At 40.3% G+C, this 126249-nt stretch overlaps 3 protein-coding genes across 7 annotated transcripts; 2 read left to right on the top strand and 1 right to left on the bottom strand.

Moving 5' to 3' along the window:
* The first annotated feature begins 9691 nt into the window (after positions 1-9691).
* dscaml1 (Down syndrome cell adhesion molecule like 1) lies at positions 9692-109935 on the top strand. Of its 4 annotated transcripts, XM_082502569.1 has the most exons (35): positions 9692-9868; positions 20240-20560; positions 28497-28643; positions 69499-69645; positions 69756-70034; positions 71059-71334; positions 73357-73656; positions 76009-76151; positions 76782-76911; positions 78827-79105; positions 79832-79960; positions 80130-80309; positions 81697-81902; positions 83061-83157; positions 83328-83456; positions 83682-83849; positions 84129-84199; positions 84382-84622; positions 88314-88460; positions 88558-88713; positions 90707-90846; positions 94404-94557; positions 96360-96477; positions 97156-97319; positions 97466-97564; positions 99159-99347; positions 100150-100278; positions 100429-100587; positions 100714-100869; positions 101011-101041; positions 101184-101302; positions 101444-101596; positions 101837-102031; positions 102175-102483; positions 102762-109935. In XM_082502569.1, exons 1-35 carry the CDS (start codon positions 9826-9828, stop codon positions 103349-103351), a joined length of 6294 nt encoding a protein of 2097 aa, XP_082358695.1. In that variant the 5' UTR covers positions 9692-9825; the 3' UTR covers positions 103352-109935. The 4 variants fall into 4 exon arrangements, with proteins under 4 accessions (XP_082358695.1, XP_082358697.1, XP_082358696.1 ...); XM_082502571.1 differs by lacking the exons at positions 78827-79105; positions 79832-79960; positions 80130-80309; ... (21 more) ...; positions 102175-102483; positions 102762-109935 and adding an exon at positions 77867-77940; XM_082502570.1 differs by lacking the exons at positions 78827-79105; positions 79832-79960; positions 80130-80309; ... (21 more) ...; positions 102175-102483; positions 102762-109935 and adding an exon at positions 77846-77933.
* LOC309687536 (uncharacterized protein) lies at positions 109933-112728 on the bottom strand. 2 transcript variants are annotated; one of them, XM_082502576.1, is made up of 4 exons: positions 112501-112728; positions 111991-112104; positions 110767-110809; positions 109933-110588 (listed from the first exon to the last, which is right to left on the bottom strand). In XM_082502576.1, exons 1-4 carry the CDS (start codon positions 112552-112554, stop codon positions 110389-110391), a joined length of 411 nt encoding a protein of 136 aa, XP_082358702.1. In that variant the 5' UTR covers positions 112555-112728; the 3' UTR covers positions 109933-110388. The 2 variants fall into 2 exon arrangements, with proteins under 2 accessions (XP_082358702.1, XP_082358703.1); XM_082502577.1 differs by having other exon boundaries at positions 109933-110525; positions 112501-112722.
* A 2499-nt stretch (positions 112729-115227) lies between these two features.
* On the top strand, positions 115228-122866 carry gvin1l2 (GTPase, very large interferon inducible 1-like 2; the record flags this gene model as incomplete). The annotated part of the gene is made up of 3 exons (XM_082502716.1): positions 115228-115270; positions 117479-122381; positions 122470-122866. The coding sequence occupies 3 exons, from the start codon at positions 115228-115230 to the stop codon at positions 122612-122614; spliced, it is 5091 nt and encodes a 1696-aa protein (XP_082358842.1). The 3' UTR covers positions 122615-122866.
* Positions 122867-126249: the final 3383 nt, after the last annotated feature.

Genomic DNA, 126249 nt, shown 5'->3' with positions numbered 1-126249 from the left:
AAGCTACCCTATGATCTCACATAGACTGGCTGTTTTCAACTAAAGCTGCAACTTCTTTTCTTCTAGTTGGTGCAGTGTTCCTACTCTCTTCTATCCACTTCATTAGGTACACCTGTTCAACTGCTCATTAGCCCAAATAGCAAATCAGTCGATCACATGGCAGTAACTCAGTGCATTTAGCCATGTAGACATGATTAAGAAGACCTAATAAAGAATAGGTAAATAAAGAATCTTGAATCTAATAAAGTCCAATCTGAGCATCAGAAGGAAATAAAAAGTGATTGTTGATCCTTGTTGGTTTCTGAGTATTTTAGAAACTGCTGATCTACTCAGATTTTCTCAGGAGAATGGGCAGGAATGCTTTGAGCTGACTGACAGTAACTCCACTGTTACTTGATATGTTACTTGATAATGCATTCACGTTGCCACAGTATTTGCCAACTGAGCGATGTTGTTGAACAAGCTGTTCTTTTCAGGACATGTAATATCAGCAGCTTGTGACATGCAGGCCTTCAGAAACTGCCCTTTGGTGAATCACTTTCCTGCTTTGGCGATTAACCGCATAACGTCCTTACTGAATTGTGGAAAAGTTCTTGCAGGGATAGCAGTCGTCTTTGTAGCTGCTATTGTTTTCTGTCTTCTCCCTTGTTATTCTCATTACGCTCTTTGCGTTTAGTTGCGTAATGACACTTGAGATTATATTCCTTCAACACAGCAATTTTCTGCTTGCATATAAGGCAGATCACATTTCCATAAAATTCAACAAAAAATACTGCACTATGCATCTTTCTTGAAATTGTCCGTGTCCTTCATCCACTTCTGCTTCTTTTAGTTCTGCTAGTACTACCTTTTCTTCTTCTTGTCCTGCTTCACGTTATCTGCCCCGATCGCATCAAAAACTGCACTTACTTAATTGAACAAAGTAAGTGCGTGGGCCAGGAGGTTGAGATCTCTGGTGTAAAGGATATTTTCTTGCCACACTTTGAGCACCTTAGTACCGTTGAGCATGAATTAAACGCCACAGCCTAGCTGAGTGCTTTTGCTGATCATGCGCCTCCCTTCATGATTACAGTGCACCAGTCTTCTGATGACTACTGTCAGCAAAATAACACACCTATGTCATAAAGGTGAAACCAACTTAAATTGGTTTGTTGAACATGAAATATGGAATCTCATTTCACTGTTATGCTGATTGACAAATTTACTTTCCTCTTAAAAAGTATTCTACAGCCTCTTAAATAGTTTTGCTGGACTGCTTTGCTGACATAAAATCATGGCTGGCATTAATTTTTTTTAAATGCGAATGATCAAAAAACAGAGGTTGTACTATTTGGACCTCCTGACCCTCGTTCTTGTCTTAAGGGTTACCTTAGCCCTTTGGAAAACTCCACAACTCTCTTTGCGAAAAGTTTGGGGATGATCTTTGTTGGCAGTTTTACATTTGAGAAACAAATAAATTCTCATTTTAAAGCCACATTCTTCCAGCTGAAGGCCCATTATTTTGGTATCAGCCAGGCTCTGCTCTCTTGTCTCCAACTTGTTCAAATTGCGGCAGCCCAAATCTTGACAGGTACACGTAAACGTGACTATATTTCATCAGTTTTGGCTCGTTTAAACTGCCAGTACATTATAGAATTGGTTTTAAGATTTTGCCTCTCCGAACTTTTAACTAAACATACTCCAAACAAAATCGGGGGTCAGCTGATCAGTTGCTTCTAATTGTTCCTAGAAGCAGACTAGGAGACTGGGCCTTTGCAGTTGCTGCGCCGAAACCTTGGAACAGTTTTCCTGTGAGGTCAAATTAGGATCTCTCCAACACCCAACATTATTAAAACCCATCTGAAGGCCCATTTTGCTCCCCAGCTTTTAATTGTTGTTTGCTTCTATGTCTTGTCTTATATATGTACACACACACACACACACACACACACACACACACACACACACACACACACACACACACACACACACACACACACACACACACACCTATCTATCTATCTATCTATCTATCTATCTATCTATCTATCTATCTATCTATCTATCTATCTATCTATCCGTCTTCTTCCACTTTATTCGGGGCCGGGTCGCGGGGGCAGCAGCCTAAGCAGAGAAGCCCAGACCTCCCTCTCCCCAGCCACCTCCTCTAGCTTATCCGGGGGAACACCAAGGCGTTCCCAGGCCAGCTGAGAGATATAATCTCTCCAGCATGTCCTGGTTCTGCCCCGGGGCCTCCTTCCAGTGGGACATGCCCAGAACACCTCACCCAGGAGGCGCCCAGGAGGCATCCTTGTCAGATGCCCGAACCACCTCAGCTGGCTCCTTTCGACGTGGAGGAGCAGCGGCTCTACTCTGAGCCCCTCCTGGATGGCTGAACTTCTCACCCTATCTCTAAGGGAGAGGCCAGCCAACCTACGGAGGAAGCGAATTTCTACTGCTTGTATCCCCGATCTCGTTCTTTTGGTCACTACCCACAGCTCGTATAAGTTCGTATTAGTATAAGCACAGTACCAAGGGCTCAGAGAAGAGCTCAAGAAGATGTGGAGGGTGAAGGTAACAGTGGTCCCAGTGGTAATTGGAGCACTCAGTGCAGTGACTCCCAAGCTAGGCGAGTGGCTCCAGCAGATCCCAGGAACAACATTGATCTCTGTCCAGAAGAGCGCAGTCCTAGGAACAGCTAAGATACTGTGCAGGACCCTCAAGCTCCCAGGCCTCTATATAGACATGACAATGACTTTGCTGTATTCAAATGGCCTCCACAGCTATCTGATCTCAGTCCAAGTGAGCACCTTTGGGATACAGTGAATCAAGAGATTCACATCATGGAAGTGTAGCCAACAAATCTGAAGCAACTGTGTGATCATCTCTGTCGAACATTTCCAGCACCTTGTTGAATTTATACCATGCAGAATTAAGGTAGTTCCGAAAGCAAAAGCAGACTCAAGCTGGCACGAGCAAGGTACTTAATTTGCAGGAAGTATCTACTCAAAATTAAACAGCTTAAATCATGAGTGACATGCTGAAGACAGGAAAAAAAACAAACGCAACAGAAAAAGTAAAGAAAAAGTACAACCCCAGCTCCAAAACAGTTGGGACTCTATCTAAAATGAGATAGTGTCCCAACAGGATAACTCCCGTTTAATTCACAATATTGCATATTGTCTCGGTTGGTATGTTTTCAATGTTCTGTTGTCGATAAAATGCAGGTTTACGAGATTTGCAAATCTTATGTTTTTATTTATATTTTACAGTGTCTCAAGTTTTTTGGAGTTAGGATGCAAAAGCTAGACCAACGCGTATGTTGACATTTAAAGACTTCAACACTTCCAGCTGTTTTCAGGTCTCCCAACAGCCTGTTTGAAATAGTACTGTGTTCTGCCACTGATATCTGAATGAAAATAAGTGAAGCAGAATATTATCAGAATATTCTCAGTACTCTCAATGGTTCTTTCCCAGTTGGCCGCAGTGAGCACATGTCTTAAGCTCACATAGTCACCATACCAACAAATATGTTTCTTACAGGTAAATGTTGTATTAGGTAAACTTCATTACATTTACCAACACCCGCTCTCACATGCACACTTGCCATATCTATTTTTCTGTCTCTGTCTTCTTTCGCTGTCTCTCTGCCACTCATTTTCTCTCTGTGCTATGCATCAGTTTATTGCTGACATGATCTGAAGTAACAAACCAAAACAGCAAATGTTTAAGTGAAAATTCATATTTACAGTTTTAGAGTATGTTGGGTTGTTTTTTTTTTTTTTTTTTTTAGGTTAACCAGTTTCACCAGTTTCCTGATAGCCTAACAGCTGCACTCTATGTATTATGTATTTACTCTACAACCTCAAGGTTTTCATTAGCCAAGCAAAATCATCATTATATACCAGTCATGGACTTGTACCATCTATTTCAAGGTTTTCTGTTTGTGACTTTGTTGCAATTTAATAGTCAATTTAAAAACATCCACCGCATGACCACTTTGAAGAAAATTTAGAACATATGATTTTTGACTTTAACATTTTGGGTAGGAGATAGAGCATGTCATCCACTAATCAGTCAGTAGTTCGATTTCCAGTTCCTCTGGTCTGCATGTCGGAAGTGTCCTTGGGGAATATGCTGCATTCAACATTGAGTGGTTTGGAAAAATAAAGTATCTGAAATTATTAAACTACCATATGAATATGTATGCGAATGGAGAAATGTGGCTTGTAGTTTACAAGCTTTAAATTGTCAGTAAAACTATAAAAGCAGTATGTGAATACTAGTGTCTTTAATGTTTGCCATAATTAAAATTTTGCTACTTTAAAGTTTGCCAATTTAAATTAGAGTAACTACTTTTTAAACTGTTTGAATAACTACATTTTTGTACAGTAAGCATAAACAAAAGCATGGATCACTGAGCCACATGTTATTGATCTGTGGACCAACATTTTGAGGTTGAGTCACTTACTAGTTTGGTCCTATACTGTTTGCTGGTAGCAGCCTATACAGGAAATAGAGCAGTATATGATCTTCTAATGATAACACCTTTAATTGTGACCACTGGGTGTCACTAGATATCTCTGATCAATATCTCTGTTAAAGCTGACTTTCTGAAGTCTTTAATGTATTCACTTTCAAATGATGATGTTAATCCTTTACCGAGCTATGCAAATTTCCTTCTTTTTAAGCTTCCGGAACGCAAAGCTAGTAAATGTGTTTGTATGTAACTCGCTATGGAGCAAGAGTAGTCGGTCTCTGGGTTGCTCCCACAGAGGACAGCTCCAGCGGCAGCCATCTTGAAAGTGGTGGTATCGCCCTGGCACAGTATGTTTCTGTCTGAAGGCGTTCCGTCTGCTTCAGAATCGCAACGTTCCACGTCTCCGATATTTGTCTCTCCCTTTTTTCCCCACCATCTTTCTTGCCTTCCCCTGTCTCAGCCGTGCAAATAGTCTCATTTGCAAACCTAAAAAAACAAGTGTGTGGATGAGGGGTGGGGGCTGAAGAGATGAACTACCAGCCAAAGAAGTTGTCCCCCCTTATAGCACATACACGTCCTCCGCCCTGCACCCTATCGTCTCGTTATCCTCCCCAGCTCATTTGAATAAATTAGCACCCCTTGGTGTATTTTGTGCATGCGCATGTGCTCGCATGCAAAAACACACACACGTGCACGCACATTCACACTCATGCAAACACTTAGCAATGCAAGCGCGGTACGGTAGGATGGCAGCCAGAATTCTATGTCCTGTGCTTTCCCGTCATGCAGACACATGGTCACGTACGCACACATCCTCTGATGTGCTGATACACTTTAACGCATCTGCTACAACAATCACGCATGCTCGGTTTAAGGCAAATACACTCCATTGGTTGGCAGCTTCCTATTAATGTACTGCAGCATGGTGGTGTGTGATTCATATTAGCCTAATGCAGAGGCTTGTTCACACAAAAAATGCATGCAGATCCAGTTATCCTGCTTTAGCACGCCCGTTAACTTTGACCATATTCTGAACTGCCTCTTAATGTAAACTGTAGTTTTGGTATTTTTAGATTCTATTTTCACTCTTCTAAAGGATAACTCCTTCAACTGACCCATCAACAAATGACCAAATGCAGCTTTTCCCTGATCCTCAAAACATAATTTAACCCCATCATTTGTTTTCCTGCAGTTCTGCTCATTTTGATCCCTGTGACCTTGCATCAGGCTTAAGCAGCAATACCATGTACCCCTTTCCCTTCTTAATTCTAGCCTTTCTAAGGTTTCATTGGGCTGAGGGGCTGTGCATTAATACTGGATACATTAACGCTAATATGATCCTAGCATGTAGTCAGGGCCTGAGGGGAGCTGTGATTGTCTGAACATTAACATTAACATCGACATTAACTCATCTGCCTCACTCTCTGTCTGCACCTTGCCCCTCCCTCAGCCTTCTCTGTTTCTCTTCCACCCTCCTCGCCCAAACTCTCTTCTTCTCTTTCTCTTAATACACTTGCTTCCCATTTTCTTCCCTATCTCCGGGCAGCGATGGAGGAGTGATGGAGATGAGTCACATTCTGCTGTGGTTTTTAGCGGTGTGGTGGCAGCCTGTCCTGGATCCTGTCCACAGTGACAGCCACTAGAGCTGTCAGGGAGCTGCTTGCTTTTTCTCTGGCCTGGCTGGCCCGCCTCAGCCTGTCAGTCTCCATGATGATCACTGGCTGACATACAGTATAACCTGCTTGGTGTTGTCAGGCCAGCTCACATCAGCCCCTTAACTAGCTTGCCACACTGCCTTTTGAAGTCCTGGCGGAGACTTGAAATGTTAGGATAGGGCAGATGGGTGAGACGTGTGTGCAAAAAGCTTAGTTGAAGTGTTAATGTGTTAGGTGCTGGTTTAGGACAGCAGGAGTATTGAGGCTCAGAATACATGATCCAGAGGCAGATCATGTTTTCTGAGGGCTGTCGGATTTCTCAACAAGCGAGCCCATCTCACTCACAGTGCGCTCTAGGCTGTAAATGTTCAACTAGCGAAATGCATAAAGCTGAAAATGTACTCACATAAGGACATATCGGGATACACAGAATATGAAATAAAAGTGCCACTGTGCACTCTCAACAAAAATTCCTTCTTGTTGTGTGGTGTTTGTGTGTTCATATTTGTGGGTCTGTGTGTGAGAGAGAGACAGGTTGCGTGGGTGTGTGTTTCCACCTGTTACATAACAGAGAGTGGAGGCACAGTGTGCTTCCTTGCCTGCCACACTACAGCGGCTCTTCAGTGGGAGGGAGAGAGGCCACAGCTTTCCTCAGCTTCCACAAGTAGCACTGCTTTTGGTTAAGACACTCAGAACATCACATTGCACCACCGAGAGACACAGAAAGAGTGATGGCAGAGGTTAGAAGGGAGTTCTTCACGTCAAGTAGAAGGTGATTGATGTTAGATGAGTAGGACAACTGAGTGGACTCAAGTGGGGCCTCTGTGGTTGGTCTGAAATGGGTAAACAACAGTAAGCCAAGCTTGTGCTGACTAGTCAGGTGATGAAGTAAATCTTGTATGAGAATGCATATTGGTAGAATTTTTTAAGTATTAAATACATAATGGCCTAAAATTATTTCGAACATTTTTTTTAAGAATATCAACTAAAGAATGTGGTTCAAAACATGAATAACACTTATCAGTAAATCAGTCAGTGCATGTGACACTACATCAGCAGAGGATCCATTTAGTTGGACAACCAAATTTCTGACGCTGTATGTTTAGGTTGTGCTGAGCTTCAGTGTAAATTTATGCAAAACATGATTTTGTAACTGCAAAATGTCTTACACTGCTTTATCCTTTTTCATATCTGCTGGTGAAAGTAGTGTGAAGTCATAGTGTGCTGAACAATGGTAATCGTATTTTTGAAATGGGCTGCATTTATATAACATTTTTTAGCTTTCTTTGGAGCAAAAGATTGAGGGGCAGTGGTTGTGTTCAGTGTCTTTCCCAATGACACGTACTTTAACACGCAGTGTGGAGGAGCCATGGATTGAACCAGCCACCTTCCCACGACCAGTGCAACCTCCTGAGACACAGTTGCTCAACTTGGTTATGGCATATGTATAACAATTCTGTTTTACTTGTGATTTTAATATGACAGAATACAACCCTGTTTTACAAAAAGTGTAGCTAAAATGTTAATTAAAAGTAGAAGTTAATCATTTACAAATCATTTAAACCCCGTGTTCAACTGAAAATTGGAAAGAGGTGACATCAAATGTTGAAACTAAGAACTTTCCTTTTTCTAAAAAACAGTTTTTGAATTTGAAGGTATCGATGTCTCATGAATAGTGAGGTTAAATCCAGAGTCTTTCACAAATACAGATGGTGAGGGGCACAATGCTCTGTGAATCACTGCCTGGGTAAATAGTTGAACAATTTAAGAACAACACATGTTAATATAAAATGGGAATGAATGCTGGCACTTCATCATTTCCATTACTTATCATAAAAATATTCAGATAATCCAGAGAAGTCACTGAATGCAAGCAGCAAGGCCAAAAACCAGTACTAAATGGACAAGAATTTTAGGCCTGTCAGAGACATAGAGACAGTGAAACAGTTTTGTATTTCTACAGTTATAATCTGTACCTTAAGACTAATTACTGCAATAACTTAAAGTTACTTTTGTGCAGTTTTTTGATGGCCAAAAAGTTGGTATCTTTATAGTGTCTATGTTTGGTCAAATACAAAAGGAAATGAGATAAGATCTCAGAGTTAAAGATTTCACTTTACTTCAGTTAAACAAACAGTATTTAATACACATATAAACCATCACCTCTGTGATTCCATGTGGCTGGTTGATTTTCTCTGGGTCCTCTGGAATACCACAGTTTAAATACATGTGTATCTTTAAACTGCTATTTTATTGTTACAGTGTTACAGGGAAAAAGTAACAATAAATCACACACACACACACACACACACACACACACACACACACACACACACACACACACACACACACACACACACACACAAACATGGTATAGATAATAATCTCATGTGTAAAGGTGCCATGAATGTAGAGTGTTATATAAATGCTATTCATCCATCCAGGTTAAGACAATGCTAAACAAATTGGCTTCTTAATAAAAGAATCAGACAGCTGAACCGCTCTGACTGTAGCTGTTCAGCTGAAAACTGCTAAAAATATGAAAAGAAAATACCACAGAGGCCCCAAACTGTTGAGCAACCGAAGCCCTACATCAAGCAAGAATGTGAAAACATTTCACTTTCCTAACTGCGTCAGATGGTCTCCTCAGTTAGAGATTGTTGTTGAAAGAAGAGGTGATGCAACACAGTGGTAAACATTCCCCGGTCACAACTTTTTTCACAACTTTTTTTTGCTACCATGCCATTTAAATGACTTGGTAAATACACCAGCTTAATAGCTGTAGTTAAGATGAAAGTATTGGACCCCTCTTTCAGAAACACCTGTTGTCATAAACCAGTAACACCAACTTCAAGTGCAGCTCCTCAGTGTGTCTGAGTGTTACAGTGAGAGAAAGGCGCATGTACACAGATTTGTTTTTTAATGAGATATCCATCAACGCTGTGGTGAGGTGTGGTGTAGAATAATATCAGTCTGCTGTTCAGTATCAAATGTGACTTCAGCGCCACCACTGTTGGTAGCTACATGCAGGTGCGCAGCGCACATCATTCCCACTTTCCTCTAGTAGGATATGGAGGCTGCAGCTTCTCTGTTCTCTTTTTCCTCCTCCGGGTGTGGAATTTGCGCTTGCCAATGGAGTTTTCTGTTTCCCCAATGCCACAACTGATCCTGTGGAGAATTTACTTTTACTTTCTAAGTGCACCAGTGTAACGACAAAAAAAGCGATTCATGGAAATTCTTAGGCTGATTTGCATGGGAAATCACGAGCATTTTCATTTCGATTTGAAGTCCCTTGCCTGAAAACCAAATTTGAATGACTTTGAATTTTGAAATTTGCACTTGGAGCTCCATCCCATCACCGGATTAAAGAATCTATTCAGTGCGCGTAATACAGCGGTGCCAGTGGTTTTCGTTTGGTCCCCATTTAGTACTTATGGCTCACCTCTCCACCACGGCGCATCATTAGGATACCGGGGGTGGGGCAACGGCAGCCTGTCCCGGTGAGGGGAGGAGAATACAGGGAACAGAGGCGGTACTTTCTCCGCTGCCTCTTTCTCGGCGCTGGAGAGTGTGGGACCAGGGCTGGAGAGACCGCCGGGGAGCATCAGCAGAACCAGTCCAGCACGGAGCCTCGCCTGGCCGACCGCTGCGCCGTGCACTCTTCTTGGGGACTGCACAAAATTCCTGTGAAATATAACTGCTTTTAATGGCATGTGGCTTGTAACTTTACTTCTGCTGTATTCTTTGCAAGAAGGTAGGCTTGAATTGTGTCTCTTCAAGTGTTGCTCATCTGCATGTTGCCCCCTTACCAGTGCAATGCTGAAGTTGTCTGTGCATGTTTGTTACGTTGTCCGGGTGATGAATTGTGCTGGACTAAACGAATTAACGTCTAAAACGAATGACTCAAACTCCAAAATTGCCGTTAGAGGAAGAATTGTAACTTTTTTTTATGTTTGGCGAAGATGCTTTCCTGAGCAGCCATGATTTTTGGAAGAGAACATGATGGCTGATTCATCGCACGTCCTCACTGTGATTATCTGATGATATTATTAAAATGATAAAAAAAAATTTGGTTCAATCGGAGAATAAAATCAACATGCCCTGCCGTCGGATGACAGTAAAGAAAAAGCACAAAGATCTCTGAAGTGAACACTGCCTTTCGTTGAGATGAGAAAGATAACGGCATTTGCATTTTGCATGATGAATATGTGGAGGTGTCGTGAATATGGAGGCTGTTGAATAGGAGGAGAGGCTGATAAGGATCTGCAGGCGCGCGCACGGATAAAGGGGCGACCTCGAGCGCTGCTGCTGGACACAGTTGTAGACTGTTTACTCGCAAAAGTCCAAGGAGGCAGAGGAGTTTAATATATTTACTGACTTTTTTTTTGCTGTCCCGTCGAAGCACAAATAAGATGATAGGGTGTGAGTTTGTGTGCGCGAGAATGCGCACACAAGGAGCTTAGGTGACATGGGAGCGGGGAAGAAGCGGGTCCCTAGAGGTTAAAGAATCTTTTTTCTCAGTTTTTCTTTTTGAATGAACACTGAACTATTGCATAAACATCGTTGTGTGCTGATTGGATGCGGGTGCGAGGCAACAAGGGTCAATACGTTTTATGATAGACGTGTGAACTGGGTATTGACCACTGGCCTTTAATTTGCAGATAATTTGCCCCAGTTGGATAATTAAAATACGATGCCATATCTTACCGTTTATTTTCTTTGGCAAAATATAGGAGTGTCAGCGTGTGCAGGCTCGGTTGTTATCACCCCTGGTCTAATTATTCATCCACCATTTTCTGTGGCACCAGATTTCACTGATTGGCTTCGCTCTAAATACTGCAGATACGAAGTAATGATTCATTTTTCCCTTTAAATTTAAAAAAAAATCTTCTGTTGTTTGTCTACTAATTTCCAAACACTTCATGAAAGCCACACAATGAAATAATGTGTTTAGTGTTTATAGTAAATGTTCTTTCGTTCCTTTACGCACAGGTCTGTAACCGAATACACGTGATTCTAAACCATTTTAATCTCACAAATTAGAGAGAAGTTGCAAAAATGTCTTTATAACTGTGGGCAGTGCGCCTGTTTCATGCTCATGCCAGTCGCCATGATTGGCCTTGGCAGTGCCCTCTTTCAGGCTGCAGCTGCGGCGAGGGCTTCTGTGCTGTTTTTGTTATATGTAATTGGATTACAGGGTCTATTTCGATTATACAGACTGTACATCGCCCTGTCCCGTGACTGAACGAGATGTGAGTGTGTGCCTGTGTGTATGGTGGAGGGGAGGGGAGGAAGGGTTGGGGGCTGCAAACAGCCACTGGAGCGGAAAGAGTGCTTGAGATGGGAGAGATGTAGATAACGCGGTGGAAAACAAACTTCAATTTTTCCGTTGTTTTTCCTACGCCATGTTCCCATCGTTTTGCACGATCCAACAGTGATTTGTTGTTTTATGGGGTCGCTGAGTGTTTTATATATGTTTGATTTTTATAAAATAAGGGAAAGGGTAGGTCTATTATCATACATGCATATGCATTAGTACTGCGTATTTTGCTGGTTCGGCCGCGCCTCCTAGAATGACACACAATTTGTCTTTTTTATTTTTTATAAACATGATTATGAGGATTCGCTACGTGTTATGATATTTTGCGAGATGTTTAACTTTATCGTTTCTTTCTTTCATTAATTAAACATTCATTCAGTCACTCTTGGCTGTTGGTTTGGCGTCCCCCCCCCCCCCCCCCCCCCCCCCCCCCAGCACACCTGCACCCATGAGTGCGGAGAGCAGGGGGAGAGAACAGGGATAGACAGATAGATAGATGGATGGATGGATGGGGGGACAGAGGCAGAAGAGGGAGGGGGAGTACAGCCATTCTTCTTTGTCATGATTTGGGAGGCTGCTTGTCATTTTATGGAAATAAGATTGAGACAAACACAGCTGAGGGCTGTGGGGGAATCTTCTGTCAGGCCTGACAGGCCATAATAGGGCCCGGGAAACTGGAAAAGGGAAGCCATATTGCAATTAATACATTTAAAAAGAACTGTTAGAAATGGGGCACACGGTACAGAGTGGAATTCGAGGAATTTCGATCAGTATTTATACAATTTTCAAGGAAAACGCCATGTAGTGATCGACATGGACGCGGACTAAGCTCTTGCTATAATTATTTCATCAATTAACATCTTTCCGGTTTTATCCAGTTTTGGTCGACAGGCCTCCTGCAACACACACGTAAAATTAACCGTCTGCATCATGCTGTTCCTCCCACATAGCTACAAAACACGTTGACTTATATATTATTTCAGAACTTTATTTAAACGTGTGTGTTTCTCTTTCTTAACCTTGAGACTCGAATGCAGTGTGTCCCTATCTGCTTTGTGTCTGAGCGCTGTGATATTAAATGATGCCACACTTTTACTGTCTTTACATTCTGACTTGGTGTACGACATATAAAGAGTGTTTCGACACAAGTTAAGTATGGAGAGTAGTTTGGGTATCTCCTCTGGGTATCTGCTAGAGGATCACCTGTCAGTGTTCTCGCCTTCCTTTGGGACACCTTCATATTCTTGAGAGCGGCCTGACCCGCTGATGTGCGCACACCGCGGGGCTGTGTGTAAATTTGGAAACAAAACAGTCACCGACTACTGGAGAAGTGCTTGGAGGGGGAGCCCTGTAATTGCGGTATGAGTCAGACTCTGGTGGCTTCTCGGCTACACCCGCACGATGGACTCGGATGTATTGTTTCTGGACTGGAAAACTTAGCGGCTGATAGAAGTAAGACGCCATCTCTGGAGTTGTTTATTCTGTTTTAATTTATCGATTGATTTCTTCACACACACACACACACACACACACACACACACACACACACACACACACACACACACACACACACACACACACACACACACATATATATTACTCCAGAATCGTGGTAATGAAGGACATTCAAAGGTGACCTTCTCCTTTGGCACCCCTTCTGTTTTTTTTAAACCCCTCTAAACACAACATCAGAGGTTATTGCAGTCCGGCCCGACTGGATTTAATTATATGGCTGGAATTCACTTTCCAGTCTATCTGCGACGCACATGTCAAATATCACTTAAATTCTTCCAAGTCACACTTGAGAGCTCCGCGTCTAATTTTCCCGGCTCTGCCTACACAACTTTAAAGTGTTGTCGGAGACACACGGCTCAACAGTTTAAAGCTGTAGGACTGCGTGTCATATTTGGCTGGTTCACTGTCAAATGTCGCTCTGCTCACGTCCATCCGAACGAGCCATTCGGCCTCATATTCAGTCTGAACATTGTGCCATTTTGTGTACTTTGAAACACATGAACCTCGTCGACAAGTTGGTGCGAGGTCATAGTTTCAGCATTACCTGGGGTCTGGACTCCAATCCAAATGATTTCGGTGATCTTTGCTTTCTGTTAAGGATGATGAGGGTATTTTTTAAGTAAACAAGTCACACAGAGATCGACTTTGACGGCTTACACAGGTTGCTCAAAGTCGTGTCCGGTAGCCCGTTTCTCCCACAGAAAGCCATGTCTCATGTCTTAGGACATAAGTAAGCCCCAACCCCAAAATAGCAGTGAAACTACCACAGTCCATAGTAACAATCAACTCTCTTTCACTCCGCCTCTCTCTTGTGTTCTGCTTACTGACAACTTATGGTCCTGTGTCTGAGGGAGAGGAGAAAAAAACACATCACCACAACTCTGACACTCGCTTCAACAGCGGAAATCATCTTTTTGAAGTGTGAGATGTGAATTTTCAAACACCGAAATGGCTGCCTAATATTTCACTGACACTGCATAAGTTGTATGCAGGGCCTTTAACCCCCCACCCCCACCCTGCACCTCACACACACACACACACACACACACACACACACACACACACACACACACACACACACACACACACACACACACCACCTATATTCAATCCAGAATTTTTCTTTCTTTTATTAACTGCAATGTTTAATGAAACTATATGAGACACTGTTCATTTTCTGACTGCACACAAAACTATACTGACACATTGCCATGCAGCAATAATGGATATCTTAATCTAAACGAGACCCTCCTCTCCATCAAACACGATCGTGTCTTTTATGTTTTGCTTTTTGCATGCATTATCACTGCAAAGACTTGCTTTGGCTATTATTTGACCTGAATGGGTTTTGTGGGCCGTTATCTGTAGTGCTGCATGGATCGCAATATTGAAAATCTACTTGCAATTAAGAATGTATTTATGTGACTCTGCGTGTGTCTGTTTTATGGGGAGAAAGAGTTAAAGAGGGAGGGAGAAGGAGGAATTTATAGCCCTGTTTCTCTGTGCACGTGATGGTATGAATGTGTGTGTCTGAATAAATGTAGACGAGACAGAAAAGGCTGCATTATGCATAGCGGTTCACCATAGGCAATATTCTGGCTTCTCCAGCATACATATTCATACACCAGTTTTATATCAACTGCAAAAGCATGGAAGGAATGTGCAAAATGTATTTAAGTCTATTGCTGAGATGGACTGGAGTAAAAAAGAACCATCAAAAGAGATACATGGACAAAAAGAAAAGTAAGAATTTAAAAAGGGGGCAAAAGGAGAGAACAAATGAGGAAAATATTGAAGGGTTCATCCAGCAGGAAAGATTTTTCACCCAAAATCACTTTGACCTTCTTCATTGTAATCAGTGCATCGAGGCTTGAAGAAGAAAATCAAAATACTGTTCATGAATGAATGAGTGCTGCTTCCTGGCTCCTTATTCCTCTGCTTGGGAAAAAGAAAAAGAGAGCCTGGGGCAGTGAAAGGACTCAGATAACATCTGAGGTTAGATGTTACTCAAATAAAGAGGAAAAGCAAGATTGTTGCACCCCATGTTTTTATATGTCACTTTACACAAATTATTAACAGTTTGTTATAATATTTGATAGAAAGATATTCTTCTTTAGTTTTCCAGTAGTTGTCTGCATTTCATTGACATTTCATTGAAGCTTTGAATTGGAAGTTAGTATATAGTATGTCATGGATCGTGCAGTATAATGCAGCTAACTGCTATTTGTTTAGATCACATTAATTCCTGTAATTCCTGTCCAATTTGAACATCTCACCTGTCAGATATCCTAAAGAGGTCAAGTCTCCAGGGAAGACTTTACTATTGCCCAACAGCAAACAAGAGCTCTTCGCCATATGTCTAATGTATCTGTGTGATACCCATGACCAGTACAGAGTTACTTTTGATAAGTTTAAAGCAGACGCTTCATTTTGGCAGCTATTATGTGTATGTTTTTACTGTTCTGTACTAAGCTTTAAACCATTACTGCCATAAGACCCTTGGTTGCCACTATCATCTTGATGGTCTTTTCTGCTGGAGGCTGTCATTTTTGCAGTGAAGGCCTGGGCTTGCTTTCATGTGTTTTTGCACGTGCGCATGAATGTGTGTGAACTCAGTGACCTGGATTTATACCATAGAATAAAACAATTAGCCCGTTCATCCCATGCTACTAATTTTAAGAGGTTTCCCTCTAAATTTAAGTGAGTTGTTTAAAAAAAATTAAGCCACCTTTGTTGATTCATCATGATTTTGATTTTTTAAGGTTGGTTTATACTTGAACAGGATATCTTGTATCAAAGCTTCACTGCCTAGGGTTCAGGAAGCTCATAAGTGTTCATATACCAAATCTCAGAAGTTGGGAAGTTAATAAATGTCTTGAAAAGGAATAAATGCCTCTAAAGGGCTTCATTTCATGTGTTCATTTATTCATGCAGCACCTTTTTTGGAAATATTTACCTCTTTGACCCTTTAGAAATGATTCAAATACAGCAATCAAAGAAAACCACCACTATATGAGAGTATACCTGTTGGCAGTTTGGGTATCTATCTATCTATCTATCTATCTATCTATCTATCTATCTATCTATCTATCTATCTATCTATCTATCTATCTATCTATCTATCTATCTATCTATCTATCTATCTATCTATCTATCTATCTATCTATCTATCTATCTATCTATCTATCTATCTATCTATCTTTAGCTTCCCCAGATTAATTAAGTAATTAATAAGTAAAATTAATATACTGAACAGAAGGAAAGGTTATAGATTCCAACTCATATTGTATTCTATATCACCATCTTTGTGAAAGTCCAGCAAAGTTTTGGTGCTTAAAATAAAATAACCAATATTTGAAAGCAAAAGTAAATGGCAATAATATTAATAAAAACAACAACAACAAAACTAAAGAGCAAGAAAAAAATGAAATGAAATGAAGCAGGACACAAACTGTTTGTCTCCTTTGATTTTTTGTGATACGCACCAGTGCCACTGCTCTTATCTGGCATTGTTGCTTTCTTTCAGTCAGGACTGTTCTCTCTTGGTGCCCACTGCTGCCAATACCAATTATATTTAAAGCAACTTGAATACTAGAGTTTTTCCTGACTGCCACCAAGCTGTAATTTGTTGGTGTAGAGGTGAAGCTCAGTGAAACAGCTCTACTACAGGAGTTATAGGAGTTTAGAGACTTTATACAAACAGTGTTGACAAGGTTAGGCGTGGCATTTCAAAATGGAGGAATAGTCTTCTAGTCATTTAGATCTATTTTAGCCTTTACAAAAACTGTTTTACATGGCAGTCAATGTTCCAGCATCTTTTATTTGTTCTACACCTCATTTTTAGATCCAAATTCATTCACTCATCCTAATCTTTTCCATTTAGTGGCCAGCCTCATATGGCCTCTGTCTACAAGGCCACAAACCTAGAGTTATCTTTCACTGTTGATTTTTTTTTTTTTTTTTTTTTTGCAGGTACTATACAATGAATCTCACATTTGAGGATGTGTGAGTTTCTTGATTCTCAGAACAAGTTGTACTTGCTCTCTTGCTTTGCTGTGCATCAGAGCCTCACACTTTTTTTTCTTGGCTTTGGTTAGAGCCAGTTTTTTCTTTTCTGTGAAAGTAGAAATACACACTGTTGTATAAAATATTCAGTTTTCTTGCAATTTCCTGCATGGAATAGCCTTCATGTGTTCAAACAGATATATTCTGATAAGTTTAAGAAGAAAGCTATTTTTTAGGTGATATAAATTAGCCCAACAGTCTTTGCATTTTAGGGATTTTTGTATTAAATATTTAAACAGCAGTGACATTCCTAAGGACACTGCCTTTTAAATGAGAATATAAATATTTTGTAAACATTTCATGTGCACTGAAACTGGCTTGTTATCAGGAGTTTGGGAGACAGATCAAACCTTTGTTGTGAGTTTTTCATGGATAGTAGATTGTCCTGCTTAGTAAGCACCTGTTGTTGAAAAGTGGTGCTCTGTGGGGAGGAACTTTATAGCATGGGTTTCCATGGCTGAGTAGCTCCTGTAGAGATAATGTAAAGGTTCTTCAGTACTTTTGTCCACATAGTGTCCATATGCAACACATACTGTCAAACATTTCCACTAAAATCACTTCATCCCTGCAGCTATGAACTCAAATGCTGTTTGAGTTCATTTGGTAAGACTTTAAGATTAAAGACAACTATGCTACAATTGTGAAGTGCGAGGCGTGTAAGTAGAAAAGCACTGACACGCAAAGCAGGCTATGGTAAACTTAAGGTGAGCTGAAGGACAACATTAATCTTATGATGGCAATGGTGAACAATTGCGTAATTATGAATACTTTTTAACCAATACTTAGTACTTTATCATGAAAATATTTTACTTCCAAATAGTGTCACCTGCTAATAGTTTTCTCCTTATTTTCCAAGTATGGCAGCACTTCTGTGTTTATCCCCAGAAATACATAGTGGTGCTCTCCGTGGTGCTGAAAGTGCAGATCAGTAAGCCTAGCAGCCTGTGAAAGTGATTGACATGGATTCAAACGGTAGCATGGATTGAACTTGACCTAAATTCAGATTTTTGAAGAGAGGATCTGCTCCAACAATGACTATCTCCTCTCTGCCGTGCTTGTACACACATACATTTACAGTCACACGCTCTGCACATGCACAAGTGATCGTAGATTTCTGCTGTTGGTTGAATTTGGCATCAAGAGCGGAGGCAGTCATTTAACATTAACCTTTCTCTATCCCTTTCACCTTACCACACACTGAGATGCACGCTCGGTCACTCAGTTGCATCCGAACACCTTTGCACCTGAGAACCTTTCCCCCAACCAGCCACCCATATCCTGTCTACAATATTGCGCTCCTGCCTGGCTCCCTTCCGCTTCACACCCACACACGCATGGAAAAGAGGGAAGTCGGACATCAGCCTCCCACAGCAGTGCGATTACAGAGTGGATAGACTATGTGTGTGTTAAATGTGAAAGGAGATTATGTGGGTTTAACTCTCTGTGTCTGGCATACAGATTTCAATCATGTAACATCGCCTTTCTTTAATGTGGCAGGAAAAGACAAGGTTTATGTCTTTTGAGGGGTATCTGGAGAGGGAAAAGGAATGATGGGAAACAGAAAGAAAAGGAGGAGTTATCGCTTAGATAAGAGAAAGGAAGGCAGGTAGATGCATTAGGTGGCAGGCAGCAGACAATTGAGAGTGAAAATCACCTTACGTCAGTTCAGGCTAATCCCTGCATTTTACTTTTGAGCCTTTTCTCATGTGACCCATCCTATTTATGTCATGTTATTAATGTCATTACATGTTACTATTTATACTAGACAGAAAAGATACAAAAATAGCCTTTATAACATCCCTTCCTTTTTTTTTCTTACCATGCATTCAGATGTTAAAAAAGCAGCTAGTCAGCCTTTGTGTTTCATTTTATAGCTGGCTGCTAATGATATCCATTGATATAGAGGATCTGTAAAAATTAGAGCCTAAATGACATTGGATAGTGTCTTTATATCTCCATTGATAGCTAACACCCTATTTTCTCCCAGCACACAGAGAATTAAAGAGACAGGGCTAATCCAGGCATTGTTGACAAAATCCAGGAAAAGGGATTAATTAAGTATCATTGTCTGAGAAGAAAATACTCTGGCTTGGGGCATAGCGTCTTCCCCTGGCCTCCAGCCAAGCCGAGCTCAGCACTTCTATACACTCCTCTACACCCCTCTTCCCAGTTCCAACAAACACACAGAGAAACAGAGATCTTAAAGGATGCCTCATTGCTTTATAGCTGACGAGGGCGTTGTGCGAAAGAGGATATTTGGTGGTCTGCTTCCCCTTAGGAAAACTTAACTCTTCATCTGTGCCACAAAAGTATTGATATACAGCAAATTACTATGCTACCCAGCATAAATGCACACACATACACATATGCAGCACTTAGCTTTCACACCACAAATGTTTATACATTTTTCCCTCCAGAAAAGATAACAGTGGTGGCGGGGTCATCTTATGTAACCCATTTTTTTTCCTGTTGAGAGGCATGTTTCTAAAGGACTACCTGTTTACACATATTCGATTATAGATCTCAGAGGATTTTGTATTGGATGAGATTTATGTCTGCCTTTTGGCAGACAGTGAGGAAGTTTTTTGAGTTAAGGTGACCTAGGAGCCTGTAGATGCTTTCTTATAGGTTGAATGCAAATGCATGTAGGTTTATGTTTAATGTTTGACTGTATCACACTGATTTAGTTAACAGACCTGTAAAATATTGTAAATACATCTCTAGAATGCATTAGGCCTGAAAGAGTAACATGGATGTTCACGATGCACCTCTATCTATCTATCTATCTATCTATCTATCTATCTATCTATCTATCTATCTATCTATCTATCTATCTATCTATCTATCTATCTATCTATCTATCTATCTATCTATCTATCTATCTATCTATCTATCTATCTATCTATCTATCTATCTAACTATCTATCTATCTATCTATCTATCTATCTATCTATCTATCTATCTATCTGCTTAGTTTTTCATAATAATTGTAATTATAATTTTTTAAAGTCAAAGTTTAAGTTGCAAAGTGAACAAGTACAATTAATATACTATATATTTCATTATTAATGCACTGGCTGTCTGTTGCAGTTTATCATGCTATGCAACTTTATTCAGTCTCCTTGGTCCTTGATTGTGCACATTCTATATTGGGCGTGAATGTTGTCTCTATATCTGACACATATCAGCTATTTAACTCTGTCTCCCCTTCTCTCATCCTAACAGTCAACAGTGAGGATGTTGTCTCTACGCGGCTGTACTTTGTGAACGCCTCCCTGCAGCGGGTGACCTTCTCCAGCTCGGTGGGGGTGTCCCTGCCCTGCCCCGCGGGTGGCGCCCCCCATGCCGTCCTGCGCTGGTACCTGGCTGCCGGAGACGACATTTACGACGTGCCCCATATCCGCCACGTGCATGCCAACGGCACCCTCCAGCTCTACCCTTTCTCCCCCTCCGCCTATAACAGCATTATCCATGACAACGAATACTTCTGCACTGCTGAGAACCAAGCGGGCAAGATTCGAAGCCCCAGCATCCACATCAAAGCAGGTGAGGGCTTAAAACTGAATGGCCAGAAGGACACTTTAATTCAGGAATGTTACTATGTTTCTTACTTACCAAACCAGCAGACTATTACCTTTTTTCTTCTTTATATGTATTTAGAATATATTATTGATGTCAGTGTTATTGTATTTAAGGTCAGTTTTAAATGTACATTAAAAGTACTGGTCCACCTACATGTTACACATACAGCAGCTGCTCATGGAAAGTCATGCTACGAAGCTCCCAGTGTGCAGTTTTTGTACTGATGTTAATGCCAAAGAAGGTTTGGAGCTCTGCAGTTACTGAGTCAGTGGAGTGGTATCAGCTTTTACACACTATGGAACCTCAACACTTGGCAAACCTGATCTGTAACTTTACATGACCTTCGACCTCATGGCCAAGTGGCAGCTGTTTCTAAATGCTTCCACTTTGTGAAAATATCACTTTGTAGAATCATGCGATATCTAGGAGGGAAGAAATTTCACAAACTGACTTGTTGTAATGGTGACATGTTATTATAGTACCACATTTCAATTCAGTGAGCTCCTATTCAAAGATTAAGAGGTGCAACTTTTGTCATATCATGTATGTTCAGGGCAGGTGAACTAACTAACCTTACCTTTTCATGCTTTTCTGGCCCGGTAGTTGTTGCCGTTATTAAAACTAACATAGAGATAGAAGTATTTTGTGTCCACTGTTATGACCATGTTATGACCATCATAACAAAAAGACTTTTTCGTTCATTTCTAGACTGACTTTTTTTTTTAGCTTTACTATAGAAAGCCACTACTGGACTCTTTCAGTGATTGGATACATTTTCTGTAACAAAAAAAAGAGAGGTAGCAAAACTTTTTCAGGAGAGGTACTTCAAGTTTTGAAAAACAAATTCTTGTGCCACCAAACTGGTCGAGTGCAGTGCGTTGGAATATGACAAGAAAACTGATCTTCATGTTTTAAATTTGTTGAGGGCCCATTGGAGACCACTAAGGTTATCAATAAAATAATATTATGTGGACATTCTGAAAATTTTCACTTCACTAAATACTCACCAAAAAATGTCCAAGTGCCAAGTTGGAGGCAGTTTTTTTTGGCACACATTGAAGTGATCACAAAAACAACATAGCCACAGCCAGCATCTGAAAATATGGTCACACAAACAGCCCACAGTCATATTGTCATTTTAAACCAAAAACTTTTCTCGGTGGGGCTTAAGTAGCTCCGAGTGCCCTGACACACATGCAGGCACAGAGACAGTTGGTTTGGTGACCTGTCCACACTCCCTGCCAAGGTCAAAGCTGGAGAGAGGTGCTGAACACACCGAGGAAAGGTGTTACTGATCTTTTAACACTTGCACGGTGACACACACACACACACACACACACACACACACACACACACACACACACACACACACACACACACCACAAAAAGTAAAAAACACATGCACATGACCTCATGTGATACACACTTTATACAATAGATATGCACGTTTGCATGTTAATGCGCATGTACACAAACACGGACCCACACATGCACGCGCACACACAAACAAACACATACCAACATGCACACCAGCCTGCGAATAGCTCGTGCCAGCAAGCCTCCTGTCTCCCAGTCTCTCCATCTGTCCATGAACTGGAAAGTCCCCTAACTACACACACACACAGGCTAACACAGACACACACACACACACACACACTGAAACACAGGCTCAGCCATTTTCCTCAAGCTGGCTCATGGTGTTTAGTCGCCAGCTCTTTGTAAGGGTGTTTGGCAGGAAAGATTTTGGAGTGAGCTAGACACATGAAAAGATGTGAAAAGAAATCCTGAAAAAAAAGTAGATTTTTAGGTCATGCTAATAGCCAGTGAGGCATTTTGACTGTGTTTATCAATTCTACCTGAAGAGAGAGTCAGCAGTTCCTTAGCACACACGTATACCAACAAAATCATTCTCCAAAATGCTGCTGGATCATCTTCCTCGCGACCACTAACACAAACACTCTCATATGTGGTCCCCAGAGGATGACAGTCCCTTCAGCGTGAGAGTGACCTTACAGCCAGTCTCTGTGCTGGGATGACCTTCCCTCCCAAATAATTACAACAATTAATCAATTAAATGCTGAGGCAACCACAACTCCACAGCTCCATAACCAGAGCTCACATGCATGTGTGTGCCTCATTACCCCTAGAGTTGTACACAACACACAGGCTCGGTTACACTCACACAAAATCCTGTAGTTGCCATGGGCGACAGAGGCGTGAGCGCTAGGGTGTGGCATGCCCTGTCTCAGGTGGTGCAGGAGAATGATGACAGCTGACAGCTCACAGTGTGACACCCCCCCCCCCCCCCCCTAAAAAAATTCTCTCCCACTTCCCCCTGCGTCATTCTCCCCCTCTCTCTCTCGCTTCACATCTTCACATCTCCCTTTCTCTCTTTATCCCTCCCCCTCTTTCTCACCCTTTTCTTTGCATGCTGATTGTGGTCCAATAATAGCTCAAGCACCTGTCTGGATAGCTCTACATTTATGAAAATCAGTATGTGGGCTGCTTGTTTTCCTGTATATGTTTTTGTTTGGGTATCTCATTTTGAAAAATCTAGTTTTCTCTGTGCATTTTTCACTCGAGTGTAACGCCAGTCTATTGCACGCAACTATTTTTGGTAAAACAGTTTGATACATTCTCATATCCAGAGGCAACTGAAAGGCTATTGATATACGTATGTTTAAACTGGAGTGTGCATGGCAACTTGAGTTTCATCTTCAGTTTGATCTGTACTTACTGGAGGGTTAGGCGCTTAACCCAGCGGTCGTAGGGGGAGATGCAGGGTACACCCTACCCAAGACAGAGAGATGCACATCCACACCGACAACCAATTTAGAATCACCAGTTAACTAAACAAAAATTTCAATATTATATTATAAATGGTATAATTTGTTGAATTCAACTCTGACCAAAAAAGAAAACCTTTTTTCATGACTGTACTGTATATCTATCTGTCTATCCGCCTAGCATTACCTTAGCTTCAGTTCAAAACTTAAAAATATCAAGGGACTTTCTCATAAAGCAAATTTAGCATTTTTCTCTGTCTGTTAATAAACAAAAGACCCAAAGGACATTTGAAGGATAGAAATTTAAAACAAAATTGCAAAAAAACATCTGAGAGTTTTGTTTTTTGCTCACATAACACATCTTTACAAAAACTTGGTATAATGATTTGGGTAGACCTGTTCGGTGAGCCCCACCCTATCTCCCCTTTGTTCCACCTAAAACACACAAACCTACGTAGGACAGGGCCAAGGCAGCAGGTGTTTAGATCTATTTCTTCTATCTGCCCTCCTCATATCTGTCTGAACCTGAACCTGATAGACTGCTTTTTTTCATCCTTTTCAATTCAATAATGCAACCCACATCCATTCATTTCTCTTGTATTTCATTATACTTCCCCGTTTCTATCCTTTCCCTTTGCTGTGTTTTTAATGCTCGCTTTATGAATAAGTAAATGCAGTATTTGGTTTCTCCGTCGTTAATTATTGAAGCGACAGTGATACAGGACTTGCCTCCCAGTGCGCCCAGTCGCCCAGACCCATGTTTTAACTTGTATCTAGGCAACCAGGCTGCATATAGTCAGGCATCAGTAACATCCTAATGATTCTGCTGCGCATGCGATGAGGGGGAGTGCAATTTACACACAAATCAGTTGGGGTACCATTTGCATCATGTCACAAGGCTTAAGAGGATGAATATGTAATGGTTTTTTTCCTCTCTGTCTTTCATATTTTCTAAGAGAAACGTGTGATAAATGACAATGCTATCACAACAGCTGCCTCTTAGTGGGGTCGGTTACATAGATGGGTCCAAGGGCATGTCGCCATACATGGCTTGATTGACAGATTTTAATGGGGTAACGAGTGGTTAAACAACACTTTCTTAAAAGGAATCAAGTGTAGGGCAAGGTGGGATCACTGACAGGAAGTACAAACCCGAGGTGACCTTGACTGGTTTAGCACCTCTGCTGTATTAAAATGTGACCACTGTCATCATCACGCCAAACATTTACAATCTGCCAAGCCGATTTTAAACACTCTATGAGAGGCTCAGTGGGCATTGGGGATTTTACTTGCTATTGACGAGAGGCAGCAGGGTCAGTCAGAGAGTAAATAAATGATTGAAAGAATTGGCTCGGCCACAACAGCCGAGGCCACTCTGTCGATCCAGGGTATCGATCTGAGGTAGATGGCTTCAGTGAAAAGCAAGGGCTGTTTAAATGAAAAACTGAGATTAGGACCTGATTGGAATTAATTGTGTTTTAGTTTTGATTTATTTACAAATTAAGCTTCAATTCACATTAGCCGCCCGTGAGTTAGGTGACCAAGTGAGAAACAATAACCAGGCATAATTAAGGTCCAAAGTGGCATGGTAGTGCCATAATTGTCAGTGTCAAGGCTCAATAGCCAATATGCATCATCTGTTTTTGGCAGGATCATATATATGTCAAAAAGTGACATTTCCATGGTGTTGACACAGTCTGCCCCAGTCTTAACTCCTTAACAAGGCCCAAGGATTAGATGAACATGGATAAAGTAGGCTAGTGTGAAAGAAATAGACATGGTGAGACAAAGAATCAGGAAATTAAACATCGAACTTTAAGGTGAAAGACTCCCCACCGTTTGGACAAGGACACTGGCTTTGGTTCCAATGGGTTCCAGTGACAGTGGCGGCTGGCATAAAGCATTATTAATGACCAAGGAAACTGGCCTTCAGGCTAGGCGTTAATTATATCACTGGAGAGCTGGAGGAGAGCGAACACATAGGAGTGCAGGGCCACTCCCTCTGTTGTGTGTATGTGTGTTTTACATTGTTAAGTCATTACTGCCCTCATTTCTAAAGAGAGCCCGCATTGATAGATTGCTGGAAACACTCCCTAATATCAGCCTTTCTGAGACCCTTTCTGACTTCTGTAACTTTGTTTTTCTGTTCGTCTTATTCAAGTCAAATTGTGTCCAATGTGAATTGTCTGTGTTGAAAAATCTGGCAACATACCTTTAAACAAATGAGATGAAGATAGCAGCCAAGGCCACACAGTTCAGTTTATAAAACAGCTCTGTTTATTCGCTCGAGCTAGCATGTCCTTGAACTACCTGTCTGTCCTTCTTACCAGAATAATCCATTAATTTAATTTCACTTAATTTATTTAATGAAAATTTATGCTCTGATTCAGCATTTCACATTTTTCACCAATCAGGCTATTGCTACAGGCTAGTGTTTTCATCATTAAGCCTGTCTTAATCGCCACCATCCTTTCTGTACACTGGCACAGATTCACAGTTTAGTGCTCTGCATGCCATGTGCAGAGGGTGTGTTTTTGATGCCCTGGCGCCTGCATGTGACAGTTCCATCGGCTCTGTGCAACCCTCCACTCTTTGCCGTCTCATAGCATCTGTGGCGTTGTTCTTTAAAAGGCCAGCAGCAACTCGCTACGTATCCCCTTCAACACAGCTCCGAGTCGGTCCTCCTTACAATTGCCCCGTGATTTTTAAAGCTGTGGCTGAACAGTGAAAAACATGCTTAATGTGGCTGAACAGAGCACCAGACAAGGTTATTTACTCACCCTGCTTTAAGTATATGTCGAACAGGACAGATGTCAGCTGTGAATTGTCAACATGTGAAAAAAGTATTTGAAAAAAATATTTGTGTTTTTTCGTTGTTGTTTGTTTTAGATGTATTACTATTTTTTATACCACTGCTTAAAATCAGGACTATCACTATATCCGAATGCCAATTCTTGATAATAATGACTAAAAAAATGATCCTTTAAGTTCAGTTAATGAATTCTGATTCTATAGAGAGCAACTATAAAGAATAATAGAGAATAAAGAATATTATAATAAAGAATTTCCACACATTTAAGATATATTTTAGGTTGTAATTTCCAATACCTAAAAGTATTCACCACCAGCATTGTTAGCTCAGTGTTCCACATTCCTTGTTACTTTTCTTAAAATGTATTCATTACCTTAATTAATCTCCAAAATAAGTAATTTGTTATATTATTTGTCGCGCATAATTACCTACAGTTCTATAAACTGAGGCAAAACAATATCCTAGTAAGGACAATCATACAATCTTACTTTTAGTGTTTACATTCAAAGTTGAAAACCATCTGAAAGCGACGTCCCCATGTTCATCACAGCAATTCTCCTGCAGGAACATGAACAGGTAAAAATACAGACTCCTGGATGTAGTTTGTACTTTTACTACTACATTCTTATTTTTTGGGCAATAAAAACCAACGCAATGCCTGAATCTCTACTTCTAAAGATGTAGACTTTGCCACCCTTTTCCTAAAAACTAAAATTCACCAGCTGGGCCAACGTCCTCATTTTAGGTTTGACAGCGTTTTAGTAGGTAAAGGTGAATGCTTGGACATGAATTGAGCTGCGGTTTGGGGAAGGCCTTGACTGGCGATGGCTCCCGGGCCTGGCAGATCCCCGTGCACTAAATAGAAGTGAAGAAGTTAAAGAATTGAAAACAAAGAGGGAGGGTGGGGCACGTAAACGAGAATAAACAGCTTGTAGAACTGGGGGAACCTAGATGACAACCGGAAGGAGCGTGTTTAGAGGTCCCACTCCTGAAATTCCGATACTCCAATTAGATGTGAGAAACATTGCAGTTAACTAAAATAAAAGTAAAAACTAGACTTTTGAAGACAAATGCAAATTAACTGAAATGATATTGTGAATTTGGAAAACCAAAATAGAAGTGAGTTTTAGTATCTGTTAGTCTGCTAAAAAAAATATTATTACAACATTCCCAATGAGACATTGATGGATGTGTTTATTGAAACTCTGGATGTTTACAAGATTACGAGGTAATGCTTTCAAAAACTTAAGTGTTTTTATTTTAATATTGATACTTATTTTCCTAAATCTTACCTCTGACATAAGCCCTTTATAAGATAATAATTAAAGAGACTAAACTAAATTAAACTAAACATCCATCCATCCATTTGCTTCCACTTATCCTTTTCAGGGTCGCGGGGGCTGCCGGAGCCTATCCCAGCTGTCATAGGGCTAAACATATTTTAAAAAATTACTTTGAATGAAATTAAATGGAATTAAAAATGAAAATAAAAATGAAAATAAAAATAAAAAACTAATTAGGAAATTAAAAAAACAACAACTATGGTTACTCTGGATTTCAGTACAAGTGCAGGAAGAAAAAGTCCTGTTTGGTGTTTTTATTGTTTCCTGTAGAGAACTGAAAGAACCTTTATAACAACATAATTGCAAATGTAATGTAATTACTGAATTTAATGCAATACAGTAACATGTTATTGAAAAGTGTAATGTGATTACAGTAGCACGTTACTGTGTAACATGTTACACTAAATACCAGTATGTACGGTAGACAGTAAAGAGAAACACAACAAATGATATTACAAATATATTTAATTTTATGAATTTAGTTCCTTAATTTAAAAGGAAGAATAAATGTTTTCAATGAAAATGTAACAGATTATTATCAGATTATCTTTACCTTGTGTTCTTACATTGTAATTACATATTGCCTTTACGTGTCTGAACTCTATTATAGAGTATCCCAATCTTTTTATGATTTGGCTGTATGGTAGCCCTCCTGTGGTACTTTGCTTGACTAAACATTATAAAGACTTTTGTGGGCTGTTGACAGCCTTTGTGGACTAAATTGTATATAAAAAGCTATTTGAGAGATGTAGATTTGATTAAATTAAAGCATAAAAGTAAACTATACCTCTCATATCACAGTTTGTGCAGACTCCCAATTTATGATATCAGCATTCATCTGTCATTTTTAAATATCAGTATTAATATCAGATTGAGGTTTATTAAACTGAAGTGTCCACTGTCACTCTCACCCAGTGTACATCTAGTGACTAATATCAACTCTTTTCTTCACATACCAGTGTTCAGGGAGCCCTACACAGTCCGTGTGGCCGACCAGCGCTCCATGCGGGGTAATGTTGCCGTGTTCAAGTGCCTCATCCCCTCAGCTGTCCAGGAGTATGTCAGCGTTGTTTCCTGGGAGAAAGACACCGTCGCCATTGTCCCTGGTAGGAGATTCAGCCACTCATAATCAATGATTCATCAAAAAGCCCAAACTAAGACTGCAGACAAAAGCTTCAGGTTCATTTTCCAAGTTCATGCTCACTCTGTTTGTGTCTGTGGTTAATAATGGAAAGCAAATGATCTAATCTCATTCCACTACATAAATGGAATATTTGCAGGTGGAGAAATAAGAATTTTCTCTGTTATTGCAAATAAAGTCCAAGCTTTAAATCCAGGGATGTTTTTTTGTTTGTTTGTTTGTTTGTTTTTTTAAATGTGGTTTGCTTTCAGAACGTAATGGACTTTCTTGTGATTGTTGATTTCTCTTTATCAATAATAATCAATCTATTTGTGTTTATTTGTGTTGCTGGTACTGGTCCCAGTGAGAGAAGATGACAGAATGCCTCATTCATTCAAAAATAAGGCTGATGAAATGGCCTTTGCCTGACACATTCCTGGCTGCTCAGTCACTGTCACTGCTGTGGTTCAGAGCTGTGTTCTGTGGATAAATCAGACATTAGCAGACATGTGCTATTTGTGTTTGTGTGAGAGAGAGAAAGTGAGAAAGCAAGAGAGAGAGAGAGAGAGAGAAAGAGGAGGACCGAGGGGTGTGTGTGGACTGGGGTGTGTGTGTGTGTCTAATTTGATGTTATCACAGTCACCTAAAAGAGAGCAGCAACACCTCTAGGGCTCTCTTATGTCTGGTGTTGTTCACTCTGTTTCATCTGATCCTCTAAACAAATCATTCACTGTCTAACTGAAGAGTGAAAATATCAGTATGGGCCTCCTGCGTGCTGCTACGCTTGTGCATTGGCACTCGTGTGTATCTACAGTATGTGTTCAGGCTTGTGTTGCAGTGTTAACATTTGCTCCATGGAGCAATGGCAAATTGCAGGGTGTCAGATGAGACTGTTTAGGTCAGATGATACGCATTGTTCTCTGCCCCTTATCTTGCTCTCTGATACAGACTGCCTGTTTCATCTCTCAACACTGTGTGTGAGTGTGTCTATAAAGGTGTCTGTGTATTTGTGTGCCTCTCTATATTGCTCTGTCCTTCACACAGGAGCACTCATTGATCCAGCACAACTATAGTAAGTGTGTGTGTGTGTGTGGCCTGAGGGGGGTTTCCAGTCTGGATCGATAAAGCTTGCTGGTGGATTCCCCTCTCTCTTGTCACGGATCCCTCAGTGTGAGAGTGGTGAGACCGGGCCAGTCTGTTTGACTCATAGCTCTGTGTGTGTGTTTGTGTGCGTGTGTGTGTGTGTGTATGTGTATTTGCTAAAGCCACTGTATCATGGCTGTGTGCAAGAGCTCAGTGGGAGTATGTTATTGATCGCGTGATGGACGCCTTTGGTAAAGCATGCACATATAGACAAGCAAAAGTATGCACACACACACACACACACACACACACACACACACACACACACACACACACACACACACACACACACACACACACACACACACACACACACATTTGAATGAGCAGCTCTTTGAGCTTTCAGCTGTGACCAGTTCATGTTATCCATAATCTTTAAGAAACAAACTATACATTCCATTGATTCCATTTGAATGAATTATCACTGCACGAACTACAATAATCTGTTTCATTTTCAATAACTGAAACACAATTTTTAAGGTGAAATGATCAGTCAGGTTATCAGTTGTCACTATTTCAATGATCACCATCATAACTTTCAATCACATATTTGTTCTTCTTGGATTTTTCTTGTTCTTATTCTTTTAGATGATTATAAATGGTCACTTTTACATTTCCGCACATATGAAGATGTCTAATAAGGCATCTTTAAACAAAATGGTTAATTGATTTTCCAATTGTTTACTAAGTAATATAATCCCGAAATATCTGAGCTGGCATTTCAAAATACTTGAGAGTATTTGTTTTCCCTTTTTCCTTCGCTTCCTTCTCTTCTCTACTTCTTCTCCTCTCAGTCCTGATGAATACGTTTTATTGGTGACACAGTGCATCTCTTCTTCTTTCTGTCCATCTTTGGCTTGATGCCTCCTCCTCAACCCTGGTACAGACTGGTGGCCCGTGTCAGCATCATAACCACACACACACACACACACACACACACACACACACACACACACACACACACACACACAAACAGAGACACAGAGGATCCATGTGCGGGCCCCACCTACCCCACTTGCACTCCACCATACACCTCATCCATCTATCCATCCACTTCATCTATCAGCTCCTGGTAGCATGTACAGCTTTCAGTCTTTCGATAGCGCTCGAGATGCTCTAGTGGTTTGCCATTTATTAGGGACACTGTATGCCAAGGTATTGGCTTGACAGGATGATACATGTCAAACAGACGGCTGTGTTGGTCAATAAAGCTAAGTTTGAATGGGCTTTGATGAAGAGGCAGGAGGGTGTTTGCTGACAGCTGGCCTCACTGTGAGACGACCCTGCCTGGGTGTCATGTCACTATTTGACAGCCAAATCTGTTTGCGTTGAGGCCTGTTCGTGGAGCGATTTGTGGGGGAGTAGACAGATAGATAGACAGGCAGACAGTCAAACAGTGCGAAGCTTTGCGTGTTGACTGGCTATCGTGGATTTTACTCCCTTGTCATATTCCTCCCCTTCTCGTGCTACTTCTCTATCTAGCCATGCCTCTCCCTTTAATTGATGGTTTGCTGGTGTTGCTGTCGGTTAGAAAATTAACATTTGTTTGCTTGTCAGTTAGGGAACTGAAAGAGTATGCTCTGACAGCGATGTGTACGAAGGAACTTCATCCGTGTGTATGTGTGAGTGTTTGCATGTCACTTTGTTAGTATCGCTCTCCTCCTCCAGTTGGAGCTTAAAACATTGTGAGTTTTATCTGGTCGCCATGGTAACGGGTGCGATCCGGCGGGCGGAATGAGGAAGGTGTGAGGATGCATCGCTGCCTGATTTTTATAAGTGCATCACCACGGTTCATCTCCACCATACTCACACATGTGCACGCACGCACACACATACAGAGGACATATCAGCATATGTAGCATCTTTCTTTCTTTATTTCCTGCATTGCAAACTGTATAGTCCATCATCCATGGTCTGGATTAGGATGATGAAGCACTGTGTGTGACTTGTCGGTGACACTATGTGCCTGTGTGATATATATATTATTATAATAAACCTGTTGGCCACTCTGTTAACAGGGACAACAGCCAATATCTAGGAGCTTCCAGTGTAGAAGGCAGATATTTGAGCCAACACTTCCTAATCCATCCAGCAGAGTTTATGAATGCAGGTACATTAACAAAGCTGTGTAAATTTTGCTCTCTACCTGCATGCAATCAAACCCCGCTTAAAGATGATTGGTCGTTAGAGGTTCAGTTGCAAACACACCTTGGATACATATTATGCATGTATTGTTATCGAGAATAGCTAATAACTGACCTAAAACCGTACAGCAGAATTGTCAAGCATATGTCAGTTTACTTTAAGTATTTTGGAAATGCATGCCAAAGTTTTACACGTTTGCACTGTAAAAGCTTGGGTTTTATATGGTGTGATCATACTTTTCCTTTGAAAGATGATCAGTTTTTCTCCTGCCATCCTGTAACTATATGTATTTTCTCACTTGTGCATGTTTTCCTATAATCCCAGAATGTGTCCCTGATTTCTACATCAGGCTTGTGTCAGGGGCATAACACTTGTTGCAGCACTCGAAAGGGCCAAGGAAACAAAAATGCAATGTGCAGACTTGGATGTTAATTTTAATCTTAATTTTAATAAATGATTGCCATGGGTTTAATTGTATTTGTGGGAAAGGAAATGTCCAAAAGTAAGCAACACATTCAACAATATCATCAGCATCTGTGATTGGACCATGATGTAGACATAACCCCAAACTTCAGGATTTTATGTTTCTTATAGACCTGCTTTTTCTCTTTCTCACTTTCTGTTTTACCTCTGCCTCCTAGGGTTCTCTTACTGCTTGACTTGACATTTATTCCTCTCAAGTGCTTATCAGGCCCACTTGATCGCCTCTTGTTTTGCATCATTATTTTTCTTCACATTCTGCTGTTTTCAGTGTGTCTGCCCTCTTCCTTTACTAAAATACTGAAGTTAAAATAGAAATATCAAAGTTTGCCAAAAGACATTTACAGGAATGGTCTTTATTTTATGTAATAGCTACACATGAAGTCAGTGTAGTCTTTTTAATGTTCCTTTCTTTTGTGAGGCAGCTGAGTCAGTTCTGCAAACTGCACACACTTAGATATAATGTGCTTGCTTCATTAGAGCCAAAGAAACTACAGCTTATTTGAATTACACATTTACATACTGTGGTTGAATGAACTATTCAGGTGGCATCTGAGTAGCATGCTTCATTAAATGTTAATGAGAACATTGTGAGTCATATTACAGCATTAAACCAGGGTAAGGGATAAAGAGATTAACACACACAATTAAGTTGTTTTCGTTTATCTTAAACAATGTATGGCTTCTTAAAGAACAATCTTTATTCGTATGAGAAAGAAGACACTTGCAATGTTACAATATTTTTGAAAATTGTAATAGATTGAACAAGCAAATAGAGTCACAGAACAATACTAAGTGATTGATTAGTTGATATCGCGGGAGATAACAACAGAAAGCGTAAACATCGAGGGTGAAGAGGGTGTGGAAAAGTGTGACGTCTGTGGTTTTTTTGCATTGATTGAGGCTGTTTAATCCCCCTTCTCTTTCACACACACTGCCTCTCTCTCTGTGAAGTGTAGCGTCACCACAGCTGCAGTAGCTTCTGTCCCAGTCTCCATTTTGTAGCCACTCCGCAGAGGACCTGTACTCTTCCCACCCCTCTGTCTTTCCACTTTTAACTTTATCCCTCTCCCGCCCTTCTTTTCTAGAGGCACTTATTAGGAAATAGTGAAGTGACAAAGCATCGTCTTTTTTTCTTCCACTCCATCAGGCCTGAAAGTGAACAACAGATAGGCTGAAAAATGGCAGAATAGGCAGAAAAAGAGAGAGACAAAGTGGCACAAAAGCATGACATGTTAAATTATGCAGATGGGAAAGTGGGCATAGGATGCAGGGATGATGGAATGAGGTGGGTAGGTGTATGAGGACATATAAGGGGTTGGACAGATGGACAAAGAAAGAGGTGTGTGCGCTGAGATTTCCTGCTGTCCCCAGCACCCCAGGGAGGGAGAGAAGGCCAGAGGCTTTAAAGCCAGTGGGGCCTACCATTAAAGATGCATCTGACAAGTACTTAATGCTCCCCTACCTCCCCTCTCCCCTCCATTTCTCATTTTTCTTTAGACTTTCTTTACTTGTTCCTGTTAGTATCTAACCATTAACCATTACACACATGGTGCACATCTATGTGTGTTTGTCTTTAGAATGGTTACCATTCATACCTAGGGTAAAGGTGGGGGAAGAGGGCAGGCAGGGGGGTAACTGTGGAGGGGAAATGGGTGCTGTTTACTTATTGATGAGTATTTATGGGCTGTGTGTGTGTGTGTGTGTGTGTGTGTGTGTGTGTGTGTGTGTGTGTGTGTGTGTGTGTGTGTCCGATTCTGGCAGTGATGCATGTTAGGTTGGGTTATTTATTCAGCACTCGTGTTTGGATGTTTTACAGAGAGAACAGGTGCAGAGTGACTCTGAGCTTGCTCTGTTTGAGCGGACTTTGTGTGCGCATGTGTGTGTGCGTGCGTGTGTGTGCTAGCTGTGTCAGTGAGACAGACAGAAAGAGAGTCAGACACAGGGGCATTCACTGCTGTCCAGGCACTGATAGGGCCGCTGTGTTTGTCTTTGTGGATAACATGATTTGAATATTGAAAAGAAATTCTATTTTGTAGATTTCAGATAGATAGATAGATAGATAGATAGATAGATAGATAGATAGATAGATAGATAGATAGATAGATAGATAGATAGATAGATAGATAGATAGATAGATAGATAGATAGATAGATAGATAGATAGATAGAAAGTACATGCTCAGGAACATGGATGTTCTGCATAGAGATTGAAATGGCGGGAGAGATGGAGGGAGGTTGAAGGAGGGAGAGAGGGAGGTAGGAAGTGAGAGAGGGTTGTGCACGAGGAGAATTTCAATGGCACTCCAATCATGCAGGCAGTCTCGTTAGCCCAGGGAACATTTGCATAGCGCTTCGGCGAATTCATTTGGCGTTACTCAGAGAAGATGGCTCCCTTTTTCTCTCAGCTAGTTAGTTATTCATTAAGCACAAGGTGTTCAGAAGCACATTCACGCGAATTTCTCATGCATCCGTGTGTGTGTGTGTGTGTGTGTGTTTTTGTGACCTGTTGACCGGTGTGCCTTTCATGTTACACTGTATGTTTCTTGTTATATAGGCTTTGTTGCAGATCTACCTCCCATGAGGTTTGCATATTTATGACTGACTGGATACGTGCCCTGGATCTTTCCACGTATATCCTTACAATACTGACTAGGTACATGCCAGCAGACAGAATTGCTGTCAGATATTGTGCCAATTGCAGAGCCAACGTCAGAGCATTACTCATCACCCACCGTGATCTCGCCAACAACTTCTTCCTCAAGTAGTGACGCCGGAGCTTTAAATTTTATATCGCTGCTGCCTTTCTCCTCCTCTTCCATCCCAAGAAGCTAATTAGGGGAAAAAATACATGATAGAGGTTCAGACAATTAGATTTTTACCTCAGATCATCACTAATGGGGAGCATAACTTGCCTAAAAAAGCATGTCACTTGTAAGATTGGTTAGGATTGTGTGTGTTTGTCAGGGGTGGGAGTATGGGTGGTGTCAATGAGGAAGCAGAGCCAGTAAGTGAAGATGACACACATAATGAAGAATGCAGTGGATGTGTTATTCTAATTATCCCACTGACACCTTGCGATCTAATGTTGTTTGACAGTGCACAAAAACCATGGTGAAGAGCTGCACTTGTATGCACATTTGTGTGTGTATGTGTGTGTGTGCTGGGTGTGTGTGTGTGTGTGTGTGTGTGTAAGTGCGTGCGTTGGAATCTGCAACCAGGAATTTGCAGTGACAGTGTTTGTCACATGTGCTTAAGCTGTAGGGTGAATTCACTTTGTGTGACCTTTGCTTAAGTTGGTCTGCTGCTCATTTTAAGTAGGCAAACACCATAGTTTGTGTTTGACACGAGTTACTTATTTCACCTTTATTTGAAAAAAGAGAACTGCATCATGTATTGGCTTCAAATGGTTGAACTGCACTCTTAAGTAGGTGAGAAAACATGAGCTGGAACTGTTTAAAGTTAGGAAAAAAAACTGTGCTGTGGGCCAATATTTATTGTTTTCTTCAAAAAATCAAATAGTGTATGATTGGTGAAACCATACAGAAGCATGTTTTAAGTAAACATTTCAAGCTATTATCTTAAAATTTCAACTAACTAAAATAACTTGAAATTTCAAGTAAGTCAAAATTTGGAGATAATAATTGAAAATTCAGGTTTTTCTTTTTTAATGGCCGAAATAAGCTTCCATAAACACCACCAGCTGATTAAACTAAAGGAAAAAAAAAGATTTGGAATTAATTGATTAATGGTTTAAGTCATTCTTGAGAAAAAATGAAAATACCACAAATTCCTAACAGGTTTTATAGAAGACGATTTGCTTCTTCTTTGCATCATTGTCGACTTTTAGAAGTTGTGATGTTGTGACAATTTTCTGCCATTTGTGGACAAATTGGTTAATGATAAAATGTGAGGCTTTATCATTATTGATCATTTTCAGTTCAGCCCTGCTGTGTACAGAGTGCAGTGTTGCCATTAAACACTGAAAATGTTTCATTCGGAGTCAAGAATATGATGACTTTGACGACTGTAATCGCAGCAGATAATGCTGAAGTTGAGTGTCGGCAGGTCGAAAAATGTGTCTAGTTGTTACATTTGTGTTAAAGAAAAGGCTACATAAGCAAAGGAAAAGAAAGAAAACAGAGCATTCCTATGTGCATCTGTAGTTGTAGACATGCATGTGTTTCTGTGTATTTGTGTTTTTAGTAGTGCGCTGGGGGCAGGGCAATATGAGAGATATCCTGTTCCAACACATCCCCGCTGGAGCTGACTTAATGACCCATGACCTGAAGATGTACATGCTAGGAGAAGAGAGAGGGAGGGTGCAAGGAGGCAGGGTAGCTGAAGAGGAAGAGGAGGAGGAGGAAAGCAGAGGGGTGTTGGACCGGGAACAAAATGGATGAAAATTGAAGCAAATAAAGCAGAAAAGAGATGAAAATGTGTTCTGCTTGATGCATTGCTCTCTATTTCTTTGTCCTTCCAGTCTCTTTCTCTCTCTGGAACACGTCTTGGTCTGACCAGCGTCGTGTCCATCTGCTTGAGGAGCTCCTCCTCTTACCTCTCTTTGTCTGCCTCTGGCACTCTTCTCACTTTTCTGGATCCACTTCTTTTCTTTGGGCTGAAAGATCACAGTTAATCAAAGTCAGGATGGCGACAGCCGACAGACCCATGACACGCAGCCCACAGTGGACACAAGCAGAGGCAGTAAGGGAGAGACAGAGTGCTTCAAAGTAAAAGGACAGCGAGATAGCCGTAGAATAAGAAGACAGGTGAAACAGGTTTGCACATTTGACCTGCACTTCCTTTTTTTTTAGTCCTTCTCAATTTTTATTTTACCCTTTCTGACACTTGCCATTTTTATTGGATTTCTGGACTTTCCCGCCCTTCCCACTCTTTCCCTCTAACCTCACATAACCTCTGTCATATCTGTTAAATTCAGATGTGCATCTGCCTGTGTGTGTGTAAGTACATGAGCGCATGTGTGTGAGCCCACTGATCTCCCTTGTCAGCAGTGCCATCTCTGTGTTTTATTAATAGCTAATCAATGAGCTCTCTGGGATCTATGAGATGGCCTGAGGACTCCCATAAGACATATGCCTCCATATCAGCGCACACACATCAATAGCTCATAGAAGTCGGTGGAGTATAACACATTTAGAGTTGGTGTTGTTGTTGTTTTTTTGTCAATACCTTTTTTTTTTTCAAGTTTTCGGTTCGTATTTTAATTTAGCTGCAGCAACAAAGTGGTGCAAGCAGCTCAGATCCATTATAGACCGATTCACATCTGCCCTTCATGTTTCCATATCTGGTTTGTTTGTGTCATAAATGCACTCTTTCTTTCTCACTTTCTGTTTTACCTCTGCCTCCTAGGGTTCTCTTACTGCTTGACTTGACATTTATTCCTCTCAAGCGCTTATCAGGCCCACTTGATCGCCTCTTGTTTTGCATCATTATTTTTCTTCACATTCTGCTATTTTCAGTGTGTCTGCCCTCTTCCTATTCTTCCCTCACCTACCTATTTTCTCTGCGCTCACTTTCTGTACCTTAGCTGTTGGTATTTTGAAAGTGCAGCCTGTTTTTTTTTCTTCTTTCCATTTTGTTTTTTGTCTGTTTTGTTCATGTGCATAGCCATTGTTTTACGATGCCCAGGGCAATCTGGGTTTTTGTTCCTCTCACTCACTGGGGACATTGTTTGAAAACAGAAATGTGAGTTTCAAATGTCTTTGGAGGAATCCTCCAACTTTTTGCTTTTTCATTTATAAGCACCCAAACTAAATAAAGGATACTGCTATTAATAATCCAATTTTTGGTGTGGTCAACAAACAAAATTAAACATTTTGTTTTAAAAATCCACTTTTAAAAAAGTTAAAAATGCACCTTATTCAAATATAATGATTTATCCATAACATAAAGTCATTAAAACTTCTACTAAGTCCCCAAAACAGAACCCAGTCCTCCCCAGAATTCACCCCCAGTTAATGGGAATACACGATTGCAGTGTTGTGCAGATATTTGGAAATGTTTATGCGTTTCTTAGAAGTCATTCTGCTTAATTTGTCTTTACTGTAATGGGTGTATCTGATTTTTCAAACAAAACTCCTGAGTTTTATTGTGTTAAAGTGACAGAACAGAGACAAAGTTTAGGCTAAGCCTTAAGTTTCTGTTTTAGTGCTTTGGTTTACAAACTTGCATTCGCAGCACCATCTATAGTAGCAGCCCAGGTGTATTAGCAGCTCACGGCCGACACCATGCCCTTGTATTTCAGCCTACGCTATGCTGAAGTTGTGGACACTATCATATTTCATGTTTCATGCTTCATCTAGCCAACAATTGTGGTGCCAAAATGAATGTAGCCTCTTCTCATGTTTTATTTTTTGGCAAATTTTGCAATTTTGTGGTGTTTTGTGAGCAATGTTTTTCTCTTGGACAACGACTGTCTGAGCAGTCACTGAAACAGCTTTTGACTTGGCTTAGACTTTATGCCAAGTCAAAAGAACGTTCTCATCTGTTTTTCAATGCAGTGACACATTTTGTAGGTGGGAAATCACAACTCAAAATTGTGTCCTTTTCAACCTCCAGGTGTTCAATGCACAAAGCCAGAAGAAAAACCTTGCCGCCTCCAGGTTTGCTTTGTTGCGCATGAAGTAAAGTTAACAATGTTAAGCTAGTAGTGAGAGCTTGCATCAATTATGACAATACAGCCACAGTTTCAAGTGAGCTAAAGGACTAAATTAATTATCATTCAGCCGAACTCATACGTAGAGAAGCTCTACTTTATTTTTATTGTCCAAGATTCCATTATGTGGAATAACATCAGGACTTAGAAAGAGCATTGTTGTCAGTTGTCACTGAATGCAGCACGGAGAAACACGCTGCCATAGTGAAGGCCATTTTTTAAAGGAAGCTTTCTTATAACCTGACTATATTTTGTCTTTCAATACTATTCCTATATCCAGCTGCCCTCTGACAAAGAATGTGTGTTTTGGTGTGTGAGAGAGCAAGAGAAAGAAGGCAATCTTTTTACATCTAAGCTTAGCTGACTAAGGCTCCCAGAAGACAAAGAAAGGGTGAGAGGAGTGCGGGAAGCGAGAGTATAGTGGAAAAAGAGAATGTAATTTGAATCTCATATACATTTCAGTTGAAAGTCATTTTAGCCTTGGTACATTCTCTCTGGAGTCAGTTTTACACACACACACACACACACACACACACACACACACACACACACACACACACACACACACACACACACACACTCCCCCACCCACACTTGTGGACAAAGCTCTTGTGTATGAGCACAGATTGACAGTTGAGTGCTCACACTACAGCTCATTCATCCTTGTTGACTACATCTCTGCAGCCAAGTTGAAAATGAATGATGTGTCAGATGCAGCCTCTCTACAAAATAAAACATATTGTTTTCTATTGTAGCTACAATTGCTTGCGTACAAATACAACATTACAGTTTTTTACAGACGCTAGGACACATTTCTCAATACTTAGGTCACTTTTGCAAAACTCCTCACACAGTGAGCACAACAGAAGTCTATGTGGGCTAAACTGAGGATCAGTTATCATTGTTTTGGCACAAAATGCATTCAATGACTACATCTCTCAAATTTCATGAATTATTTTCTCACTCAGACACAACAACTGCCAAAAATCTTTGTACGTACAGGACATTTTGCATGTGCTTACATACTGTTTTCAAAACTGTTAAACTTATGGCCAAAACAATAACACAATGCAAAACTTAAAAAGACAGCAAAATGCAACAGCAATATTTTAGTGAAACATATTTTAAATCTAAAAATGCAGTTTAACCAGCCACAGCTTATTCTCATTGTAGATGAACATCTACACAGGTGTTACTCCTTCAACTTTTCAACTCCTTCAATTCTGGCAGCCAGAAGATTCTTTCCTAGGTGTGTTGCCCTAGATGACATAAGATTTGATGTGGATGAGAACCTGTGGCCAAATGGAGAAGACCAAGTAGATTAGCATTACTATTGTATGTGTATCAGTGGATGGTGTGTATACAAATTCTTGTATTTTGGGATTACTTAGTGCAAAAAAATAAAAATACATAAACAAATATTAACGAATTCTGCATGATGTCCGATTCATTCCAGTAACATATATTGAAATTATAAACAGAGATGTGTCCTTGTTTTACACAAGAAAACACTGTGTAATGCTACATGTTGTTAGTGTTTTTTAGGTCAATGTTTTGTGGGTGACAAAGTGTGTTTGTCGGCTGTCAACCTTTGCTAGTGTTCTGGAAGAATGAGTTTATTTGAGACCTGAATAAAGTGTTTTGGTAGTTGTAGTGCATTTTGAATGTGAAATGAACTGCTTTGCCAAGCTGACGGTCAGTTAGGAGGATTGTGTGAAGTGTTTTGCAAAAGTGACCTAAGTATTGGGAAATGTGTCCTAGCGGCTGTAAAAAACTGTAAAAGCTGGTAAAAAGAAAGAAAGGAAGGAAAACAACCTGTGGGCGACAAACTTGTTTTTGCGTTTACATTCCTCCAAAACATGTATCCTAAGAAAAACACAGCTGCTTTAAAACTGTGTTTGGTGTCCAAGTGAAAAACTTTAGAAGTTTGATTTTTTTAGTCTTTCTGGGCAGTGGTCTTAACTTTTTGGCCTTTTAAGAGTATATGTGCAATTTTGGAAAACCAGGAAGTTAATGACACTGTTGTGACTTAAACCTGCCAAGGCTACATATCAGGCGGTTCTTGCAATGTCAACACTGTAGAGAGAGATTTTGACTTAAGCACTCTCACTCGCCAATGGCATCCATCTCCAGCATCCCCCGATTTGCTTTGTGTGTGTGCATCTGTGTAAGCATGTCTCTTTTCCTCTGCATAAACAGTGTTCCCTTTTCCTGCAGGCTGACAAGTGAATGCCTTGTTTATTTCTGTTGACTGGAAAAAAGATGTCTATTGGTCCCTTATACCTACAATTCTTTCTCATTACCCATCTTTTTTTTTTTTTTGCAATTTTAGACTAACATAGGTGGGAATGATAGAGTAATCAGCTATAGGACAGATGAGAAAACAAAAAAAAAAAGAGTTTCATGTTTATTACACAGTTATTAACATTAACGTATCTTCATGCTGTGGCAGCTTATATAGACTGTAGTCATGTGGCACTATGGAATGTATGTTGAAAACAGTATATTCAGTTCTATCCGCCTGATACACTGACCTGATAAACTGATCCCCCAATTCATTTGGTATCACCCTAGAGGGTGTGGGTATAAGTGGAACTTGACATCACTTTACTGGGCATGCAATAAATTCTGTTCAGTTTTTTAAGTGCAGGATAATGTATAACATGCAAAAATGTGATTGCTGTTATTTTTAAAACACACATTTTTAAAACCACCATGTGCATACACAGTGTGTTTGCACAAGTAGTTAGGTGCAGATTAGCCAAGTAACTGCTGCTCTGATGCCTGGCATCCTGGATTCAGGTTAGTTTCTGTTGCTATGGAAACGGCATAAACTTTCATGTAACCTCAAGCTGTAGCTATCTAAAGGCATTTAATTAAGCCTATCTTTAGTTCACAATATCGGAATATTATTAAGCAGTTCTCTATTTATAATAATATTTAATTCACAATAACATCAATGCATAAACTGTGAAAGAGCATTGTGGAAGAGTAGCCTGGACACACTGACATAACTAATTAATAGTGGTTCAAAACCAATGTCAGAGCCCCAATTTTTCTGTAATTCAGACTGAACCAGAACAAGCATATTTTACCCACCACAAAAGATTTGAAAGAATTCTGCTTCATACAGAGAAGTACATTGCTGCATCGCGTTTTCTTCTGTTTCTTTTCAAGTGACCAATGAAGAAAATTAAATCTTCAGTAACAGTTTAAACATTTTCTCTCAAATGAATAAAATTAAAATGTAAAAGTTGGTTAAAAATACGCATTTGTATCAGGTTAAGTGACTCCTATCGAAGTGTCGTTGGAGATAACACCCTATCTGCAAAATAAAATCTTTATTGTGTTTTCCTAAGCCAGATAAAAAGGTTGCTAAACATAAGGTTGTTAATTGAGTCCTGCAGTCAATAAGTGCCTTGCCCCATTACCGCTGTTGCTGCTGTTTTCTTAGGACATAAATAAATGAAATACTTTATAGTACATCTTCATGTAAACCATAATTAAGAGGGTATTGATGCTTAAATGGATCAAGATATGGATGAATAGAAATAGTCAGTTGTGCTGCTGAAAATAGTTAGATTAGCTAGATTAGTGTAGTTATAACTAATTAAAAAAGTTATATTATTAATTTATATTAAAAAATTGGATGTCAACTGGGCATCATTTGCATCTAAAAAAATCTAAAATTTCTTTGTCCATCAACAGAAAATGACCCAATTTTTCAGTGTTAGCCATTATTTTAGTTTGACCTACTGTATGGAAGCCATCTACCTATTACGTGCATGTTGCACATGCTCAGTGTAGGAGGTGGGTGGGTAATTGTAACATCAGTTGATAACCTCTGAATATGACTGTATGTTTTCCTCTCCAGAAGTCGACAGCATGTAGCAGTATTCCACTAATAGGGAGAGTGGCTCTGCATATACGCAATGTGTTGCTGTGCAGGACAGAAGCATTCTGCCACGCTTCGAGTGTGTGTGTGTCTGTGTGCTGTGTGTGTCCTATCTGTGGGCTTGAATTTGTACATTTAAGTATGAATATGCATGGTTGTGCATCTGTGTACTTACGCTTTCGTCTGCTTTTTCTTCCGTGTGTGCACACTCAAAGTGTATGTGGGACAATAATTTTGGACTTTGGGGAGAGAAAGAAGATGAAATAGAGATACAGACTCAAGGAGAAATTGAGAGATAGGAAGAAGAGAGCTAAGAATAAGTGATGAAAGAAAGATGCAGGATAAAGGGAAAAAAAGAAGTTGCCAAGGAGAGATTGATAGAGAGAATAAAAGGCAGAGGAGTACTCTCCAGAGATATGCTGCACATGGGGACCAAAGACACTTTCTGCCACCATAAGCATGTTTAAATTTTGAACAGGCACTTAAGAGGGACAGCACAGAAATGCATATTTCTCAAAGAGGTTCGGAGCAGGCGCTTGTGGGTAAAGCAGTGATTTTTATGAAAGACAAAGAGGTGTTTAAAATAAGGGAGTGAGCAGAAAAGGGGAGAGTTAGAGTGGAAGAAGAGAGGGGAAAGAGAGATGCAGGCTTTCTTAATGGAGGTGTTTTTGCTTCACTAATTTTAAGGCCCATTTAACAGAGTGTGCTTCTTTCTACTCTCCCACTGCCTCTGCCTCGCTCACGCCCCATCCTTCCATCTCACCCTCTCCTCTCTTTCCCTACATCTTCAGTTAATTTAATGAAGGGTTACCCGATTGCTTTTAGCATTAATATTCCAATACCAAGTGATGTAAATAATGAATGCAACCTTCCCCTGTTCTGTCCCTCCATCTCTCTCACTCTCTGGATGATGTTGAGCCCCATCTGTCGTCTCTGCGGTGGCACAGAGCACTCCCCAAGGATGAGAGGGAAAAGTGGGATAAGAGGGCAGGGCGAGAAAAGGAGGGAGGGGAGGGCGAAGGGTGAGAGATGGTGTGTCTAGATGGAGCATCGCTGAGATTTTGTGGTTGTGGTTTTGTTTCAGTATGAATAGAAGATTTGTTTTACACATTTGAATTTAGTATCACAGCTGATCACTACACTGTGGGCTTTAATGGTCTCCAACTACAGACCTGGATTCCAGGTCCAAGAGATTTCTGAGGGTTTTGGATTCATTTTCACATGCAGCACACAGTTGTTTCTTTAACTTACCCGATTTGGGGAATACCCAGTCTTTTATTTGAGAATAATTATTGCAGTTATAGTGGGATAGTTGATTTTTTCATAGGTAAAACTTACAGGAAACCTGACCAAAAAAATCTGATGCTTAAAGAAAAGTTCATATTTTGCAAAGACAGTTCTCTCTCAAGAGAGAACTTCAATGTGTTGAGCTCTCATTTTTGAGTCTCCTAAACATGCAGAGAAGTGTAGGAGGTACAAGGAACATGATGGGCAAGAGTTGTTAATTTTTCAGTGAATAGAGATGAAATTTAGGGGTAAAATAGTATTTATATTAGTGTGTATGTCAGTGATTTTTGTTCATTTACCCAAATAGGAAGAATTCCAACTGTACAGACGTTACCTGTAATCCAACAACAATGAATGTGCAACTGTGGCTGTGTTTTTGTGTTTGGTTTAGCCTGTGACTGATCTCACAGCTCACCAGGAACTACAGTTCTTCTCTGATATCCTCCACCTTCATTTCGTCTGATCTGCACATTTGTGAAAAAGACTCATAATGCCTCACCGTGAAATATGATCAAATTCCCACCCACCTAAATGTTTTCCTTTGACTTTGTATATCATATCACTGTTTCTCACATTTGAACGTTTTGCCGTTATTTAACCAGAAAGTGAAACTCATGAGATGAAGAGTTTCTTCCATCAGCAGCATTAACCTAGAATGTTTTTCTTTCTGATTTCACTTTAAGATAGACAAGCCTGGCCAATCCCTGTGATTAAGGTAAAAATAAAACAGTGACAGTGAGTCTGTTGATGACAAGTTCAATTTAATATGTGCATTATAATGTTAAACATTTCAGCACAAGGTCTAATGTATGCTAGGAAGCTTTTTAGTCACAAGAGAGGGTGAAGAAGAAGATACTGTGAAAAAAGGGAAGTTGGAGAGCTGGTGTCTGGTTTAGACTGCAGGCCTCTTGCAAACTAGTAATGAGTGGAGCTAATTAATTTAGACTCTGCCAACAGATGGCTAAAGCCACATGGCAGCCACTAAGGGAGGTACTCCTCTTTCCTCTCACTCTCTGTTTCTCTTTTCCTTTAACTGTCTCTGTCCATTTCTTGAGCCGCACTCATTGTTAGCCCCTATGCTTCATGTGTGTGTGTGTGTATGTGTGTGTGTGTGCATGTATCTTCGAAGTTGTCACTGGCAGCCAGAGTATTTGATCGATCTTCACTGAGCAAAGGCCTCTGGAGTAGACATGGGAGCTTTCAGGCTATTAAGCAATTATACACTCTCAAGGTGGTCACCTCAACCTTTAACACAAAGAGAGAGAGAGGGTGAGAAAGTATTTTTCTAGGTATGCATTTGTTCCTGCAGGCAGAGGAGACTGGATGGAGGGATGAAGAAAAGGCAGATGGAGAAATGGTGGAAAATGATTTTGGTATTAATGGCTACATTTGTCTGCAGCTTCGCTTGCTCGTGTAAACACGACTCCAGCATCATATTGTGACCTCACCCCACTCATCTACCGCCACACACATACATACACAGCCACTTACCACTTAAATCTACTTCTCTCACAATACCACCACACACACACAGAAGCCACACTACAACCACTCTGGTGTTTCTGCAACTAAAGCCATTTCTGAGGAGTTTCCCTGAGTACCTAAGCGGGAAAACACATTAAAGTTTAACTCGTTGTGGAAATAAGGAGGAAGGAAAGGAATAAAGGGGACAGTATTGTCACACACGCTATTCTTCCCTCGCTACCCTCTCACTCTCTGCGGTTCACTTTTCTTTTTCTTTGCTAAATCAGAAGGCTGAAGAATTCGAAAGGGATAAAGAGAGGAGACGATCAGGTATTGGGAAGAATATTGATATTCAGTAATAAGTCTGTCCCGCTATGATGCATTATTTTATTCCACATTTTACACAACTGAATCGGTGTTTAGCCACTCGAAAAGAACCTGCTGTCCACTGTATAGTTCTGAGAGAAATGTAAGTAGTAAAAATTACGTGTCTTTATTCCAACCCCTCCTTTCCAATAATGGATTTCCCCTTTTCTGCCGAACGACAAATGTCTCAGGGTGCAGAAACATAAACAGATAAAAAGTGAGGGAGGGAGCAGAAAGAAAAAAAGGGGGAGAGAGTAGAGGACAGATGGGGTAGCTGGCAAGCACGTGGCACACTTTGCATGGGAGTGTGTGTGTGTGTGTGTGTGAGAGAGAGAGCGAGAGACACAATAGTGGTAATTATCCTAGCCGTTGAGTGCACAGAGAGCTTGGCAGTATAGGGTCTGAATGGGGGGGTGGGGGGGGGGGGGTGGAGGGAGAGAGGGATAGGCAGTCAAACAGTAATATAATCATAGTCCTTTGTGTGAGCGAGAGCAGAGGGCAGCTCAGTGTCAGCTGTTATTGAGTGCTTATCCCCTAACGGCCTCCCCTACACGCAAACACACGTACACAAATGCACACAATGTACAGCCATGCCGATGAAATCGCACTATTCATGCAGTGCTCAGCCACTTTCACACGTCGGTTCCCTGCAAATCCATCAGTCACAGCCGAACAATGTGCATTATTTAAGCCAAACATTATGGCTAATCTGACATGCAGTGAAGGGTTCCCCGTTGTTGCGACAGGTGACAATTTGAGTTGCTAATACAAAGCTTAATCACTATGGTAACTAGTGTTAATGCTTGAGTTGTCTTAACTACTGCACGCAACGCAAGCTTTGTTCATTCATCATCTGCTTCTCATTTACCTACTGTGCAGGAAATCTGCAATCCCTTCTGCTTTTGGAGAAAGTCAACATCTCTAATACTGTATGTGTGCACTTGTGCTGGTAACATGGGGGCATGTAATGCACATTTTATGGGCACTTCTCTTCGAATCCTTTACAATAGAGGAATCAATAATTGAAAAAGTAGTCAATTAAATCCCAAATAAGACACTTATACACAGCTGTAGTCTTAAAATAACAAAGATGTTAAAATAATGGGCTTGCGACAACATCAAGTTTTGTGTGTGTGTGTGTGTGTGGGGGGGGGGGGTAACAGCAGCAGTTAAACAGTGTGATATGGAAGCATGTTTAGGACTCATAAATAATTCTCTGGCCTGGTCTTGATCCTTCAGCCCAGAGGAAATCCCACAGCAGACTAGATAAAATGCGCAGGACACATCTTAGACTTGACCTTCTACTGTATCCTCACACAGACACACTGAAGCCTCCTTAGACATCTTTCTTTCAGCATGGCCTCTTTCTGTCTTTTGACCCTCACTTACTCTCTCTTTCTCTCTCTGTTCCAGCTCTGCGGGGATCGGCTTAGCTTCTGCACATCCTTGATGATAAATAAATGTTTCGCTTTGTCTCCACATCAATAATGCAGACTTACTTTAAGTGCTGCTTTGGGGGCTTATATTCTCCGTCTTTTTCCTCTGTTCTACCCTCTCCCTCACTTCTTTCCTCACCTCCATTCTTCCATCTGATAGAAGACAAGAGGCAGAGAGGGAAAACTTCGAAAAGCACTCAGAACCTCCTCCGGTCTTTCAAGGACTACCTGTGGCTTTGTGAGTGAAAAGCATGGGTTTACTAAAGCAACAGGAGAGAACCACAAAAAAGGAGATTAAAACAGATTTTGATTTATGAAAAATTATTATTATTGATTGAAAAGTGGGAGAAAAGGCAAATATTCATTCAAACCTGCTGTGTTTTGACTAAAAGAATCAGCTCAGCAGCTCTACTCAAACACAAAAAATATAAGGCTTTTTTTTGAAGTGTGCAGAGAAAAACATGATTTTTACAGATATAACATATTCCTAAGTTACAAGCCAAAAAGTTACATTATTGGGCTCCTGATTTAGTGATCTGCTGTCCTGCAGAAACACACTCAACTCTTTAGGTTGAGTTTTGCTTAAGCTAGATGGTTTCTGTAATGTGTGTGTGTGTGTGTGTGTGTGTTATGTACTGGGCTCAAGCAGCAACACAATCATCTGTGGCATAAGATTTTTTTTAAATCTTATCTTCAAAAGATGCAGCTCTAACTGTCATGTAGATCTGGCAATAGATTATAGAGTACTTTCTAGACTCATGACACAAGAAATGTTATACTTTATGCAAGGACCAGGCCGAGCTGATTTCACAGCCTGCCTGAAGTAACACTGTCTACGACTGTCTTCAACTTCTCATCATATGTTAACGATGTCCTTTTTGATGACCTACCTCACGTTACCTTGTCATTTATCCTATTATTAAACTTCTTATCTCTTCATTTGACCGAATATTTCCAGGGAATTTCTTTATTGGAAGATATTTGTAGCTGTTTCTTATCATACTGAAACCAGTACTGCAGCTTGTGCTAATTGTTGTACTCGTTTTAAGCTGTGTAAGAGCACACGTCTAAAGAGAGACTACACTTAATTAAGTTCCAATACAAGAAGAGAATTAGTCCATAGGAGTGAAGGCAGGTAATCAAAAGGAAAGAAAGGAGTGAAGGATTTCGCAGCATAAATTCATCACCTGATTAAAAAACCAGATAGTGCTTTGACACTGCAAAGACACATCTGCGTGATATGACTTGCATGCACGTGTGTACTTTATATCCATGTGCAAACATAAGCCCATATATGATTAAATAATAGAGAACCTTTTGGTTTATGGGAGGGCATAATCTCCCTTATTTCAACTATGACTATGACTGCTCACTGCAATCTAGGCTGCTTTCAAGTCTTATACTCCTAGTGCATGGAGAGTATCGAGATGTCATGGTGACTAACTACAGTGCAACCAGGTATCATTGCAAAACGTGTAATAGACACGCTGATCCACCGTAGGCATTTTACGCTTTGTCTCCCCAAAATGAATCGATTAAGCTAGGGGACTGATATGGATATACATGTAAATGTGTTAATAATTTCTGTTTAAACACTTTATCGTGATTATATTTTCATGTTGTCTTGAAAAACAAATCTCCCTCTGCTGTTACTGCAGATTACTGCAACTTCTGCATGCGTGCACATTTCACATTTTGGAGAGGCAAAGCGTGAAATGGACACCGTGGATCGGCGTGTCTGTTACACGCTTTGTCATGATATATATCAGGTTGTACAGTGAGCTGCTATTGATATGTAAGTATCAGGTTACTACACTGAGCCCAATTTATGCCAGTTATAGTAAACCAATTAAAACACCAACACCTCCATAAGATTAGGGTTGAAAAAACTGAAGGAGATAAAATTATTGAGATTTGTTGATCTTAAATTGATAGTTACTGACCATTTGCTATTGGGTGTTGTTTCAAAAATCAAACCATAGGATATCCCTAAGCAAAAAATGGGCTTTAAAGGCAAGGAAACCCCAGGAGAGTGGTGTCTACAACAGGCTTTCATTGGTTAAGACAATTAAGACAATGAAGCCCATGTCTCATCACCATAAAGTCACTCAGAGCGTTGGGAGTGTTAAGGGGGGCGTAACAATAACATGGCACAAGGCACTCATTGCCTTATTAGCAACAGCCATAGCTGCTGTAACTATGCCTTTGGATATGTACTATACATACATACATTTTACTTCATCTAAACTGCAGGATAATACTGTACATAGACGTAGCCTGTAAATGTAACCTGACAGTAAAAAAACGCCTAAAAAAGTGTGTCAGTATTTGGTGAAACAAGCAGCAGTGTGTGTGTGTGTGTCATTGTAGCCTATGAGTTTCTGGGTAAGGAGCTGCTGTGTATCAGATGTGATGTGCAGTGTATGCTGTGTGTCACAGCAAAACAGCTGTTCTTGCACAGAGCCGTTGGGCACCTGTGTGTGTGCATGTGTGTGTGTGTGGGGGCAGACTGCCTCGTATCGCTGTCACTCACAGAGACAGAGAAAGACACTGATGTTGGTTCGCACTGACACTTATTTGACTCCACTGTCCTTAACTCTTACCCTGCTCCAGGCAGATATCTGCGTTCTTGTGTGTCGTACAGTCATATCACATCAAACCTTGGCACCCAAACACTGGCCTACAGCCCATTCCTCTGCTCCACAACATTTTTTGGCTCTCCCACCATATTTGCCCTCATTTTTTTCTTCTCTCCTATCCCTGTTTCATCAAAATACCTTACTAAATACTTACATTTAAAAGCTTTATGGTCATTTTATATTGATTTGTTTTGACATGAGTCACCTGGTGGGTTTAAGGCGTGGTTGGTCTTATCTGATTTCAGTATTGAATCCAGCACTCATTGGACTGTTTAGTCAAAAATAATTTTACTCCTGCACATGAAAAAACAAAAACAATATAAAATAAAATATATATAAACTGGCAATATAGATTGCACAATGGAGCAGAGCCACATATTGGACATGTTTAACTACATGCTTTTTATGTACTTTAAATTTTTTAATTAATTTTTTACTAGTATGTGAAAGAGGTCAAGTCAAGAAAACCCCGATCTCTTATAGAAGCAAAAATAGATGATAATGACTTTGAACTAACAGAGGGCCAGTCGTCACCCTCTAAGTCAACAAAGGGTTTGATGCTTACCTGAGTTAGCAGAACATGGTTTTTGTCTTACAAAAAAATGTGTTTTTGTTACAAAATACTGTCTCTGATGGGGCTGTACTCTGAATTCATAGGGTTAGGTCACAGCACACACACACACACACACACACACACACACACACACACACACACACACACACACACACACACACACACACACACACACACACACAGTCAGCAGTCATGTTCTGCCAGCACTTCTTGTAATCCCTCAGACAAATTACAGCGTCTTCTCCTCCTCTTCCTTTCTCCTCCTCCACCTCGCTCACTCTACTATCTCCTTCCAGCTGCAATTGGATTTGGATAAAGATGGCTTTTCCTTTTCTTCTCTATTCTTCCCTGCTTTGGCTAAAGACGGATTTGCCCAGGGAGATTACACACAGACGCAGGCATACCTACGTGCATGTTCACAGACCACAGCGTGGAGACATTGTATTTGAGGAAAAACATCTTTGCTAACAAACAGCCCCCACCCCTCTACCTCTCACACCCACCCCGCCTGCACTATAGTGACAAGCTTCATAGCCAGAGGTCAACAACCTCTCTTGCCTTCTCTGTCTTTCACTGCTTCTCTCCCTCACAGTTGGTCTTTACGACTATTTAACTCCTTTGCACAACTTTTTCTATCGTTCCCGTCTGTTCTTTTACACACTATCCTTGCATTGTTCTCTGTACATCCTGCAGTCAATCTTCTACTTCATCTTATAATTTGTCTTCAGTGCTCTTCTTCAGGCAGAGGAATTGGCCTTACCACAGTGTAATGTTAACTCCGAGCCCCCCACAGACGACTGCTTTCTTAAAGTGCAGGGGCTGACTTCCTGGGGTTAACTGTTTGTTTGTGCTTTTGTGAGTTCTATTCTAGTTGTGCCATGTGATGAAGGAGACTGAATGAATGCGAATATCAGTAACCGGTAACTCAGCCATTTTTCAGGGCACAGAAGCACACAGTATTAGGCTATCATGACACACAGAAACAGAAAATATGTCCCCAGGGACTAATTTGTGTCTGTGTATGTGTACGTGTTGGAGTAGGGGGCTGGTGGTGCTGTGACTGAATAATTGAAGGGTGGAGGCAGCAGATGGTCTTTAACCCTGAACCCCAGACAAGACAACAATCAATATTTAAGCAGAAAAGAAACGATGCATTGTACACATGCACACACAGAGGCCCGCGTGCACTATATGTAAACTCAGTGACACTTTCTTATGAGAGACAGGGCATGGATGTCACTGTGCATGATATATAGAGTTTGCTTTTCTGCATGTAGCGAGGGAATACATATGTGTGTGTGTGTGTGTGTGTGTGGTGTACATCCAAGAGGTCAAGACTTTGTGTAAAATGTGTTTATTTTGCAAGTGATTTTTTTCCACATCAGAGTGTCAGGGTGTAGTTTTTGTGTAATTGTGGTGTGCTTTCAAAAACGTATGAAAGTTGTTGTGTACAGGCACCGTTTATATGCAGATGTGTCATGATAATATCGTCCATGTGCACAGAAAGGAGAAGCACATCATGTGTTTTGAATTGTACAGACATTTGGTAAAAACCACAGCCAACCCACCCACCCACACACACAACCACACACACTCACACACACACACACACACACTTCTCTCTCTCTCTCTCTCTCTTGCTCTATCTCTCTCTCCTTCGCTCGGCCACCAGTAGTGGTAATGGGGAGGGACCTGTCAGCTCACTTAATGCAGCTAATGTTTGCCTGCGCCTAGGGACACAAGCACAGAGACACACACAGTCCTGACACACACAGCGCTCCACTCTCTCTCTCTGTCACCACTCTGTCACATTCCCTCTCTTCTGCCTCCATCCCCCCTCCTTCCCTCCCCGCATCCCTCTCATTCTCTCCCAGCTTCTTCTCCTCTCTTCACTGTGCTGCGCCCAGGCTCTTAATATTCTTCAGTCTTGCTTTTTCTCACAGCGTGAAGCTTTTTGGGCAACATTTATTATGATCGCATTCATCTTGCATATTACTCAGAAGCTCTTGTTATTCCAAATGACCAGTCTGTTTCGACGGCAGTGAGAGGGTTCTGTTTAAAACAACAAAAGTCACATTTTACGTTAAACATTGTGGCATTATCCTTTTTCTAAATGCCAACAGAAAAAAAAATGTGATCATATGTCTTAATACTTGGTGACTGAGTGGCCCAAGGAGGCATGTGCTGTAGATTTTAGGCCTCGTTACTGAAATGTGTCATTTTTGTGGAGAAATATGTGACTTCCTCCATGAGCAATAAAATCCATCTTAAAAGTAATAGTATTTAGGCAGGCTAAATTCCAATTGCGGTCTCTTTTAGCATCCTGTCCTCTCCCTTTTCTTTACTTTGCACAGCAAATACAAAAATCTAGACGTTTTGACTGCAACACTTTACCTTAAGCTTGTAATACCACTATATTCATGCTCCTGTAACTGAACATAAACAAATACAAACCAGTGAAGAGTGCATGAAACAGCTACAAGGACAGGCTTAATAAAAACAAATGGCTTATAGAGACAAAAAATACTTCTGTGTTCTTTCTCTCTTTTCCCTTCACCCTTGTTGCTGCCTCACCCCATCTATTCCTCCCTATGCTCTGTCGCTCTGATGAATATCACCCAAGCAAATCAGAGATGCAGAGGAATCTCTCTCTCGCTCTCATTTCTCACCCTCTTTCCTCTCCCCTTATTTCTCCTTTCCTCTCCACCCTCCGTGTTTCTTCTGGTCTCCCTTCTTTCTCTCTCTCTCTCTTTTGACTTGATTTCCTTAACTACCTTCCTTTCCTCCCCCTTGCATATGTGGACCTCATTCTCTCTCATTATGATGATTTGAGGTTCAGCTTCAGTTGCTGGCCCATTAAAAAACAAACAACAGCAGCAAGCCTTGCCTTTCCTTATATTGCACTCAGCCTCATAAGATGGCCTCTGCTCTGCATACTGCATTATAAGCTCGACTACAAAAATTGCCCATCTGTGCTGTTCTCATACTCCAGTATAATATGTTTAAATATGGTCGTGCAGCAGAGATGGTGGTACACACACACATGCTGAATGACCTTGGCAAATGCCACCTCTTGCCAAACTGCCATATCTCAGTGCCAGCCCTTCATGAGGCCTCCCACTCTTTAGGGGGAGTGCTACATGGCTGCGCGGGGATTGGATGCTGGACTAAGGGGAAGAGAGGGGTTCTGTTGTAAAACACACATGTTGGTGTACGGACAGGGATCTGGAGATTTCTGGGGTGTTTCTCACAATCTTGCTCTGCTCTGTAAGACTGGGTCAATATGTACTTTTAATCAAAGTTCATCTGCTGATGTGCTTGGCCCGTCATTTACAGGAGAATTTCCCAACCATTACTGCAACCATTTCAAACACAAGCAGCTGTAATCTAAACCCATGTCAGCATAATATTTTGAGTGTGTTTGCGTTGTTGTATCCTGAGCTGGACTGAGGGAAAAAAAACAATGTCATGATGTGATAGCACCTGTTAAATTGGTCTCAAGTGAGATTAGAGGGTCTGGTTTCAGAGATGATGGGATTTAACAGTATTTGTTTGAGTTGCAAGACAGGCTATATCAGCCAGACTGAGACACAGAGGATGGAAAGATAATGGACAGAGTGGAGAAACATATGAAGTTAAAACATGGAGGAATAAATTATAAAAATAGAAATAGATTTTTACTGTAGCAGGTTACAGGTTTACAGTTGTTTCATTTTTTTAAATTCATATTTAAAATGTTTGGTGTTCAGTGTGTGAACTTGTCTTTGGTTGAAAATGTTCAAACGTGATCACGGCCTCTTTTAGCCATGTGGACTTTTGCGTGACTACACTGTGTTGAAGTATTCAGTCATGCAATACAAACTCCACCTCAAGCTGTACCTTTCAGTTTGATAATAGAATCAAATGTAACCAGGCCTTGTGAACAGTGAAGTTTATGCCAAATTTAAACATGTTCCTTAATTCTGTGCATATATACAAAAATTAATCAGAATTCGTTTGATGGGTCTTTGTCCCTTGTGCTTCTCTTTTTTACCAAATATGGAGCAAACACCTAATTGCCATGAAGAACAATAAGTTAAATTCCCAATTAAAACAATCAGCAGTCAGTTATCTTCCAGTATCACGTAATTTCAGCTCGTCATAATCTCATTATTTGAGTCAGGATAAATGTTGCCCTTTCCCTGATTTTTCTTTGAAACTAAAGTATCTGTTTGTTTTTCAGAATAACATCCAGTACTAATCAGGCTTCATAAACATGCTGCTCAAGACCAATAATATGTTCTTAGAGTTGTTCATTCTTTTTATTCTTTTTATTCTTTTAAGATAGAATTTAAGGGTAAAGTGCTATAATAGACTACCCCAGTTTACACCTCACAGTGTAAAGAAAGCCTATTGATCCCCCTGACATTTGAGCAAATCAGAAGCTAAGGAAAATGTTTGTAAATGGCAAGGTTAGCAGATACATTCTTGGTCTTGTGTAGACATGAGAGCAGCAGCACATTGATTGTGCCAAATCTGTTACATTCAATAATCCCCAAACTCGAAGTCCTTAGCACTTCTAGGTTCTGTTTGAGACTGCAGAGGCCTCCAGGGTGGATTTGATTTCTGAGTCTTAATAGAGCATATTCAGAGTGACCGAATATGCTCTATCTGTCTAATCTTTCTCCTGCTTTAGATTTAGAAAGGCCACATTTGCTTGTCGAGCCCTGATTAGTGGGGGAACACAGAATCCATTCACGCTCACATCCACAGCTACGGCTAATTTAGAATAATCAGTTAGACGAACAGTAATACTGCTCACCACTGCACCACTGTGAAACCTGTTACATTAATCCCTTGTTTTGCACATTAAAGTCAGTTTACAGATATTTGTGAAAGCTTCTGCATTTATCAAAATGTGTTTTGCAAAGACTTGTACCTCTAAAGGGAGCTGTCATATGAGTCAGTGTCAGTTGGTGTTGAAGGGTACAAATTTGAATATGGAAAATTTGGGGGTGTGAACCAAGTAGACCTTAAATTTATTGCTAGTTTCTGAAATGGTTTCTGTTTATCCCTTAGGAAAACACTCAACCCTAACTCTGATTAGAGGTTTCTTCCTGTTCAAAGGAAATATTTCCTTCCCACTCTAAACGGCTGGTGCACAGAGGGAAAATAGTTGCTTTTGTCTATACAATTATAAATTTTGGATCTTGTAGTGGCCAAAGATAACTGTTGTTATTGTTTTTTCATATTATCAATTGAAATGAATTGAACTGAATCTATAATTAAGCTGCTACTGCTTAAATTGCACAGGCACCTGGATTTGGAGCTTTTTTATATAGATCATCATGACTCTGTTATAGGAGTGTAAGCATAATTTTTGGGGTGTCCTCTTTTAATAAGATCCATATTTGTTCCCCATCCTACACCTTAATTGTCTTTATTTTACCTCTGTGTTGTTCTGTAAAGACCGTTCTATAGCTGTTTGCCACTTTCTGTACTTGCAGATGTGATTTAACCATAGCAAAGCCTCAGAGAAACCATCTTCTCACAGCGACTTTGGACTGTTTTCCTATTAAGTATGCTCATATCTAAAAATCATACCAGGAAATGCTGGATCAGCTGGCTAGCTGACTTCAGTGTGCGTGCAGGCTGTGTGCAGATGTGTGTCTGCACATACATGTTTTTACTTGCTTGCGTGTGTAGCTCTACATATACTGAGTGAGGAATGTTTGTGTGGCAAAGAGACAAAAGCATTCCCAAGGAAGAGATAGAGGGAGAGAAGGAAAGAGAACATCTTCATACATGAAAGCGGCAAGTGATGGAATCTTAACTGGACTCTCAATACTCCCTTTGAGCATCCTCCTCATCTTCATCCTTAATGTGATCTTTCTTTCATCTATTTCTCTTCTCTTTTCCCCAGTTTGTCTTTACTTTTTTGTTTGTTTCTTTCTCTCTCTCTCTTCATGTCCCCTCCCCCTTGCTGAGACAGTGACACTGGGCTTAAGTGGGACAGAGTGTAGGGGGGCATTGAGGCAGAAGAGACAGAGAGACAGTCATGAAGGGAGGGAGGCTGTGCCCTCACCCCACACCTTCCCCTAGTGCCGCTTCCTCCGAGAACGTACCTCGGGCACTCCTGGACCCTCAGGCCTCCTCGCGACATCTGGGGGACCCGCTTTTAGCATGTCACCACTACTCCACTCCAATCTGCAACATCTGTCTCTGCAGCTCTTTTGCCTCCTATCATCCTTTATGTCATTCTCCTGCTCTGGCTCCTCCTCCACATCCTCTTTTGGGTCTCTGTCACCAAGATGCCCAGCAACAGTGGTGAGGGAGCATCATCACGGTGGTACGGGCAAACGATGGGGGTTGGAGGCCATGGAAAGGCATGCCTAGGAGAAGGGCAGGCCATCTCTCTCCCTGCCTCCTTCCCTCCTTCCCCTCCCTCCCCCGTTCCTCATGCAAGGTGCACTCATCCGCACACAGGCCTTGCTCCCCGGTGACCCCCCTGCTCCCTGAGATTCAGTATGTGTCACTGCGCGCTTGCTTACACGCTGTGGCACTGTAGTACTCCCACTGAGGACAACATGGCTTTACAAAGGGCAAGGCTTTATTGATTTGTGTGAGAGAGTTTATCACATGTGTGTCAGCACACTCGCTGTTCTCCCCTTCTCATGTATACAGAGGGAACACTGCAGGCAGTACCGTATGTGTCCGGATACACATATGAATATACAGTACATTGTTGTTGAATTTACACAAGCACACAATGGAATCAAGTTCAATATCTAAACAGAAAGTCCAAGTGGTGCTTTCAGAGGATCCATGATCAGTCTTTTCCCTGTTTGCCTTGTCTTCCCTTTCATAATGTATGACAATCAAACAAAAGCGACCGGCGTGTGAAATTAGACCCTTCATGCACTGTCGTTTTTGTGTTTTCCACGGCAGAAATAAGGTCACGCTGTAGTAGAGTTTACTTTGCGCTGCTGTATGTGTGTTTATAATGCATTAGATATGCCCTGTTATCATTCTCATGACTGGTGAGCTTGTCTCAATCTATTATCTATGAGACTAAATAATTAAAGACAAAAGCAACACAAAGCACCACATGTTGACAAGTCTAGCGTATGTGTTTGCATGAGTGTCAGTGACCGAATTTAATCTAAGATAAATGCAGATGAAGTCTTTTTTGTGGTTGTGTGTGCTGTGTTTGCATGTGTGCTCTGACATGCAGAACCATCATTTTAAGAGGAAAAGACAATCTGAGAATATGACGATGGTTTTGTCTTAGTCTGACTTTTGCATTGCATTCCTTTATTGTTTCTCTTCATCCAGACATACGTAACTACTCCCATCTTGCTGCTTGAATATTTATGGCCATTCCAATTAAGGTTTCTTAACTGTGTTAGAGGCCTTTAACCATTGCAGAGGGTAGTCTGAGATAAAGATGTGGGGGTGGGCTGATGATAAAACAGATTCTCCTTCTCTGTTTCTTTCGGTTTGGATGAATGCATATTTTCATTTCCTTTATTTGTTTTTCCATCTTCCTTTCTCTTTTTCTATTTCTTTAGTCCCAAGCATGAGTTGTTCAGAGAGGGTGAGGGGTGTGTGGGCGTATGGGGTGTCACCTTCTAACAACAAATATAGAAAGAGAGTGAAACAGAGAGACAGCAGCAGGAAGAGAGAAGTATGGAGAAACCAAGGAAACAGATACTGTGAGAGGGAAAGACAAAGAAAACAGGAGACTTGGTGGTGGTGTTGGGGAGGGCAGCAGCTGGCATTTGACGGTGAAGCATGCTTTTTTAATGAGTGCATTAGTCCTCTGAATACCTATCCTCAGATCACTGCATCACATTGAACCTGGAAAACAGACTGAACAAAGGAAGAGAGGAGGATGCGAAGGTCAAGGCTTGGGGCTGAAAAACCAGAACACTTGTAGAGAGATAAGAATAGAGTAAATGTGTATCTGTGCTTCCTCTTCAATTATTCTGCTTCTAGTAACTGTGTGTGTCCTACACTCATGCAGAGTCAAAGAGGCAAACTCTATAAAAATTCACACAATTCTTCTTTAATAACCTTCTTCTGCTATTTTGACACAACCTCTCCCCAGTCTTTTTTTTCAGTTTTTGTCAATGATTGACTCAAAAAAAAGTTGCAGTAATATGTCGTCCTTGTAGGTCTTTCTATGTCTGGCTTGTTCTCATAGCACTTAACTATTACAGACTGCTTTGAATGTGAATAGAAAGGAAATAGGAGCAACCATCATTCATTTCATACTAGAGAGAGCAAAAGGGAGAAAGGGGTGGGGGGGCTCAGATAGGGAGAGAGCCTATTGTTGGTGCGTGTAGATTTCCCTTTGTCAAACACATGCCAATTCTTAAGCCCCAACAGAAGAGAGGAGAATAGGAGAATGATAGCAGCAGAGAAAAAAGATGAAAGGAAAAAGGGCGGGTTGGAAGGCGGGAGTAGAACAGAGGGGAGGGGAGCAGTATTGATTTGACACTAAGGGAATCACACCACAGCGCTGTTCATTTTCATTTATCTGCCCTTGTAATGGGTGTGTTAATATGGCAGGTAGGGGAAGAGGGCAGGAGGGGATTTAGGAGGATGCAAGCATTTTATTAGAATTCAGTCTTTTTTATCCTTCCCCTCTGCTCACCAGAAAACCATCCTGCATACATGCACATGTGCACATACCACATGCATCTACAAACATGTCAGGGTGAAAAAAGTAACATTTTAATACTTCCCAAATACTTCCCTACAAGACACAAAAGGGAACATGTTTGCCTTGTATAAAAGCCCTCAGCTCAGTGTAAAAACAAGAAGTAAGTATTTTTAGCACAAAACATAAGCCAGAGCTGTTTATTACATGTGTGCCCTAATATTGGAAAACAACGGTCATAAATTTCTTAAATGAAGGTAATATTAAAACAAGACTATGTGCCATTATGTGTTATTATGTAAATATGTTTGTGTGAGAGATAACTAACTAATCTAAAAAGATACTGATACTGAAGGATGGCTGTTGGAGCCGACACATAATGCTTTTAAATGTGAGTGAAAGTGGGGTCAGGGTGGTAGTTACATGTTGGGTCTGAATGGATAAAATAATGCTTTATTTTGTGTTCATGGTTGTGCTTTCTTGTATGTCTAGCTCTACTTGAGATTTAGGTAGCAGGAGTGAGGACATTAGTAGAAAATATGGACAATTTTAGCGGCCTTTACTTTCACCCAGGCAGCACGGTGGAACAGTTTAAATCCACTGGCTAGCTGGAGCTTTTCTGTATGGAGTTCAGCATGCTATCTCTGTGCTTGCATGGGTTCTGTCTGGGTATTCTGGTTTCCTATTCTGAGTGCTTGTCTGTCTCTCTGTGTTTGTCCTGTGATCGACTGGCAGCCTGTCCAGGATGTACTCCGCCTCTTGCCCTGTGACAGCTAGGACAGACTCCAGCCCCCTGTGACTTTGAATTGGATAACTGGAGGAAAATGGATTGATTTACTTTCTAACCCAGCTTCTAAGAGCTGGCTGAGGGTTCTTGGTTTTAGAGTATAAATTTCAATTGGGTTGGGTTAAGTTATGGTTATTGTTAGGCGTAAGGGGCTAGGAAAAATATGACATGTCAATAAGGGTTCTGTGTGTGTGCGTATGTGTGCTTGCGTGTGTGTGTGTGTGTGTGTGTGTGTGTGTGTGTGTGTGTGTGTACGTGTGTACAAGGAAGAAGCTTAGATACAGTATGAGCAGCTCAAATGAAATAGCTTTTAGTAGACCTTCCCAGTGCCTCCTTGAAATCAACCATAATGGGCCCTTGGTAATTATCAAATAAATTAGCCAGGGGAAAGAGTGGGAGAGCAGGAGGAGAAGGGGGAGGAAGAGGGAGGGATCAGGGCTGACTCCTTTCATTCTTTTTCATTCTCATAGCTGTCTTTGCCTGTTAAAACGCTTTACCTAAATTTATATAATTTTGTCAGACAGGCATCTTGGTGTAATTTAATACTTTTGTTATGCAAATACACGTTGGTTTTTATTGTAGTTTAGGGCATGTTTTCTTTCTTTATTATAGTGTTCATCAGCTGAGATGGATTGATAAATTAAGGATTAGCACGCCTCCAGTAGGATAACAGGTTAAAGAAACCATTGATTTTCAGCCTTTTTCTCCCCAAACCCATATTATTTAGGAGTTAAAAATACCTGACATTTCAACAAACCTATTAGAACTTGTAATATTTAAATAAATACGCATGTGTAGGGATGAAGTGTTGATTCTTAAATGGTACTTCTAATGTGGATGGGTGGTTAAAGAATCATGTGGTCATGAGATGAGTGTTTGGAGATGAACTGGGCAATATCAATGGACAGTGTTGTACACTATTATTTTATTGCTCAGAGACAGTATTCACTATAGGTAGGATTATCAAAGGAAAGCACACTGTTTGATTGTGACAATTTTGGGCTCTAGCAACAGAGCTGTCCATGGTGCTACTTCAGCTACTATTTGAGAGCATTGCAAAATGTAAGTATGCATTGTTCTGATCTGATATAGTGACTCGATATTTCTTCTTGAAGATACCATTTGCACTGACTTGTGTATAAATAAATTGGCTTTCTAGCTTGTTAAAAAGTCTCTACACACTGAAGGGTGCACAATGTGAGAAAACCCTATGTTAGCCTTAATCATAACCCATTTAAACATATTTTAGACAGACGTGCTTTGGCTTTACTCCATCGTAACACAAATATATAGTTCATAGTTTGCAAGAAACAGATACATGCGCTCATAAAATCATGGGCTTAATGGGAAGCCGAGGAGGCCTTTCACACAGGTGCAGTTTTAGCCTTTGCATGCTTTTGCACTCCTGTTTTACTATACTCGAGAATATTTACTTCTACACTTCTGCTTGTTTAGATGAATAAAGAACATCTTCTCCAAGTGAAGCAGTTGGGACTAAAGGGCATCAAACCAAATTAAATAACACACTGTCTCTTAATAGTGGTAATGGATTCACGGTAACAACACTGCACTGGCTTAGTAATATCTACATTTTGGAACATAAGAATTTTTTCACTCCAGTAATAATGTGTCTGCAAACCTGGATAGCTCCATAAGTTTTTTTTGACTAAAATATGGTTATATATTTTTGTGTCTGTACACTAATAGGGGGTTTGCATTCAAAAAAGATTATTTAAATCAATATATGATTGTGTGCAGAGTTTTACACTTCATATTGAATTAACCCTAGAGCCATTTTTATCTATAGTCCCCCATTTCCAGGCCCCAAAGTAGGCCAGTTATATGCCAATCATGTTCAAGTGAATGATGCCATCATCAGGCTGCAAAAGCAAAATAAACCAGTATACATTCATTTTAGCACTAATCAACTCTGGAACACCAATAAGACTGGAAAACCACAGAAACAACAAGTGGATGATCGCAGAATTATCTCCATTTCAAGAAAAACTCCTTCACATCATCTCACCAAGTCAAGAACATGCTCAAGGAAGCAGGCATATCACTGTCAAAGTCGACTGCATTTATGAATGCAAACACAGAGGACTTACAAGAAGGTGTAAACCGCTGGTTACACTCAGCAACAGGAAGGCGTGATTAGACTTTACCAGAAAACATCTAAAGGACTCTCTACAGTTTTGAAAAAAAGAAAAGAAGACAAGATTAACTTGTACAAGTTGTGCGACCACAACACATCATCTGTCAGATATAGAGGAGGCAATGTTATGGCGTTTATGGCAGCCTGTGGAACCAGGTCACCAGTGTTTATTGATCATGTGATTGCTGATAGAAGCAGCAGAATGACTTTTAAAGTGTACAAGGCAGTATACTCTGCTCAGATTCAGCCAAATGCTACAAAACTGATTCAACAGCGCAAAATGGATAATCATCCTAACCATAAGACAAAAGCAATCAAAGAATTTGTCATGGTAAAAAAAATAGGATATTCCTCTATGGACAAGTCAGACAGCTGATCTCAGCCCAACAGATGATGCTTTTCAGTTATTAAATAGAAAAAACTGGAAAAAGACTCAAAAGCAAATGGAGGCAGTCGCTTCAAAGGCCTAGCAGAGCATCACAAGTGAGGAAACACAGAATTTTGTGATGCTCATGGGTTCATTGAGTGCAAAAGATTTTCATGCAAGTGTTAAAAGCAATCTTTATATTTAAAATTATGCTAGTTTGTCCAGTTAATTTGTAGCCTCTGAAAATGGAGGACTGTATAAAAATATCTTTTTTAAAGCACACGCCTAAATCCCTGGCTGTGACAACACATACACACAAAGTAGACATCTTTCATTGTCACTGTAGCATATGTGACAGCTTATGTGTGTCTGAAAGAGAGATTGACCATTAAAAGTAGCATTGTAATGATGGAGGGTAGATGGAGATGAATTGAATGGAGGGAGTGGAAAAGAAAAGGAAGATAGAAACGAGAAGGTAAATCAGGAGGAGGTGAATAAATAAGGAATGTGTAGGTGTACTCCACTGTCTGTTCATTGCTGCAACACGCTGTAGTGAGGATACTCACCACAAACACACACTCACAGTTTGTTGAGTGCACTTTGCAAATGTGGATTGTAAGACAGTGGGAGTAAGAATAGTGTAGCTCGTTAGACAGATTGTGAGTGTCTCTCACTGTGTGTGTGTGTGTGTGTGTTAGTGTGTGTCTGTGAGCACATGCATTTGTGAGAAGTCCATTTGCGCAACTACTGGCCTGCATTGTACCAAATCTGCAATCCATTTAGCCCAAAATCTGAAAGGCAAACCTCGATGTTATGAGTGTTTTTGTTAACTAGTGCAGCCTAAAAAATAAAGTGACAGGATGCACAGAGAAATGTGGTGAACTCCTCTGTGGCCTATAGCCTAGACTTGTGAATCAATTACAGATCCATTCAGCAGTTCCTTTCCTCTCCTCTGATCTCGTTTGCCATCATTTAAATGGCTGATTTCGTTTTTACCTCTAATGAAGGGTACCGTGCACGCACACACACACACAAAGACACACACATAGACACACGTGCACACAAAACTCACATGAAACGCACACTTGCACGTCGCTGTGTGCTACCGCAGCGCCCCCTACCCAGCTGTTATCACGTGAGTGCACGGGCCCTAGCAACAGCGAGCGAGAGAGTGAACAAAAAAGAGAGATCCTGGCGAGAGCAGGGGACAGGGGAATGGGTAAAGAGAGGGAGAGAGAAAGAGATGAGAGGGAGGGGGGAGCTGTGGAGCATTAATAAGTGATGAGTCCAACAGTGTGAATTGCTGTTAGTTAGCATTGCTGCAGCGCCGCTTTCATTTGCATGGCAGCACCAAGAACAAACCCCTTTACTTACGCCATTTCCTCTCTCGCTCTGTATCTCTCCGAGTCACTTTTTTTTTCTTTTTCCTGAACCATTTTATCTGTTTCTATCTTTTCCTCATCTCCTTGGTCTAGTCAACATCTCAAAATATGTATATCTTTTCTTAGGTACTTTTAAATCTTTTTTTTCATATCTGATCTGTTCGTCTCCTTCTCCGAGCCTCCCCTGTGGCTACAACATCACTACATTAACATTATCATTTTTTTCTTCACTGCTTTCCTTTTTTATGAGCTCTTATGCTACCGTTCCTTCCTCCTCTATTTGACAATAATTTGTTGAAAATGGCAGCCATATATTACTGGAATATATTTAGCATCACCTTTCCTACATCCCTTCATCTTCTGCCTCCAACTCCTCTCCCCTTTTCACTATATCTTAAAAAAAAGAGGAGTGTCCTCTCTCTAGGGGAACTTTGGGGAAGACAAGTGATGCTCCAGGGCTCCTTAATCCTTTTTTCATTGCCCCCCCTGTCTCAGCATCTCGTTATTTGCATGTATGTGTCTGCCTGTGGAATTTTTGGCATACGTGCGCATACGCTCACACAGAGATCTAGCAGCAGCTTCTGCACTTGGCTTGACTTGATGCCTCAGGCTGATCAGCTGAACTGATTCCATTACTTACAGACCCCCCTGAAAGAGAGGAGCACAGACTAAGAGGGAAAAAGGCAGAGACAGAAAGAGGTGGAGGGCAGAGGGGAAATGAGTGGAAGAGAGACTGGGGATGGAGAATAGATGCCATGCAGAAGGCAGAAAAAGGGAAAAAAGAGCAAAAAAAGGGAAGAAAAGGTTGGAAAACAAGGAGGAAGTGAGAGGATTTTGCACCTCCCTTGGGTGTAGGATAGACCTCAAAATTCTCATCCAGCTTCCTACAGTAAAATAAATAAATAAAATACAGACACAGAAGCACATACAAACACACACTCAAAAACAACATCAACAAACTCCTGGAGGCGTAGGCAGACTAGACGAGAATTGATCTCCTCTCCCACAAGGAGAGGCTTGCAAGGAGGGAGAGAGAGAACGGGAGATGGAGAAAGATGTAGAAGAATTGTTTTTACCCATGTATGGCTCTCAGGCCTGTAGGCCCCTCATCCTTCTCACTCTCACTCCCTCCTGTGTCACTCCCAGCGGCATGTTTCTCTTTATCTCCCTATCTCTCCCTCCATCAATCTCCATCTGCCGTCTTCCTCCCTGTAGGTCCAGACCCTTCCGCTACTCCACTGCCTCTCGCCGTCGCTGCCTGTTTTAGGTGTGTCACATCTCCAAAGACAGCAGGGAAGCAGAGAGTGGCTAGAAATTAAATATCAGTAGTGAAAGAAGAGGAAGAGTGGTAGAAAGCTTTGGTCAGTGCAGTCAAGGGGAAAATAGAGCATGTTTTTTTTTACATTTTCTGTTTTTATCTTAATTTTACACACTGGATACGCATTTAAATCACAGCATTGAAGGACCAAATGTCAGCCATGATCACCATGTATATAAAAAAAATCTTTTTTAATGCTACCAGCTACAATGACCATGACTGGAAGGCAGTTGAAAAGGAAAGAAGATATGTGCATGCAGGTTGGCTTGAAAAAGCATATTAATAATAAGATGCATAGTGAATGATAACTTTCAGTTTTTATACCATGTCCGCTTTTAATCTGGTATACCACTGCAGCCCTACTTATGGAAGATGCTACAGCTGGACATCTAAGGGGATTAAAAGGTAAATTAGGCTTCTCAAAAAAGCCATCTGTTAGCATCCTGTATATGTCCTTGAGGTTTTTTCTGTTTAAAGTCACTTCAGGTTTTGAAGGTTTTTTTGTTTTTCTAAATAGTTTTTAAAACATAGAAAATGTCTGCATATTAATAAGAATAGAAAATACTGTTCATCATTACTGCTAAAACAATCTATAGTTAGTGTAAAATATGCATTTTACTGACTTTATGATTTTTTTCTATGTTAATTTCTAATTATTATTTTGGTTTGGTGAAATTTGATGTTTAATAATAATAATAATAATAATAATAATGGATTGCATTTATATAGCGCTTTTCGAGACCCTCAAAGCACTTTACAATTCCACTATTCATTCACTCTCACATTCACACACTGGTGGAGGCAAGCTACAGTTGTAGCCACAGCTTTAATGTAACATTTAATGATATTTATTAATTTACAGAATAAATTAATCGGTTACACAGAAAAAAAATGATGCAGGATGAATTCTTTTCCTTGGATCCTTATGCAGTTTGAACAAGAGAGAAAAAAACACAAGATAAGAACAGAGTATAGAAAAATAGTGAGAAGGCTGGCATAAGTTTCCTTCACAGTCAGCAGTGACAAGCTCCTTTTCATTAAGGTCCCCTGCATCACTTTCCTTTCCTCCATTCTTAGCCATTTCTTACTCTACCCACCACTCTTCCCTCCCGTCACCCCCCTCTGGTCTGTCTTCCTCTCTCCAGGCATGTTGTGACAGGGTGTAGCAGTGTGTTATACAGGGTTCTACTCACCAAGTGCATATTATCCTGTAAGGCTTAATACCTAGGTTGGAACAAAAGGGCAGGCTTGGAAATTATAGCTTACGTCGCTTAGCACTCAGCACAACAGTCTGACTCACATGAAAACACGCGTGTGTGAACTTCATATATCCATGCAGATGCACAAGATGACACTGCCGTGTGTATGCATATTCAGAACTCTGACAGCTTAGTCACAGACACACAAAGATTTTGTAATGCCTCTTTCACGATTAGTTCAAATGCATTAAATCCTGTTTTAGAATTAACTGCCTTAAATAAATCACTCAATTTATGCCTGGTATTGACAAACAATCTGTAATTGGATGACAGTGTATAAGGCCCCAGACACACAGGCAAGTAGTCCTGGAAGTTGCTGTCAGTTGCTAGGTGAAATTGTTTGCAAAGACTGCTGCTGTGCACCTACTTGCATTTGCAGCAGTCTTTATTGTAGCAGATTGCTTTGATCGAGTGTTTTTGGGCAAGGGAGCATCTTGCATGAAAACTAAGGGCGGCCATAGTGATATGCTAGTAAGCATCAGGGAATACACCTTACCTACTGACCAGAGGTTGGAGAGGGTCACTGACACGTCTCTAGATATGTGAGACTGAGGCCTAAAGAAGAAAAAGTCTTTGTAAAAGGAATTTGTTCTATGTAAAAAACACAAAGTGCTCTGAGTTGTAATGGAAGGTACTGTGATCAGATTTCATCCAGGTGAATATAGCTCATCAAATAATGAATAAATACACCAAACAAGTTAAAACGTCATCTGAGTCTTCTTGTAGACTTCAACAACTCTAACAAAATGTTTGTTGACAAGTCTGTGAGCCGTGTTTAACTTATGTTTTTAAACTGTGTTAACAATCAAGATAACAAAAAAGAATTGATGGACAATTGCAAACAGGCCCCATGGACTGTATTTATTACCAAAGATTAATGCCAAGGTGTGACTGTGGTGAAGAAGTACAGCCGCGACTCTCCGCCATATCTCAGTCTTGTTAGTGTGTGTGTGGCAGAAAGCCAGGTCAGTCTTCTCTGTTTTATAAATCTCCTTTGGATGGACTTGTGCAGCCATAAAATGCATTGATTTTGTTGCACACATTGTGGTAGGAGACACACACACTCACACACACGTAGACAGATACAAAGCTGGTTATTGATACTTAATACACAGTAAACATATGCATATACGTATTATACACAGTTTTTCACCATTTGCCAGCCACAATAAAGGAATAAAAATGTAAACAAATAATCATTTAAATCATCTTGTCAATAAAATGATTATTAGCTATGTTCCTGATTAAAACTTTACAATTTAAGTGTTTAAAAAACAAACAGTAGCAATAAAGTTTTAACACTACATTAGCTGTTTTCCATAAACCAACTGATTTGCTTGCACCCTAAAAGTTTCTAAAAAAAAACCCTAAAAAACAATAATAATGCTGTGCTACGACTAGGCGCTGACCTATTGCTTGGAGCATGTGTGTGTGTGTGATTGAGTAAGAGTGTTTTTTGTGCTTGGCACATATTTCTAGTATTCAACTATTCAATGCACCTGCATTTTACTAAAGCTCTCTCTTGTCAACACTGCAAAGAGATATTGAAACATCGTGTACGGCAAACAACAGTCACCATGTTCTTACACTCACATACACTCTCACACACACACAGACACTTGCACAAATGCACGCACACACACTGTAATAGCATTCACATAACCAAACAATCTGCAATCTACTACAAACTCTGAAGTGCACACTGTCTAAAATAACCCTTTGGGGGGAACAGAATACAAAAAGACTCAGAGAAGCGGAAAGAATGAAACACTGAAATACACTCTCCTCATCTCCTTTCCTTCCTTCTCTTTTTCTTCTCTCTCACATACACACATGTGCAGATACTCTGTCTATTGACATGCAGATAAATCACAGCCAGTCCAAGCAGTCACTGATGTGACATGAAAATGACGCTAATCTGCTGTTACCATAACACGCACCGACACATCAATTATTAACGCTTACAATAACTCCCCACTCTCTTTTCTCTTTCTTGTTCCTCTCAAATGTCTTTTTCCCGTTGTGTACATCTCACTAAAAGAACGGGACAGAGTCAGTTAAAAGCACCCATGTGTTCGGGTCTTTTGATGACATGTATATTATAGAAGTGCTTTTTATCTTCCAAAAACTGTGATTTTTTTCCTTACAAATATGCTCAGTGTTGGTGAAGCTAGTAGCCCCAACTCTTCAGCAGCGCACATATGCTATATGAACAAAAGCTCTGGGCCACCTACCCTTAACACCTACAGGAGCTGCTCAGCCATTAAAACCCTTGGCATGAAGCTGCTAGTGCAAAGTTTTTAATGCTGATGTTAATGCCAGAGCAGGTTTGGATCTCTGCAGTTATTGATTTGGTGACTTTTAAATACTTTGTCTACACTGTAATTGAATGCAGCCTGACACTTTGAAGTGCTTCCTAAACACTTCCACTTTACAATAATACCACTCACAGTTGATCATGGAAAATCTAGGGTGGAAAACCGACTTGTTTGGACTGTGGCATCCTATTACAGTGCCACACTCAAATTCAGTGAGCTCTTTGGAACAACCCGTTCCTTCACAAAAACGTTTTTAAAGATAGACTGCTGTGCAGTGGCAATGGGACTGAAAACATCGACTTCAAAGACTAAGAGTTGGGATCCGATACTTGTCCATATAGTGCTTATAGGGTTACCTTTGTGAATCTTGAGAACTTATACATGTGTAATTAAATGATCAAATGGAAAACATGCTGTTATTATTTAGCCCTACGAAAGATAAAACAGGACATACATAAACAGCATGTATGTTTTTTTGACCCGCTCCTGTTCTGCTCTCCTCTACAGGCAATCGATTCTTCCTGACCTCATTTGGCGCGCTGTACATCTCAGAAGTGCAGAAGGAAGATGCCCTTTCCACCTACCGCTGCATCACAAAGCACAAGTACAGTGGAGAGACTCGTCAGAGCAACGGAGCCAGGCTCTCTGTTTTGGGTAAGCAACAATTTACTCTATGAAAAAGAGACTTGTGTTTAAGTTTTAGTTTTTGAGATTTTTGGTGTTTGAAATCAATAAAACCTTTTTGTGACCTTTATAACCTACAGACCCTACGGAGTCCACCCCGTCAGTGCTGGACAGTTTCCAGTCCAGTGAGGTACAGGTGGGGCATAATGTGGAGCTGCCCTGCATCGCCTCTGGATATCCAAACCCGACCATCCGTTGGCTAAAGGATGGTCGACCATTACCAGCAGACTCGCGCTGGACACGGCGCATCACTGGTCTCACCATTTCAGACTTGAGACTCGAGGATAGCGGCAACTACATCTGTGAGGTCACCAACAGCTTTGGCTCCAAAGAGGTGACGGGTCACCTCAACGTGATAGGTGGGTAAATTTTTAATTTGCCTCTCCTGTCCTCCAGTGTTCCCCTCAAATAGCAACTGAGTGCAATAGGCAGAAGTAGTAAATGTGACATCAGGACACAAACCGCAATAGAGACATCTTTTAAGCTCTGTCGGTTCTGCCGTGGCCACCCTCGTCTAGGTCGAGCATGAGCTTGATATTTAAGGATGGCTTGCTCCCCCACTGTGTTCTCAAACCGCAGTGAAGCGTCTCCACAGTGACAGAGAACAGTGGTCATGCAGGCCTGTCGCTCCATTTTCCGATGGGTGTGCGAGAGAGAGGAGAAGGTTATGGAATATATACAATAACATTAATGTTAATATAAGAGATGTTAAAAGGTGACACACATAGAAGACACAGAACACTTAGAGGAGGTTATGGAGTTGGTAAAGATAAGAGATGAAATTTGAGGGTGGCTTGAGACGAGTTAGTGGACGCTGAGTACACTGGCCACAGGGCACATCATTGCACAGCCTACAAACCTCAAGTGACAGGGCATGCAAGGTGGGACACACACACACACAAATTTGGACAAGCATACAGTATATACACTCAGTGCCCATGAAGAAAGTCTTACACATTCATTGTCACAGAGACACACATGTTCACACACATTCAGCAGCCTCCAGCACCTAACACCAGCTGCTTTATTGCTCACTGACATTTTCTCCCCTTTTCGTCTTTCTGTCTCGGTTTTCCTCGCTGCTTAGAGCGTGCGCGCACACACAAACACAAAAAGTCAGAAAAAATGATATACATACAGAAAGCACAGACTTAATATACTAACATGTTATTTGTGTTGAACAGCACAGAATAGCTCAATAAAAATTGCTCTTGCGCAACAATGCAAATAATACACTTTTTAGTGCCCGAGGGACACGCACCAGTTTTTGTACCTTCAATATTTGGGTAGCAACTGGCTTCTGTGCTTGCTTGCTGCTTACCGCTTCATCCCTTTTTATTTTTTAATTTACTTTGTCTTGCCTGTTCCTTCTACCACCTTTAGAGCCACTGCGGGTTACCTTGTCTCCCAAAAATCTGAAGACAGGGATCAGCAGTACAGTCATCCTCTCCTGTGCTGTTCAAGGTTCTCCTCACTATATGGTGTCCTGGTACCGCAACACAGAACCTGTTTTGCCTGATCAGCACTTTTCCATCCAGGGTGCTCACAATGAGACGCTGTTCATTTCTGCTGCACAAAAAAGACACTCGGGTGCTTACCAGTGCTTTGCCACACGCAAAGGCCAGACTGCCCAGGACTTCTCCATCATTCTCCTAGAAGGTATGGAAAATTATGCTTCTAATATTTGTAAGAAATTGTCTATGTCTATTACTCAAAACTGTTCACATATAGAAAAGGAAAAAATAATAAACAACAAACAGCTTTTTGTTGATTACTATTATGCATATACTGTTACAGTGGTCTATACTCATATTAACCCTCTGAAGTCTAAGCAGTCATTGTTGACCATCCCAGCCCAACCACAACCATACTTAATCCTAGGAAATCGGAATATATCATTTTAGTTTTTATCAAATCGCTCTCTTACAGAAAGTCAAAGAAAGTAATCATTCCAACTTAAGCATGAAGACATATCCATATTTTTCCCAAACAAGTCTACTTTGCCTTCCTCCATAAATGTTGGAGTAACCAGCTAATCATCTCAACGTAGAGTACTGCACAAAGTCCTGAGCTACTCCTTATTTCCCTATATTTTCCTTACAAGGAGCCCGACTTGAAATTTTTATTTTTTTGTAAGTGGTCTTGAGCAACAGTTGTTCAAGATTTGTTTGCTGCGTTTTCATCCATATTCAGACCAGTTCTTGTACCTGGCCATTTTCAGAAGAATGTGTTTTGTATGTTTGGGTTAAGCCATTTTCCGCTGAGCAGGTCTGCAGATGTCTGTCAGCACACAGAGCAGAGATCTGAGCAAGAGCAACACCAACAACTGAGTGAGAGGACTGTTATTGTGTGTATATGGATAATAGCAAACACTGAAATACATTTCTTGCCCAAGCAATGAATTTTGTTGGCTCAAATTAAGCGTTTCTTTGCTCAAAATAATTGTATCCTCAAAATGCAACATTTGCACTTGCAAAAAAATTTTATGTGCGCTCAGAATAGAGGCTCAAAAATAACAGCATAGAAAAAGTGTCATATTTTTGTATGGTGTGCAATGTGAAACTGGACTGAAAGTGGGTTATAAAAGAAGAAGTGGCAGGCTCGGAAAACTGTTTACAGCAGATGAACAAGACTTGAAAACCATGTTCTTATGAAATAAGAAAAAAAAATCCAGCAAAGACATGACATAGGACCTGAGAGATGCATCTGGCCCTTTAGTTGATCCATATACTTTTTGCCAAAGCCTCATCAGAAATGGTCTCAGTGGAAAGGTGGCTGTCAAGAAGCTGTTCTTAAGGGAGGGAGACAGGGAGAAAAGGCTGAGGTATTCCACAAGAACTGGACTAAAAAGCAGTGGCAACAGGTCTTATGGAGGGATTAATCCAAGTTTGACATTTCTGTTAAAGTTATTTTCCAAATTTATTTGATGAAATCAGAAAAGAGGTACCAGGTACCAGCCATTTGTGAAACACGGTGGAGGATTTATGGTGTGGAGTTGCATTTTCAGCCAGTGGTGTTGGGAATCTTGTCAAATTGATGAAATTATGAATGCAAAAAAGTGCCATCAGAATTTGATCCGCCATGCAATATCATCTGGAAGGTGTCTTGATTTTTCTGCACTGATCCCAAACAAGCTGCTAATGCAATAAAATGTCTGAATAGAAAAACACAGAGTGGAACACTTTCAGTCGTGGATTGGCCTCCCCAGAGCTCAGACCTCAACATTACTGACCCAGAGAATGGGTGACAGAATGGGCTTGCCTAAGAGAGTTCATGCTGTGTTGAGGAGTAAAGGTGGTCATATCAGATGTTGACTCTGTTGTTCTTGTATACACTGTGTTTCCACTGCCCCCCACCCCTTTCCCGTTTTCCTAGCAAAATATAATGGCACAATATTTTTACAAGTAGTATATGTGAGCCAACAGCACAGGCTTCATTCTGCTCTAAAGACTTTGTTGCTCTGTCAGCGAAAGAGGAACTTGTTAATAGGGTCATCTCAGGGACACACCTCTGGCTACAAACACAGAAGCCCCGCCTACCTGCTGTTCAAATTCTCTTTGCTAGGGGCAAATCAGAAGAGAGTGGGCTTAAAGATTGAACTCGGGAAATTAGCTTAGAGAGGAGCAAAAGTAACATTTTTCCTCCAAATTCACACTTCACATCTCTTGTGATTGTTTCCAGATGGCACACCCCGTATTGTTGCCTCCTTCAGTGAGAGGGTGGTTGTCCCGGGTGAACCGTTTTCCCTGATGTGTGCTGCCAAAGGAGCGCCTCCACCCACCATCACTTGGACCTTGGATGACGAGCCTGTGGCCAGAGATCTGTCGCGTGTCAGAGCCAGTCAGTACACCCTGTCTGACGGCAGCACCGTGAGCCACGTGAACGTCAGCAACCCACAGATTCGTGATGGTGGAGTGTATCGGTGCGCCGCACGAAACTCAGCCGGTAGTGCTGAGTACCAAGCGCGCATAAACGTAAGAGGTGCCTGTCTACTTTTCAATATCAGTCATACGGAGGCTTCTCATAGCCTGACCCCTACCCCACCCTCTCCTGTACCCTTCTATATCTCTCCCTCTTTCTCTGTATGTGTTTTGCTTCCTCGTATATATGTATATTTTCAAAATTTCCTTTTTTCCTTTTTTAAATTTATTTATTTTTGGTTGTTTGTCCATCTTTCTATCTACACATTAATCTTACAAGGGAGTGTATTTTTTCTTCACTAGCCCTTATACTCTGTCTCGTTCTGTCTTCTTTGCTGTGCAGTTTGGGTCCTCCAGCTGCATATGTGCTGGTGTAAACTCATGCATAGATAAGACAAATACACCAAGTCATCCATCAAGTTTATCTAATTATATTCACATCAATATGTACACACATATGCATGCTTGCAGGGAGATAGAATATTCAAATGGAAACTTTCCAGCTTTATACTGTGAGTTGTTAATGGAGAGGACGTGACATTAAGGTAATCTGAGACTTGAACGAAGAAACCTAAGAAGGCACAGAAAGACAGAGATGTAGGTGAGGCAGAGTACTTGAAATGGGAGAAGAATAAGAGAAGGGGAGTGGCAATGTATGTTGAGGGAGTGATGGTAAACTCTGGTGACAGGACAGGTGATGTCACTGTCGTCTGAGATAACAAGAATGAGGAGTGACACCACTGAACAGGGCTGTATCACTGTCTCCATCTCCCTCTCTCTCACACACACACTCTCTCTGCTTTCATTGTCCATTGGTGAGATGTGTAGTTGTGACATGTGAGTCTGCCCGAAGCAGACATGCCAGAACGATCATTGAAGTGAGAATGAGCCCCGCTGCCAGAGAGTTTCAAGCCCACATGCAACACAAACTGACACAAATACAGCCACGACGCGTACATGGACACAGACATTCAGAAATGAAACAGCAGCACAGCGCTATGCTTATCCACTCACTCAAATGTGATACGCCCAACTTATCTCATTCAGCGAGGGACCCACAGCAAGCATTCTGAGCCACACAGACATAGTTGAGCACACGCGTGTCACACAAACACGGTATCTGTGTTTGTGTGTGATGGTGTTGCTGAATAATACATCTTTGACTCGTCAGAGCTGCGACTTCAAAGGTTGGCACATACTGCGAAAGGGAGGGGAGAGAGACAGAGGGAAGTGAGAGGTAGGGGGACGGGAAGGAGAGACAAAAACAAAGATACAAGACAAACAGTGGCGAGGAGGTCAACAAAGAAGTGACAGATGATTGAGTGATAGCTCACAGTGTCTTCCAATGATGCTAAACAGAAACACATTTTGTGTCGGCCTGACTGCCTGTCTACCTGTCCTCAGCCTTTCTCTGCCTCTTGGCAAGATTTTATACTGAGGTAGTTGAGCTTTTTACTAGTTGCTTGTTGTGGTCACTATTGGACCACAACATTTTAATAACAAGTTTGTCATAATTTAGAACTGTGGAAAAGATAAAGCGCATTTCAGACACTGACACAAACAAGGGAGGGTTTTTACACCCAAAGATTTGCTTTGAAACCGTCAGAATTGGTTGGTCAGCATGAATGAAAACTCTGTTATTACTGGGCATGTAAAAGTGCTATCTTCTCACAAAATGAAGTACAGAATAAAGTCAAGTGTCATTTTAGCAGGGGGTTTTTTCCCATTGGTTTCACCCACTCACTTTCCCTTTCTCTGTATTTCACGCTCTCTTTTTAGAGATGTCATGCAGTCAATTATATTAAATCCCGGTGTGTTTAAATGTCAGTAGCATTAAATAAAATTATCATCTCTAGCCCAGTCTGACCTGTAAACAACAACATGAACGTTGGTGTTTTCTTCTTCTAGTTTCCGTTTGCTCCTAAAAGAAACAGTGCAAATTATCAAAAGTAGAAAGACATGAGCCACTTTTATCCAATTTATGCCCCGCCTAAACCTGAAAAAAAAATGTAGTTCATGTTTATAAGGTTATTTTAGTAAACGTCTTAGTATATGTAATCTCCATAAACCTAAAAAAATTCCTTAAGATCCCACATCGGTGAGAAATGAGGTTAATATATTTTCCAGAGAAAACATCTGAGGGTGGGTGAGAAACTGTTTCCACCAGAAAAGAAACTTAACACTAAGGCAGGCCATTTTAACCTCTCTTTCTCCCTCTCCTCTGCAAGCTTCTCTCCTCTTCTGTCCACTAGCCTTCCCCTACCACCCTCCCCGTTATTCCTAAAATTCCCGTGACCTGCTTCTGACACCGTCAATTAATACACTTCTTTTTTCCTCCTCTCTTCTTTTTGATCAACCCATCTCTCTTTCTGTTTTTCCATTTCTCTCCCCATTTGCTTGCTCTCTCCATCAGGTCCTCCAAGGATTCGGCCAATGAAGAATATCACCGCCGTAGCAGGAAGAAACACTTTCATAAACTGCCGTGTGATTGGGTACCCTTATTACTCAATAAACTGGTACAAGGAGGGACTTCTACTGCCTGACAACCATCGCCAGGTAGAGTTAGTGCTCTCCATTTCTGCTCCAAAATAAATGAATAACATGAATAAAAATATATCTTGGTATTGGTTTTTCATACAGCACTATAAAGCATTTAATCTATACACATATTTCTCACTGTGTGTATAGATTATCCGTAAGAGGCTTGTGTTCTTGTCGTTTAACAGCTGTTATTTAGAAATATTGTATATTTACTGTAAAAAAAAAACATAATGAATCTCATAACTTAGAATAACATAGCTGGACAAAATTACAAAAATGTATATGTATATATATTAAAATTGTTAATTTATTTTTAGACAGTGTGGCTCTGCATAGAGCAGGTGATCTTCATACATCCATTTTATAATGAAAGCTTAAGCAAGTGTTTAACCATAAAAAGGGATTTTGCTGTCTGAAACACTGACTTAATGATCAGTGGCATCGCTGTTACTTTTTATTGTATGATACAGGCCTGTTACATTACACTGTTTTGGTCCTATTTGATTTAGTAGTGTACAGAAAAAAAACCTGTATGGAATCTTGAAAATCCTTAAAAATTGGAAATAAATTAATTTGCAAAGCAAGTATGTCTCATATGTATGAGCATCCTCTTATTTAACTTCAATACTGCTGATGTCTGTCCAGGTGGTGTATGAGAACGGGACTCTAAAGCTCAGCGATGTTCAGAAAGGGATGGACGAGGGGGCCTATGTCTGTAGCGTGCTCATCCAACCGCAGCTCTTTATCACACAGACTGTTTATGTTACTGTCAAAGGTAAGTCACAGAGGTCACAGCTTTGAAACAGTAGCTGCTGGTCGGTATCTGTTTTTGGGTAGCTGCATACAGTAGAGGCATTATGACATGAGAATGCACATAATCTTCTCTCAGTGATGTAAATTCTGTAAAGGGAAAAGAGATGAATATGCTACAAGCAAAATTATATAGAACCAGAATTTATAGTAATCTGACTTTGTTTTACTGTGTCAAAAAAAAAAGAAATTATGAATGCTAATGAGAGTGATTGTAAGAGACATGTTGGGGAGCAAAACTGGTTAAGAGCAAGATGGTGTGAGTGAAGCAGAGGGAGAAGACAGAACAATGCTGTATGCATTGCCTCTAATAACCCCTGATTAAGGGGCGGAGTGGCCTAGTGTGAGCTCTCAACCACTCAGCAATTACATAGAGCAGGAGAGCTATTATATACGATTTGTGTGTGTGCATATCATACTCATGCATATATATATATATATATATATATATATATATATATATATATATATATATATATATATATATATGTATGTATGTATGTATATATATATATATATATATATATATATATATATATATATATATATATAAAATGTGTGTGTGTCTGTGTGTGTGTGAGAGAGATGACTATGAGTGTGTATTCTGCATGTCACCTTGTATGTTTGTCTCTGCTCTCAGCTGCAACAGAACAATGTGTTTGTTTTAGGATGTTGTCGAGTATAAGCGTGCAGTGTGTGTGTGTGTGTGTGTGTGTGTGTGTGTGTGTGTGTGTGTGTCTGTTTGACATTGGCATGATGTGTGAAATTTGTGTGGCTCAGTGGTCTGTGCATACTTGCACATGTGAGTATACAGGCACATTTGCGTGCATGCATACGTTTGCCGGGTTTAGGTATGTGCTTGTATGAATGTGTGCTTGTCATGTCTTTGATTTAATTAGATGAATTTTAACGAGGCCCAGATTAAATCCCCCAGATGTCTCAGCTGTAGTCCCCCCCACCTCCACCAACAACAACCTCTACTTCATCCCCCACTCCAAACCACCACCATCACCTCTGCCGGTATCCATGGTAACACTCTTCTTCCCCCTGTGGATGGGGCTCTAATTAGAGCAGCTATTATGGGCTGGTTTTAGCAGGGCAGGGTAGGGTGGAGTGGAGGGGTTGGTAGGGGGCACAGGCGGCTGCAGAGTGGGTAGTGGGCTAGTAGGCCGGGCTGCAGAAGCTTTTGGGAGTGAAGGCTTAGATGAAAGACTCAAGAAATCATGTTTTTGATCTCCCGCAGTCTCACAGACAGTTGGACCACTAGTTTACCAATCAGACTGTCAGCTGAAAATGATAGATTCTGAACCATGCCCAGTCTAACACAGTCTTTTTTATCTCTTCACTGTTTTTCTCATTTCACCTCTTCTCCCTTTGCACCACTCACTCTCCCACTCCATGTCCTCGAGATGCCCCTGAATCTTCAAAACTGTCTGTCTGCCCATATCCTCTCTATGCCTTCACATCTGACTCGGTCTCTCTTCTCTATACTTCATTTATTCATATCTGCCTAAAATCTGTGTCTTCACCTTTTCACCTGCTCATTTAAACAGCCCTCTAACTGTTTTCATTCATTTTTTTCTTTATTTCCATTCTCTCTTTGCCTTAGACTGACTTCTCTCTATATACCCTTTATTTCACCCCGCTGCCTGTCCTTGCCTTTTTATGTACCCTTGCCTTTTCCATTTTCCACTCTCTTTCATCCAATCGTTCTATCTCTTTTACTTATCTTCTTTTATTTCATTTCACTATTTCTCCCATTTGTCTCTGCATATCTATTCACCCTCCCACTATTCCTTGGACCTTGTATTTCTCTTATTGGTTTTGGTTATTTTTTGGACTCTTTCATCCAATTTCTCTGTCTTTTCTACCTGTCTCAGTTCCTCCACTGATCCAGCCATTTGACTTTCCTCCGACTTCCATCGGTAAATTGATGTACATTGCCTGCGTGGTGTCGTCTGGGGACATGCCCATACGCATCACATGGCGCAAGGACGGCCAGGAGATCGTGCCCTCTTCGGGCATTACTATTGACACGAAGGAGTTCATGAGCTCCCTCCAGATATCGAAGGTGTCGCTCAAGCACAATGGCAACTACACCTGCATTGCCAGCAATGATGCTGCCACTGTCAGCACAGAGAGGCAGCTCACGGTTACAGGTAAGAAAAGAAAGAGCACAAAAGAGAGAATATGAAAGAGATATTTAGAAAGGGATGAAGGACAAATGGAGGAAAAAGGAGCACTTTGGAGATTTGGTATTCCACTTGAATAAAGATGGAGGACCTGGATGATAGAAATAAAAATGGTCAAAAATCAAACAGCAGAAGTGATTTTGCACTGGATCCTTAACTTCTAATTTTGATATTCCAATACCTTTTTGGTTTAATGCCAAATTTTTCAAAACACAACACAACACAAAAAAGATAAGATTTTTAAAGTATTACAGGACATCTCCACATCCCTCAAATAACATTTGATTTTTCTCTCTTTAATTATCAGCACATTAACACTCGAAGAAAGGGTTATTTTTTGCGAAGTCTATGTCACCTCAGACAAAGCCTTTTTTTGAACAACTTGAAATATTAAGGTAAAAAGTGTAACCTGCACGATGAGAGGATGCAGGGATACTTTTAAACGGTGACTGAATAGTTTGATGAGTTTAAAATGTATATGAATTACATTCCATGGCCTTTGCAGTCTCATTTCAGTTGATTAACTTGTTAAACAGTGCTCTCCATCATCATCAACTATCAAAATTTCAACTGAGGATAACTCTTAGTATATGTTGTTTTTTTTTATTCATACTCATCTCCATTTCCTCACTAAACATTAGAGGTTATTGAAATAATAACAGAAATATGAATCTCGTGTTTAATATTCTCCAGTGCCTCCTCGGTTTGTGGTGCAGCCCAATAACCAGGATGGGATCTATGGGAAGTCAGCTATCCTGAACTGTTCTGTTGATGGATACCCTCCTCCTAAGGTCATGTGGAAGCATGCCAAAGGTGCATTAGGTACATGAGTTTTATACGATCCTAAATTCTTTATTTATGTACTGTGATGTGCCTCCGTCAGCTGTTCTCTGCACATTGTCATATCTATTCTGTGCAAAGTAAAATGCATATGCCGGCAGTTAACTACATCATAATCTCATGTTCCTTTGCTCACTCTCTCTCTGTCCAGCGGGTATTGGGAACCCACAGCAGTACCACCCTGTGCCTCTGACGGGCCGTATTCAGATCATGAATAATGGCTCTTTACTTATCAGACATGTCCTGGAAGAGGATCGGGGCTTCTACCTCTGTCAGGCCTCCAACGGCGTGGGCTCAGACATCAGCAAAAGCATGGTCCTCACAGTTAAGAGTGAGTATACAAACTTGCACTGGTTAATGTAGCAGGGTATGACTTCTTCGCTACGCAGACGACTGCAGTGAGGCCATCTGGGATGCTCCAGCACTCCCTCTTTATCGGTCCTCATCCACATGCACTCACTAACCGTGTCAAACCAATGAGCCAGCTCGCAACACTCTCTCTTTGGGCTCAACCATACGCGCACATACATGCACCATCGTAGACTCGAAGAGCAAAGGTGACTGTGGACATAAGTGAAAAAACATGAGGTATAGAATGAAAAAAAAGTGTGTGTGTGTATCTGCGGTAGACATTGACAAAGCAAGCAACTCAGCGATTGATCTTTTGACTCTCGGGATCTGTCTACAGACGATCAAAATGACTTTGAGCTTAACCATTATCTGTAATCAATCTCTTCAACCTGCCCTCGACGTCAGTAACACCCTATGTAATGCAATGTGAAACTCCACATGGAGAATGTGTATGCAAACACACACAGACACATTGACTGTCAGTATCTAGTAGAGCGTTATATGATGCCAATATATTTTTTACTATGCAGTACACTGACCTTGACCAAAAATCTGTAATCACGACAGAGATGTCAAGGCTTAATATTCTGGCACCCTTTGACACTTGTACACGCAGACACATATAACAAGCTGCACATAAATCTATCTACTAGTTTCATCATGTTTTTCTATCACAGGGTTGCCCCTCTCCCTCTCTCTCCCTTTCACTTTCTCTCTCCCCTTCTGGTGTTAGTGTTATTGATTGAACCGTTCCTCTCCTCTGCCTCCCTCAATTCTGTCTGTTTCACTCAGCGGAGAGGGAGGAAAAGAGGAAAAGAGGGAGGGTGAGATGAATAAGTGATGAAAACAAAACAGCAGAAGCCTCCTCAGATCGATATTTTGTGTGTGTAAATGAGTGCGTGTGCCCGTGTGTCTGTTGGGGAGAGAAGATTGAGTGTGTAAAGGGATTTTGTGTATAGAGTGTACACGAAAGGTAGAGTGTATCGTTTTTGCCTCTTCATTCACCTAGACCCCAGTGTTAACTATTGGGGAATGAGGAAGGAGGTTTATTGACTTTACCTCATTGACCACAGCTCTTCATTACTTTACTGCAATGGAACTTGGCTACTCTGAACTCCACCTTTTTCAACTGCCAGTTATCCCACCTTTCTCCTCTCTGCTATTTCCCTTCTTTCTGCTTTTCCACTTAAACCCTGCTTATTATCCACTTACTCTTTCTTTTCCTTCCTCCCTCTCCCCTCTTTTATCTGCTTCTGTCATCTGACATCCCTCTCATCAATCTGTTTACTGTTACCATTTCTGCCTGCTTCACCCCATTTATTCTTGCCTTCTCTTCATCTCACACTCCATTTCCCGTCTCCTTCCAGTCCCAGCAATGATCACCAGTCACCCCAACACCACCATGGCTAAGAAGGGTCACTTGAAGGAGTTGAACTGCACAGCCAGGGGAGAATGGCCCATCATCATCCGCTGGGAAAGGGGTGACACCGTCATCGACCCCGATCGCAACCCCCGATACTCCATTACCACCAGTCCCAATGAAAAGACTGATGAGGTGCTGTCAACACTCAAGGTAAAAAAAAAAAAAAGATTTATATATAGTAGAAGATCTAGATCATTTCTGATGAAATGAGACATTAATGTCTCACAGACTCTTATTCAGTTGACAGATGCATGAGCTTTAAATCTTTTCTTTTGATTTACTTTTTCACACCCAGACTACTACCCTGAATTTTTCAACATATTACCCGACAGCATTGTACGTGTGAACACTAATGACAGACTTCATTTAGACATTAAACGGTCTTTGTCCTCCTAGCTCCCTGCCATAAAATTAGCAGTTAACCGATCAGAAGGTGCAACTTCAGACACAGTCCAAAACAGAAAATCACACGGTGATTTGCCAGAGATTCCAGAGTTCACGTGTGAAAACAGCTGTAACTTTCACCACGCAAAGCAAACTATTTGGTACAGTGTCAACTTTTGTACCTTCCTTGTCTGTGCTTCATAGCGTTAAGATTAGAAAGAAGATAGCAAAACCAGTTTGTGTGTTTGGGGTTGTTAGAAATTCAAATTGTGCTGGCCACAAATTTAGCAAACAGTTAGAGAGATTAATTTATTATTAAATTAATTCATCAGAATACAAGATTAGATATACTTTATTATCCCAGATTCAAAACAGAAATTCTAATTCTCAATATCTCTATGTCTTAATTTTCCTCTAACATACCGTGGCAGTCATAGCAGCCACGGGTTGTCTCCTAATTCATTTAAAACGGAAATTCTGCACTGGCCAGGCTCAAATGAAAGCACGGAGCTTCTTTAGCCTGCTGATGCCATGTTTTTCAGATATTAACAAAAGGTAATGGAGGGAGACGCATAAATGAGGAGCAACTTTGTGTTCACTGAATTCAGAGAGTGTCACAACCTCAGCGATGATCAAGTGTTTTGTATGTTTTGTCGGTGTATGTGTACCTCACACACCAACCAAATGTTTTTTAGGCAAAAACTAATTCTTGGCACTCAAACTGCAGTGGGTGCCGAGTGTACAGGTGTCTGTTACACCTTTCAGTGAGGTGAACAGAGTCGCCTAAATACCAAACAAAACATGGTCAAGCAAAAACTTTCACCGAGGCGCTTCTTCATCACAAAGCTTTGCACAATTTGTCTATGCAGACATAGAGTTGTTTCTCTCGTTGACATTTTTTTCTTTGTGCCTTTCTCACTTGAGCTCAAGCCAGCAGAGCGTGAGGATTCAGTCTTCTTCTCTTGTCATGCCATCAACTCTTACGGAGAGGGACGAGGCCTTATCCAGCTCACTGTGCAAGGTAAGCGTCCATGTGCAAAAGCATGTACTGTACCATCCTCACTTTAATACCATAAAAGCTACAAAACTACGCTCTTCTTTCTTCACCTTTGAACTTGTCTTTCATGTGGTCCTTTTTTCCCTCCTTTTTCTTGCCTCCTTTTGTTCACTTTGTCTAATTTTAAACCTCAGAGCCTCCAGACCCTCCAGAGCTAGAGGTGCGAGAAGTGAAAGATCGTAGCATGAATCTCAGGTGGACACAGAGATTTGATGGGAACAGCGTAATTACATCATACGATATCGAATACAAGAACAAAACAGGTGAGTAAAAGTCAAGTCGGTGATTTATTTTATTAAAGTATTGCAAAAGACCCTAAAAGTAGCAGTATATTCTACACTGAAAATTGCTAGGTTGTTTGTGCTTGTTTTATTTGAGCCTCTTTATTTGAAGCTATTTTAAACTGAATGCCAATAGCATTCCCAACTTCCCATGTCCATCCAAAGTGTTGAAGTAGTAAAATGTGTTATTTTCTCCTGTTTTGTCAGATTCCTGGGAACTAAAGCATGCCACCCGAAATATCTCTCCAACCAACAACCAGGCCAACATAGTGGATCTTCATCCTGCATCTGTCTACAGTATCCGCATGTACTCCTACAATGCTATAGGCAAAAGCGAGGCTAGTAAGGAACTCACTATCAGCACAGAGGAAGCACGTAAGTCTTTTGACAGCACTGCTTTATACTCGCGTGAATGTAGGCAAATATTTTATTTTTTGCTTGTTGTATGAGCAATTAGCGTTTGAATCTGTTATGACTCTGACATCTGTCCTTGACTAATCATTTTGAATGCTAGTCTCAATAAAACTGAAAGAAACCTCTTTTGATCTAAATATTCAAGAAAAAGTACAAAACGTGGAAATGTTAATGTTGCATAATGTTTTTCTGACATTAGTGCAATGCCTCCACTCAGTCCCATTGTCTCTCTTGTTATAGAGCCTGATGGTCCTCCAATGGATGTCATCCTGCAGCCTGTGACATCTCAGAGTATCAGGGTCACATGGAAGGTAATGCATTTCAAGGATCTGTCTCCTGACCAGCTTTGCCTTATATTATTTTATCATTATTTCTTCAGATTAACTTATTTTTCATCTTAATGTATGTGTGGAGGTGTCAATGTCATTACACAATCTAGCAATATGAATATTGATTCTAATGTGAGAACATTTTTTCAAATGGAAACCTTTAGGCTCCAAGGAAGGAGCTGCAGAACGGTGTCATCCGCGGTTACCAAATCGGTTACAGAGAAAATGGCCCAGGTAGTAATGGGCAGTACAGCATCGTGGAGATGAAGGCCACTGGAGACAGTGAGGTCTACACACTGGACAACCTGAAGAAGTTTGCCCAGTATGGGGTGGTTGTCCAAGCTTTCAACAGAGCAGGCACAGGACCTTCCAGCTCAGAGATCAATGCTACAACACTAGAAGACGGTGAGCAATACACAACTGTGTCAACATACGTGTAAAGGGATTGTAGGACAGTCTGTAGGACTGTATAATAAGGTAAATGTTGGCTACCTTTATGACCTGTAGCAATATTGGAACAAATAAAACAAATAAGTGCAAATGTGCAGTGGAAAAGGACAAAGTCAGTCATATGAAATATCAGCCTCTGCACTATTTCTCATGCCATTGTACTTTTTGCTTTTGCAGTCTGGTCTCTTTCAAATCATGCCATGCTGTATAACCTCAAATTACTACATTCGCTCTGTTGCCTCAGCAAGAATGAATATTGGCTGTTGAAATTCCAATCCCTTATAAATACCATCTACACAGATAACCTCTGTGATTCATGTAAAGTGAGTGTAGACAGAGTGTATATACTGCAGTTAATGCTGAATGGATGAATGACTAAAACACAAAAAGCACTTAGAGAGCAAAACCCTCTTCTTAGGCTGGAAAGTGTTGCACAAGATTCATAGTTTACCAAACAAACACATTAGAGATTTGTTGATACTTTTGGGGGGGAAACAACTGATGACAAAAATTGACCAACAAAAAGACAAAAATGTGCAACACGAGCTTAAAAGCAGTTTGGGAAAGATGGAAGAGGCTGGTGTAGTAAACTGATGGCGCAATCACAATAGAGCAATGAATCCTTGTCCTTGTTTATTGTCCTGTGATTGAATTTGATCCATTTAGCTTTTCAACCTGACATTCAAGGGCTAAACTTTATATTGCAAGGGCAGACACCTTCTTAAAAAAATTCTTTTATCATTTATTTATGAATTATTTTTTTTTATATTAAGCATTGGTTTCTATGCCGACTGTATTGACTTTTGGCTGCTGATAAAACAAATGAAAGTCACGACAAGTTGACAGTTGTTATACTCATAATTAGCATTATGGCAGTCACTATTTAGGTAGGCAAATCATATCCTGCTATATCATCTTTTTGACCATAATTAAAAAAAGTTAAACACCACATCAAATTAAATTAAGATATGCAATTAAGATCAAACTGTTTACTGACAACATACAAGGTGAAGTATTATAATTTTCTTATAGACATCTATACGGACTTCTTTTCGCTTTTATCCATTCGAAAGAATTAAGGTTGATGCATTGCCTCCAGTTTTTGGACTAGGCGGCTGCATCTGTCGCACTTCTTGTGTTCTCATTTGTCTTTTCTCACTCTTTGTTTCTTTAGCATTGGGCAGTTCATCTTCATGCTAAATGCAGACAGCCATCTTTGTTACATACTATCTCTCTCAATCTCCGTTTATCTACATTTGCATGTTTGTACCACGTACAAACAAACACACATACACCAATCACATACACATTCGTCCTTCCAGTGAACAGTTGGCTTAGCCTCATTGGTCTAGAAGAGACAGAGCCCTCCAGTTCTTTCCTGTGGCTGTCACCGTGGCGACAGTGATATTGATGGCCATTATGATAATAGTGATAACAACAAGCATACTAAAAATAATTATAATTAGCTTGTCTCTCTGTTTGTCTCTCTCTCTTTCCCTGTGCTAGCTTCCTGCTGTAATTATCCACAGCTGAGCGCATTGTCTCCCTGATCCCTCTTTTCATCTTTTTCTGCCCTTCCCTTGCTCCCCTTGCTTTTAACTCTCTTCCTCCCTTCTTCCTCTGCCCATCACCCGCGTGTCCTCCTCCCTATAGCCCGAGTTCATCATTGTTATTTTCCCCAAATTAATGCAGTCATTTATGTAAGGTTTATTTTGTTCATTTGTTTTGTTTTTTTATTTTAAAATATCTGTATAAGCAAGCCCTATTAGAGACACCCATTTGAACCCACTAACCTTCTTGATCACATTTTTAGTCTTATTTTGCTTCTGGTAAAGGTGGGAATGGGGTTGTGTTTGGTTGCATTCTCATTATTTGGATATGGAAGCTAAAGTTTTTATTCATGCAAAACCATGTTTTAGTTTTCTGATCCTCCTTTCTCCTTTCCCTCCAGTCCTCCATCCTCCTCCCTCCTCCTTTCTCTTCACCAGCTGCAGAGAAATTCCCTGGTGGACTTGGCCCAATCCTTCTCTTTCATTACACTGTCTTTCAGTCAGCACTCTTCCTCTCTTCCTGCGCTTCCTTCTCTCACAAGTTGACTTCTGTTCATCTTCAACAGTGGTCTTTATTCAAAGCCTGAATGACTCGTGGTCAGTGGTAGCCAATAGAAAGGACACCTGGACTGGCAGAGACAGAGGGAGGCTTGTACAGAGAAAGAGAAATGGTCCTATACATCAGGCTTGACACATGGCATGGCCTTTCATCTATCACCTGTTTACTCACTTTAAGTTTGATATGGAAATGTATTTTAGAGTTTCAGGAAGGTCTGTTAATAGATTTATTAATAAACTAACTACCAAAGTCATATCTTTATTTAAAAATAATCTGCACAATGTTTAACTTCAGGCTGCAGATACCCCTGAAAACTCAATATCCATATAACCTCAATGAACTTTAGAAATCTAATGGCGACACTGGTTTTTCAAAATAGTTTCATTTCATATATTTTTCAAAACATAAAAAAAAATTCCCCGCTCGCCCCTGCGGGCAGTCAATCCTTCATCTTGGGTCCTCTACCAGAGGCCTGGGAGCTTGAGGGTCCTGTGCAGCAACAGTGCTCCGATTACCACTGGGACCACTGTTACCTTCAGCCTCCACAACTTCTCGAGCTCTTCTCTGAGCCCTTGATATTTCTTGAGCTTCTTGTGTTCCTTCTTTCTGATGTTTCTGTCATTCTTGACCGCTACATCAATTACTATGGCCGTCTTCTTCTGTTTCTCTACCAACACTATGTCCGGTTGGTTAGCCACCACCATTTTGTCCGTCTGTATCTGGAAGTCCCACAGGATCTTAGCTCGGTCATTCTCCACCACCCTTGGGGGCATCTCCCATTTTGACCTCGGGACTTCCAGGTTATACTTGGCACAGATGTTCCTGTACACTATGCCGGCCACTTGGTTATGGCGCTCCATGTATGCCCTGCCTGCTAGCATCTTGCACCCTGCTGTTATGAAACATATATATGTATGTATGTATGTATGTATGTATGTATGTATATATATATATATATATATATATATATATATATATATATATATATATATATATATATATATACACACACAAGTTCAAAAATCTACATCTCCATTAGCTTTCTTAAGTTCATTGAGCACTGTGGCATTTGGACAGAAAGCATGGAATGAAAATAAGTTAAGCAATATGATTTTTTCAGGGAAAAAAGTGTTTATTCATGCTGTTACAGTGGCCTTTATTTAAGTCAAACTCAACTTGGTTTATGGTTACTCCATAAAATAAAATGTGAAATTTGTGTTGTGAAGGACATGAATTATTTTTCAGTTTCTGAACTGGGACATGACAACAAAAGTTTTAGAACCGCTCCCCTAATGTAATCCAGTTCCACAGCATGGAAAGAAATCTATCTTCTAATGATAAACCACATATTTAAGAGTAAATAATTCCTGGATTTTCCGCATTTTATCTTTGTAGTGCAATCAGTCAAATTAGTTGTTTTTCCAACATTCAATGATCAGACCTTCATTACTGAAAAGGTGCACTACATATTTAAATACCTGACGATTCACAGCTTGGATAACTCATCTGACCTTTTGTCCTCTGTCTTTGTCTTTAGTACCCAGTCAGCCTCCTCAGAATGTGCGAGCCATTTCTGTAACATCTGACGAAGCAGTTATCACATGGGCTGAGCCTCCAAGACTGACACTTCACGGTGTATTGAAGGGATATCGTGTTGTTTTTTGGGCTGTTTTCCCAGACGGAGGTGTGTTGAGTTTGTCTTGTTATATCCAGGTTAAATTGCGATCACTAAATGTCTCAGGTTTGCATTCTAATCTTCTCTCTGTCCTATTGTCTAACAGAGTGGGGTGAAATGCAGAACATCACAACCACCAAAGAGCAAGTGGAGCTGAGAGGCCTTGAAAAGTTTACTAACTACAGCATCCAAGTGCTGGCCTACACCCAGGCTGGGGATGGCGTCCGGAGCAACGTCCTTTATATCCAAACCCGTGAGGACTGTGAGTCTGTATTTTACTAGCTCTGACCAAACAGATAAACTAAGTGAAGAACTGACCTCCAGTCAGGAGGAGTCATTTACTTTCCTCACATCTTTGGGGCAGGTTTAAGGTTTTTTGTTTCTTTTTCTTGGTTTAGGCAGCAATGTGGGAGGCAGAGAGCCAGCGGGGGTAGAGGGGGTCTTTGTAAGGCTGAGGTTGCTGATTAAAACCTCTTTGTGCTCTGATGTGCCATTACCAGTGCTAATGAGAATTAAGAAGCCAAAAAGTGTGTGTGTGGTTAAGGACCCTAAGGGTGTCAGTCTGTGCATGCGGGTATCTGGAGGTGTGTGTGTGTGGAGATGGGTTGGGGGTTAAGTCTGTCTGTTTGCAGGTGTATATGGCTTTGTGTTGGCGTGCATGCACGAGTGCATGTGTGTGTACATGCGCTATTGTTTGTGTGCAAGTCTACCCTGGCACCCAGCACAAGGAGAGGGATTAATTCTTTGTGGCTTAGAGAGAATTAATTTTGTGCTTACACTGGCGGTGCTGTGGATTACATCCGTATCCGCCTCTCCTCCACCTCCCTGGGGCCAGGCAGAGGAGAAGGCAGGCGTCTGGAGATGAAGAAAATGAGGGAGAGAGGGAGTGCAGGAAAGAGAGGGGAGCAGATGATTCTAAGATGTGTCGTTTCAGAAAAGGCCTTTATTCTCTTTTCACCACCATATCTCCATTTTATGAGCTGGCCCCACTGCAATTGCTATTCAAATATGTCTATTGTGTTAGTCTTTGTGTGTGCGTGTGTGAGAGTGTGCGTGTTTATCAGGGGCAAACTGAGTGTGTCTTTTTTCCCTGATGCGGGTTGACACTGTGTCCAGGGGCAACCTCTTCACAAACGCTCAGCGTTTTCTGTATTTTCCCTTTGCCCTCGGTTCTGGCCGCAGCACATGGAAAAGTGTTTGCTGTGCAATTGTGCAAACAGCCAGTTCTCAGTCTGTCGTTCTCTGCCTCTGTCTCTTACATGAATAAACATAGAAGACAGCAAGCATAAGAATATTGAAGACCGGGATTAATTTTTCAGCCTTATATCTAGGGGACCACAGTATTTGGCTCTTTGAATGTGTGGTTACATGTCTTCATTTGTGGGTTTTATGTTAAAAATACTATTTTGGTATAAATTCCAATGTTGTCAAGTTCTCTCAGGATTTTCTGACCTTTGACTCATATCACTTTGGTCATATCATACATTGTTGTTATAGATCATGCATTTTTAAATTTTTTGCTCAGTATGAGCCTTAAATGGTGATAGTAAAGAGAGAATAATCATTTTCTCTTTATGGAACTTAAGGCATATTGTCTGTTCTAAATGTATGTAAAGCTACAGGTGTCACTAGTGTCCAAATGAAGACTTTCTCATAAGATGTTGTTTATAATGAAGTGAGGTCTTAAATTAATTAATTCACCAGTAGTTTCATACTTAGTGGGGCTGATGAGGAGAAATCTTTATTTGGGAAGAGGTTGAGGACTACAGTCATGCAGCATAAGGCCTTTTTTAGGGCTTTATAAATGATAATAAAGAACCAATAGATTTTTAGAATGTATAATAATACACTACTATATGCAGGCCAGTATGCATATAGAGCAGCTGGTATACCGCTAGTCATGTTCTTAACATCATTATCTGTGCTCTATTAAATGGCAGAAAATACTGAAATATTCCTTTTGTATTTTCCCATAAGCCAGGCTATTGATCACTGGAGTTCTCTCTCTAATATTGTAGGGTTTTACCTAATAATATTAACAAGCGCTTCGAGATAGCTGTTATTATGATGTGTAAAAGAAAGTTGAATTGAATTTCTGACTGCTTGTTTTGTCAAACTAATAGTCTAAAACCCAAAGATGTTCAATTTACTGGAAATAATAAAGATGAAAGGGAAAACTACTTCCCGTTTACTGTAACCACATTGAAATATAAGTGGTTCACATTTTACTCAGCCCTCCATTTCTTTCTTTTTAGACCCTGGACCCCCAGCTGGCATCAAAGCTGTGCCCTCCTCTGCCAGCAGTGTCGTAGTGTCGTGGTTGCCCCCTCACAAGCCAAATGGAATCATCCGCAAGTACACCATTTACTGCTCCAGCCCCGGGTCAGGCCAACCGGTAAGTTACAAGAGGGGCGCAGAGAGTTTCACGATAAACAAATGAATTAAAGTGGAAAAGTGAAGGGGACAAGACCCTATTTTCTATGCAGAAAATAGCTTCTGTTAAACATTTTATATGTTGCTGAGATAAAACTCATTTGACTTAATTACAGCATTTGCGTGTGTGTGTGTGTGTGTGTGTGTGTGTGTGTGTAGGTGTGTAGGTGTGTGTGTTGGGGTGTGTTTTTGTGTGTGGTCTAGTGCTGCAGTCTCAGCGAGATACGTGTGTGAAATGAGCTCTCCTCATTCTGCAGTGTGTGTGCGTGCAAACTCACCCTCCAGCCTCATTTACATATCTGCGTCTCATCACGTTGCCAGGACAACCTCATCTGTTCATCAACGAGGGCAGAAAACAAGCCAAGAGCAAATACACACTCTAGCTTAGACGCACACACACACACACACACACACACATACGCACACAGAAACGCACTCATAAATGTATTACATGAGCGATATAGAGGTACATACATATATGCAACTCATGTTTCTATAACAGTGTGAATTTAAAGCAAGAAATATAACCTGCTTGCAATCTTGAACACACACACGCATGCATACACATGTACTATATAAATGTTCCCTTTGAGAAATTTACATCTTTTCCTTAATGTCCTTCATTCATAAATCACTCACACGTTATCTCTATCTATCTATCTATCTATCTATCTATCTATCTATCTATCTATCTATCTATCTATCTATCTATCTATCTATCTATCTATCTATCTATCTCTTTCTGAAGCCCCCATGCAGAGTTCGGCATGATTACTATGTAAATGAGTGCGACTGGAGAGAAGGAAGGAGGGATGGGGGGGTCAGACACACCGCGCGGGGAGTACTTTTGTTCCTCTTTTCATTATCTCGCTCTATCGTTCCCCGGATCACCGCTATTTCCATGCCGGAGGAATATTTTAATATCCGTTACAGCAACACACACTCTGTCACTCTTCCCTCCCTCCCTTCCTCCTAGCATCTACCCACCCACCCATACATCCATCCCACCCTCTATCTATCCATCTCTCCATCCATGCTTCAGCTTGCAGTGGAGAGTATAGAGACAAATGTGCAGAAGAAGATATTGATGCGTATGTGAGAGTAGGGCGGGGGGCTAAAACAATGTAAAATAGAAGGGAGGGGGGGGGGTATATTGGTGGATAGATGCAGGAAAAAGCAAGGAGTGGGCCCACAGATGACAGACAAATGTAAAGATAAAGAAATGAAGAACAGTGATGGCATCGGGGGTGCACAGAAGGATGGTGCAGTGGGGTGAAGAATAGTCGGAGAGAAAAATAGAGAGAGCGTCACAGGCAAGAGGAATGGATGATGAACAGGGAACATAGTGAAGTAATAAAAAGCTCAGTGGATTCCTTCATGGCAACCTGCTCATAAATGTGAAAAACAACATGAATACTGGAATCTGTTTGCACAGAATAAACCGTTCTGCAGACAACAACCCAGCAGGCTAGGACAGAGCTCAGTAACGCTGCAGTGTCTTCGCAGGTTTTACTGGTCTGGCACATTCGCTGACTGTTCATGCTATCTGACACTTGTATCGCAGTCTTCATTTCATCCGTGTATGTGTGCCTGTCAGTCACAAATGTAAGACGGTGTCAAGCTTGGGTGTAGTAAAATATGATTTAGAGGGTGCCGAGTGAATGTTAGGTGCTGCCTTACAGTGCAGTGTATGTGTGTGTGTTGAATCTTTGAGTTTTGATTGTTTCTTTCTTTCTTTTTTTTTTTCCATACTATTTATTACTTGAGGCCAGCAGCACAGCAACAGCCAGAGTTGCAGGTGTGTGTATATATAGCTGACTGCTGGGATACCTGAGGAGTAGGTGAAGAGTAGGAGTTGAGGAAATACAGGTATAATTGGTGGGTAGGTGAATAGCGATTGGCACGCAGTAAAAATGAAAGATTCTGTGTGTGTGTGTGTGTGTGTGTGTGTGTGTGTGTGTGTGTGTGTGTGTGTGTGTGTGTGTGTGTGTGTGTGTGTTAAGGGGACAGTGATGCGTATATGTCTAGACAGGAGACACATGGCTGGGTTAAACACACTGCAATTACACATCCACCTCCAGGTCATGTATGCGGCTCTATGTGTGTGTCTGTGTGTGTGCCTGTGTTTCAGTACATTCATGCATATGTATTGGTGTGTATTCATACTGCTTGTGGGTAACCATTCCTCTTCCTCTGTCTGTTTGTGTTACTTTCCTCTCCTCTCCTCTCCTCTCCATCACTGCTGATGCCTGCAGTAGATAGGCCTCATTAGTGTATGACTGTTCATGATATCTCTGACTGACTCATTTGTCTGTCCCCTATTGTCTTCCTCTCTCATATCTCTGTTTGCCCTCCCCGAGGAGAACGGAGAAGGCGAGGGAGTGGGATTCACTCCCCCAATCCAACCCTCTCGCCTCTCTCTCCTCAAGCATCGCTTGCCTTCCTTCCCTCCCTCCCTCCAGCGTCATCCTTTCATACCGTTTTGCCTTACCACATTATGATAAGCCTCAGAACCTCTCTAACTTTTAGCCCATCTTAGTCTCTGTTTTACTGATACAAAATGAGGAAGAAAATAATTGGTTCACGTTAAAATGATGTTCACTCAGTTCATCACATCACTCCAGCCTCTCCAAACAATCTTGTATTTGGAATCCCCAAAATTTTATCTTATGCTACCTTGAATATACTTAAAATTTTCGGAGAAATGCTATAAAACATTTTCTTTTTAATTTTGAAAAGGTACCGTTAAAGTGCTACATGTTTCCAAACCAATCCAGACTCTTTTTATTGTAATTGCCCATTTTGTCTCATTGTGCACTTTTTTGGACTTCAAACGACTTTAATTCTTCATAGAGTCAAAAAGGTGCTGGAAACATTCCTCAGAGATTTTGGTGCGTATTGACATAATCACACAGTTGCTGCAGATTTGTCAGCTGCACATCTATGATGTGAATCTCCTGTTCTATCGCTTCCCATAAGTGCTCTATTGGATTGAGATCTGGTGACTGTGGAGGCCAGTCGAGTACAGTGAAACCAGTTTGAGATTATCTGAGCTTTGTGACATGGCACTCTATCCTGCTGGAAGCAGCCATCAGATGATGGGTACACGATGGTCATAAAGGGATGGACACGGTCAACCACAACACTCAGCTAGACTGTGTTGTTAAACGGTACTCAGTTGGTACAAAAGGATAAAAAGTGTGCAAAGAAAATAGCCCGCACCATTACACCATCGCCTTTCCAGTAGATCAGCAGTTTCTGAAATCATCAGACCAGCTTGTCTGGCACCAACAACCATATAACTTTCAGAGTCCCCATTCTGATGCTCACTTTTGAATTTCAGGAGGTCTTCTTGACCATGTCTACATATCTAAATGCATTAAGTTGTGCCATTGGCTGATTAGATAATTGCAGTAAGAGGTAGTCGAACAGTTTTAATCAAGTGAAATGATTTTTCGGACATTATCAAGTTTGTTCTTCCAAATCAACAATGTCTCTTCTCATTTCATTTTTCTCTAGCTCCCAAGTGAGTATGAAGCTAATCCAGAGCTGCTGTTTTATCGAATCACACACCTCAACCACCGCCAGCAGTACCTGATCTGGGCTGCAGCCGTCACCACTGCAGGCCGAGGTAACTTCAGCGAAAAGGTCACTGTGGAGCCAGCTGCCAAAGGTGAGTCCCTCGATATGAAAGGGAGACCCATGATTAGTGGAAGTGCCCACTGTTGATAAAAGACCCTCAAAATTTAAGTTTGATAATTTTATCGAGGTTCAATGCTAAATTTGTGAAGTAATCTTTTGACCGACTTTTGTTTGGTGGAAGAAACAAACAGTGCCCTCTTTTTCCTGTTTATTTTCCCCTGCTTCTGTCCTCTCTCTCAGGAACTATTAGGATACATCCGCTGTTAGAGTGGTGCTGCTCTACAAACCACTTGTTTTCTCTCCGACTATTCTTCACCCCACTGCACCACTCATGAACTAAAAATAAGCATTTTTAAAGGATGTTTTGCTTTACATGCCCCATCATCTTCTTACTGCATTACGTTTGCTATACAATGGAGGAAATAATTATTTGCTCCCCTGCTGAATTTATAAGTTTGCTCACTTACAAAGAAATGAACAGTCTCTAATTTTTATGGAAGTTTTGTTTTAATGAAGAGAGACAAAAAAATCCAGGACAAATGCACATTACATGAAAGTTATACACTGATTTGTCTATAAATTTGTATATATATAAATAAGTAATTGATCCCAGACCCAGCCACACAGACTGGCAAGCCAATCTGTGTGAGCCCGATCTTGCCTCATGGGGTGAGAATAATCATGAGAAAACTACACAGCAGAAGCTTGTTAGTGATCTAAAGGCATTTTGGGACTGCAGTCACCAAGAATACCATTGGTAACACACTACGCCATAAAGGACTGTAATCTTGCTGCACATGTCATGTGTTTTTATTTGATAGTAGATGTGATGTAATTATTCCCAATATTATATTTTCTACTCCACAGCCCCTACTTTCGTTCTTTATTTCTGTGTTACTGCTCGCTTTGACGTTACAGAGGTGCACGATTAATTTTAGAGTTCAGAGGGCACCAGATAAACTGCTCTCATCCAGGGAAATGATAAGAGGGGAGCAACAGAGGTGGGCAGCAGGTGGAGGAAAAAAGAGCTGAGCTAACTAATATAGAAGACAATAGAGAGGCAAAGTGTTTAAGAAAATGAAAATGGCAGTTAAATCAATAGGCTTTGGATTAAAGGCCAGGTTGAATAAAGGCGTAAGAATGAATAGAGTGCCTTTTCTTTATCTGTTCATTCCTTTGACTTGGATGCAAAGGTTTGTTAATGTGTGCTCATATTGGAGTGTGCTGCTGATCGGCAGCTGTAATAGACAGTGTCCTCCAGGCTTGCTCACTCAATACTTCATTCAACCTTAACATAAGTGCACCAGAGCACTAGCATTAAGACGCCAAGCTTGGGAAAGAAAGCGAGACAGAGAGGGTAGGGGAGTGACAGAGAATAAGAGGGTTATGTGCCTGAATGGAAAGACTTTTTTTTTCATATCCCCTCTTCTCATTCTTTGTATTCTTTATATATATATATATATATATATATATATATATATATATGTATGTTCTATTTTTTTCCAGGCAGTGTAACAAATTCTAATGTGAATTATAGGGAGTACACATTTCCTCTCAGTTAATTGTGCTTATTAAAAGAATTCTAGCAAGAAGATAAATCAATGTATGCACATGCATTAACACTGGGATGTATTGGTTCAAAACCAAGTGATTGTTAATTGGATTTGAAAATTATTTGACAACAGCAAATCATCCGATTGGTGCATATTAATTAGTCTATTGCTCAGCTGGTCTTATGGGCTGCTTGAGTGTTAATGCAATTAGCTCTAAAGGTCTTTTTATTAAATTTCTCTGCCTCTATATACCTTTCACTTTTTTCCTCTCCTGCACCAGCCCCAGCTAAAATCCTCTCATTTGGCGGTACCGTGACCACTCCCTGGATGAAAGAGGTGCGACTGCCCTGTAGCTCAGTAGGAGAACCTACACCTACCATAAAATGGACCAAAGACAGGTGAGAATCCACACTAGAAATACTGAAGCAGAGTGTTCTTGCTGCTGTAATTCCTCTGAGAATTGATTACAGACAATTAAGTGCACATGCTAAGGTAATGTGCAGACAGTGTACCTCACTTCTTGCCAATTTCATTTGGGATAGCCTCCAGCTTCATTGCAGTCCTGGTTGGATGAGCCATTAAAAATTATTATGAAAACCTTCAGACTAGAAACTATGCAAAACACCAAGTCAGATCCTAACTTACATCTTAACACAAGTGATCCACCTTAACCAGGAGTGGGCAATTAATTTTCTCCAGGGGCCACGAGAGAAGCTGGGACTGTTGTGGAGGGCCCACCAGTATGGTTATAATGAGATAAAGTTAATATTGAACAGAACTAAGTTTGTCTTATTGCTGCAGCTTTCTACAAAAGTCCCAGTTTCTCTTGTATCCCCTTGGAGTCCATCCTCATGAGTAAAACTAAGACAAAAGAACATATAACGATATAGCAAAAATTAATAAATCATTAACATTGTTAATCAGAGAAATAGATTAGAATTAATTCAATTTTATTAATCTTTTATTATATTAAATAATTTTTATGACCATAGGTGTTTCAAAGTGGCTGCTGATACTTAATTAACCCTAATAATAGACTGAAGGTCCTCTTATCAGTGTCTCTTTCTCTTCAATAGTGAGGACACAGCCATACCAGTTTCTCTAGATGGGCAGCGTCTCATTTTGGCTAATGGGACTCTGGTGCTGCGCTCTGTCAAAGCTGAGGATTCTGGTTACTACACCTGCACAGCCACAAACACACTTGGCTTTGACACTATTATAGTCAACCTTTTGGTGCAAGGTAAGCGAATGGCTATAATGACACACTAGCAAACTTTTTTTACGTAATAAACATTAAGATTTGCCAAAATGAATACATAACTCATCAAAAGTATGTCTTTGATAATATAAGTCATGGTATTATAAGATTCTGTGCCTCGTCCTCAGTACCTCCAGACCAGCCACGTCTAACCGTCTCTACCACCTCCACCTCCTCCATCACTCTGGCTTGGATACCAGGAGACAATGGCGGCAGCTCTATAAGAGGTGCGTAATTTTTCGGAGGAAAGCCGTATATCTGTCTCTCCTCTTGTGTACTCACATTACTTTCCTCTTGTCTATAGCTGACATGTTTGTCGTGCCTCAGCTTGTCTCCTGCCTGGCATTATTGGTAGTGTCTCTATTGACCTATTAGTTTATTGAATGGTGTCTTGGTTTTATGTTTCCCTGTTAATTGTGTGTCTGTTTGATTAGCTGATTATTGATGAGCTGTATGTGAAGATGGCCACAGTGTGCGTGACTGGGTCTCTCCCTTTGGTCAGGCTGTGGCAGTTTAACTTATTACTGCTCTATATGACACACTCAAGCACCATATATGGTTTTGGTAAAGCCGCTATTCTACCTTATGTGATTACAGAATAAATGACAATGAAAACAAACAAATAAAACCAGAGAAATTTCAGTAGATGACATTTAGTAATAGCTTCTTGCAATCAGCACATGAAGGCCTCCAAAACTGAATAGAATATACTCCTTTTGGAAACCGTGCTGCCAGGATGACCCAAGAAAGACTTGCGTGCATGCATTATGCAAAACTGAAACAGGATATAATGCATAAACTTAAACAGCCTCTACTGGATGTGCAGCTTAGTATTCAAATAGGGATGTGCCAGTATTTGCATACAGCATCTAGTCTTATGTGTCCATAAATCTTTTCTGTAGAACTTGTGTGATAGCGGAAAGTCCCGTCGCTAAATCCACCGGCTCATTGTCAGCAATAGTTCCTTGTCACGCACCTGTTTTGCAGTATCACTGCCCTGATGTCTGTATATGATTCCCTTTCAGAAAAAACATGCTAGTGTGCACTAATAAAGCCATTTTCAGCTGGTAATGAGGACTTTTTTCCAGTTTGTGTAAAAATAAAATAATTTCTAAATAGACAAATCGCCAAATGTTGCAGACTGGTCCCATACACTGAGAATCTTATATTATGTACAACAGCAGTCAGTCATAGTGTTCTTCCAGCCTGTTGTTGTGCTGTTCTGTACTGTTCACTGTGCTATCTTCTGTTATGTTCTGCTGTGTCCTCTTCTGTTCTGTGACAGACCGAGGGTGACTATAAAACTTACAGACACTGCTCGATCTGCATGTTAACCCTTTTTAACGTTTTGGACTCCATCGCACCATCTGTTAGAAAAAGAGAGAGAGTAAGGAAATGAAGATGGTACAAAGAGTACAAGGAAACACTCAGAGTGAGACAGTCATATATGCGTAATCATATACAGGCAGAAGGAAAGACAGAGGATTAGATGGAAGGTGTCTCAGAGTGGGAGGGAGTTGGCTCTTCAAGGCAGCTGATTATAAAAACAGTCACCATATTGCATGCCCTCATTTGCATAGATGCTCAGTCAGCGCCATCCCAGTCTTGGGGTTTGTAGGTAACTAATGGCGGCATAGACAGAGAGCAGCTACACCATCCTCCAATTGAGGCTTAACTGGACAAGGGAAGTGCAATCATACATTGCCATCTAGTGGCCAGGAGTGGTACCAATGTCTGAAAGTTCAGTAGACTTTATATTAGTGAGGGATTTGCATCAAACTGAGAAAAAACTATTTTGTGCATGTCTCATTTCTTATGCAGGTTTTGTTCTGCAGTACTCTGTAGACAACACAGAGGAATGGAAAGATGTTTTCATCAGTTCTAGCGAGCGCTCTTTCAAATTGGACAACCTGCGCTGTGGGACCTGGTACAAAGTCAAGCTGGCTGCCAAGAACAGCGTTGGTGCTGGACGTATCAGTGAGATCATTGAGGCAAAGACTCACGGGCGAGGTGAGAAGCTGGCAGAAAAGGACTTTAAACAATATATACAGCAGACAAGTAAAAAAAAAAATTTTTACACAATGGAATTATTTTTGAAAAGGGGTTCTAGATAACACTCAGAAAATACAGCAGGTCACATGTGAGGAGGTCAACAAAAAACGTCAACTGAAAGTGTTTAATGCACCTTTAAATGTATCTTTTCCGCAATCTCAAAATTTGAATTGACTTTTGAAAAATGTGAATGAATAGATGATATACGAATAGATCATGTGTTTTATTACAGGAGGGTTATTTTCTTTCATCTATGCTTCAGTCTATTCAAATGATATCAAATTAGTTTCAATATTAAATATCAGAATTAAAACATTTGATACATTTAATGCTTTTTCATTTACAAATGGCTCCAAAGCAAGGTTACGTGTCATTAGTAAGGCTTTAAATTAATGTACACTGCTCTCAAAATGCAGTGGGAAAGGTTTGTTTTATGGACAGTGATATGACTGACCAGCGGGATGTTTATGCTGTCATTAAACTTCTTATAGTGCAGTCCAGTTTCAAATTTGGTAGTCATTACTAAATGCATATTTAACCTCTCAGAGATTATGCAAACATATTACATACAATACTAAACTTTGCTGCTTCAGTTTTTGCTGTAACTGCATCAATATATTATTTAGTTTATTTAACTGAATGTTGTGTGCAGGTCTGCTGCTGATGACCTGTGTTAACCATATTACCTGTGAAATGCCATTCCAAATATTGTTTTAATATTCTGAGCATATTCTGCATCAAACCGTTGCTGCCTTTACAGAACCCCAGTTCAACAAAGACCAGCCTGTCTTCACCCACATTAACTCCAGCCATGCTCGCCTCAACTTGCAAGGCTGGGCCAGTGGAGGCTGTCCGATCACAGCTGTCACGCTAGAATTTAGACCGAAAGGTGAGTGGTTCCTTTTTCATTTTTCAGTTTTTGGTAATATTGGAGATGTCCTGATATAAATTCAATGGAAAAGTGACCAAACTTAGACACATATATTATTTTTTCTTGAAAAAACGTGATCGTAATTAAGAGTCGTGTGCACTCGTGCAGGCACTTGGACATGGCAGAACGTGCGCACCAACGCCACCACAGATGTGTTCCTGGCAGAGCTGCGTGAGGCCACCTGGTATGAGTTAAAGATGAAAGCTTGTAACAGTGCTGGCTGTGGTAACCAGAGCTCCCAGTTTGCCACTCTAGACTATGATGGCAGTGAGTACAAGATGATCTTCATTTGCCATTTACTTTGGATAAATGGCATTGTTTTAATGAGAAATCCATTAAAATGGGTACCTTATGATATTGTCTTATGAAAGCACATTAAACTGATCTCTACAGGCACAATACCGCCAATTAAATCCCCTCTGGAGAAGAACGACGATGTCAAGAAGCTGTTTTCTATTGGCTGTCCTGTGATCTTGGTCACACTTGGTGTTGCGTTGCTCTTCATCATTCGCAAGAAACGCAAAGAAAAGAGACTAAAGAGACTGAGAGGTGAGAGAAGAAATAAGAAGAGAGGAGATAAGTGGTGAAAATGAGAGAGAATATTACATTCAGCCTGCAGAGCATTTATTCTAAGAATACTTGTTTGTCAAAAAAAAATGAAAAATTAATTATATCCTCTGTTCTCGTTAGATGCCAAAAGCTTAGCAGAGATGCTGATCAGGTAAGACTGGAATGTATTCTCAGCAAATTAAGCTTGAAATATTATTAAGCGTAACCTAAAATCCACTCAAAAATCAACTTTCTTTCCCATTTTCTTCAAACTATGCATGTTTGTGTGTGCTCGTCTTGTATCTATGAATTAGTAAAAACAACCGCAGTTTCGACACCCCGGTTAAAGGGCCTCCTCAGGGCCCACGGCTGCACATCGACATCCCCAGAGTGCAGCTGCTAATTGAGGACAAAGAAGGCATCAAGCAAATCGGTGAGAGGAAGAGAGAGAAAGAGAGACTTGTCGCATATGTTCACACAACTATGCCGAGGACCGAATTGATGACCGTTACATGAAATGCGGTGTTAGGCTAATTGTTATTTTGTTGACACACAATATTTCTGCCTGTCATAGGTGAGGACAAGGCCACTATCCCTGTGACAGACACAGAGTTTAACCAAACTGGGAACCCTCAGAGCTTTTGCACTGGTGTGTCAGTCCATCATCCTGCCCTCATCCAGAACACTGGCCCTTTGATTGACATGTCTGACATCCGGCCAGGAACCAGTATGTGCTTTTACTCCTCACTCTCCATTATATCATTAAATGTTTAACCTTGAATATGTTCATTAAATGCAACATTTCTGCTCAGTTCAATTGAGTTATTAGTATTATTTTTTCATGAATGATTCAAATGTTCTCTGGACCAAAATATGAAGACCAATCTTTCTTATTTTTAAATTCTTGTTGATTTATTCCGGCTGTGAACATCCAACCCTTCTTATTTCTTCATCCATTTACCATCAGATCCAGTGTCAAGGAAGAGTGTTAAGTCAGCCCACAGCATCAGGAACCGCTACTCTAGTCAGTGGACTCTGACCAAGTGCCAGGCCTCTACGCCAGCCCGTACTCTCACCTCAGACTGGCGCACAGTTGGCTCCCAGCATGGCATCACTGTCACAGAGAGTGACAGCTACAGTGCCAGCCTCTCGCAGGACACAGGTAAGTACATGGGTGAAATGACACTTACAGCCATTAGCATGTACATACAATTAAGGCTATTTATCTGCAGGAAGCAAATGTGATTTTGCAGTAGGCTATGAAAGGGGCTTGCCTTCATTTCCTTTCCTTATTTTTTTGAACAGATAAAGGGCGCAACAGCATGGTGTCAACAGAGAGTGCCTCCTCCACCTACGAGGAGCTGGCAAGAGCATATGAGCATGCCAAGCTGGAGGAACACCTGCAACATGCTAAATTTGAGATTACAGAGTGCTTTATTTCTGACAGCTCATCTGATCAGATGACTACAGGTACCAACGACAATGCAGACAGCATGACGTCCATGAGCACACCGTCAGAGCCCGGCATCTGCCGTTTTACTGCCTCGCCACCTAAACCCCAAGACTATGACCGTGGCAAGAATGTAGCTGTTCCCATTCCGCATCGCGCCAAGAGTGAGTTGTCACCTCTAAGCATGATTCTTTTTTGTCTGTTAGGATTTTTAATATGAAAACAAATTTAAAAAGTATGGCCAAAGGCTTAAAATTGTATTGTGAAAATCAGACTTCATGTAAGTAAATGTTTTCTGTAAATAACTCAAACAAACTGTAGATAGTATGCATGTATTCTGATTATTAGATGAGTTTATAGCAATTATTGTGGTGCACAGTATACTATCCATTATATCCTATAAGCTTGTGCAGTGATGATAAATTTTACTTTTCCCTTCCAGGTGACTACTGCAACCTACCCCTCTACATGAAGTCAGACCCCTTTTTTCGAAAGCAGGCAGAGCGTCATGACCCGTGTCCAGTGGTCCCACCACGTGAAGCCTCTATTCGTGGCCTGGCCCAACGTGCATACCACACCCAGGGCCGTCATGTGACTATGGACTCTGCAAAACAGCAGGCCCTAACCATGGGCCACTCTGGTCTGTCCAATCTCACATCCTCTGGGGCTTCCTCGGGAGGGGCAACAGGAGGCGGTGGTTGTGGCAGTGGGAGTGGAGGGGCATCTGCTAGCTCTAGCAGCTCCACACTTCCCCAGAGAACTCTCACAATGCCTGGCTCCTCTGCTGCAGGAGCCCAGAGTGCAGCGGCAGCTGCTGCTTCTGCTGCGGCTTCTGGGGCATCATCATCCTCCGGTGGAGGTGGGGCAGTAGGGGCCACAGGAGGGACCCCTGGAGGTGCATCTTCATCTTCCTCCAAGATGGGAGGATCCAGAGACTCTCTCCTGGAGAGCAGCTCCTCGGGCTTAGGCAGACTACAGAAGCAAAGGGATGGAGGGGCGGGGGCCTACTCCAAGTCCTACACACTGGTGTAGCCTGTCATCACTGCGGCCTGTCACTGTAACTCTTCATTGAATGCTGGTCAAGCCATCGCTTGCCTAGAGCCTCTATGAAAAATTGGGGTGAGAAACATACAGATGCACAGCTTACCTGTCAGTGCCTGTGCTGTGCCAGGCTGCAGGGGGCTGGTTGGGTTCCCACTGACAATATTATATGATGGGGTCAGAGTTGGGTCTCCACAGCACAGGGGTTTGCCTTTCTTTCTGCCTGATTGCTTTCTGTTATTATTGTGTCATTTTTATCTCTTACTTCATCACCCTGGGAAACACCTTTGCCAAAACATAGATGATTTATTCACATTTGTTAACTCTATATTTTGATTTTCTGGCAAAGACACAGTACTTATGCACAAAATGCTTTCCACGTGCACTGTCTTGTTTTCTGGATCAAGACAGCTGTAGAATGAACCAGGTTGCTTGAGTTTCAGAGAGATGTGTATTAAGATTTTTAGGTTTTTAAAAATGTTGCTTTTTTGGCCTCTGATGGAAAGGAGCTCATATCACAGCATTGTGCCATGGCAGGATGCTTTATTGTATGCATTAACCACCAACCTTGGTGTTACACTGGCTCTGAAAGATTACTCCATCGTGGATTCGTACATTAGAGGCAATGGATGGACCGTCGTCTCAATATCAGATTTGAGACAAAGGGATTTTCATATACATGCAATGGATGATACAGCATAGTGGTCTTAATTGATGCTTTTCTAAACAGACTCAAAGCAGAGAAGATGGGAAAAAAATTCAAGCATCATAAAGTGCAAGATGAATCCAACCTTTTTCTTTTAAATCAGTTTTCTGTTTATTTTCAGATGATGGAAATATAATCTCATGTGCACTAAGAGAAAATTAGAATGGATCCAAGTAACAGAAACCTTCAACAGCCTGCGTGCGTGCGCGTGTGTGTGTGTGTGTGTGTGTGTGTGTGTGCGCGCGTGCAAGCGTGTTTGCGCGGGTGTATATGTGTGTATATAAATGTATGCATGTGGCAGGCACACCAACGATGGACCTTTTTAAAATCAGTCTGTATGCTGACCTCTTGGGCAGACATCTGTGTCAAAACTGACAAATGTTCATTTTGTACCTGTGAAAGGGGATAATGGGTCGATGCTGATGATGTAACGCAACGACCCTAATTTGGTCCAGCATTTTGAACTTTGTTTTGGATTGACGACATGGCTTAGGAAATGAAAAACACAGGAAAAGAAGTGGGTTCAGAAGAGAGCTATTACAGATTATAAGAACTAGGTCCCTCTTTTTCTCTTAAACTTCCTCAAGAAGGAAGCGACCATTATATGATTCATCATGGCGCCACAATATCCATTATGTTTTTTGTTTTAAGCCATTTTACCTGTGCCCTTTTCCTCCCTTTCTGTCCTTTCCCACTTTCACCTTTACCCACCCGGTCCATCATCATATCCATACAGTGTCACTGTGATCTACTGCTAGCTTACTGGCAGGTCAAAGAGACAGACTGACTGAGAGAAGAGGTCTAATATGCACAGACGGGCAGAAATGCTATTTGATGTGTAGTGTCAGCTTGAATGAGAAGCAAGTCGCAGCAGATTTATGGAGATTTATGAAGAAAAATCATATTTGCATAATCTTGAATTTATAAACAGACAGTAATGTTTAAGAGTATAATCAGAGGGATCGAGCGTCAATATAATGTGAAGTAGCAGAGAGATTTTTCTTCAAAAATAAGTGGTCTTTGAAACTAAAAGGAGTATTTTCAAGTCCCTCCACCTTGCTGAAATTATTTTTAGCTTTATGCATGGTACTGTATCTTTTTTTTATTATTACTATTAGTTCTTCTCCCAAAGCTTAATCCCATAACAAAGATCGTTCCAAAAAAAAAAGAAGAGTTGCTCCACATGTTTTTCAGTGGTCGAACATAACATCAGGGCTCTCGCAATAGAAAAAAGAAAAAGATATATGTTTGTTTTCAAAAGTATGTACATATATATTTCTATTCAAATATATAGCAAATATATGAATATTGAAAAAAATGCAGAGAAATATAAAAGCCGTTCTAATTGAAAATATATATAAAAGATCACAAGACAATCGCTCAGAGTGAAAAAAATTGCCAGAAGAGAAGAAGGAAAAAGAAGAGGGAAGTTTAAACGGGTAGCACAACCATGGGCAGAAGATCTTAGAGCGAAAGGAAGTTGTGTGAAAGAAAATTAAGTGGTGAAACTAAGGTTTGAACCCCTTGTGATTTTGTAAATGTTCAAAGCTGTACCGCCTGTGCAGCAGGTAGCAGCTGAAAGGACAAGCACAGTAAAGTCAAATTATAGTGTGAGATTGTGTCGCTGGTTAACTGTGGTTTATGGCTCAGTGCAGAAAGTGTGGTGTTGAAAAAGAAAACAGTATAACGAGGACAGTCTATACAGTGAGAATCTTGTATTATGTTGTATTGTACCTTCTGAAGGTGTGTTCACAAACTCAATGCCATTACCTATAATTATAATTAATGACAACAAACAACCAACAAGTATTTCTGTTTCCTATCTGTGTCACAGCAAGTCATTCCCAAACTCCAGGAGTGCAGTCCAATGAGCATACCACACAGTGGTGTTTAAAAACTGCTTCTAAATGTATCCATGCTCCCTTTCGTTTGAAAACTAGCCGGGAGAGATATGTATTTTTGCTTTTTGTTGCTAATGGTTACGATGCCTTTTCTTTTAGCTTTTACATTTCAAGTTATGCAAATACTTGTCTTCAGAAAAACAAGAGTTTGGGAATGGGGCAGGCCTGCTTTCACAACCAGGGGCTTCCTTACTCCAGTTGTATGGATATTGGTTGGAATGATGAAATAAAGTTCTGTCCAACCTGCTTTCCCCAGTTCTTCAGTGAAGTTGCTTCTACCGTATAACACCGATCCTCTGTCAGTTTGCTTAAAGTAAATGTAATGTCTGTCTTTAAAGAAAATTCCACCCTCCAAACATTTCCAGAATTCTAGTAGGCCATAAATGTCCATGTAACATTTTGCCATTACATATAATATGCGTTTTAACATTTAGCTTATTTTGATACTTTATAGCAGATGGGTTTTTTTTTATTTTTTTGTCCACCCAAACATATGAACACTGAATTGCTTTCAATGCATTTTACAAAGCATACTCACATAGTAAGGAAAATGTTAATCATACTCAAATTTCCATTTTAATATTAATGATAATACATCAGTTTTAGAAGTTTATGTACCAAATAGCGAGTATAGAAAAGATAAAATCACTAACATTTATTAAGGGAAAAAAACAATCCACTGGATAAAGTGGTCCTCATATTTTATTCTTATTTCTCTTATTATATTTGGACAGCTTTTCAGCTTACGAAACATCTGGGGTGGATTTTTCCTTAAAATACAACAACATACTTTCAAACTGACTTTGCCTGTGTTTGTAAGGCCAACTTCACACGTTCCACTTCCCCAACGTTTTCCCCATCTGCCAATCAATCAGAACCCCGTCTCCACCCCCACCGTTCCCCGTTGTCCACTTATACAGCTTATGTTTTACTCCATAATAGAAGACTTGTGTACATAGGAAAGTGTTTTGTATAAATGAGTACTATTTTCGACATCTTCACTAGAAACCAGGGCACAATGTAAACTTTGAACTGAAGCTATTGTAATGAAACAGAAGAGGACTTAACGGCAAGACTATAAAATTATACAGACACCGCTTTATCTTGATTTATGGACCAGTTAAAACGTGTCAGAGTGGACCATGCATAATTAAAAAAAATATATTGTTTTCTTCTTTTACAGGGCATTTGGTTGAGTTGTCTCCTTTTTTTTTTTTTTTGTTGATTTTTTAATATTATTGTAATTTAGTTTGTTTTTACTTTGTCACAAAATTTAGAGTTTGCTTTTATAAAAATCATTAATAAATTATTAATCCACATTTGTGGGGAGGGGAGCAGCATTGCATGTACTGAAAATTTTGCTGGTTATAAAAGAAAAAGGAAAATGGTGAATTGACCAATTTAAAAGGGGATTACTGAAACCATTTTCAAAATTTAGAGGTTGTTCCTTAAACTTTTATGGGGAAACATTGCTTCAATTTGCAATTGCTTGCGTTTAACTCTACATTTTCTTTTCTATGAAAACAAAACAAAAATGGGAAAAAAAGAGTACTCAACACCTTGTGCAATAAAGCTATCTTTTTATAAACTGTGATGATATTGTTTATTGGCGACTTGCTGTTGAATGTTGAATCTTAACTTTTTCTTCTGTTTAATGAAAAATCATAAGAAGTGTGAATTTTTCAGCCATGGGGACATGTGTTGTGGATAGAGGAGGTTAAAAGCCAAATTTAACCTTTGCAAAGCCCCAAGACGTGTGAAAAAGGTCAAATGTGAACCAAGCCTGGAGAAATCTGTGCTCTTTTGCCTCATCTCAAACTAGTAGTAGAAACTTTACTGTAAATTGTAAACTGTCTTTAACTCTCCAGAGAACCAAGGAGTTTAAAATGAGGTGAAAAGTAAATTTTTTTTATTATAGACAAAATATAGCCTATAAAACTTGACATTTTTTTAAGACTGCCCAAATTGTTTAATCATCTTGCTTCACTTTTTTCAGCTAACTTTATTTAAAAAAAAATAAACACAGCAAGGTACTATGATTGGCTTTTATGTTGCTCTGAACAAGTAATTATTAATATTTGGAATATTTTGCACTTCCCCAGTAATTACTTTCATGATATCTAAGTGTACTTAAATGCTTATTTTCGTCAGCATCTCCATACAGCCACTTTAAACTATATGGAGTCATGCATGTTAGCTTTTACAGCTAGTACTGCACTTTGTGTAGTGCTTAAAAAATTTACAAGGTATACCTTATACCTTACCCAATGTAAGATTTATGCCACACAATTAAAATCTGATCATTAAAAATTATTTTCTTTTAAATTATGTAATCATTAATCCTCCAGTATGCTCATGCTCTTTAATCAAAATGATATTTTTGATACTGAAATATAATTTTTGTTCTTATCTATGAATTGTCATATTTAATCTTAAATAAAAATATGATTAAAAATATAGTCAATTACATTATTATTTTTTTATTAAGATGCTTAATTTCTGACTCCTAAAGTGAGCAGGCTCAAATTTGGATATAAAAACATAAATTCTGTTTGTTTGCCTAATAAATAACAATATCATTTTTTATATAAGTTTTTCAACAAGTTTTTGACAGATTTGAAACATTTTAGTGTTTTCATGTTAATAAGAAATGTAAGCACCATCCAACCAGAAGGATTTATTCAGAGTTGTCTCTCTGGTAGAAAACTGACCTATAGGTTTCATACCTGGGAAACTGACCAGCCTAATATTCAGCATTGTCACTGATTCCTTCATGTTTTATTTATGTTATTGCACTTCCACATTTGTGGAGATATTTGATTTCTCAATGTCGATGATGCTGTATGTTGGTCGAATGCTGATTGGCCAGAGCAGAGAAGGGATTGACAAAACAAAACAAAAAAAACCACAAAGATAAACAATACAGTATGAAAAGCACAGACCGTAGATACTTTTCATTGTTTTTAACACTTGGTTTCACTTCAGCTTTTTGCATGTTATAACTTACAGCTCCTCTCCACAGCTTGCTGATGGACCGACAAGAGCACAAGCAAGAGTCGAAAGACGAGCTAAACCACATATTTTTGACATTGCCCCAATCTCACAACAGACTCTCTCTGCGGGTAGATGGGCAGTGCAATGCACTTCCGCCTTAAAGCCAAAATTTCTCGTGGAGACACACAGAAACCGCGTACAATCACATCTCATGAGCAGAAAAGCAATCACACTAAGGTTAAGTTCACCTCAGGGCAGCCATGCTGACAGAAGCTCATCACATTAGTGTCTGCTTTCATTGACTTAAACTAGCTCTTTGACAACAACTTAGCCTTTTGCTGGATGCAACAACAACCTGTGGCACATTTTTCTACAAGTGCTATTTACACCAAAAGAAAGCTCCTGTTTTGCTCCTGTTTCTCATTGAAAGTGAACATGTTTTATGTTGTTTTTGAGAGTTGTTAGTGGTGTTGACAGGATTTGGTTTCCAGGTGCTTTAGCCATTATCCAATACCGATGAATACCAGAATAACCTACCTGTCTTTCCACAGAAGAATTGGCGATTCCTCTGCTTCTCTATCAGGATTTCCTCTTCTTCTAATGTGGGACTCAGGTTTGACTGCACATCGACTCTTCACACCATCTTTTGATATAAATTGGTTGCATTAACATACGTTCCGGCTCTATTGCTGTGTCAGATCATACATCTTCAACACAATCAGAAGTGGACTGGCCAACTGGCAGCATCGCTGGCCTGAAGATCACTTTGACCTGAAGTGAACATTCAGTTTGATGAATTTAAACATTTTCACATTACTACATATAATAACTGTTGATAACTTTAATTGTGTTTTGCAAACTTTTACAATATTTTAAAACCTTTAAAAACATCAAATTAAATAAGCACCTTAAAATTCATACAACTTGTGAGGCAAAAATTCCTCTAAACACTAGAGGGCAGTGAAACAACATAATCTGATGATGAGTTTATTGAAATGGACTGGGGTTTTTTTTTTTTCTTAAGAGACATCAGTGTTTTTCCACACATTTATATACAGGAAACAACAGTCATATATAAATTAGAGAATCACACTCACTCACGCACTCTTAAAATCACATCAATCATCACAGCACAGCAAATCTGTTCATTCAGAATTACAGAATATTCACATTTATTGTTCACATAGAAATTAAAATATGGTTTTATAAGCATTGTGTGAGATGTAGGCTGCTGTATGTTAATCTGGATTACTAATCTTGGGACCTCTACTAAGTTTAAATGTATGTATATTTGAATATAAGTGTTCATATGAATTTAATCATGACATCACAGCATTCATCTAGCCTTTGATGAAATCACATGAAATCACAGCTTGCTTGCTATTATCTCTCAGACTTGCTGGAGTAGTAAGACTCTCCTGGTCCATCTACTTGCCGTTCTTGTGTTTCTTCTGCTGGAATTTCCTGAAATGGTTCTGGATGGTAGAGGCGGCCTTCTCAACTTCAACAGGGCTGAGCGGAGGAACAGCAGGCGCTGTGCATGTCCCGTTACTGGCATTGGAGTCTGAACACGACAGGACACAGGGAATAGCCAGGATAGTAGAGGAAATAGCCATGTAGAGAAACTCTGTAGCAATGATTGAGTTCAAGCACATTTTATATATTAGCCTTTATTGAAGCAGGCTATTTTTCTGAAAAAAAATCTTTTAAAATTGGATTTCATAGTTATTCAGAACAACTTTTCCAGGGCCACTCATCAGAATAATAGCCTGCATTTAAAATATTTACCTACAAATGTTACTTACTCTTTCTATACACGCCTATGCTGTTTCTCCTGAGGCCATCATACTGTAAATGAAACAGAACAGCCTTGTGTTATAAAACTCTTAATAGATGTGCAGGCACACACAGGAAGGAGAGTAAGTATTGGTTTAGTGCACAAGATGTAACACATACAGATTATGTGTAAGAATAATCAGTAGTGCCATCTTCTCTGGCTGACATTCAGAGTTAAACATATGCAAAACTACTAAAATACTAAACTGCAATGTATGTTCCACACTTAAGGAACTAATGGCCAAAGTACATGTGTGTCTATGACTGTGCTTTCTTTCTATATACAATCACAGTAATGACCTCAAACACAAATCCCCTTGATTGGGATTATAGCTCAAACAGAGCAGCGGCAGGGAATCCAGAGTCTGAGGACCAGCTTATCATGCCTACCTGCCAATTTGACTGTGTGTTTCATGCCTATGTTCAGTCTCATGTGTTGGCTTTATAACCCTGTCTATGAGGTCTGCTCCCTCCTTTCACCAGACAAGCTAAGGTAAATTTAAACTGTAGCCAGTCTAAGCACATAAGGGTATAGAGCTGCTTGTTGAGTATGACTGTTGCACCTTTTCATTTAAGTACTTGTGCTCACATTAAGCACTCCAGCTATTTATCCTCGATACATTTGTAAGTTTCAGTTGTATAGAGGTTTTAGACAGAAGTAACCTTAGAAAAGGTACAAGAAAAATACAAGCCTGTCAACCAAAATTTCACTTTTACAAAAAGATGTGCGCACTTTCAACTTGGGCTGAAATATGCTCCTTTATTCGGGGATACATATTGAAACCTTCAGGAGACATCAGATGTGAACTGTGAAGATGTAGAGGCAACTTTATTTTTAAAAATATATTATTTTGCTGCTACTTTCTGAGTATAGAGGCAAACCATCTCTGCCTTTTTAAGACACATTCCTCTGCTTCTATGTCCTGTGCTTCTGGACTTTCTTTCTACTAATTACCAAAGAATAAGAAAAGATCATTTATGAGTATTGATGATTAAAAAAATACTACTACTATTAATGTACATGAGATCATAATAATCTTATGATGATATTTATACAGGCTAGAAATACTAAGAATAGAGGATGTAGTTTTACCCAACAGTTTTCTCATACAGAGAATGAAGCTATATGAACAGAACTGATGTGGTTTTTAATGTAAATTATGATCTGCAGTATCGATCTTGCTATAACTAACCTCATCTGCTTTGCTGCTCCTCCGGCTGAGAGACACTGAGTGAACCTGCCAAGGCAAAGGCTGAGACACCACATAAGGCAAAGGATCCTGTTCCCGCGTAAATCGCGCCCCTATCTGTAAATAAAAAGACGTTTTGCTTAGACATATGAATATGGGTCAAAGGTCAACAACTGGCTCGGCTCTAAATGTGAACACTGAATAACGAGAAAACAGAGAACAATGACAGGGCAGCATTTACCAGTTGGCTCTAACATAACTTGCCTGAATACATCTGGAAGCTGTAAATATAAATGTGGTTTACACTAACCAGCTGTTGCAGCACGATCCACATGTACATTCTTATTTTATAAAGCTATTGTCAATGCCATTTACCTACAAACACTTACTATACTATAGCTGATATCCTCCATAAATGAAAAAAAAGGCATCTTACTTTGTGCTAATAATCAACGTCATCATTCTTGTTGTTCTGATCTGTACAGTAGAGTGCTACCATTATAATCACCTTACCGTTTCTACCACTTTGACCACCATATACATAGCTGTTAGCATGGTTATCAACATCTTGATCGCTATTCCTTTAGGACCTTCTTCGTTTACAGTTGCTGTCTTCAGTTCTGTTGAACAAAAATAAAAATCCACACAGGCACAGGTCTGAGCAATCAGGAAGAAACGCACTCAATTCACTGTCTCAGTCTCTGACACATAAGGGTAAGACTGCTAAAGAGCTTTGCAGGACAGAAATAGAGAAGCAGTAATCTTTTCCTATGCACAACACTTATCCCTCAGGTGTGCATTGCACCTTTCCAGTAGCAGACATGCATTTATTTATCAATAAAGAAAAAGGCTATTGATAATTTAGGATGCATACAATTTAATTTAGCCTCTAGTTAAGTGTGTAGCAATCTTATTAATAAGCCGAACAACAACAACTTAATACTGAGACATACTAGAGTTACCTCCTAATGAGGTATTTTTTAAAGAAAGGTTTATACTTTATAGCAAATTGCTTTAATAAATGTTATGAAATTGTGTTAAACAAAAAAAATAAAAAGATCATATCTGACCTTCTTGGGATGAATCCCCTTCCTGGTATTTGTCCTATTTACATGATTATAATGTTCTTATGTAGGTAATCTTTTAATGAATGCTTAATACATTGTAGAACGAAGAGCAATAATAAAATTAAGCAATCAATCAGTTAGATTGGTAATCAAAACCTATTATTATTATTATTATTATTGTTTTTTGGGTTGTTGTTTTTTGTTGCCTGTCCCATTTGGATCTTTAGCCATCAGAATTGTTGTCTGAAGGCCAAGAAAGATGCCAAGCAGATTTACTTTATTGACTTGCAAGTCATTCATTCAGCTGCAACTTTAATCCAGAATCCTGCACAGTGTTACTAACAAGTTCGGTAAATATATGAAATGCCTGGTTTTACTTACTTGCTATCAAGATCAAGTTGATCAGTTGTGCTTTTATTGTAAAAACAACAAACCTAAACAATCTTTTAAAAATGGGAAAAAAAATATTAAACTCAAAATGCTGATCGCCTCCATCCTCTACTGATTGTTACACTGTTTGTACATCAGGCAGAGATTTCTGATAGGACGTCGACACTAAAATTCAGAAACTGTGGTTTTCTACGAATAAACGGATGCATCAGTATGCCAGTTATGCGGTTATCTTAAAGAGATAGACCTATCTGTGAGATCACACATGACTAAGGTCTGTGTGCGTCACTGTCTGGAGTGTCGCCTCTAACCCCTGAAGGCCAGTGATAATCCTTTAGGCATGTGTCTGTGAATACATTTCACCTGGCCCTGCACTGTGAAGGACACTGCTGTTATCAAGATCAAGTGTCAACCTTGTCGTGTAAAGAATTTTTATATCACTAATCACTATCTGCCCTTTGTTTACACTTGGCGACGTGTCGCATGAGCCTGAATGAAAACGAATATTCAGTTTTTGTAGTAGTGGAATTACATAAAGGTGCAGGAATGTGTTATCACTGTGTATTATCACTGAACAGACGGGCATAAGAGCGCTCCTGACACTGACAAACTGGTTACACATCACATCTACAGGACAGAGGCAGTCGTGTGAAGAGAAATTGGTAAGAAAATTAGGATTTCTCGCAACTTTAACAAAAGACTTCTTTATATTTCCTGCTTTAAGAGGGATTACATATTAAAAAAGAATACTTACTGCACGAAGAGCAATAAAGGAAGAAGAGCAGCATTACAAAACTGGATCTAGGCTGTTGAAAATAGCAAGAGTGCAGCTGAAGAGCAGCAACTACATCCAAAATGTATTTCATATCTTCCTCTTCTCTTACTTTTTTCTCTGATGAGAGCTTACAGCTGATTCAGCATTCAAAGAATCAGAATGAATGTGTAAATCAGTGATGAGTTAACATATTGCTAAATGCTCTGTCGAGTGACAACTCTTTAAAAATCTGTATTTACTTACCCATGTGTAACTGACATATATATCTCATATGTAAATCACAAACTTAGTAACAGATGATTACATGCTTATATAATAATTCATTATTAATTGTTCTTGGTAATCGATTATTAGTCTTAGCAGTCACTTGGTATATGTTATGTAGCAGGCTATACTATATTACCTTAGTTTGTTATTAATCTTATATCATCATTATTCTGCTGCCATTCAAGCTCTCAGATGTGCAAGGTAGCTCAAACTTGAACTGATCGAAATCTAAAGAGTTATGAGCTTAATGCTGTAAGCTTTTTACAATAATCTCGCAGTGAAGAGCTATGAGCAGTATGCTTTATCTTCCTGACACTGTACAGATTTGTCTGAGGCGAAGCCATTATATCAGTTTATCACATTTGGCAAGGATCAGATTTTATCAAAATGAAAAAATGAAACAGGGAAGAGAGTCTTGCTTCAGTGAAGCATTTCAGGGAGATAGAAATCATGACAAACCACATTCATTCTGATCAAAATGATCCATCTTTTGAGATTTTCCCTCGTATTGTTGCTAGGACAACAAAGCTTTTTACAATGCCTATTCGTGTGGTATTTGCGGTATTAGACCATATAGATGTTGCATTGCAGGTTACATACCAGTAATGATTTTTGCTGTTATTGTTTGTTGCTTGTTTTGCTCACAGGGTTCCAGCCAATGCCAATACGTGGTGATGTGGTGAACCATTGAAGAAAAACTCATTTAAAAGAGAGCAGAGAGCAGCCTCATCAGTTTCAATCATGTCGCTCAAGCGTCATAAAAGACTGAGCAGCAAGAAGAAAAGTATGTTTCATTTTTGTTCTTCTGTTTTGTTTGTCTGGGGTTTGTGCATCATTATCATGCGTTTCATTCTGAACATTGTTTTTCATACTTACAATACTTGAACATGCTGTGGGTATTGTGTAGCTATATTGAAAGTCAGTGAGTGAGCACAATCGCCAAAGAAATGCCTATGTTCTACAAAGACTTTTTTTTGTAACTACACTACTGAACTCAGTCACGTGTCATTCGCTGACATGATGTCAGGTCCCCCTTGAAAATTAGATTTAAATCTCATTGAGATTTTTACCTGGTTAAACAAAGGACTAGTTTCTTTGTATTTTGATTGGAAAATGGCAAACGGGTGCAATGATTTATTAAAAAATATGCACACTTACATGGAAAAGCAGCATATAAGGTAAAAATAGACTTTGTACACTTCTGATTGGTTTGAAAGTCAATGTTCGGAATGACTGCTTTTAGTGTTCAAAAACAGCTTGAACTCTCTTAGGCAAGTGTTTTTGTAATTTTTTGAAGAAGTCATCAGGAATAGATCTCCAGGATTCCTGCCCTCCAGTTTCTTCAGTTTTCTTTTATGTACATCATGCTGAGATATGACAAGTGTTGAGTTATTATAGCATGTTGGGAATTATCTTGTTGGTACAAAAATAACATTTATGCCTGCCAATATTTTAGTTTCAGGTAAAATATTGGAACAGATGATTATCATTTTGTAAACATTCTCCTAGTAACAAAATGTCTAAAGATATCATGAAATTGAATCTTTGCTAAGTTGTCTGTTATGTATAAAACAGCACTTGAATTAGTTGCTCTTTTATGCTTGAATGATTCATAGGTCATTGTTAAGTGGCTAACACACAAACAAATCATTCCTTTGAAAATGGTAAAGGACAAGGACAGGACTGAAAATAAGTGGAAAAGCAGTCAATGTCCAAAGAAAACCCTTGAAGTACCTTCAGAAAGCCTGGACAAGTATTGCTCAAGACAGCTTAAAAATTTAAGTGTGGTTTCTTGGAAGAAAATGTAAAGAAACGAAGGATGACACAAGACTTTTGCCCAATACTGTGCATAATCTTGTGTTTTGATGTAAATAACCAGAGCCCTCTTGAGTAAAATTTAAATTAATAAGAATGCATACCTCTTATTACAATTATTATGAGTCCCACAAACAGACATAAAAGTATTAGTACAGTCTGATAACCTTTGGTAACCACATTTGGTGACCTAAAATAGTATGGGGCTACAATGATTTTGGAGATACTGTTGCAAAAAACTCATGGCTCAAGAGTTGGCAGTTCGTCCTGTAATCGGAAGGTTGCTGGTTCGAGCCCTAGCTTGGACAGTTTCGGTCGTTGTGTCCTTGGGCAAGACACTTCACCTACCGCCGTTGGCCAGAGGGGCCGATGGCGCGATATGGCAGCCTCGCTTCTGTCAGTCTGCCCCAGGGCAGCTGTGGCTACAACTGTAGCTGCCTCCACCAGTGTATGAATGTGAGAGTGAATGAATAGTGGAATTGTAAAGCGCTTTGAGGGTCTCGAAAAGCGCTATATAAATGCGAAAAATAATAATAATAATAATAATAATAATAAAAAACTGTTATTGAACCCTCATTTTTTCTCAGTTGCCAAAGTTAAATGGTGCTCATAACAAACATAATAATTTGAAAAAGAATCTGTCAAGTTTTATCTTCAGAGGTATGATTAAAAGCTGTCTTACATTAACGTGAGTTCTGACTGTTGCAGGAAGGCTCCTATTGTTCAGACTTTGCAAACAATATGAGCTAAAATTTACTGGGTAGGAGTTAATGTGCTATTATAAAAAGCACAGCATTTTTTTTCCAATATGTTTAGTTAATAATGATAATTGGCTTTTTGTTTGCAAGTGTAAATTCTGATGTTAATTGCACCAAGGGATGCCAAGTTTACGGATAACACTGTTTTTCTGTTTTCAAGCTCAAATGAAATGAAAAGTGAGATTGAAGGATAATGTTCTTTTCCTGTTAAAAGAAAAGAAAACAATAAAAATAAATGTAAAGAACTTAAAATTAAATAGAAATAAAAGCAAAAAAGAAGAGCATTTGCACAGTACTTGAAATTTTTGTGTAATTGGACTAGTTTTTTGTAGCTATTTTCTGTCTTACTTATTTTATCAAAGTCTGTGTCACACTTAAATGGATAAAGCTGTGTTTTTGGGTTGTTTTTTTTAAACTAGAATCTCCAAAGGATAATCTCCAGGCAGAGGTTCTGCATGAGCTCGGCTTGGAGGCCTACCAGGCTATACCACTGGATGTCTCATCAATGCTAGACATTATTACTTGGACTCTGGGGAACCAATCTCCTCTAGAACCCTCTGATCTACCAAAAGCTTTCCTCCAGTCCCTTTGGCTGCTCAGGAAAGATGCCCGGACTCCTTGGTGTGAGTCTCTTCATAATCTTGTTACAAACGATGACAACAATTCTACCGGGAAGGTGCTCAGTAGTTTTAAAGGAGATAGCCAGGGTGCCATCAACCCGCTTGATCTAATCACAGCTGTCTATATGTCTGCTAGTACTTTCCTTCAGCAAGAGATCTCCAAACGGATGATGCAGTGCCAATTTTCTATACCACTGGTCCTTCCAAACAAAGATCCGGAAGAGCCTAGTTGCTTCCTTCTTTGGCCTTTAAGAGGGATTGTGGGCCAGTGGAGATCTCACCCCCTAAATAAATACAGGCGAATCCAAGAGGGGGATTTGGCAACCACATGCATGCCATTAGTTTCATTTGTCAGGCTTGGTTGTTGCAGTGTGTCCAAGTCACAGGTGCTAAACCATATGTTACGTGGAGTCACATCTTCCTGTCAGACATTTCTCCACAGGGGGATGGAAGGAGGGCAGCTGCCCAAAAGGCTTTCGGGTGGCCTGGTAGAAATTGGATGGCATCTACCCACTGGAGATAGCACCAAAGATGTCTTCCCAGTCCCTTTGGTCTTCTCCAACCTGCGGGGTGATGCCAGTGCGCATGAGAAATGCCTTACCTTTTTATGCAAGGCATCTTCAGCTATAGTTGTTTTCTGTGGAAATCTTAAGGAGAAGGAAAAACTACTTCTTGCTTCCTGTAAGGATACCAACAGCAAACTAATACTCATTGACCTTTTAGACACTGAGAGAAATGGGAGCAGAGTTGTTGGTTTTGTTGATGAGAACCTTGAAAAGTACATGGGGCTTCCCGAAGAATCTGTGATTCAGGGCAGAGGTCTGAGTGAGGATGCACTGGCTAGTAAGCTATGTGATACTCTAAAACATCTGCTACCAGACAGACTGAAACTTATTACGCTTGAGGAAGCAGCACAATTTGCGGCGGATATAGGCCTAAATGTGGACGAAGGACCCATTTGTCAAAAAGCCATGGCCTCAGTGGAGGAAGTGTTGAAGGGTTTAGATGAGGGGTCTGATGAATATAGGCGTAAACAGCTTCCTCTGCAGGGGCCTTTGTGGAGCAAATTAGCAGAGCTAGAAAAAGCAGAGAGTAAGCAGAGAAAAGAAAGAACAGAAATTGACCCCCAGCTACAAAAAGAAAAGAATGACATTATGGCTGAGTTGAGGAGCTACAAAATGACCCCAGCTATGAAGATCTTTACAGATGCTCTCTTTACCAAAGATAAAGTGAAGAGAGCTTACTTTCTTAGCTGGCTCACTCTAAGACTTAAGAAAACTACAAAACAAAACAAGACGAAAGATCTGCTCACAAATCTACAGACAGTAAAGAAAGAAAGCATGCTGGTAGATTTGGATAAGCTTGAACAAAGAGTCAAAGACACCCCTGGAGACACTGGTTCAATATTTCAAGAGGGAACAGAAATACAATCTGCAGGTCTAAATTTGCAACTTTCTGAGCAACAGTCTGAAGGAAGCCATCAACTGAAGGTCTCAGAATCCAAAGAAAAGACCACAGAACCACTGTCACAACAGACAGACCATCAACATGACGCAAACATGGCGCAGGAGATATCCATCACTTTAAATGAAAAAGAAAATGAATTAAATTCGGCCTCTGAAGACCAAAGCTGTCTTTTAGAGTCAGGAGAAAATAGCACGTTGCGCTTCAAAGAGAAAAAACCAAATGAATCAGAGCTAACAGTCACTACGGACAATTCAACTTCTGGCACGCAACAAATGAGCCTTGATGATTGTGCTGATCCCTCTTATGAACCTGATACATGCGCATTAGGTCCTGAGCACTTTCTGCGTGAGATAGGGCTAATCTTTGAGCTAGCATACATCAGCCCCAGCAGCGGAAGCCAAAATGTGTTACGTCTCCCTAGCTTAGCTACAGATCTTCTTCTTTATGGGATTCCACTTGAACTAATGGATGGAGATGCCTCAAATATCCCCATCCAGTGGCTGGGCTGTGTCTTTGGAGAGCTCAAACGCCGCCTACCACAAGAACAGTGTAGGACAAGAGTGCTGACAAATCTTGGCGACTATAATGCAAGGAATGCAGAGATTCTTTCTGCATTATTTGGAGTGAAATTCCCTGAATGGAAGAAACAAACTTCAAGAGGGGTGTACATGGCTGCCCTGTGTCTTCCTGAAAACCTCAGAAAGGACATGAAGTGTGATGTTTTGTTGCTAATTGAGGTCAGAGGTCTCTGCTCAGTCTCACTGGACAGCAAAAGAAATATACTGGGCAATGACAATGCAATGGCTACCTTTGCAACAGGACTGAGTGACTTTTTAATGCACAGCATGTCTTCACACCCTGGTTCTGATTTTGAAACAAACCTCAGTGTCAGAGTCAATGCTCTCCTGCGAATCAAAGAATATGGCTCCATGCCATTTTGCCAATTCTTTGTCCAGAACGAAAACGTAAATAGCAAATTACAAGCGTCACAATTAAGGTACGTTTCTCAGGTGCTTTTGCAAACTAGCAATATTGATAAAGATGGAAAGACCACAAGCTGCACAGTCTCTGTCAAAGGACCATGGAACAAAATGTCCCTCTCTGAACCAGTTGATACAGATTATAGTGGGGATGTTTTAAAGTTTAAAGAAATCCTTTTTGAAGCATTGAAGAGGAGTGCCGCTAAGGCAGAAGCCCCAGTTTTGCCTGAATTTATGAGGCGTTTGTGTTCTGTTTGGGATGCGATCAAAGAGGAATCATTCTCCATTGGTCTCCAAAACACTGATATAGCTTTGGCATTTTCTTTGTTGTGCACAGAATTTTTCTACTGGGAAAACAATTTACTGGATAACATGAAAAGTTGGCTAACGGGTGCAACAAAAAAAAACTTTACCACAAAGGGAGAAGCTTTGGATGCATCTATTCAAAATGACCTTCTCAGTGAGTTAAAGAAGGAAGCCAGTGAGGAAGTCAAAGCAGAGGTGAACAAACTCAGGTCAATAGCAGAGACATATGTGATGAAAGAGGAAACTCTCAAAATGAGATCTGACAAATTCATGCCAATCCTAATGAGCAATATTGACAACCTACAGGACAGAGTAACTGAAGAGATAACAGAAAGGTTGGAGGCAGTCTATGAGAGCCATTACTCTTCCACACAGCTTAAAAAATTTAAAGCATTACTGGGAGAAGAGCAAGAATCCAAGGTAGATGCACTAGTAGAAAAAAGCAAGACAACAAAAATTCTTCTGCAAGATGCAGAGATAGAGGATGAATTTGAGGCTGTGTGGGATAAGATATTGTCCAACTTTGAATTCAGGCCTTCAGAAACAGAAGATATAACTCCAAGAGTAGAAGATATTCTGAGACAGAATCTAATCAGCCGTGGCCTCCAGAAACACATGAAAAAGCTTGAAATGATTGGCCAGAACCAGAACTCTGACTTCCAAGTTTGCGATGAGCATTTTGGATACCGCAGCAGATTAAAGCAAATGTTTGAAGACAACAACAAACAACACAAGGTAGAAGCTCAGCAGGTAGCAAACAATATCATAGAGGAATGCAAACAGTATATAGCAGATAAGTGTAACAAACCAGCAGATTTCTCTGACGGTTACATTACAGAGCTGTTACAAAATGTTGAAAAATCTTTAAATGAAAAATCTGTGGAAACTAGATCAGCTTTTGAAGTGGATCTAAAAGTATATCTCTGTAATGCTTCTTGCCAAGACTTTCAAAACCTGCATAACCGCTATGCCAAAGACGCAGAACTTTTGACATGTATCACTAAAAGAAAAAGTATGGACTTGGCCGAGTTTATCTATGACTTCAGGAAAAGAGACCAGTGTCAAAGGATGGCCCAAGCATTCATCTCCATGGTCATCAAGCCCACAGTCTTGGATTACATCAACAGACCCCTGGGGATATCTATTGCAGAGGAGATCCAAAGGAAAGCTCAGCAGTATCACTCCTCACAGGCCTTCCACCAAAGCTTGCTGGAAGAGATGATTAAAGAAGATCAATTTGAAGTCTTCCTGGAATATCTGCTCTTCTATGACAACTTCAGACTCAGGAAGATCCAGGAAACAGTGACAGCTCACCTCACTGAATCAACCAACCTGGGACAATGGAGGCATCAGAGACTCTGTGAGATTGTAGGAAAAATTGAAGAAGCAGTGAACGAATCCACAGAAGGTATCAGTGGAGTCCTGAATGATACAAAGCCACTGCTGGAGAGAGTGTGTCTCACTTTAGAGAAAGGGGATGTTAATGTGATCAGGACCTGTCTGACTGGACCCCTGTTTAGCATCACTGTAGAATGGAACCGTTTTGCTAAATGTTTACTGGAGTCAGTGGCTGCAATGCAGATGGACCTTGATCAAGAGTTCTCCAAAAATGTGGATACCACCCAATTTCTTAACTGTCTTCCAGTTCAGCCCCAAGACTACCTCTTCAAAAAAGTGAAAGGCTGTGACAAGCAATGTCCTCTCTGCAGAGCCCCATGTGAGGAGGAGGATATGGGGCATGAGGGTCACAATGCCTTGCTCCATCGACCTAAAGGCATGCAGCCTTATGCCTCTAGTTCTGTATCCTGCATCAGTTGCCCTGAAAGCATGAGCGAGGACAAGGACACACATGATACATCCACAACAAGCAGTGTTCTCCATTCACTTTACCCAGACTGGAGCTTCTCTCCTGACAACACAAACAGCTCAAAGGCCAGTGATTACTGGAGGTACTGTGTGACTTAAACACTCTTTATTGTAGAAATGACAGTATTAGATTAAATTTAATTTATTAAATGAACAAATTCTTTGTTACAGGTATGTGCTGGTGAAGTTCAATGAGAGGTTTGCACAGGAGTTTAAACGAGAGCCGACAAAGATTCCTGAGGAATGGAGGAAAATCACTCAGGAACAGGCCTTAAACAGTCTGAAGGAGGTGTTCCTCACCAGAACGAGTGTTTAAAATACTGCATTCAGTTCAGCTAAGAAAGAACATTTGTTCATATGTGAAAAACCATAATTCAACCATGGAATTTAGATCCTGGGTTTTAAGGTTTCCCACCTGATTTGAAATAGATGCAGAAGAAGGACTGCTCTGTGCTGAATGTTATTTATTGTTTTTAACAGGTTCAACTCAATATTACTTTAAAAAAAATACACTTTGAAATATATATATAATATTGTAAATAGCATTTCTGTATAAACATTATAACAACAGGAAAACACTTTTTAATTTTTTTTTCATTATTTTGAAAAGGAAGCACATTATTAATGTACTTTTATAACATATAAAATCATCAACATAAATCAAATATATTTTCCATTATTACTTTTTTTATCCTATATTTTGAAGTATAAAAATAATATGCAGATATGTCAATTATGATGTCACACCACAGTGAAGCGTAACTGACAAAAGTCTAACTTGTGAAATGACATGTAAAATTAAACTAAAAATTAAAAACAATTAATGTCTCTTTGGTAGCACCTGCTGATATTTGCTCAATTTAGTCATGTGCATCCCATAAGTAGATTCCTCCATCTGAATTTTAAAATATTTTGTCACCTGGTAAAGTGTTAGCAGGTGAAAGTTTACAAGCACTATATCTCAAAGGCTGCATACACTATCTCTTTGTCTGGAAGCACATGGAGAAGCTCTAATGACACTAATGTTTGCAACTTCCTTCTTGGCTATTCAAGAAAAAACGTGTAGTACACACCCTACTGTTTATCAGTAACATGAATCACAAGGGGAAAATTGTATGGAGAGATAAGTGAAATGGTGAGATCCACAAGAGGGCAATATAGGATGGAGGAATCCAATCTGAGATTTAAACAATTTTCACAATGTTTTGGTTCAAACTTTAAAACCTGGGAATCCAACAACATATTTCATTCTTAATTTTACATACCTGCTGCATATTCTCCTCAATACATTGTAAAGAATGTGTGGTGATGACCACTACAGTCTGGGATTTGAAGTGGGCTGTCTGTAACAGCTTTCCTGCACCTTCAGCTAAATCAGATAGAAAGGTTAATGCATGATATTGTTAATGTATATACACCCTCAAGCCATGTTTTTTTTTTCTCCTCGTTCCTGCGATGCATTCAAGGCGCAGACATAATGCAAGTAACTAGCCCTGCAGAAGATGAGCAAGCATAAACAGGGCACCTTTTTTTTTTGAGTGGGAGGTAATTTCATTTTTTTAAAGCAGCTCAACAAATATCACCAAACAGACAATTCTTTCTGCACAGTTTGTCACAAAAAGTGTCTGCTAGTTAGCTAAATGCACCGTATTTCTCAGGGAGAGTGAGATGGACTCTGAGAGATGGAGAAAGGTGTAAGATTGGGATAGTAGCGGGAGATTAGAGATTATTTTTAATAACACTGACTGCTCAGCAAGTGACATTTGCTAAACTAGAAATTTAGGAATTGTGTCCTAAATCATTTCACACAATTTTTCTGTTACTCAAACAGGAGGAAAGTACTGTGGGCATAGTAAGCAGTTTGGGACAGTAAAGTGCAATTTAACTGGCTAGTTTGCAATGTTGCAGTCAAGTTCCCAGTGATTCACTATATACTGGACTCCATAGCAGACATGTTTATGGTCAGTGTTAGGTTACATCAAGGGTAGCAGACACCAATTTATATTTAAGGTGATGATGCTGATGAGTTTCATGGACCTACAGCTTTTATACTAACGCCATAGTGTCTAAGGGTTGTAAATCAGCTATACAGCCCATGAAACATCTGCTTATATCTTGCTGAATTCTGGCTGATCCCACAAATACCAGTGAATAACAGAGTAGCAGCACATGTTAGCTAATCATAGCCTCACAAAATAAATTATTGTGTGACTTATTTATAAGTGATTCTTTTCACCTGATTTTGGGGTTCCCCCACCTGGCACCCACTTTAAACTGTGCCTATAGCCATATGAAAAAGAAAAAAAAAAGCTAAGTACACCTTTGCTACTTCCATAGGTATTAATTGGGTAAGTAGCAGTCGGGTGCCTTTAATCAAATCAGCTGATCATCAAGTAGGACCGCCTCCATAGAAGCAGAGGTTTTGGCAGTTTGCATAATCAGTTGTGTGTTAACACAATGCTACAGTCTTCACAGGAATGAACATTCCAGCAAATTCAGCCCAAGATGAGACCACACAATGCTCAGAGAAATTGCAAAACACCCAAGTGCAACATCTCAGACTCTAAACATGCTAACTGAGGGCTGTAATGTAAAGTTCATTAAGTTTGCAAAGTTGCACCTAAACAAACCACAAGATTTCTTGAACAAGTAAAGTAAGTAAAAATATTATTTATATAGCACCTTTCAAGATAAAAATCACAAAGTGCTTCACAGAAGCTAAAACCTAAAAATAAAAATCAACTAAAAGCAAGTTTAAAAAGATGGGTTTTTAGCTGTTTTTTAAAAGCGACCACTGAGTCCACAGATCTCAGGCTCAAAGGGAGAGAGTTCCACAATCTGGGGGCCACAGTTCCAAAAGCTTTGTCGCCTTTTGTTTTCAGCCTCGTGTGCTGGACAGCAAGCAAGCCCTGGTCACATGACCTCAGGGACCTGCTGGGAATGTATGGATGCAAAAGTTCACTTATATATGTTGGTGCTTGTCCATGCAGGGCCCTGAAAGTCAAGGTCAAAACCTTAAACTGGATCCTGAATTTAACGGGGAGCCAGTGCAGCTGAATCAGCAGGGGTGTGACATGGGAAAACTTGGAGGACTTGGTCAGAAGCTTTGCAGCAGCATTCTGAACAACTTGCAGACGATCCAAAGAGGCTTTACATAAACAAGTAAACAAAGAATTACAGTAGTCCAGACGAGATGAAACAAATGCATGAATGACAATTTCTAATTCGGAGCGCGATACAATGGGACTCAGCTTAGCAATGTTTCTCAAATGATAAAAACAGGAGCGAACCAAAGATTTTACATGGGCATCCGAAGTCAGAGCTGAGTCAATACTAACACCAAGGCTCCTGATAGACGGTTTTGCAAATGTAGCAAGTGGACCCAAGTTTTCCATAACACTAGGTACAAAAGTTTTAGGAGCACAAACAAGAACTTCAGTCTTCTCCTCATTTAGTTGAAGAAAGTTTCCAGCCATCCAACATCTAATGGACCTCCTTTGCATGTGACAAATAAAGAACCTTGAACCTTTGGACAGATGAGACCAAAGTGGAGATGTCTGGCTCTAACAAACAGGTTTGACAAAACCAAACACAGAATAACAGCACAACCACAAACTGTCCAAACTGTCAAGCACGTTGGTGGAGGGATGATTATTTGGGCCCATTTTAATGCCGCAGGACTCAAGGACACCTTGCAGATACCAAAGTGTTCTCGAGTTAGGCAGATGTCAGATGGTCTCATCTGTCTGAGAGCTAAACCTTGGTTAAAATTAATCAACAATCATTGTCTAGCCACGGGACAATAATGTTGATTAAATGGTTGCAATGGTCCATTCAAAGAGCAGACCACAACCCTGTGATGTGCTGCCTGCAAACCTCTGAAACGACACTGTAAAGACGAGCGCATCAGAACCCTGTTAGAAACAGATTAGCTGATACAGGGAAAGGTTT

The sequence above is a fragment of the Aulonocara stuartgranti genome (genome assembly GCF_965226115.1).
Source record: "Aulonocara stuartgranti genome assembly, chromosome: 14".
NCBI lineage: Eukaryota > Metazoa > Chordata > Actinopteri > Cichliformes > Cichlidae > Aulonocara > Aulonocara stuartgranti.
The sequence above is the reverse complement of the archived record's forward strand: the minus strand, read 5'-3'. Positions and strand labels throughout refer to the sequence as shown.

Coding starts and splice junctions, on each gene's coding strand:
- LOC309687536 (XM_082502576.1), bottom strand. CDS start 112,554: ATGTTGATAACCATGCTAACAGCTATGTATATGGTGGTCAAAGTGGTA. Junction 110,810..111,990: donor GGAGCAGCAAAGCAGATGAG/GTTAGTTATAGC, acceptor TTTCATTTACAG/TATGATGGCCTCAGGAGAAA. Junction 110,589..110,766: donor CATAGGCGTGTATAGAAAGA/GTAAGTAACATT, acceptor TCATTGCTACAG/AGTTTCTCTACATGGCTATT.
- dscaml1 (XM_082502569.1), top strand. CDS start 9,826: ATGTGGCTTGTAACTTTACTTCTGCTGTATTCTTTGCAAGAAG. Junction 81,903..83,060: donor AGGTGCTGTCAACACTCAAG/GTAAAAAAAAAA, acceptor TTCTCACTTGAG/CTCAAGCCAGCAGAGCGTGA. Junction 94,558..96,359: donor TGTGGAGCCAGCTGCCAAAG/GTGAGTCCCTCG, acceptor CTCCTGCACCAG/CCCCAGCTAAAATCCTCTCA.